This window comes from Vigna angularis, chromosome 1, assembly GCF_016808095.1.
Source record: "Vigna angularis cultivar LongXiaoDou No.4 chromosome 1, ASM1680809v1, whole genome shotgun sequence".
Lineage (NCBI taxonomy): Eukaryota > Viridiplantae > Streptophyta > Magnoliopsida > Fabales > Fabaceae > Vigna > Vigna angularis.
In genome coordinates, this window is record NC_068970.1 from 1,755,837 (window position 1) to 1,864,066 (window position 108,230).

General features: G+C 31.8%; 15 protein-coding genes and 2 non-coding genes across 33 annotated transcripts in view; 10 read left to right on the forward strand and 7 right to left on the reverse strand.

The window, feature by feature from the left end:
• Positions 1-916, forward strand: part of LOC108323864 (probable protein phosphatase 2C 35) — a 3,279-nt gene extending 2,363 nt beyond the window's left edge. The window contains exons 2-3 of one of the 4 annotated variants that reach the window (XM_017556663.2): positions 1-65; positions 366-916. The exon at positions 1-65 is cut by the window's left edge and continues 67 nt beyond it. In XM_017556663.2, coding sequence (XP_017412152.1) covers positions 1-65; positions 366-572 — 272 coding nt within the window. In that variant the 3' untranslated portion in view covers positions 573-916. The remainder of the gene's footprint in view (positions 66-365) is intronic. The other 3 variants (XM_052880818.1, XM_017556665.2, XM_017556664.2) reach the window with 3 other exon arrangements.
• A 1,450-nt stretch (positions 917-2,366) lies between these two features.
• Positions 2,367-6,570, forward strand: LOC108337938 (putative E3 ubiquitin-protein ligase RF298). The gene is made up of 3 exons (XM_017574530.2): positions 2,367-2,431; positions 3,117-5,202; positions 5,703-6,570. The coding sequence occupies exons 2-3, from the start codon at positions 3,130-3,132 to the stop codon at positions 6,234-6,236; spliced, it is 2,607 nt and encodes an 868-aa protein (XP_017430019.1). The 5' UTR covers positions 2,367-2,431; positions 3,117-3,129; the 3' UTR covers positions 6,237-6,570.
• Positions 6,571-11,226: 4,656 nt separating this feature from the next.
• LOC108344842 (pyruvate, phosphate dikinase 2) lies at positions 11,227-19,061 on the forward strand. 2 transcript variants are annotated; one of them, XM_017583354.2, is made up of 20 exons: positions 11,227-11,382; positions 11,647-11,894; positions 12,997-13,053; positions 13,482-13,715; positions 14,152-14,289; positions 14,478-14,640; positions 14,781-15,016; positions 15,138-15,266; positions 15,370-15,549; positions 15,694-15,831; positions 16,075-16,239; positions 16,327-16,488; positions 16,582-16,671; positions 16,898-17,214; positions 17,371-17,500; positions 17,757-17,885; positions 18,108-18,245; positions 18,327-18,404; positions 18,496-18,587; positions 18,673-19,061. In XM_017583354.2, exons 2-20 carry the CDS (start codon positions 11,661-11,663, stop codon positions 18,713-18,715), a joined length of 2,853 nt encoding a protein of 950 aa, XP_017438843.2. In that variant the 5' UTR covers positions 11,227-11,382; positions 11,647-11,660; the 3' UTR covers positions 18,716-19,061. The 2 variants fall into 2 exon arrangements, with proteins under 2 accessions (XP_017438843.2, XP_017438852.2); XM_017583363.2 differs by having other exon boundaries at positions 11,233-11,382; positions 11,642-11,894.
• A 148-nt stretch (positions 19,062-19,209) lies between these two features.
• On the forward strand, positions 19,210-21,170 carry LOC108344855 (uncharacterized). Its single transcript, XM_017583376.2, has 3 exons — positions 19,210-19,573; positions 19,653-19,779; positions 20,621-21,170. Exons 1-3 carry the CDS (start codon positions 19,238-19,240, stop codon positions 20,839-20,841), a joined length of 684 nt encoding a protein of 227 aa, XP_017438865.2. The 5' UTR covers positions 19,210-19,237; the 3' UTR covers positions 20,842-21,170.
• Positions 21,171-22,690: 1,520 nt separating this feature from the next.
• Positions 22,691-23,514, reverse strand: LOC108341735 (protein DMP2). Its single transcript, XM_017579381.2, has one exon. The coding sequence runs from the start codon at positions 23,423-23,425 to the stop codon at positions 22,871-22,873; it is 555 nt and encodes a 184-aa protein (XP_017434870.1). The 5' UTR covers positions 23,426-23,514; the 3' UTR covers positions 22,691-22,870.
• Positions 23,515-27,820: 4,306 nt separating this feature from the next.
• On the reverse strand, positions 27,821-28,761 carry LOC108330091 (protein DMP2). Its single transcript, XM_017564579.2, has one exon. It carries the CDS (start codon positions 28,580-28,582, stop codon positions 27,959-27,961), a length of 624 nt encoding a protein of 207 aa, XP_017420068.1. The 5' UTR covers positions 28,583-28,761; the 3' UTR covers positions 27,821-27,958.
• A 4,810-nt stretch (positions 28,762-33,571) lies between these two features.
• Positions 33,572-34,812, reverse strand: LOC108340640 (protein DMP2). The gene has a single exon (XM_017578143.2). It carries the CDS (start codon positions 34,491-34,493, stop codon positions 33,858-33,860), a length of 636 nt encoding a protein of 211 aa, XP_017433632.1. The 5' UTR covers positions 34,494-34,812; the 3' UTR covers positions 33,572-33,857.
• Positions 34,813-40,391: 5,579 nt separating this feature from the next.
• LOC108319453 (uncharacterized) lies at positions 40,392-41,511 on the reverse strand. Its single transcript, XM_017550598.2, has one exon. It carries the CDS (start codon positions 41,358-41,360, stop codon positions 40,881-40,883), a length of 480 nt encoding a protein of 159 aa, XP_017406087.1. The 5' UTR covers positions 41,361-41,511; the 3' UTR covers positions 40,392-40,880.
• A 5,511-nt stretch (positions 41,512-47,022) lies between these two features.
• Positions 47,023-50,248, forward strand: LOC108319441 (uncharacterized protein At4g15545). Of its 2 annotated transcripts, none has more exons than XM_017550588.2 (9): positions 47,023-47,425; positions 47,548-47,616; positions 47,745-47,801; positions 47,996-48,065; positions 49,038-49,112; positions 49,271-49,531; positions 49,708-49,750; positions 49,849-49,927; positions 50,001-50,248. In XM_017550588.2, the coding sequence occupies exons 1-9, from the start codon at positions 47,147-47,149 to the stop codon at positions 50,091-50,093; spliced, it is 1,026 nt and encodes a 341-aa protein (XP_017406077.1). In that variant the 5' UTR covers positions 47,023-47,146; the 3' UTR covers positions 50,094-50,248. The 2 variants fall into 2 exon arrangements, with proteins under 2 accessions (XP_017406077.1, XP_017406070.1); XM_017550581.2 differs by having other exon boundaries at positions 47,024-47,425; positions 49,268-49,531.
• Positions 50,249-54,623: 4,375 nt separating this feature from the next.
• On the forward strand, positions 54,624-57,564 carry LOC108331176 (probable prolyl 4-hydroxylase 4). The gene is made up of 7 exons (XM_017565821.2): positions 54,624-54,875; positions 54,957-55,014; positions 55,103-55,207; positions 55,297-55,354; positions 56,059-56,234; positions 56,889-56,958; positions 57,083-57,564. Exons 1-7 carry the CDS (start codon positions 54,745-54,747, stop codon positions 57,376-57,378), a joined length of 894 nt encoding a protein of 297 aa, XP_017421310.1. The 5' UTR covers positions 54,624-54,744; the 3' UTR covers positions 57,379-57,564.
• Positions 57,565-59,037: 1,473 nt separating this feature from the next.
• LOC108343870 (F-box/kelch-repeat protein At3g06240-like) lies at positions 59,038-61,328 on the forward strand. The gene is made up of 2 exons (XM_017582290.2): positions 59,038-61,081; positions 61,188-61,328. Exon 1 carries the CDS (start codon positions 59,060-59,062, stop codon positions 60,239-60,241), a length of 1,182 nt encoding a protein of 393 aa, XP_017437779.1. The 5' UTR covers positions 59,038-59,059; the 3' UTR covers positions 60,242-61,081; positions 61,188-61,328.
• An 11-nt stretch (positions 61,329-61,339) lies between these two features.
• Positions 61,340-62,742, forward strand: LOC108343876 (histidine-containing phosphotransfer protein 1-like). Its single transcript, XM_017582303.2, has 6 exons — positions 61,340-61,552; positions 61,657-61,787; positions 61,861-61,929; positions 62,168-62,239; positions 62,362-62,434; positions 62,511-62,742. The coding sequence occupies exons 1-6, from the start codon at positions 61,493-61,495 to the stop codon at positions 62,568-62,570; spliced, it is 465 nt and encodes a 154-aa protein (XP_017437792.1). The 5' UTR covers positions 61,340-61,492; the 3' UTR covers positions 62,571-62,742.
• Positions 62,743-64,452: 1,710 nt separating this feature from the next.
• Positions 64,453-76,422, reverse strand: LOC108330085 (nucleoside hydrolase 3). 11 transcript variants are annotated; one of them, XM_052867152.1, is made up of 14 exons: positions 76,247-76,387; positions 76,131-76,151; positions 75,702-75,883; positions 74,474-74,653; positions 73,982-74,092; positions 73,546-73,881; positions 72,538-72,714; positions 72,171-72,455; positions 71,937-72,059; positions 71,561-71,758; positions 71,209-71,462; positions 70,645-70,846; positions 70,097-70,402; positions 64,453-64,848 (listed from the first exon to the last, which is right to left on the reverse strand). In XM_052867152.1, exons 3-14 carry the CDS (start codon positions 75,861-75,863, stop codon positions 64,525-64,527), a joined length of 2,658 nt encoding a protein of 885 aa, XP_052723112.1. In that variant the 5' UTR covers positions 75,864-75,883; positions 76,131-76,151; positions 76,247-76,387; the 3' UTR covers positions 64,453-64,524. The 11 variants fall into 11 exon arrangements, 9 of the variants coding, with proteins under 9 accessions (XP_052723112.1, XP_052723092.1, XP_052723100.1 ...); XM_052867132.1 differs by having other exon boundaries at positions 71,209-71,483; XM_052867140.1 differs by having other exon boundaries at positions 71,209-71,483; positions 75,970-76,151.
• A 2,302-nt stretch (positions 76,423-78,724) lies between these two features.
• LOC108330080 (nucleoside hydrolase 3-like) lies at positions 78,725-85,601 on the reverse strand. The gene is made up of 12 exons (XM_052872077.1): positions 85,261-85,601; positions 83,729-83,908; positions 83,049-83,159; positions 82,628-82,963; positions 81,620-81,796; positions 81,255-81,539; positions 81,021-81,143; positions 80,648-80,845; positions 80,296-80,549; positions 79,765-79,966; positions 79,277-79,582; positions 78,725-79,195 (listed from the first exon to the last, which is right to left on the reverse strand). The coding sequence occupies exons 1-12, from the start codon at positions 85,420-85,422 to the stop codon at positions 78,905-78,907; spliced, it is 2,625 nt and encodes an 874-aa protein (XP_052728037.1). The 5' UTR covers positions 85,423-85,601; the 3' UTR covers positions 78,725-78,904.
• A 2,154-nt stretch (positions 85,602-87,755) lies between these two features.
• Positions 87,756-87,950, forward strand: LOC128195079 (U2 spliceosomal RNA). Its single transcript, XR_008246652.1, has one exon. It is a non-coding gene; the product is annotated as a U2 spliceosomal RNA (small nuclear RNA).
• Positions 87,951-91,186: 3,236 nt separating this feature from the next.
• LOC108343884 (nucleoside hydrolase 3) lies at positions 91,187-97,863 on the reverse strand. 2 transcript variants are annotated; one of them, XM_017582313.2, is made up of 12 exons: positions 97,679-97,863; positions 97,131-97,310; positions 96,764-96,874; positions 96,352-96,678; positions 94,792-94,968; positions 94,427-94,711; positions 94,193-94,315; positions 93,816-94,013; positions 93,482-93,735; positions 92,864-93,065; positions 91,992-92,297; positions 91,187-91,582 (listed from the first exon to the last, which is right to left on the reverse strand). In XM_017582313.2, the coding sequence occupies exons 1-12, from the start codon at positions 97,838-97,840 to the stop codon at positions 91,259-91,261; spliced, it is 2,649 nt and encodes an 882-aa protein (XP_017437802.2). In that variant the 5' UTR covers positions 97,841-97,863; the 3' UTR covers positions 91,187-91,258. The 2 variants fall into 2 exon arrangements, with proteins under 2 accessions (XP_017437802.2, XP_052728503.1); XM_052872543.1 differs by lacking the exons at positions 91,187-91,582; positions 91,992-92,297; positions 92,864-93,065; positions 93,482-93,735 and having other exon boundaries at positions 93,877-94,013; positions 94,188-94,315.
• A 4,368-nt stretch (positions 97,864-102,231) lies between these two features.
• LOC128195068 (U2 spliceosomal RNA) lies at positions 102,232-102,427 on the forward strand. Its single transcript, XR_008246642.1, has one exon. It is a non-coding gene; the product is annotated as a U2 spliceosomal RNA (small nuclear RNA).
• Positions 102,428-108,230: the final 5,803 nt, after the last annotated feature.

A 108,230-nucleotide genomic window follows, 5' to 3' on the forward strand; every position in this document is an offset into this window, starting at 1 on the left:
TGGAACTTGAGAACAGAACAGATGATATAACAATTATCATTGTTCAGATCAAAGGTTTCTGTAATGTATGGATTCTATACATTCCTTTAGTTTCATTTGCTTTTAGAGGTTTTAAATTTGTAGTATTATACGATTGTCTTATCCCGTGACAATAATAACAAATTTTCAATACAAATGGTGGGGTTAGTTTTAAATAGATTAATTGACACCATACCATAATACAATACAAAAACATTTTCTTAAATTTTTTTGTAAAATCAGGCATCGCTCTTCTTATAGAATGTAAGATTCATTTTGCTACTGATGGTTCAATGAATAAAGTTATTGAACAACTTGTTTATCTAACTATTAGTCCAATATTGTAGTCAGGTACATTTAGAGTTGGATCAGATGACATAAATGTTGGCGCTGTGCTGAATTCCAGGACAGGAACTCCTGAGATACCCGCTGCGCATGAATCTGATGTTCATCGTTCTGTCAGAACCAGTTTCTCAGAGTTGCACTCTGATCAGCCTGCGGCTTCAGTGGTGGGCCCAGTTCACTCTGCAGAATGTCCAAGACCAATTGAATGAGTATCATGTCAATCGTTTATATGATCATGATGATCTATATAGTGATCGAAGAGAGAGACATCGTGTCTCTTTGCACTTTCTCCCGAGTGGTACATTTCCATTGCTATCATTTGCATTGAATCATGGAAGAAACTCGTAAGATGCTCACTGGTCAACCTGGGACGCAGACAGATACCACTTGGCATTTTAGTGCATTGTCTTCATTATCCTGTAGATGTTGTATCCAATTTGTGTGTATTACCAACATGTCTGAATTATTGGTTGATACCTTTACAAATTAATTTCATATTAACGACAAAAAACCCGAATTAATTACGTTTAAATGAGATGACAAAAACACGTTTGAATTCATGCCTGATAAAACTTAGTTTCATCTGTTATGACTTTGTTAAATGAGATGAAAAATGTCAAATTAAATGGCAAGCAAATTTTCCTCCATGAAATTATAGGCTTTGGATTGGATTGTTTGAGAAAATTTCGTTTTCTAGCTAATCATTTTTTATTTATTTTAAATTCACTTCAATTCATTTCGTTTTAGACCAAAATAAATTGGATTTTTATTTTATTTTATTTTATTCTAGATAGTGGCAAACAATCTTTATGGTGTATACAGTGACAAGAAAAATAGGGCAATATGATTTTTATAAAAAAAATTATTTTATCTACAAACATTGATTTATTATCTGTAATTTACCTTATGCACCTATGGCTGATTCTTTATTTTATCTGGTAGGTTAATTTATAAACTGTTTATCTTTTTCTTTTTCTCTTTTTACAAAAGAGGTATTCAAATTTGAAGTAGATGTATTTATTAAAGGTAAATAATCTTAAAATAACGATTGCAGTTATTATTCCTACATAAGAGAACATATTATATGATTATATAGGTACTTACACTCTCAAATAAGCTTACAATTGGACGGAGCAGCCTTTAAGATAGAATTATATGCATCATTGGTAGGAAATAATTAATATATCTTTAATTAATAATTATATTAAAAAAACACTGAAGAAATTATTTTATTTGGAATAAAAGTATTACATCACCAATTTCACGTGTTATAATTTTATCATTAAATTATAATCGAATAAATATAAAAAGATTGCTAATAATTTTATAAATATAATTATTTATAGCATTTAAAATAACAATACTAGATGACAAAAAATGTTACTTAATATTTAAATATTCTGTTACAAAGAAAAAAAAAACTCTGTAATGTAGCAACTAACCTCTCCACAAAATCTATTTTTTTATTTGGCTAATTTAGCAACTAATCTTTTGTGCTTTAAGCAATTGGTTTGGTTTCTATATTTGTTATCTTCAAGATAAGAGTGTCAATCGATTTTTAAGGAAACGTGTTAGATAAGATAATAATTCGATTTTTAAAAATTCAACAATGTAATCAAAATCAAGATTATGGCTACTTTCTATCAAGTATGTTATATATATGAGTTTTATTTTAATTGAAAACTTTAGATAAAAGTGTAAAGAAAACATCTTTAATTTTTAATTGTATTTGAATTTTCATTTGTGAAATATCATTAGTAACTTCCATAATACAAGCACAATTGTAGTCATATCTGAGAAGGTCGAATAAAAGAAAGATAAACTTTTGAAGGTTTAGCAATAATAACAATAATGCATAAAAGTAAGATAGGTTTATGGTTGATGGGTACATGAGAAACGGAAATAGGTCCAGTCCAAAATTATATTATTATTTATTATTTATTTTTATTTTGTATTATTTATTTATTATTTGTATGCAGGGGAGAGACGTTCAATACAATGCTTCAAGCCTCTGCACAAGAATAAACAAACAAATTAATTAAGGAGAGAAAAAGCAACGATAAAAAAGGTGTGAATTTTCTCCTCTCTGATTCTATGCTTTTGAACGATCAACCTTGTTTTTTTTTTTTGAAAAATTGCTCTAATCCGGTACGTATTGATCATCTAATACTCATCACGAGTCTCATTGCAGATCTTTTCGCATCAGTGGCTCCGTTTGCTATTGTTACAATATTTTAGAATGTTTTGTTTTCATTACTTTGTTATTCATGGATGTGTTTTTTGAGTATAGATAAGGATTGCAATTCATTTGGGTGTTTTCAATTTCATATTTTGTCAACCGGAGGTGCTCCATTTGCTGAGATTACTGATATATGTTTGTGGGTAGTTGATTAATTTATTCATTGATTTGCCTCCTTTATATGGATCAATTAGGAAGTTTAATGTGGCATTTTTCTATACTAAGATTCAGAGGTGATTGATTGTCAGTGTTAAATGCGGGTTAATATACAATGTCATGTAATAATGTGTTTGTCATTGCAAGTTTCATTCATTTAGGAGAACAATGTTTGTACTCTTCAATAATTTTTCCTCGTTGGTTGTTATTCTCATATGCGCATTTTTCTTTTCTAATTCATGGAACTTGAATTTGGAATAAGTAAATCATAGACGCTAAATGAAACTTAACGAGTGTTTTCTTCTTCTCGTTTTCGTTTTGTTTTAGATTGCGACTAAAATATCTCATTGGTTGCCAGTTGTAGCAATCAAATGTCTCCTTCAGTTTCTTGCCAAGAGAAAGGAAGTAGGAACAAAAGGAAATTCAGGGCTGATCCACCTTTAGAGGAGCCAAATAAGATCATTCTTGCACCACCTCAACTCGAGTGCCGCAGCTATGAATTCTCTGCTGAGAAGTTTAAAATAACCCCTAGTCATGGGCAAGCCACTGCTTGTGACGTGTGTGGTGCCAGCCAAGATCATTCAGATAGACTGAAGCTCGGCCTTGGATTATACAGCCCTGGAACATCTGAGGTCGGGCCCAGTCAATCTAAAGAAGAACCTCAGACAAATGAAATTAGTGATGCAGATTGGAGCGATCTCACAGAAGCCCAGCTGGAAGAACTTGTGTTGAGTAATTTGGACACCATTTTCAAGAGTTCCATAAAAAAAATTGTAGCATGTGGCTACACTGAAGAAGTGGCGACGAAGGCCGTATTAAGACCCGGCATCTGTTATGGATGTAAAGACACTGTGTCTAATATTGTTGATAATACTCTAGCCTTTATTAGAAATGGCCAAGAGATTGATATATCGCGAGAGCTCTATTTTGAAGATTTAGTACAGCTTGGGAAGTATGTCTTGGCTGAATTGGTTTGTGTTCTTCGAGAGGTTAGGCCATCCTTCAGTATTGGGGATGCAATGTGGCGTTTGTTAATCTGTGACATGAATGTGTCACATGCTTGTGCAATGGATTTATGTAGTTTAGGTAGCGATAATACTGCTAATGACGTTTCATCTAGCCAAGCAGAATCACAATCAAAACCAGAAACTAAAGTCCCTGAATTGAGTCTTCTAGGTCCTAGTAAATCAGTTCCTGCAGGTTCTCATCCAAAGAAACCCTTTGTGACTGCATTTCGTGGTTTGAGCAACATGAATTCTCAAATTATTGGTGGAACCTCAAAGAATGAGGGTGCCAGTTGGGAATCTGATTGCACTACTAAAACATTCAGCGCTTCTGGAACATCTCAGTCTGCTCTGATGGAAGAGAAGTATGGAACAGCTAGAAAGGTCCATTCTAGTAGCAGCAGGAGAGACTACATACTTCGACACAAGACATTTCATGGAGAAAAAGGTCATCGTTCTTGTGGGTCAAAAGGGTCTTCAAGAGGAGGGAAGGCGAATGGCTTAGGTGGTTTAATCTTCGATAAAAAACTTAAACCTGTGTCAGAATCATCTGCCATAAATTTCAGGGGTGCACCATTACAGATAAGTAAGGCAATGGAAATGAATATGACTCAAGACAATATTAATGCTAATTTCTTAAGTAATGCTGGAACTCCTACGCCCACTGCATTCAACATAGATTCTTCGGATGGAGTTTCTGGATTGACCGATAATTCATATGCAATTCATGCAGCAAATACCACACCCGCATTCTGTTATCCAGTTTCATTATCAACTACCAATACAGATCTTTCTCTCTCTTTGTCTTCAAAAATCAAGCCTTCTACAGAACCCGATGGCAGCAATAATGCAACACCTAGTAGTTTTAAGGGAATGCCATGCTACCAGTTCCCAAACCAGTGGATGCCTCATGATGGAAAGAATGAAATGATTTTGAAGTTGGTTCCAAGGGTTCGGGAGCTGCAAAATCAGCTTCAAGAATGGACAGAGTGGGTAAATCAGAAGGTTATGCAAGCTACTCGCCGTCTGAGTAAAGAAAAGGCTGAACTTCAGACACTAAGGCAAGAGAAAGAGGAGGTTGAACGTCTTAAGAAAGAGAAGCAATCTCTAGAGGAAAATACCTTAAAGAAGCTTTCTGAGATAGAAAATGCCTTGTGTAAAGTTAGTGGGCAGGTAGAGCGAGCTAATGCCACTGTCCAGAAGCTTGAGATGGAGAAGGTTGCATTGAGGAAAGAGATGGAGGCTGCTAAGCTACGTGCTATAGAAACTGCTGCAAGCTGTCAAGAGGTATCAAGGAGAGAAAAGAAGACACAACTGAAGTTTCAGTCATGGGAAAAGCAGAAATCCTTGTTTCAAGAAGAGCTAATGATTGAAAAACGGAAATTAGCACAGTTGTTGCAGGAATTGGAACAAGCGCGAATGCAACATGAGCAAGTTGAGGTTTGTTATTTTAATCTTGTTCGAACTTCTTTCATATGCCTCTTTATATTTTGTAACCATTCGCTTTATATCTATACGAATATAATATGGCTCCGGAAGTAGTTTGATCTCATGGTGTGTATTCTATAATCTTGTCAAATAAGAAGTTATGATTACTTATGTAAAGTTTCCAAACTCTTCCACCCTCATTTTAGTGCTACAATAAAAACAAACAACTTCTATTGATTTCAATTTAGAGTTTTTCTGGGCCAAGCAGTCTGATAAACTCTTTTGACTGGGGCGATTGTTGGTCTTCACTCCCATATTATTCTCAGAATTAAAAAAAAAGTAATTGGTATGCTCTTGACACCAGTATCTGTTGTCCATTTCTATGCATATGAATTTGGTATACATAACGCCTCATGCGCCACTTGTGAGATTCCAAAAACCTTGAATCTATTTAGGTGCTAAATGAGATGTATTAGTGAACCTGTTCTCATTTGAAGGGAAAAATATCACAGGGTAGATGGCAGCAGGAAGAAAAGGCAAAAAGGGAGCTTCTCCAACAGGCTAGTTCTATAAGAAAGGAAATAGAACAAATCGAGGAATCAGGAAATTCCAAGGAGAATATGATCAAATTAAAAGCAGAAAGGAATCTACAAAGACACAAAGATGACATCCAAAAACTCGAAAAGGAAATTTCCCAACTAAGACTGAAGACAGACTCTTCAAAAATTGCTGCACTGAGAATGGGCATTGATGGAAGCTATGCCAGCAAGTGTTTGTACATGAAAAATGGCACTACTCCGAAGGAATCTCAGGCTTCTTTTATCTCTGAACTAGTCATTAACCACCCCACAAGAGGTGGCGTGAAACGAGAACGGGAATGTGTGATGTGCCTTTCGGAGGAGATGACAGTGGTGTTTCTCCCATGTGCTCATCAAGTTGTTTGCACAACTTGTAATGAACTCCATGAGAAGCAGGGTATGCAAGATTGTCCTTCGTGCAGGAGCCTCATTCAGCAGCGAATTGCTGTGCGCTTTCCTCGTACTTGATTTATTTGCTCGACTCAGTTAAACATTTTATAATAATAATAACAACCCTATGAGAATCATGCATTCGCAGCATGCTTCTCTAGATGGGATACATTAATTTACTAAGTGGGAAAGTTGGTGCTGTCATTTTCTTATGATGATTAGAGGTTTTCACAATTTTTTTTTTCTTGTTGAAGTTGTACTTATCATCTTTGTTTGATAGTATAAAAGGGTCAACTTCTTATGATGATCTTCTTCACCCATGACAAGTTTTTTTTTTTCCTTGTAAGAGCTTTATAATTGCTCTAATCCGTTTCAAACAGTTGAAGTCTGTGAATAAAATGGAGAAGATGTAAACGCTTATTTCTGAAGTATACAGTGTTTTTTTTTCAATCTTTTTGTCGTCTTTTGTCAGTGATTAGACACGGTAGAACCCAAATACGTAACTTATCTTCAAGATCAACCTCGACATCAATTATTGTGAACACGTGCCATCTAATAATATTCTTCTTTAAATGGTTTTAGCGACAAAATCATGGAGAAAATGTTAATAATCACTCTCTAGCGTCAAGTTAAAATAGTCTAAAAACCTTAAAATATCATAGCTCGACAAAGATATTTCAGATCTCGCCCGAGAGGTTTTAGATCTCGTCCGAACTATTTCAAAGCTCGATCCAGCTGTTTTAGATTTCGTTTGAGCTGTTTTAGATCTCGTCCAAACTGTTCTAAGGCTTGGTCAAGATGTTTGAGACTTCATATGAACTGTTTCAAAGCTTGATCGAACTATTGTAAAATTTGGTTTAGTCGTTTCAGAGCTTGGTTGGGTTATGTTGAGTTGTCAAGTTGAAGAGGTCAGTCCAACTCGTTTTTTTTGGTTAGGCTACTAGGCTGGCCCGTCGGGTTCAACCCTTTTTTTCTTGCTTGGTGCTGAACTGAAATGCTTAGTGTTGAGTTGAATTTGCATGTGTCGAGCTGTGCTTATTTGTGTCGGACTGGGCTTGTATGTGCCATGCTGAATTGTCTGGTTAAGATTCTAAATCTCGACCTATATGTTTTAGAGGTTGTCCTGAATTTTTTATCTTGACTGAGTTGTTTGTGTTAGTTGTAGGGTTATTGGTGATTTTGGCTGAGCTCAATATATGTTGTTTGAGTTGTTTTGTTGGTGGCTAAGTTTGGTGTGTGCTTGTCCAATTGTTTGATATTATGTGACCTATATGTTAATGCATAGTTGAATAGTTGAACGATTGTTATTGTTTAAACTATTTTATACAATAAAAAGAAAAATAATATATTATAAATGGATAAATTTAATTACATTATTGTAAGTGTTTTCATTTTATGGTACCTTAAATTAATATTAAATGTTCAAATCATATTATATGAAATGGATACAATAAGAAAAACTAAAAATCAATGTGAAACTGGCTTTTGGCAAGAACATTGCATAGAGAAATATTAAATTTCAATGAGATAGAAGATGAAGAAATAATATATATATATAGGATTTGCTAACGCGCGTATGCCTATTTTTCAGTTGTACATTTTAGCAATGTGTACCGAGTTTTAGTAGACAAAAATACCCTTATATATCATGCATTCTAAGTTTCAAGGTTAAGGATATTTGAATAATTTTCATTCTCAAAACTAAAAAAAAAACCCCTAAACCCTTACTCACATCTCTCATTCCTCTCAACCCTTTCTCTTTCATCTCTCTCATTCCAACATTTTCTCTCTAGTAACCCCAACTTAAAAAAAATCAGAAACACTCGCTGTCAAACAATTTCTTACAAAAAAGATTTTATAATGAGTTTTCATTTTATAATTTTTGTCTTATCTAATTTTATTTTATTTTCAGAAGCATAATGACATATGAAGGAATTGGTATTTGGCTTGAAAAAAATCAGGAACACTTGTTGTTAAATAATTTCTTACAAAAAATGATTTTATAATGAGTTTTCATTTTATAAATTTTGTCTTATATAATTTTATCTAATTTTCACAAGCATAATGACATCCAAAGAAATTGGTAATTGGCTTGGAAAAATCAGAAACACTCGCGGTTAAACAATTTCTTAAATAAATGATTTTATAATGAGTTTTCATTTTATAATTTTTGTCTTATCTAATTTTCACAAGCATAATGACATATGAAAGAATTGGTAGTTGGCCTAGAGAGTTTTTTTAAGAGATGATGATTCAACATGATGAAATTAGAGAGGTTAGTGAAGATGATGATTCAACATGATGAAATTAGAGAGGTTAGTGAAGATGATAAAATTGAAAAGATCTTGAATGAACCTTTGCCTGAAGTCGAATATGTCAATGACTTAACTCTTTACAAAGACAAATTGTTTAACGACGAATATTTTTTATTTTTTTCACTTGGGGCTACAGTAGGGTGACAGAGAAAATGTTAGAGTGAGAGAGATGAAAGAGAAAGGGTCGAGAGGAGAGGAATGAGGGAGGTAAGTAAGGGTTTGGGGGTTTCTTGTTTTTTTTTTAGTTTTGAGAATGAAATTATTCAAATACCCTTAACCTTAAAACTTAGAATGCATGATATATAAATGTATTTTTGTCTACTAAAATCCGATACACATTGCTAAAATGTACCAACTAAAAAACAGGCGCGTGTTAGCAAACCCCTATATAAATATATATATATATAATGTGATTGTTTCGGTTGAATTTGTCTGTAGATTGATCGTCCAATCCTCTCTGATGGGTTGTTGACCTGCAGAAGTCACTATGATGTTCAAGTCATATATGTTTCATAAAGATGTCTCTATTTTATTAGAATAGATCAAATTTATTTTACGTGGAAATCAACCGTATATTTATAGGGTTTGTGACAGACAAACAAGTTGATTAACTAGTATATTTCTTGGCAATCAAACCCAATAATCAATTATTAATATACTATATTTATAAAGCGTAAGAGAGTCTGACCCATTAATACCTGCTAACTACCCATAAATGACCATTAACTCCGATAGATAGTACATTAATAAAGAATAAATTTCTTAGTTTAATTGAGAAATTTATGTCAAATATATATTTTTATTAATATGCTAAATTTTAGTTTTATTTTCTTTATATCGTTTCCTGTATAGGTTTATGTATTTTAAATATATTATGATAAATATATTTTTAATTGTATTATGATAAATCCTTTTAATATTGATATATTACCTTGGAAGAAAACTAATTTGATAAGAGTTTATAAATGTAATCCATCAATAAAGGCTAATAACCAACATCAATTCAACTAGTTATATTTTTCTCAAACTAGCTTTGCTCCGTTGTTGATTTAGAATGAATATTGTAGAAAGAAAGTATATTCTTTGATAATAAAAACGCAAAATCCAAATAGTTTATTATGTGAATAACTTGTAATTCGTAAGTAAAGTAAGATATATTATCAAATATAATAAAATTGTTGAATTATATTTTCTTAAGATGCATATGATAATAAATAGGATTCTCAATAACTTTTAAAAATTTATAATAATTATTAATTTTAAAGTTATATAAATGTGTATATATATGATTTTTTATATTTTTTTTACCATATAAAAATATTCACACTATCAGATACACGAAGATTAATTTTTTTGACTATTTTATCTTTTAAATTTTGAGACAATAAAGCGAATTTTATTAGATATTTATATAAAAATATTTCAAGTTAATATGTATATAAATTAAAATGATAAATAAAACTGTGGATGATAAGATTCAGAGAATAATGGATGGTATAGAGATTAATAATTATTTTTAATGTCCTGAGCCGTAGCCACGTGTCGTCCTTTACTTGGATCTAAAGTATATTCCACTTGACCTTCGTTGGTCCCACAACACTTTTCAGTCACCTTCCTTGACATTGTAGACAAGAAAAATACTAATATGATATTTTGGAAATTATGTGTAAAAAAATATTTGGGAAATTTATCTTTATGACGTCCCCGAATTTGGGCATAATTCATTATTCAAATAATGTGTTTTAATTAATTTAATTTAAATATTATTTTCTATCCAATGCAATAACTAAAACAGCGGTTGTAAATTTTTTATGTTCGGATCACAACATCTTTGGAGTTCAATTTTTTAGTTAGACAAGTTAAACAAAAAATACAAGATGTTATTATTTAATTATGTGAAATATATGTCTTTTCAATAAGTGTAAGTATTGGATAGAGTAATACTTATCTAATTGAAAAATATCTTAATCTACACCAACAGATGCTTTAAACAAACAAATAAAAATCATTTAACGTATTTAAATCAAAAGAGATTTAATGTAATAAGAATATTTTAATCCATAATCACTTTTAGAGAAAAATAATTTTTTACTAAAAATATTTGTGAATAAATATTCAAATAAATTCTAATAATAAATAAAATATAACCACCCTGCTAGAACATTTAAGAGGGGACAGCAAAATATTTATGTATTTGTGAAAAATTATACAGCAGTTAAAGCTGAAGAGTGTGGTTAAAAACATTTTAATCTAAATTAATTTTTAGTATTTATTAATATAGAAAAGTAGATGCGAGTGAATTCTTTTTTTTGGAGGAGGATCGAAGATAGGTTCGATAACTATCTAGAAGACTCCTTATTGCGGAAAAACAACGAAATGTTTTAAGCCACATCTTATTAATTGTTTTAAGAAATAATATATTACATATAATGTTAAATATAAAATATATTTGATAATTCTTTAGTTTTAAATTTCTCATTTATTTTCTGAGAAAAATGATTAGAAGGACAAAAAACGAGTTTTATTCATTTAGGACTATCATCCTTTGCTTCAATTATTGTGCCACGTATCCTTATCCTGGACGAGACAAAGGGCAAACTCGATAATTCACACAAGAACGAACTCTTCCTGAACAGAAAATAAAAACGTAAACATAGTTTTATAAATTTAAGAAACTTATTAGCATAATTTAATGAAAAGTTGAACTATGAGGAAGAATTTGTTCCTAACCATATTTTGGTCCACTCATTTCTCATCATATTTGGCTATTAAAACATTGGAATATAACAAAAAAGAAAACAGAGAGAAAAGAAGGAGGGAAAATTACAACTTCCATTTCCATTTTGAGAAGCTGCTCTGTGTATTAACTATAAACAAAGCCCTTCCTCCTCCTTATTTTCTATCTTCAGGTACGTTGATTGCATGATCGCTAACAATCTTCAGCTTTTTTGTACTGTGATGAATGAAGAAAGACATGTCTTTCTCTTGTTTATTTTTTCTTCTTCTGGGGTGGGACATCTCTGTGATCAAGTGCATATATGAATATCTGATCTGTTATATGTGTGTTATGCTTATACATGTTTTGTGAGGGAGAATTTTGTTATCTGTATGAAAATTGTTCCGCACAACAACAGAAATGGATTAATTGGTGCTATGGTTTGAGTGAAGAGCAGGAGATAGATGAAAGATGTCTTCCATAGTGAAGGGCATATTCGTTAGGAGCGGAGGGGATGATATTAGTAATATGGTTTGGAATGCGAAGAAGAAATATGTGGAGCACAGTGATTTTGTTGTTGTTGGTGGGAGAAGAAACACAAAATCAAACAGCTTCAGGGCATGGAAGAGAGGTAGAAGATCATATCAGACTCCAATACGTGGCCAAGCAATTCTTACCCCAGCAACCGCACCCACCACCAAAAAGGTACGTGTAACCGTATATTCATAGCACCGTTATTTTCTTATTTTTTAGTTCGATTCGATCAGATTGATCATTTTGCTACTCATAAAGTGTGCCAATTAATATAAATGAAGATGCTTTAAACTTTAATTTAATATTTTGTTTCTGTTTATAACATATAAATACATAACAGAAAATCTAGATATGAATATATTTTCATTTACATAGTAGAACATAACTCAGTTGAGAGAATGCGGATATTAAGAAAGAAAGCAAGATTAATCTTGCTTTGTAGAGAGAAAATGAGTTATAGTTAGATGTAATAATAAATTATTAAAGTAAAGGGGTAGATATTTGAAAAAAATATACAAATATTCCAGATATTTGTGGAAGACACTCCTGAAAAGAGAAAGAAAAACAATTTCCGGTGCCTTCCACTCCTTTCATAGTGAGTTTTCTAGAATATATATTTTTTTGTATTCTAAAAGGTCTGTTTCAAAAATGAAGAAGGTGTTCCAAATTTTTTTGAGGTGCAGAAAGAAACAACTGAGTCGATGACAAGACACACCAATGAGAGACCCAAGTTTGATTGTTTCTTTTAACACAAAAAGTCTCAGACCTCAAAAATATTAATAAGGCTAAAAAGTCCGTCCACGTCAATATAAAACTCCAAGTGAACTAACTTACTATTCATAGGAAGTTTTTCAACTTCATATTTTTATTTTTTATTGAATAGAAATTGAATAGAAATGGACCAAACAATAGAAATTAAACAACTGATAAATTATTTAATTTCAACTTGTTTAAAATCAAATTTATGGCAACTGTTGTAAATGGTAACATTTATAAGTAATCAATAAATTTTTAAAAAATACTTGTTTTAAATTTAAATAATTTTTCTCAATAACAAAATAAATAAGTGATTAGTCAAGCTATATACTTATATGCACGGAGAGAATTAAACAATGATATCATACTAAAATATGAATTGTCCTCCTCCCCCATTACTACGTGAATATGTCATATTATCACACAATTTTTAAAAGTAAACTTGTCAATTTATGATAACAAGTATGAAAATTGTAGAGTGATGTGCAGCTAACGTTTTTTAGTTTGTTTTAAACAGAGGGTGTTCACTTTTGGCAAAGGGACAAGTGAAGGAAACAAGGCCATGAAGTCCTTGGTAAGTACACGTGATCTGTCACATTGTGAATAGAATAAATGCTTAAATTCATTTTTGTTCCTCCTTATTCGCTTGTCACTCAGACCTTTTACTTATTTATTCATGCAAGATATTACTATATTAATAATTAAATTTTAAAAGAAGCTTGAACATTTATTATCATTACAAAAGAATAATATGTAAAATTTACAAAGATTGAAATTGAAGAATGACCAAAATTATAAGGATTAAAAGTGGATTTAAGCCTTAAAAAAAAGAAGAAAAACATGGAAATTGATATTGGATTGTTGTTCTTATATTCTTATATTAATTGTGATTTTATCGGTGTTCCATCATGATAAAACCTCTACACATGTTAAGCAAAATAAGGTTGTCGATTGGCATTTTTCCTTTAAATTGATTAACAGTTGCAGTTTTGTTAATTACAGTTGGGAGGAAAGGGAGCCAACCTGGCAGAAATGGCAAGCATTGGTTTATCTGTGCCTCCTGGATTCACTATATCAACAGAAGCTTGCCAAGAATATCAACAGATTGGAAAGAAGCTACCAGATGGCTTGTGGGAGGAGGTGCTTCAAGGCTTGCTTTTCGTGGAGAATGAAATGGGAGCCAATCTTGGAAATCCTGCAAAACCTCTTCTACTCTCAGTTCGCTCTGGTGCTGCGGTAGGAGCACTGGGTTTTGGTTTTTTCTGTGTTCTTGTTAAGTGCCTCAACCTAGGATCACTTTTCGAATTTGGAGTCGCCTTTATATGTAAAAGGCCTAAAGAAATAATTAAAACCACTAATAAGCAGAAGCTATATTTTGACATTGACATTGGTTCCCAAATGATGGAACACCATCCAAGAAAATGAACTTGATTGTCACTAGCATTGATTAAACTAGAGCTGTAAAGTTTTTGAATAAAGTAAATAGCAATCTTTTCTTTTAATCTTCAATCATAGTGTGTAAATTTATGTTGTAGATAGGAAATTCACTCTCTATGATTCTTGAAACATCCACTTCTATTTATAAGTGTATTCGAATTTTATTTAAATTTGATTCTTTTATGGAGTGTGTGCCTTGTTTATAGCCTAAACTTGTTTTCCTTGCATTTACTAGATATCCATGCCTGGGATGATGGACACAGTTCTCAACCTAGGATTGAATGATGAAGTGGTTGTCGGGTTGGCAGCAAAAAGTGGAGAGCGGTTTGCTTATGATTCTTATAGACGTTTCTTAGACATGTTTGGAGACGTTGTGAGTGGTTCTTTTACACCCTCTGCATTACTTTGTGTTGGCTTACTTTTGTAGATTGTCAACCTTTCTTTGAAAACTAGAATCCCTCAGTCAATGTTGTATGTCAGTATCTTTCTCTAAAAATAGAAAACTAAATTAGTTGTTTTCCATTGCTTTTCTTTCTAACCGTTGATTTATGTTTCATTTAGGTAATGGATATTCCACACTCGTTATTTGAGGAGAAGTTAGAAAAGTTAAAAAGTGTAAGAGGTGTTAAACTCGACACTGAACTAGCGGCCCATGATCTCAAAGATCTTGTTGAGCAGTACAAGAATGTGTATCTTGAAGCCAGGGGAGAAAAGTTCCCCTCAGGTGCTGACACACAACTTCTTCACTTTTTGTTGTGATATATTCTCTTCGTCCTAGCCATTGACCAATGTCCGTTATCTTCACCAAATTGTTTATAAGAGAAAAAATATCCACTCATCTTTCTTATTCATTTACCAATGCAGATCCGAAGAAGCAGTTAGAATTAGCTGTTAAAGCTGTTTTTAATTCTTGGGATAGCCCAAGGGCAATTAAGTATCGGAACATTAATCAAATAACTGGTCTAAAGGGAACTGCTGTGAACATTCAGTCCATGGTGTTTGGTAACATGGGGAATACTTCAGGAACTGGCGTCCTTTTCACTAGAAATCCAAGCACTGGTGAAAACAAACTTTATGGCGAATTTCTAATTAATGCTCAGGTTATATGTGATTTACTTATCCTTTCTTTCTTGTCATTATCATATTCGTTAACGTGTGGATGGTAACAATTACTCTAGATGTTGATGTTTCAGCAAATAAATGCTGAATTGTTTTTGTTAGGGAGAGGATGTAGTTGCTGGAATCAGGACACCTGAAGATTTGGAGGTCATGAAATCTTGCATGCCAGAAGCTTATAAGGAACTTGAGGAGAATTGTGAATTTCTAGAGAAACATTACAAGGATATGATGGTAAAATTTAATCTTTGTATATATTAGTTCTACTTTTATAATTCATACTAATTCTATAAATAGACTGATAGACAAACCTTCTGAAATTGCAATTACATTGTAGGATATTGAGTTCACTGTCCAAGACAATAGGTTGTGGATGTTGCAATGTCGAAGCGGAAAACGTACTGGTAAAGGAGCAGTAAAAATAGCCGTCGATATGGTCAATGAGGGGCTTGTTGACATTCGTTCTGCAATCAAAATGGTAGAGCCACAGCATCTTGATCAACTTCTCCACCCACAGGTATATACATGTGGCTCTGATTTCCTTCTATACATAAAGGAAAATGTTGATGTTGACGTTGATTTTAAGCATATATAATCAAAACTTTTTTTAAACTTAATTAATACTTAATGTGTCGGAACTGCTCTAAATTTATTTGGTTAGTTTGAGGATCCATCTACTTACAAGGACCAAGTGATTGCCATTGGTTTGCCTGCATCCCCTGGAGCCGCAGTAGGGCAGGTGGTGTTCACTGCTGACGATGCTGAAGAATGGCATGCACAAGGAAAGAGTGTTATCTTGGTAATCCTTTTTTCACTTCATAATTTTTTTGCTATTAATCTTTTTGTTACCTTTCTTGATATACTTGTCTAGTTGTAGCTAGAAAATTCCAGAGTTGACTTGGCCAAATATTTTTCACAGAAGATTGTACATTTTATGGTTGGGATGTAAATGCTGTCGTTGATTTAGTAACATTTATGGTTGTGTTAAACGAGGCATCCATTAACAATCATTAAATGCTATTGCAATCTTGAACCGTTGAAGGTGAGGAATGAGACAAGTCCAGAGGATGTTGGAGGCATGCACGCAGCTACTGGAATCTTGACGGCTAGAGGTGGTATGACATCTCATGCTGCTGTTGTAGCCCGTGGATGGGGAAAGTGTTGTGTGTCTGGTTGCTCTGATATCCGTGTAAATGATGCTGAAAAGGTAAACTTGGATTTTCCATTTATGTAATATATATACTAATAAAAGATCTCCATGTTGGATAATGAATAATCTTTCTTCATAATGTAGGTCTTCGTAGTTGGGGATAAGGTGATAGCAGAAGGAGAATGGCTTTCACTGAATGGATCAACAGGTGAGGTGATACTGGGAAAGCAATCACTTTCTCCTCCGGCTCTAAGCGATGATTTAGGAACTTTCATGTCTTGGGCAGATGAAATAAGGCATCTGAAGGTGCTGCATGTTCCTTATCTGCTGCAGAAGTTGAATTGAACAGAAAAAAACTTGTTTCTATGAATTCTCTAATATGCTGTTGTCTATTATCAGGTTATGGCAAATGCTGACTCTCCTGAAGATGCAGTAACAGCTAGAAAAAATGGTGCTCAAGGGATTGGACTTTGCAGGACAGAGCATATGGTACAACAAACATTCAACTTCTTACTATATGTGAATCAAAAGTGTGAATACCCGGGATAATTATATCTAATATCCTCTTTATAAGCCAAAGATTGAATTAATGGGCTATTTTAGCCTTTTCCCTTTGAATCCAAAGTGGAAGGAACTTTTATATTCTTTTTTACTTATCAACATACGGTAGTTACAAATTATAGTATTACTTTTTACATGTTTTGGTGTGTTGTAGTTTTTTGCTTCGGACGAGAGGATAAAGGCTGTGAGAATGATGATTATGGCGGTTACACCAGAGCAGCGGAAAGCTGCACTGGACCTGTTGCTACCTTATCAAAGATCAGATTTCGAGGGGATATTTCGTGCAATGGATGGTCTACCAGTAACAATCCGATTGTTAGATCCTCCACTTCATGAATTTCTTCCAGAGGGCGACCTGGAACACATTGTCAGTGAACTAACTTCCGAGACAGGAATGAAAGAAGAGGAAATATTCTCCAGGATAGAAAAGCTATCAGAAGTGAACCCCATGCTCGGTTTTCGTGGCTGCAGGTTTGTCCTTCTCATCTCATAATGCTCGTGTTGTGTTACAGAAAACTGCAGTCTGTTCGTTTGTTATATGACTGATGATGAGTGTTGAGATCAGGGACTTCATGTTTGACTTGCAATTCCTCATGTTTGACAATTGAATTGAAATTCTGTGAACAGGCTGGGAATATCATACCCAGAACTGACCGAGATGCAGGCACGTGCAATCTTTCAGGCTGCTGTTTCAGTGAAAAACCATGGTATTGCAGTTCTTCCAGAGATAATGGTTCCACTTATCGGTACACCTCAGGCATGGTCCTTTTTCTTACATATTTATTCGCTTGTTGGTTCTCCTTTAGTTTACTTAACACGCATCTAATCATGCGTACTAATAATTTATGAGAAAAATCTCAGTTCATGTTATACTTCGAAACATTGTCTTGCATCCCTTTCTCCTTAACTATAATCATCTTTGAAATACGATGAATCAGTTGGTTTTGATCTTAATGAAACCCCTTTGGTGTAATGATTACACGATATGATTCCCCCAAATTTTTAATTGGCAGGAATTAAGGCATCAAGTGAGTTTAATAAGGAATGTTGCTGATAATGTTTTGTCTGAGATGGGTTCTTCTTTAAGCTATAAGGTTGGGACTATGATTGAAGTTCCAAGAGCTGCACTAGTTGCAGAAGAGGTAACGTTTATATCCTGAAGTCTTCAAGATTCAACCTGGACTCAATAAAATATTGAATAAAGATTGAAGAAAACGGTCTTTATTTCGCATTTACTCGGGTTCACCCTGTAGATTGTAATGACGAACCCTTTTATAGATTTATAATTGCAGTGCAGGAGTTAAAAGGAACATTTTTCCTTTTTTGTTATTTAAACTTTCTCATCTTATAATCGATTCATCTAGATTGCAAAGGAAGCAGAGTTCTTTTCATTCGGGACCAATGACCTTACTCAAATGACATTTGGATATAGTAGAGACGATGTTGGAAAATTTCTTCCCATCTACCTATCCAAAGGGATTCTGCAGCATGATCCATTCGAGGTTGGTTGCTTGATGTTAGTTTGGCCATTTACACATAATGAAGGACGGTTACTGAGTTAAATTTGTTGAGAAAAATTGCAGGTACTTGACCAGAAAGGTGTGGGTCAACTCATCAAGATTTGCACAGAAAAGGGTCGTGCCGCTAGACCAAATCTAAAGGTGAATAGAAATTTAAATTAATTTTTTTATTAGACATCTAATTCTTACAATATAATAACAAATGGAGATAAAACACTAAATTGATTATCAGGTTGGAATATGTGGAGAGCACGGTGGGGAGCCTTCTTCTGTTGCCTTCTTTGCAGAAATTGGACTTGACTATGTTTCATGTTCTCCGTTTAGGTCAGATTTTTACTTCAACAATATCAGAAAATGAAAATTTTGTATTTTCCAATGTCAAACTGACACTATCAGGACACCTTTGCAGGGTTCCAATTGCTAGGCTTGCGGCAGCTCAGGTTGCAGCTTAAGAAACAGTTGCCTGTATCACAAGCATACGAGAGGTTGTAAATAACTGTTGTTCTTCATAAGCCCGTAGACATCACAAATGGAGGTTTATACGAGGACGTTACAAATGATGAGGGCTTCTAACGTATACTTATAGAAGTGAAAGCAAAGCAAAATCAATGAGCAAATCTTTGCAAATAAATAATGTTGATAATAATAAAAGAGAAAACGTTGTGTACAAATATTCATGCAAATGTTTCTCTTATTCTTATACCGTGTCCTGTCATATAATAAGACTGAATCTGTAAAATTCTTGTACATGTTCTATTCGATTCCATCATAATAAAAAATCTCTGAAAAATTATTCTCCATTTGTCTACATTTAAGAAAAGATAAGAAACTTGGTAATAATCGGAGACTGGGTTGGGTTGAGTCTATTATGATTGGGCCGAAGTGGAGGCCCGAGAAGAAGATGGGCCCATGTTGTAATTTGAATTTGTAAAGCGAAAGGGAGGAACCCTGGGCAAGGGAAACGGCGTTCGGAGATGGAAGGAAAAGCTGAATCGAGAAAAATGGGGTGGGAGAGCTACGTGGTGGTGCACAACATAGCGAAGAGGCACAACGTGGGAACGCTGGCTCGCAGTGCCACCGCGTTTGGCGTCTCAGAACTCATCCTCGTTGGCCGTAGAGATTTCAACTGTTTCGGCAGCCATGGTTCCTCCTCCCACCTCCGATTTCGACACTTCCACTCACTCCACGACGCTCGCAACTTCCTCAAAGACAAAGGCTGCGATATTTGCGGTGTTGAGATCACAAACGACGCTCTCCCTGTCAACCACCACCCTTTCAAGAAGAGCACCGCATTCCTACTCGGCAACGAGGTTGTTACCTCTCTTTCGCTTTTCCATCAATTTCAATTTCTCCCTTTACTCTTCAATTTTTCTTTTAATCTATCTGCAGGGCCAAGGTCTTTCTCCTAAGGAAATTCAGATATGCGACTTTTTCGTCTATATTCCTCAATATGGTGCCGGCACTGCTTCCTTGAATGTCACTGTAGCTGCTTCCATTGTACTCCATCATTTCGCAGGTTTCTTTTATTATCTTATTTTACTTAAAATTTCCCCCTCTTTTGCTGCTTATGCCAACCTTATTTCCAGTGCGTCTACTTCTTGGAAGTTCGAAATTATGATTAAATTGTTTATTTTATTTTATTTCTGTTGTTCTTTCCATTGTAAACGTTAGCCTCTCTACACGACAAAACTGTAAGATTTAGTGTCTGCGCTTACATGTTTGTCTATGGCTTAGTCAATCTCGCTAATACCAAAACTTTCCAGTAATATAAACTTGCTACGAAAACTTGTGGGTAAACCTTACAATTTTTGAGGAACTAAAATTGAAGTTGAAAACATCTATAGAAACCTAGTGACTATTTTAACTGTTCTTATGCACATCTTATAGTTCTCACGAAATTACTGTTTCAGTGGTACAATGGATTGCAGAAGTCAAAGGGTGAACAAAAAAATTACGAGTCCTACAACCGTTTTATCTATTTGCAAAATTGTCAATAAATGATTGATTATCTTTTTACTCGGCAACAAAATTTGTCTACAAAATACATTTATATACTCGATTGTATATATGTATTTTTCTAATAATAAATTATTACTAACTTTTATTCTTATTTTCTTTCGAGTTTATATTTATCTTTAGCCAGACACCTATGTTCATTATTTTTTTCTGTTTCTTCACCTACCCAATCGCTCCCTCTGTTTCTTCACCCTTTTCAAATAGACCGGGCAATTTTGTACTAAACTATGGAGATCGCATTTTGTTACAAATTTAACCTTCGTTAAGATATTAGTTCCAACTGCTTTTGATATATTCCATATGGAACTGGATGTAGTTTCTGAAGCATTTGATTTTTACAGTCTGGGCTGGTTTTGAAGAGAGATCTCGTGATGGAAATAAATTTGTTGTGGCTGAGAGACCCGTAAAACAGGGACGACGTAATTACTCCACTGAAACAGATGATTCTATCATTCAAGAGCGTAAAGCTAGAAGAGAAAGTGCTGCCAATGGTTTCTTTGATGAGGCTGAGAGTGGCAATTCATCTTCGAACCTCCTTGATGCATTATTTGTTGATGGCTGATGGAAAATGTGATTCCTTGACTGTCATGATTAATTGATCTTTGGGATCGAAGGTCGAGGGCTTTAAGGCATCAGCTGCAACAGAGGAGAACCAACATCTTGGAGAAAGCGGACTATTACATAGCTTGTGTTATATATGTAGCATTTCAAACGAAATCATTTTCTGGGGGAAGGCAGCTACTGAGATTAGGTGTGTATATAGTAATTTATGATGAGTTTGCTGCAACTGCCGCCAGTTACAGGACATGAAGTTAAAGCCAGCCTATATTGTTTTTGTAACATGATACTGACATTTGCTTTCAGGATGAGACCCATCGTTGACCCCTTTTACCGTTTTTTGTATTTGTCCCTTTTCAACTGTTACTTATTATATTTGAGATAGTAAAGAAGAGAACACCTGCATCCAAGTTCAAGGTTCAAATCGTGGGTGACTCTCTGGTGGGGTCCTGCAGTAGTTGGTTTGGTCAATAAATAAGATTGACTACTGAATATGTTTCTTGTAAACATGCTGTGAAACAAAGAACGACGCAATGTATTCAGTCCCCTTTGTGAAAACTTAGCATTTGTGAGAGGCAAGGGAAAGGGAGAGGTAACATAAAATTTATGGAATGTGCATTATCCTAAGACCTCTTCCAAATAATTTGTCAAACTCAACAGTTATATAATGAATGGTATTCATCGTTTGTCTAGGTTCTCTCGTACTTTATGAGTATTTCTAATCCCGTTGTCTATAAAGAAAAGATGAAAAGTAGTATTGTTCTAATACACTGACTGGGCATTGTCCTTCGGATTGGGGTGTCGTTGGAATGAGAAGTTATAGGGTATCCAATTCCATGGCGTTTGTCGGGGAAGATCATGAACAAACCACCCGCTACTGTTCCAATAACTGTGGGAAGCACCTGAAGCAGAGTCAGGTAGAACCAGTGCACAGTGTTGGTGGAATTGCAATGACCGCTGCTGGTCACAACAGGGTTAAGGAACTGGAACACGAAAATTGTCATGCCTCTAATTTCTCCTCAATTTGTACCATAAAATTATTATTCTTATCATACCATAAAATTTCATAAATAAATTTTTATACCTTTTCCATTTTCAAAATTTTATGAATTTCAATTAAAATTCTATATTTTGCTATATTTTAAAATATCTTTTTAATTTTTCTAAATATCTAAGAAGTTTTAATATTTTTTTATTTTATAAATTTCAATTAAAAATTAGATGTTTTGTTATATTTTTAATTTTCTATTTTTGTATTTTTTTTCTAAATAAAACATTTTTAAACAAAATTTTTATATTTCTATAATTTTAAATATTGTTTGTATATTTTTTTTTTCAAATAAAAACTTATATTTAAAAAAAACTAATTATATTAAAGAATATGTGGGTTAAGGGGTTCTGTCAAATGTTAATTTGTTAAACATTTTTATACACCAATTTCAGCACAGTTATATTAAAGAAAAAAAGTGAGAGATGGAAGGTGTAACAGAAAAGAAAAGGATATATATAAGAAAATATCGCCATTGGGAGGAGTTATGGTAGAAAACTTTTAAATTTATATAGGTTCCATTTCGTTTTGACATTCAATCCTTCATCTGCTTTGTTTGCCACAGGGAAAAATCAATGGAAAATCCAAACAAAAATTATAAAGAATAAGAGCTATTTGTTATTGCCGTAATGTTATGCGATGTTTTTTTAAGGTTACGTTCTACTTATAAAAATCCATTTTAAATTTAAAAAACATTTCTATCATTTCTATACATAAGCATTGCACAGGCGAATAAACTAGTATATTTTAAATTAACATTAATAATATTATGTATATGTAAAAAAGCAATTAAAAGAGCCAAAATATGACACACAAAATTCAATAATACATTAAAGATTAAAGTCTTCACTTTACAGTCACAGGAGATAGAAAAGTAAATTATATTTGACACACAAATCTTTTATTTGATACACACAAAATATAGTGCAAGAACATTTCATGCAAGTACATGCAGAGTTTGCATACATTTTCACAGCAACAAGTTTTAGGGATTAGGCATTGCCACCGGATTATTGGGAGGAGCGTTGTCGTTGGAATCCGAGGTCAAAGGGTATCCATATCCATGGCGATCATTGGGAAAGATCATGAACAACTCACCGGCCACTAACCCAATAGCTATGGGAAGCAGTTGAAGAAAACGATGAGATGAACCAGGGTAGAAGCAATTCACAGTATTGGTGTCCAACAACCCCAACACTGCGAACACTATAACCGACAAGAAAGCATGCACCATGTCTCCGAACTTGAGTTTGTACCTTGACAGGTCAATGTTGTCGGAAGCCGGTGAAGGAAAGATTCCATATGGGGTTACCAAGCCATAGTGCCTATTCCCGTCATTGCCTGTGTAACTGTCTGTGAAGGAAGAAAAGAAGCAGCTGATGCCACAGAGGCCAAGGAGAATGGCGCAGAGGGACTTCTTGTTGCCATTGCATTTACCATTGTTGGTCAAAGCAGGGTTGAGGAATTGGAAGACGAAGAATGTGCCTGTTGGGAGAAGCTTTATGAGGCTGCCAACTGATAAGAGCGTCCTGCTTGTCATTTTTTCTTTTTCCTTTTTCTCTGCTTCTTGCAGTTGCACACCACTCCATGGTTTTCATCTTATAGGACCATCTTGAAAGACCATCACCATCTACCCAATTGCATTTCTCAATGCCATGCAAATTCAATCATTCCAATCATTTTCAGAAAACAGTTAGACAAAAATACTCACAAACAAAAGTCAGACAAAAAAAGGAACAATAATTGCAGTAACCTTCGCTGTATTTTCATATCACAAGTGTGACTCGTCGCATAGAGATCCACTAGAATCAAATTATAATAACATAAAAATTTCATTTTACACAAATTTAGTTTGGTATAAATTTATTTTCTAAACACTGTATTAGAATTATTGAAAATATATCCTGACCTAAGGCTAAGTTTCTTGTTTGAATAATTAGGAATATTTAATATCTAATTTCACGTATAATATTGATTTAAATATGTATTTTACATTCTAAAATAGTTATATAAAAAAAGTCAGACAAAAATAATAAAATACTCACTAACAAAAGTCACACAAAAAAAGAGCAATATTGTAGTAAGCTACTTACAGGTGGCTGTACACTTTCATTTATCAAATTATAATATAAGATATAAATTTCACTTTACACAAATTGAGTTAGGAATAAATTTATTTTCTAAATACTGTATTAGACTTATTGAAACACAGAAAATCATTCTATATTTACTTAAAAAGGTTTTTTATATTAATTTTAAAACTCATATAGAAATAAAATGTAAAAAAAGTATTTATTTTTTATATCCCAGAAGAAAATAAATTGTTTAAAGTTTTAACCATATCAAAAAACTTACCTGAAAAGTGAATTTCGAAAGTTTGCCACAATGAAACATCACCTCCTTCTCACCGAGTCGAAGCTCCCCTCAACCCCACCAACACCTTTACCCCGAAGCCATAGTCCACGAACCGGTCACAATATTTTTACGGAAATAACAACTTTTGTTGATAATATTTTTACCACCCATAGTTTGTGATTTATCCGTTTTAAACATACAAACCAATAAAATAATGATAGACAGTGTATTGTTAAAAAAAATTTATTAACCTCATCATATTTTTACAGCCCAACAATACATACTTTTATTTCTCTCACCTTTCGAACACTAAAATTCCGCTACTTTCTGTTTTGGTGATGCAGGAAGGTCACACATTAAATTTAGGAATAAAACAAAATAAAAGTTATGAAAGAATTAATTTATTCGTGAAAGTAAAAAAAAAAACTATAATTCTTTTCAATTCACCAACAATAACACTCATAATAGAAGTTTTTGTGAATACAACAAAAATTTATGGTACAAACAGAGAATAATAAATGCAGCAAATTGAACATGGCCTTAATCAAATACCATGTCAACAATTAGACAAAATACCATTAGGATGAATCAGTGTAGGACATTAAAAACTATATATATAGAGATAGATGGCTTGAACTAAAGCTAATGGGTCCGGTCTAGAGGTGGTTAGTTAGTTGTAGATCTGAATGATACCACTTTATACGGTTAATCAAGGAAAAATGATTTTTTCACACACTTAAAACTTTTACATTCATTTCACATAGTCTTTGCTTACTTTTTTTCTTTTTTATTGAAAAATATAAAAGTTTTGTTGACTATTTTATCTTTATATTTTATATCAAATGAATGTAAAAGTGTGTCATGATATCATTACTTTTAATTAAGTTAAGACACACTTTTACATTCATTTGACTTAGAGTATAAGGATAAAGTGGTCATAAAAGTGTAAACTTTTGTATTTTTCAAGAAAAAATAGAGAAAAAAATAAATAAGGATAGTGTCAAATGAGTGTAAAATATTTAAGTGTGTTAAAGAATCATAATTAAGTTAAGGGTTAGATAATATTTATGACTTTTTTAGATTAACATAGCCGAGGATCTTGTATTGGAATGCTAGATTAGTTTCTCTTGAGTTGTTATGGTTATTTTTTTAACATGCATGACTACTGATTTAATCTTCATATTGTGATCATTTCAGGAACTTAAGAACCTAAGGCCTCAACTGTATTCTGCTGCATATGTGAAAAATCTTATCTCCATGGAGAAAAGAAACAAATGTAAGGATTCTTTTTGTGAATGAGTTTTTTTCTTCAATTGTTCGCCAAGTCTGGTTTTAGACTGCAAACAATGCAAAAGCCATCTAACTGATACAATTTGATGGATCCATGGGAAGTGATGTATCCTGAGCATGAGCTCTGCTAATTTGTAACATTCTTCTTAATTTCTCTTTATGGTGTGGTATGTAGAATTGGATTTATCATTTAGATATTTTTTTTTCAGAAGAATTTATTTATAAGTAGTCTATTATCTTTTTCCTTGGAAAAATATAATTCAACTCATTCACGAAGGGAAGTTCAATAACAAAAGCCATAATAAACAAGGCTAGCTATTCATGTTTTTAATTATAAGCACATTGTTTTTAGCGTAAAGTGTTTTTGATTTGCATCATGCTTGAAAATAACTTGTATATATTCTTTTGTTTTGACTAGGTTACTCGAAGTTCAAGTTCACATACTGATGGAGATAGTGAACATGGTACATCGAATATTAACTAATGCATTGTCAAATTGTTAATTTTTTTATGGTGAGTTATACTGTCAATTATGCGCTTTATACCACTTGTAGGTGATAGTTAAGAGAAATTTTTCATAGCATAGCATGATTATTAGTTTGATTGAGTAAGCAATTTTACATTACTGCCATTTTATGTTGTATTTATATCTAATAAAGTGTATATTTCTTTTAGTTATGAGACCAGCAAAAATTAATAAAATACTAACAATAATAATACACCCATTATTCATTAATTTATACACCTCAACTGAATAAAGTAAATGAATTTATGGTAAAAATTAAATATATAAGTAGACTTTATCACATACGATAAACTCAACTTTGATAGAGATATTAATTTAAAATATTATGGATTATTGAGCCGATGAAATTTGTGTGTATTTTAAACATGTGAAATTTTTGTTACGATCTTATTGATTTTTTTTACTTTCATCCATGTAAATACATTAACAATAAAAACTGTTATATTTATATTGGGAAAAAAAAGTCCCAAACACAAGAGTTTGAATATAAAAAATCAATACAATACACCAATTTTACCAAGTCCATAAAATTACAAACAATTAAACTAAAACAAAACTTATTTGGATTAGTTTCACTATTTTAACTACTTTTTACTAAAAAAAAGTTTAATTCTAGATTCAACTGTACTGTTCTAACTTCGAAATAGTTGAATACAAATTTTAAGGAGAAAGGGAACCTTGAAAACTGGTGGTGGCAGGCACACCTAGCTATGAGTCAATGGCAAATGTTTTTTTTACTATAAATTGTTTTCGAATTATTAACGGAATTTTGCTCATAGATTTATTTTTATCAGTAAAATTGGTTTGAAAATCAATCGATAATACAAATCGCAATAATTGATGAATTTTTTCATAACTAAAATTTGCAACTAAGATAAATTTCAATTATTAATATAAAAATCTTTAATAATTACATAACTTAAAACTAATATATTTATCGATAATTATATAACTTAAATCCGTTGGTATAAAAAATAGTAAATTTTTTGTCTAAAAAATTTGTCAATAATTACATAACATATTTCTAATGAATTTACTAACAAACCAATTGATATGTAAAAAAAAGTGTCAAATTAAAGAGAAAGAGAAAGAGAAGATGTTAGAGATGCAACTATAACAAAGTAAGAGGATGAATTGGAAAAAGATAAAAGAAAAGAAAGAGAAAGAGAAGATGTTAGAGATGCAACTATAACAAAATAAGAGGATGAATTGGAAAAAGATAAAAGAAAAGAGGGAGAAGGAAGAAGATGAACCAAATTGGAGAAATCTTGAAAAATAAAAAAAGGAGAAAGAAGAAAGAAGATGAACCAAATTGAAAAAATCTTAAACAATATCCTAAACGTGATTTTAAAACCGAGCAGAGAAGAGAATCTTTCCAACGCAGAAATATAAACAGAAGTTGAAGCAGAAATCGAAATAGGAATCACTCCTTAATATGTTATATCAACATGATTCATTATTAACTTAATTAATAATTGTTGTAATAATGTTTTTAGGATATTATGATCCCTTCATCTCCTTTGTTTGCCATTGGAAAAAATCAATGGAAAATCCAAATCAAAATTATAAAGAATAAGAGCTGTTGTACATGTTATGAGAATTTTTTTAAGGTTAAGATCTACCTATAAAAATCCATTTTAAATTCAAAAAACATTTTTATCATTTCTGGACATAAGCATTGCACGGGTGAATAAACTAGTATATTTTAAATTAACATTAATAATGTTATGTATATATAAAAACGCAATTAAAAGAGCCAAAATATGACACACAAAACTCAATAGTACATCAAAGAATAAAGTCTTCACTTTACAGTCACAGGAGATAGAAAAGTATACTGCAAAAACATTTCATACCATGCAAGTACATGCAGAGTTTGCGTATATTTTCACAGCCCCAAGTTTAGGCATTGCCACTCGGATTGTTGGGAGGAGTGGTGTCGTTGGAATCCGAGGTCAAAGGGTATCCAATTCCATGGCGATCATTGGGAAAGATCATGAACAACCCACCCGCTACTACCCCAATAGCTGTGGGAAGAACTTGAAGAAGACGCTTCTGAGTTGACTGAAAATCAGGGTAGAAGCAGTTCACAGTATTGGTGTCCAAAAGCCCCAACACTGCAAACACTGAAAACGACAACACAGCATGCACCAAGTCTCCAAACTTGAGTTTGTAGCTTGACAGGTCAACGGAGTCGGAAGCCGGAGAAGGCCAGAGTCCCTTGGGGCTTACGATGCCATAGTGCCTACGCTTGTCAGTGCCTGTGTAACTGTCTGTGAAGGAAGAAAAGGCGCAGCTGAAGCCACAGAGCACAAGGAAAATGGCGCAGAGGGACTTGTTGCTGGCGTTGCATTCACCGCTGTTGGTCAAAACAGGGTTGAGGAATTGGAAGACGAAGACTGTGCCTGTTGGGAGAAGCTTTATGAGGCTGCCAACTGATGAGAGCGTGCTGCTTGTCACACCACTGCTTTTTGGGGGACTTGCCGACGGTGATGGAGTGTTCAAAGATGAACTGTCTGCAATCATTTTCTGTTCTTTTTCTCTGCTTCTTGCAGTTCCAGCTCAGACTTTTTCCCACTCCATGGTTGTGTTCTTTATCTTATAGCACCGGAACTAGCTGGCGGCGGCGGCTTCTACGTAAAATGACTTGGATTCATCTTGAAAGACCATGACCATATACCCATTTGCATTTTTCAATCTCATGCAAATTGAATTATTCGAATCATTTTCAGGAAAAAGTCAGACAAGAAAACAAAAAAATACTCACGAACATAAAGTCAGACAAAATAAGAGCAATATTATAGTAAGCTACTTACAGGTGGCTGTATTTTCATTTCACAAGTGTTGTTGAATTATAATATAAGATATAAATTTCATTTTACACAAATTGACTTAGGTATAAATTTAATATTGTGTCTAAATTTCGTGTTTGACTAATTACGAATATTTAATATTTAATTTCACGTACAATATTTTGATTTAAAGATGTATTTTATAAATAAGTTACTTTCTAAAATAGTTATTGAAAAAAATTATAAATTAATCTACACGTAAATTAGCTTTATTATATAAAAGGAGTTTTTTTTTTCTCTCTTAGTACTTATCAAGAAACCAAGAAATAAGTCAGCAAGTTATCCTAAGCTGTTAATTATGGAGCTCATATATTTTAGTATACCTTGTTAAATTGAAAGACAAGCAAAAATTAATAAAATACTAAAGAATAATAATACATCCATTATTCATTAATTTATACACCTCAACGGATGAATAAATTAAATAAATATATGGTAAAAGTTAAATATATAAGTTGACTTTATCTCATTACATAAACTCAACTTACTTTTTGAATAAATGTTGGTAGAGATAGTAGTCTAAAATGTTATGGATTATTCCACCAAATATTTAATGTATGTGTATATTTAGAATAAACTCAAAATCACTAATTAGAGTACAATAATTTCATATAAATTCACGAATTAAGCAGCTAAAAACTATATTAATAAAAGTAATTTATTGGGTGGTTGTAGATTTTTTAACAACTTAGTGCTAAGAGATCTTACACCTCAATCAACCTACAGTCAATATTGAAGGAAGATCCAGTCCAGACACAGTAATCAAGATAAGATTCTCACTAAAATATTGTAGGAGATAAGCCAAGATTTTCCACTCTTACAACTGAGAGACGTAACATAAATAAATTTAATTTCTTTAAGTAAAATTGTTTTATAAGTCAATTAATAGCCATTAAAAATGTAAATTACGAAAACCAGATGCTCCCCTAGTTTGAACGTTATTTTAAATATATATATATATATATAGGTTACGTTAAACGTCGTTATCGCAAACGCTCGTCAACCTTTTTTTGAAAATAAAAAATAAATCTTCCTTTTCTGCTGATTAGGTGCCAAATTAGTTAAATCTGCTGCTATAAAAAATGAGTTGTGATATATTTTACATAAATTTCGAATCATAGTTTTTTTAGTATGATGTAGTGAGTTCAATCACCATAAATTATATTAAAATTACAACAAACATTATTTTAACCAGAAACCTCAAATCAAAGTGAATAATAATATATCTTGAATTAGATATCAAAATTTCAATTTTATTAAACCCTGATACATGATTTTACTAAAAAAATAGCTTAATAATAAAATCAAGGTGGTGTCCAATACTCAAAATGTTGTGCTCAACATCCAAAAACTTGATGCTCAGTCTCAAACCTTTAGAACTCATTGCTAAGTTAGCGCCCAACAACCCTAGAGTAACGTCATACGTCTAGACCGCTAGAATCATTAACTTATAAATGTTCACTCCAACGCTCTAAACCTTTAGAGCTCACCGATTTAAGTTCTTCATTTAACGTCTAATGGTTATATGGTACCGTCCAATACTATAATAGATATATAAGAATTTTTTTGTATATTTTAAACTAGTTTATTCAGTATATTTAAGTTATTTTAATATTTTCTTATATCAAATAGGTTTATTTCCTTTTAAAAATGTCTCAACATACCAATGTACCAATTTAAAAGCACACCAACCATAAATCATATTTTATCCAATCTCATTTGTAATAAAAACATCTCAATCACGTATGCACATATTCAACATGAGATCAACACACACTAAAATCAATAAGTCATACTCAATGGAATAAACAATGAAGCAAAGTTGAAAAATTAAACATCCACAACATAGTTCAAAACCTCATCCAGTTATCACAACATTATCATCAACATCATAAACATGAAAACATACTCCACAACAAAGTTCAAAACCTCATCCAAATATCACAACACAATCATCAACATCATAAACATGAAACAATAGTATTTTTTAACTTTTATTAATTTCCCTTATCTTATATGCTTCTTCCTCAAAACTAAGTTCTCACAACTTAAGAACATTAGTCATAACTAGAGACCTAGATCAATCTTATTCAAATAAGCCATAATTTAAATATATGGTAAAATAAGTTGAGATTATTATTTCTCTCAATTGTCTCAACTAAGATTTGATTATTAGAATATTACAAAACTAAGAGATTAAAAGTTTTATAGAACAGATGAAAACTTGTACTATTTAAAATCCGTCAATCCAAAAAGTTTCTTAGCTCCTCAATTTTATTTGATGCAACTATATTTTGGGATAGAAGTGGATTGAAAAAAAAAATTGAGATGAAAAGAAAGGAGGAAAAATGGCTTTAAAGGAAAATGGGGGAGAACATATAAGTAATCGGTAATTTGTGTTCTTCTCTCTCTTCTTTTTTCAATTTACTTTTTTTACTTTCTTTTACTTCTTTAAAGTCAAATGTTGTAAAAAAATTAGAGCAACTTGTTTTGGTTTATAAAATTAACCCACGATATTTTGTGGGCATTTTGAGTTTGTGAAACTTTTGTTGTGTGATCTTTTGATCCTATGAATTTTTTTTTACTCTGATCCATGTAAATTACACCAAATTGACAATAAGAACTTTTATATTTAAAATTATTAATAATAATAATAACATACGTAGTATAGTGACAATAAAAAAGTCTTGAAAAAAAAGGTTTCACCACCGAATTTGAAAATAAAAAATCAATATAATATACCAATTTTACAGTCCATAAAATTAAAAACAATTAAACTAAAACAAAAGTTACTTGGATTAGTTTCACAATCGTAAGGGGTTGAGTGCTAAGTTTGTCACTACCTTTTACAAAAAGAAAAAAAAAATCTAATTATATATTCAACTTTACTGTTATGTAACTTCGATAGTTGAATACAAAGTTTAAGGAGAAAGGGAACGTGCTAACAGACACACCTTGCTATTTGAGTTCATAACAAATGTTTTTTTCACTATAATTTTTTTTTAATTATTGGCTATAATTGACAAATTTATCTTCTTCGATAAATTCAAGTTATCTAATAAACTTTTCAGAAAAATTTTAATATTTTAATTACTAACGAATTTATTTTTATCAGTAAAATTTGTCTATAAATCTATTAATAATTCAGATTTTAATTATTAACAAACTTTTTATTGATAAAATTTATAAATATACCGTAGGATACCTGAATCCACCAATTGTCGACCGGTAACCCAGGCGACCGATAAAGCCACAAGGTCGAGCCGTCTTACGGTCGTAATGTTGCGATCGTTCGTATGTCGAACACATCAAAAGGCAAGGCCAACGTCGATCCCGTGACTTACCCTCTGGACATCAATCGTTAACACGATCGTATTATAGCGTTCGCATGATTGTGTCGATACACTCGACACTTAACCAGCGATGTCGCGACCTACAGCGTTCGCGTGCTTGTGTCGATAACACTAGACGATCGACAATTAACCAACAATGTCGCGACAATACAGTTAGTTACAAGAGGAAACACCTCCGGTCAACTTTAGTCAAATTGAACATATTAAATCTTAATGAACGGTTAGAAATACCAGATTGATGTCACGAACCACGGGATTAACTGATCCAATATTAAGCACGATCTAACGGTTACAATTTCCAAATGGTCAACTTCTATAACTAACCGGATTTCCAGGTAAACGGTTTATTTTTTACTGTTTTAAATATGAAAAGCAGAAAGGAAAAACAGGTACGTTTTTCCTAAGGAAGATTTAGGAGTTTCCACTATTATTGAACTGAGAGAGTTCTACAATTATCATTTTTCTGACTTGAGCGTCGGAGTGCCTTCGCAGGTACCCACCCCACTCTCCCTGAAACGAGCTGACTAGGAGAAGGAAGTGAAGATAAAGGCGTCCGAAGAGGAAAAGAGGTGACAGATCAGGTTCATATTTCGGTCCCAACTTTTATACTGAAACAATTAATAATATAAATTTTAATTACTAACGAAAAAGTTGTTAATAATTACATAATTTATTATCAACAGATTTATTGATAAAATGTCAATAAAAAAATGATAAATCTTTTTATCAAAATAATCATTTATAATTACATCATTTATTATCCACAAACAACTTTGTCAATAAATAAAATTGTAAATGTTTTACCCAAAGAAGAAGAAGAAATGTTACATAGCAAAGATACAAGGAAAAATAAAAGATGTTAAAGAAGGAGAGGAATCAAATTCGACAATTTCAACCAAATTCAACTAACAAAATTTTTGTCAATAACTACTAAAATATTTATAAACAAATTTTTACTAATAATTATCAACGAAATTCTTGTTCCATGATAAAATTTACTAAAGGGATTTTATTAAAGAATTTTATCTGTTAATAACTTTTATTTATCCACAAATATTAAATATTATCGATAAATTTTAATCATCGAGATAATGCAAAACTTCATCTTTTGTAATATAATTTTATGAGATTAAATTAAATACAATTTCATACTACTGTTTATATGAAAAAAAAACCTAAGTTATTTGTATAATTTTTAAAGATAACTGCGTGTAGCAGCATTAGAAAGCATTAATTAAAATAAAAGATATTATTTAGTTTTTTGTAAAGAATAAGAGGGCGTAAGTAGAACCTACGTACGCAGTGTCCTCTGAAATGTTCTTAAATCCGAAACAAATATGGTATATGATACACAATAGAATGTCACAGTACACCCAAGTCGCTGAAAAGCAATCTGGTCAAATACACAACGCTAACCCAAGTTTCGACCATTAAACACTACTCATCACAGTACAAGTCGCAGAAAAGCAAAAGAAAATTATCGTCAGAGGCAACAGAAAAGCCCAGAACAGTAAAATTTCCAGCCATGCATGCAGGAATGTGCGTAGTCGGCAGCAGCGAGCGCCATATTTTCATGGCAAAGAAGGATTATTAATTCTAAACATTGTCAGTCGGGTTTTTCTGAGGGTCGGTAATAGTATCAGTGGACTTTGGGGTGGTTTCGTTAGAATCAGAAGTTAAAGGGTACCCAATTCCATGGCGAGTATTGGGGAAAATCATGAACACCCAACCAGCTAACACCCCAATAACTGTGGGCAGCACCTGAAGCAGAGTCTTCTGAGTTGACTCAAAACCACCGTAGAAACAGTGCACGGTGTTGGTGTCCAACAGCCCCAACACCGCAAACACTAACAAGGATAAACCAGCATGGACGAAGTCCGAAACTCCGAGTCTGTACCCTGACAAATCAACGGAGTCGGAAGCCGGAGAAGGCCAGATTCCCTTGCGGGTTACGAAGCCATAGTGCCTCTGATTATCACTGCCTGTGTAGCTATCAGTGAAGGAGGAAAAGGCGCAACTGAAGCCACAAAGCAGAAGGAGAATGGCGCTGAGCCACTTGTTGATGGTGTTGCATTGACCGCTGTTGGTGACGACGGGGTTCAAGAACTGGAACACGAAAACTGTGCCTGTCGGGAGAAGCTTTACCAAGTTACCGGCTGCTGAGATTGTGGTGTTTGTCGCACGCCTGGTACGGCTGCTGTTCGTTTTTTCCGACGAACTCTCTTCAACCATTTTCAGGTTTTCTTCTTCTCTATCTGATGAGATTGTAGAGTTGATTGAATGTGGAAGCAGAAATATAGGAAGTTCGTTTATGATTGTATTTAGAATGGTTAAGACATTTATGAGGTTTGAAATCTCTTCATTAGCTTAGCAAAGACCAAGGCTTTCACTACAGTATACTGCATTAATTATTTTCAATGCCATGCGCGTTGAAAGGGTCCCAAAATTTCTACAACGAAAACACAAGGAAAGAACACACACCACACAGAATAAGTGCCATACAAAAATCACAAGCACCAACAATACTAGTCTCTTAATTACTTATGATTTTAGTTCTTAAAAATTATTGTTTTTTCCGATTAATGAACTGAAAACGTATTTATTTGAGATTTTGGGAGCATATAAGATTATTTTTTTATATAACAAATATTCCTTTTTCTTCCAAATTTGTCAATTTCTTTAGTATTTTTATTGACGGGTGTATTAAATCTGACTAATAACTTAGACTAACTCAACGAACTACTTAATGACTTTCAAATAACCTAAAACCTTAGACGACGAATTACAATTAGTGAATGAGAAATCCAAGAAAACGGGGAAAAAGGATGGTTAAGGTGTGAAAGTGAAGAGACAAAATTGAAACGGAAGTTGTTTTAGGGATTTAATTGTCATATACATTACCTTGTTAAATTCAAAGACGGAGGTAACTAAATATAACACTATATATAGCCAAAAAAAAAGTTATTGAGTATATAAATATAACTATTTGAATAAAAAAAATTTAACTAAAATATGTTTTCACAGCAAATTAAACTTTAAAAAATATCCTAATTAAATCTTTTAAGGAGTTGTAAAGTTAGCTTAATATTAAAGTTAAATGAAAGTGATAGAAATTATGCATTATTAACTCTTCCACTGACAAAATATTAATCACTAATATTTGTCTTATTAAAAAAAATAATTAATTCTTCTCTTGTGATTGAGATCAAAATATTTTAAAATTAATTAAAATATATATTTTAAATACTTTAATTAAAATAATTTATTAGGAACTCAATGAAAAATACCTAATATTGACGTGATTTCAATTTAACTTTAATTATTCCTATTAAGGAAATGGTGTCCAAAAATTAACATTTTTTTTCATTATTTTACAACTTTTTTCTCATGCTTGTTAAATATGTTGTGAATTTTCCATTTATGACTGTTTATATATAATGAAAATTATTAAGAGAGACAAGTAATATTTTAAGTATACAAAGAACAACCAAAACATTCATACAATTAGTTCCATGATGTTACAAGTTTCACAGAAAATAAAAAAAAAAAATCACTTAAGTCAAGTAAAATATATATATCTTAATCTTTCTTCCAGAATTGGTTGGTAATAACAGGTTTTCCACTCTTTTTTTTTTATTATTATTTCTTCTGTTTCTTCAAATTTTCACTCTTAGACTCTCTCGGTGGTTAGTTAGAGTTTGAAATAGACCCAACACCTTATGTTGACCATCGTAACACCACCAAGTTTGCAACGAACTTTATTACACATTTAATAAATCAATTAAAAGAGCAACAAAAAAGAAAAAAACCTTAGATGTAGAGTACGGAATTATGTAATCAAGATTTTATTTTTCTTATGAATGTAAATCATGTAATATATTTGTCTTTTTCGTTTCTGATTGTGACATAATATATTAAACATTTTCAGACGAGACAGTAGTGGACATGTCAAAGTCCTTCCAAGTATTTTTAGACAAACTAATTTCCACATCCGTGCAATTTGATAAAAATATATTTTTATCAAACAAATTGAAATTATATAATTATTTTAATTAATAAGATGAAATTTATTAAAATATTGTATTTCATATGTGAAGTACATTTTAGTTATTCTATATCAAAAGTAATTAAATAATATTAAAATATGAAACTATATGAAATATGTCAACTTCTAATTTTGTCAGGATAAAAGGAATTTGTTTTTAAAAATAAAAAATAAAGTTTTAATCAATGGTAGGTGAAAAAAAAGTTAAATAAGTTTTTTTTTTACTTTCAAACTTTAATATTAGTATAAAAAAAACGGAAGAGTCCAATTTATTTTTAATTATCATATTTCATGATTTCAAGAATTTTATAGATATCTTTACTTCCACTTTTTACTATTTATATCCTTAAAAATCTCTATGATACGAAGCTATCAGAAAATATTTTAAAATATTTCTTCCAAGTAGAGAAAAATACTATTCTAATAAATTAAAATAATTATATGAAATACATATTAATTATGTTATACTAAAAATAATTAAATAATATTAAAATATTAAGTTATATGAAACATGTCAACTTTCAATTTTGTCAGGATATAGATATAGATATAGATTTTATTTTTAGATATGGTTTTAATTAATGGCAGGTGAGAAAAAAAAGGTAAAATAAGTTCCTTTTAGACTTTCAAACTCTAATTTTAGCATAAAAAAAAAAGAAAAATTTAATTTTCTTTTAATTATCACGTCTCTTTTCATGAATTATGGGTTTTATATATATCTTCATCTCTGGTTTTTGGTATTTATATCTCTCACCATACGATAAAGATGCTATTCTAATAAATTAAAAGTAATATTTTTTATAATAATTAAAATTATTATATATGATATTATGTTATAATTTGATTTTTTGTAATGTGTTGCATCAATATTTCTAAGTTGGAAAAATATAGAATTTAATAATCAGAGATAATATTCTTGATAATAATTAGATTTAATTTTTGTAACATATGGTGAGGAAGATCAATTCCTTTAGGATTATATATTTATTAAGCATGTCATGTAAAAGAGGGGAAAAAAGATTCTAAACCTATTTTAGAGAGAAAAACAACAAATTTAGAAAGAGGCACAAACGGTTTTGACATAGGAAGCACCACACCACAGAGGTAACACAACTATCTATAGGTTTTCTTTTCTAATATCAAATTTATGTAAGGTATTTATTCTTCTCTTTCTCATTATTTCAGTATCATTGTCTTCATGTTTTATTTATTTTATTTTTCTTTAAGTAAAAAATGAAATATATAAAAAAATATATTTCTCACTGTATAATAAAATTATAAATAAATATACAAATATATGTTATGAATTACATATGCAGGAATTCTTAACAATTAAAATGGTTGAAAAGGTAATTAAAAAAAGAGTGTTGTGAAATAACTTCTGAATTATGTCTGTATTATAAGCCACTACAGAGGAAAGAAACAAAAGTTTTCCCTGTTGGACTTTTTGATAAGTTGCTTTGAGAAGAAAGGTAATAACAAAAATAGGACACGTTTCATAATTTTTTTACTAAATAGCAACTAATATCTACAAATAAATGTACAATAAATGCATGTCATTAAATGAATTATTGCATAATACTATATAGCAGAAATATATAATAAATTAAAACTATCCTTTTCAGAAACTAAAACTGTAATATATGTAGAAATTAAAAAAAAAACCTAAATTATAGCAAAAATAACTTTCCTTTATGAATAAGTTGATATTCAGTTATAAATAAATTATTCTTTCATACTTCTATAAAAATCGTTATTAAAAAATTTCCAAATATATAAAGTAAAAGTTGGTATATAAAATAAAAGACATCAAAATAATGACTGGAATAATACTCATGCTGCTGTACTTGGAAAAAGAAGTAGTGCAATTACTATTTTAACCTGAGTGAACAATGACATTCTTTAGTCTTTTGGAAAACCGGTGACATAAGATTAAGCTTTTGAACAATTTTACATTGCAATCTTCAAAATTGATTTAATAAATAATTTAATCTGCAATTTAAATGTAGAATTTGAAATTTTGATTTGCTATAATACCAAAATGAAATCTATAATGTATAATTAGTTTATATAAATTTAAAATTTAGGAAGAAGTAATTTCTGACAGAACAAAATGTCGTGATAAACTTAAATTTTAAGGATTTATTAAAATTTTATTTTATTAATTTTTGGTTTAGTAATATTTGGTTTGATTTTGATACAGAAAAAATAGATATATAGGGAGTTTTGATTTTCCTTTTATTTATGAGAGTATTATTTTATTTTATTGATATGTGGATCACATTTTTCTCAACAGTGAGCTATGAGTACCGAGAGAAAAAAAAAAGTAAGTGCTTGATTTTTTTTGTGAGAGATGACAAAGGTAATCAATAGGATGACTGTGCCATAATTGTCGAAAAATACCAATTACGACAATTGATCTTTGCAGATGAAGGTTCTTCTTGGATCCCAAGACGTATGGGACATAGTGGATAATGAGCATCAGACAGCAAACCAACAGATTGCTGCATTGAAAAAGACACAAGTGAAAGACAGATCGACTTTGTACTTTCTGTATAATGCAGTGGATGAATTTGGATTCGAGAAAATAGCTAATGCAAAGTAGCAAAAGAAACATGGAAAATTCTGAAGGTAGCATACAAAGGAGATACTCGCGTGAAGCAGGTCCGAGTACAAGCTCTCAAAAGAGAGTTTGAACATATGGAGATGGACTAAAATGAGGGAGTTGTTGAGTTTATAACTCAAGTGCAGAAGATGGCCAACCAACTCCGAATGAATGGAGAAGAGGTTCCTCTTAACCAGGTTGCGAAAAAGATCTTGAGAAATTTGACAGATGATTTTGAAAGTATCATGGTCACTATTGAAGAGACAAAGGATTTGTCAACTATCACTGTGGAGGAGTTAGCCGGGTCATTAAAAGCCCACGAATTGAGGAAGAAAAAGAGGAAACCCGACGATCAAGCACTACAGGTACAGTTTCACTCGAATAAAACTCGAATTACTCAAAGCTGCGATCTTGGCGATAGAGGACGAGGAGGTTGGGGACGAGGTGGACGTGACTGAGGTAATTTTGAGAATGATGACGAAGAGAAAACCGGTAAGAAGAATTGGCGTTTTAATGAGTGTTGAGTGTTTTAAGTGTCGCAAGTATAACCACTATGCAAATGAGTGTAGATCAAACAAGTGCTACAATTGTAATAAGGTAGGCCATATTACAAAGTATTGCAAGACCGAGACAAAGAGGGAGACGAATCTCCTTACTGAAGATGTGGAAGAAGAGTGTAGAATTTTGTTGATGAAATAGACATAAGAGCTGAATCACAATAATGGATGAAATTATCTTAGTTAAGGATGCAACAATTATGGAGAAGGAAAACATGGAAAAAGAACTCAAACAAAAAGATGAAGAGATTTAGCGAATAAAAAGACTTTTAGATAAAACTAATGAAATTATAAATAAACAAAAAAATTGAGCTGGGAGAGCTAAAGAAGACAACTTTTGAAAAGGAAGTGGAAGTATTTAGTGTTTTTGAACCAGGAAAATGTTGAGAAGAACCTAATAGAGATATCAACCAAGATTATTAAAAATTGTCTAAGATCAAAAATTGGTCAAAATTATTAAAAAGTCAGACAAAATATTAAAGAGATCAAATAGAAAAAAGGAAAGCCATAAAGAAAAATAATAAGTCAAATCTAATTGAAAGAAAAATCCAGTCCGAACGAAGAAAAAATAAATTTTAATTTATGAAAAAGTTTATTGAAATAAACTTAAATTTTAAAAATTCATTCAAATCTAAAAAAATTAAATTTATGAAAAAATTTATTAGAATAAACTTAAATTTTAAAAATTCATTAAAATCTTATTTTATTAATTTTAGATTTAATAATATTTGATTTGATATTAATAAAAATAAAATAGATATAAATAATTTTGATTTTTTATTTATTTAAAAAAACATTATTTTATTTTATTAATATAAAATAGAAATCAATTTTGTACTTTACCCAACACCTTATTTTCTTACCAAGGTGAGTCGGTGAGTCATATTATTTGTATGGGTTACGTTTTTCCCTAACACACAGAATCAGTCGTTCAATTCGTTACTATTCACTGTATTTCACAGAATCATAAACTAATCACTTCACACTGATCATAGACCGAATCCAACATAAAGCAGATCCCTAACCCTTACTGGATTTTACACAACTACCTTCTTACCGTTTCCACTTCTTCGTTTCTAATTTCCCTCTAAGACTGACATTAGTGTTACATGTTTACATATTTTAATGTTCTAATAAACAACCCAAAGTATGCTACAACTTCAATCACAGTTTCGGGACTCCTTCAACTACTCCAAACTTTTTAACCATTTCACCCCCAACTTCAGATCCATCCATCCGTTTAAAAAAATCACAGTCAGGACAGAACTAAAACGGGAGATGCGTAACGGTAGCGGTAAGGGAGAGAAGATTCTAGGTGATGAAAAGAGGAGAGACGAGAGAGGAGGAGGAACATGAATATTTTGTCGGATCCAACCCGATTCGAAAACCCGGAACTGGAACCCGAATATTTTTCATTCGAGACGGAGCAGACGCCTCAGATCTCGCGTGGCGGAGTCATCAAACGCCGCCGAGGAGTTCTTCTTCGTCGGAAACGAAGGCAGAGGAAGCGCGTTCGGTGACGGAGACATCGCGAACGCCGATCCGGCGTATACGTCGCACTTCACCGCCGAATCAAGCGACTGGCCCCTGCGGAGAATCGTAACCTTCTCCAAGCCGTGGCTCCTGGCCAACCGCGAATCGTCACCGCTAGATCTCCTGTACGCGGCGGCGGTGGAGTCCACAACCACTAGTAGGGCAGAACCGAGAGCAGGCCGTTTCCTCTGGTCGGGTCGGGTAAACGGCTTCCGGGAAGACCTGGAAGCAGCGACATGGTTGTTGTAGTAATAATAATTACAGCGATTAGCGGAACTCCTCCGGTGGGAAAAGTCCGGTGGCGGAGCGGTTATTCGTTCCACCAGACAGTCTTGAGGCCGCAAAATTTGGGTTGCCATGGCAAAAAATTGAAAGAAAAATTAAAAAATGAAAGGAGAAGCAAATAAATGAAAAGGAAGGAGGTTGGTTTGTGTGTTGAGGAGAGAGACAGAGAGAAGAAACACGGGTGAAGCGTGCGTGTGTGAGAGGGAAGGTGGTTTTAGAAAATGGCATGGTGGAAGGGTTGATATATAGCATGTGTAGAAGGAGACAAGGGTGGGGTCTGAGAGGTTAGCTTCCCACCGACCTTCCAATAAATCAATATGACGCGTTACCAAATTACCCACAGCTGTTCTTCTATGACCAAATCTTTAACGTTCTCCGTTACTCTTTCCTCACCAATACTCACGCCGTCACCTTACTTTTCACCTCCAGTTGTCCCTCACCTCCAAAGATAAACATCCAAAGTTGCAACTTGTATGGTCCCTCCCACACCCAAAATGCTTCATTAACCTAATTAATTATTTCTTAACCTGTAATAATTGAAAGTTATAACCTCAATATGCGTGTCACTGACAAAGGAAATAAATGTACTGAAACACTGAGATGATCTTTTATTGAATTATGTTCTCTATATTAATTATTTAATTCAAATTAAAATAATATTATTAAATTCTTTTTATCAGAATTAAATTAATAATTGAAAATAAAAATCATACATATAATAAATATATATTTAATATATAATTTTAATTTAAGTTTATTTATTAAAATGCATTATAATTTTCATATACATCATCTCACATTAAGCTTATTTTTTTTAATCAAATTTAGATTTTGTCATTTTTTTATAACTAACATTTTTATCAACTTTATTTTCATAACTCTTTTGATTCTTACACTAATCATTCATCATTTTATTTATAATATCATTGTTTCTAAAATTTAACTTGTCAACAGCTACTTCATTGTGATGGAGGTTTTCATTCTTAACATTTGCTAAGTTCTTATTTTATATAGTTTTATGTCAATTCCTTTGATATTTAACTTTTTTACGTTAATATTCTTTACTTTTTCTCGAAGTATTCAATTAAACTTTTCTAAATACAATATCTCTTCATATTTTTTTTAAGATTTTTTTTCACGGTCTCTTATATCATTTTCACCAAAATTTTTAATGGTCTCACTTGTGATTCTTCAAATTCCAATATTTTATCATGTTTTACTTTTGTAATTTTCACCTCTAAGTTAGTTAATCATCACGATTTTAATCATTTTCGTCGAGTTTAACAACATCTCAACTATTTTTATCGAGATCTACATCATGGTTAAGTTGTCCTTGCACTTTATCAAGCTACTCATACTTTTCACCAACTTTGTCAAGCTCTATATGTTTTATATCACCTTTGTGGATCTCTAAAATTGTCAAAATAACCTTTGTCACATCCTCTACGAATTTGGTTGTGAGTGTTCTAAGTTCCTTTCAAGTCAAGTTGTATTTGTAACACTTGATCAAATGGTTGATAGTTATTTATTCTCCATGATTTATGTACCTTAAGTGACCTAACAAAGTAGAGCAGTATATAAAGATGAAAGACTCATTAACGCATTGCCTTAAGATTTTGGGTGAGAGTGATGTTGATCCTTTATATAGTTAGCTCAGATGTTATTGGTGTTTGTGTAACCCACATCGAACCTCCTCCTCGAAAGACCCAACACAGTGTTGGACATGTATTTTGACTTTTTAATATCCCAATGTATGCTTTTGAACTCATGTTAATGATCTTAGAATTTTTTCCAACATCCAACACGCTCAGAAAGTTCTTCGCTCTTTCTTTTCTCATACTGTTTCATTCTCTTATTTGTTTTCTCTCTTTACTTAGCACTCGGAACATAGAAACTTTGATACAACTTCATAAAAAAAGAATATTCGTAACAAACACAGTAAATAAATGTGGTAAAACACATTGTAGTAATTTTTTATTGAACCATAACATCTTTTAAATAGATGTACATAAAAACTTAAACTAAATACAAAGAATAAAAACAAAAAAATAATAATGTATAAACTACTTAATCCAAACAATATTACTTAATCTATCTATATACCAATAATACTGTACCTCAATCTAATAATAAAAAATCAAAATTACCAATATTTATCTTATCTCTATAAAAATTAAATTAATAACAATATTATTGAATCCGAATTAATAATTAAGAATAAAATCACCACGACATATACGGAAAAAAACAAAATAAGATTTAAAACATATTCCAGATTTAAGTTTATTCAACATCCATCATCTCCAAGGATAAATATCGAAAGTTGCAACTAGCATGGTCCCTGCCACACCCCAAATGCTTTATTAACCTAATTAATTATTCTTTAACCTGTAATAATTGAAAGCGTATAATCTACCAAATATAGTTCACATCCAACGAAATTGTGTATGAGTAACAATAATATAGGCAATAATTAAGTACATCACGTGGTCTTGTTCTTCCCAAATACCAAAACTCTAACGTTTTGGTATGTAGACCATATCATATGAAGTTGCCCCTCCTTCATATCATATTTCAGCAAATATTGAGATGAATCGTAACACTATTGTTCTCAATAGAATGTTTGTTCCCTTCCAATAACATAACAAAGTAAAATTAACTATTTTATTGGTGGCTGGCGCACATTTGACTGAGTTTCTACGTGTCTTGATGACTATTTGGTTATTTGAGCTCATTAATTTAAGATTATTGAACAACAAGGCTGATTACTATCTACACATACACGCATGTTTGTATAATGGAAACGGAACTATAAACTTTTCATTAATTCAACATCTTCAAATGAGGTGGAGTCAAAGCAAATACATGATCAAATCAATCATTGTTAATACCACCATAGATAAATCTGTAAATCTTATGAGTTGTTTCTTTATTGTAAGGTACATGCGTATACCTAATTCCGTGGACTGATTCCTTTCAATAATTTGGCACTAGAAAAGTAACTCAAAAGAAAAAGGAAACAGTGGGAACAAATCCAGTATGCTTTTGTCTCCTTTTTACTAAAGAATTCATAGGCGTCCTCAATATAGCTCATACTTTTTGTTTATATTCCTACAAAAGAAAAAACTATTTGGAAAGGAATAAAAAAAACACGATTTTAAAATGTTAATAAAATAAAAGAATGAGAGTGTAGTTGAAGAAGGAAGGAAGTTGCGTACATCTATACTTCGGTAAAGAAGACTGAGAAAAAAAAAAGGAGACTCGTCTGGTTGCCTTTCTTGACGTTTTGTTTTATGTCTAACTTTAAACTTCACACCCGGTTGACCCGTTGACCCGACATTAAAAAACTGTTTTTTTTTTTAATTTAAATTAATTATTTATTATTAGTGACTAAATATTATTTTAATTATTTATCCTTTAAAAAGTATAGTTTCCAATGTTTTAAATAAAACTTTAAATCAAAGAACGGATTAAAAATACTAGGATATTCGTTTTACAACTATGAAAATGCTGGTCAGACTAACATTATGACTTCGTCTAAACCAATCATTTGAATTGGGAAAACTAACTTTGATGTCTAATGGCTAGTTGCGAATAAAACAAATTATCGTCAAAACAAATAAATAATGGCCATACGTATACTTGAATTTTAACTATATTGTTCAAATTAAATAGCATATATACTTATTGGAGGTATTATTCTTTAAATAAAAAAAATTGTCATTCTTCTTCCTTTCAAAAAATAAAAATAAAAACTATCATTCGTGCGCGTAACTACTTATTTTGATTTCCATGTACTATTTATTTTAAGAGTACTATTAGTTAAAAAATATGTTTTTATCTTTTATTTTAATTCTCACGTATGATTGTAAGAGTACTGTTTATTTCCTAAGATTTATATAAATTTTTAAAATAACATTTTTTCCACTTTCTATTTTCAACTAAAGAAATCGTTATTTTCACTATATTTCGAATAATTTATTCAAAGTTGAAAAATTTACAAAATATTGTTTAACTTTCACAACTAAAAAAATTAAAAGAAATCCTAAACTAAGCAAGTTCTTAATTTCCTAATTCTATAATTTCAATTAAAAAAAATAAGTATTTTAAAAATTGCAATAATAATAATAATAATTTTTTTATAAGTAACACATAAGGTGATATTGCTACAATTTTGTCATCATCTCATCTCACTAGACCCTAACATGATTATTGACTAAAATGTACAACAGACTTTAACACGTATATATTTGTTGTGTCTTTTCTAATATAATTTTAAATAGTTGTGTAATAAGATTCAAATTTTGGGGGTCCAAATTATGCTTATTTACTCTATGAATATGTGAAGAATTTTTTAGTTTCTCAATCTTATATTTTTTTGTATGTCCTTAATTTTTTAATTTCAACCATACGATGTAATCAAATTTGAAAGGAAATGTTCTTAAAACTGTTTCGAATCTTGATCTATATGATTTTTCATGAGCTATTGTTAAATTCATTAACAACTAAAACTTAATAAGGTAATCTAAAGTTAACTTTTTATTAATTTCGGGCAACAAATTCATATGCATAGTGCAACTTATTTTATTGGTCTTCTAAGCATCTTCATATGCTTTATGCATTATATATTTTAGGCCTCTTCAATTTAATTGGTGTTAGAGATCCTCTGAAAATTTAACAAGATCCATACATTGATGAAGATGAAAATAAACCTTATTTTCTTTCTTGATTGTAGCTTCATCTTTATCATTAGTCTTTGCAGTTTTTAGTACTTTTTGAAAATTTAAAAAAAAATTCTTATTTTCTTATAATCCAGTGGTCATAATTTTAATTGAAAAATATATTACATTCTATGACTTTCATTTATAAATTTATTGTACATGAATATTTTACTCTTATAGCATTTTACTATTACTAATCAACACTAAATTAATAAAATTATAATTATATAATATTTTATAATGTTATATATCTTAGAAAAACAATATATTTTATTCATAATATTTCAAGCCTCTTAGGTTTAATTGGTGTTGGAGATCTTTAAAAAATAACAAAATCCACGTATTGATCAAGATGAAAATAAACCTTATTTTCTTTCTTAATTGTAACTTCATCTTTCTCGTTAGGATTATCCTTTACAATTTTGAGTATTTCTTGAAAAAGAAGAATGACTTTTTTAACTCATTCCATGACTTTCATTTATAATTTTTGTATATAAATATTTTATTCTTATAAAATTTTATATTTATTAATCAACACTAAATTAATAAAATTATGATTTATAATATTTTATATTACTAAATAAACTAATGGTTTAACTAATAAATATATTTATCTTACCAACTTTTGCCATCAATAATTAAAACGTAGATAAAAAATTCCCACCTCCATTTAAATACCACTTAATGAAAAAAAATGATAGGAAAAAAAATACTCCTATTGTTTATAAAAACTAAATATTATTTACAAGATACTTTAATAAAATATTCAATCTAACTAATAATATATACTTTTTATTTTTTTTCATACCCAAATCCCATTCCGCATGGCGTTAATGAATGAAATAAGGATTTGGCATTTTGTGTCCTTTGTCTCTTATCCCAATCCTATCCATCCTCCAACCATGTAAAACCACATATTTTGTAGTAAAACAATATTAAATTATTAATTATTAAATAAAATAAACAAGTATTTAGAATGCTCCATCCATGCGTCTCCTCTGTGTTCTCATAGCACGCACAATAGCATATCAGACACACCAAACATAAAATAAACAAAAAGAACCCAAACCAAAAACAAAAACATACAATAGTAATATTATTATTAAAAACAGAAACAAGAGGGTAAGGTAACACCCGCTATGGCGGCGGAATCGGGTGGTACTGCAAACTTCGATCTTCCCGAGGAGATGATGCAAGTACTACCGTCCGATCCCTTCCACCAGCTCGATGTGGCTCGCAAAATCACTTCCATTGCCTTATCGACACGTGTCAACTCCCTCGAATCAGAGCTGTCCACACTTCGCACTCAGATCGCCGACAAAGACAATCTCATCGCCGACCTTCAGTCTCAAATCGACTCCCTCGACGCCTCCCTCTCCGAAACCGCCGACAAACTACTCCTCGCCGAACAAGATAAGGTTCCAACCGTCTCTCTCTCTCTCTCTCTCTCTCTCTCTCTCTCTCTCTCTCTCTCTCTCTCTCTCTCTCGTTCACGCGCGCAAGCACGCTTAATAACTGGTTTTGATGGTTGAGGTTACAGGAGAGCTTGCTGAAGGAGAATGCTTCGCTTTCCAACACTGTCAAAAAGCTCAATCGAGATGTCTCCAAGGTGCATTTTAATGGATTTAGTTCCTATACATACTCAATTTCGATTATAACGTATTTTTAGCTGGGCAGAATTTTAGTCTCGTTAAGTTGGATGGCTTTTTGAATTGTTGTATTAATGTGTGTATGCAGTTAGAGGTTTTCAGAAAGACGCTTATGCAATCACTTCAGGAAGAGGATGATAATTCTGTAAGTTGTGTTGGTTAGTTTTTTAGTCTCAATTTGATGAGGAGAGTTTGGTGTTCTGTTTCATGCACTAATTTGGCCTATTAATTCATTCATCATGTTTTTCTCAATTGTACTCGTTATAATTATAATGTATGAGTTGTTTATGTTATAATGGTACTTACGGAACACTTGGCATTTACTGGTTTTTGGCACAGGGAGGAGCTCCGGACATTGTTGCTAAAATACAGAACCAATCAAATTTTACTTCCACGTCACAGTTTGGAGGTATTTTCAACTCGTATGATATCCACCTGTATAAATTTGCATTTTTGCTCATTCTTGGTGCCCTTTGTAAATTACATTTTCATTTAGGCCGTTTGTTTGATTACTCATTTGTTTGATTACTCGTTTGTACAATGTTGGTCGGGAGAGATTAAAATATGTATTTGTAATTGTAAGGACGAAAAGATGTAGTTCCCTAATGGAATTAAACCTTCATTTATTTTACTCATGTAATGAGTTTTAGCGTGTTGGGTCTTACTTCTATGTGGTAGTATAGACTTATTGGCAATCTAACAACTTCAAATTGTTACATACAAACTCATTTCCTTTTTCGTAACGACCATATAAAGAAATTGCCGTGCACTTCAGAAAATTGCTTAACCCTTTCAAATATGAAGTCGGTATCTTATCACTTCGATGTGTACACTAGCAGATATGGTGTTTCCAGTGGTTTAATCTCTTAATAATGGTAATGGTTATCCATAAACTGTTAGGATTTTGATCTTGTCCATTTCTATGGTGACCATGGCAGTTCCATGTCTTGAGAGAAAATGGTACACGTTTCCCTGGGCGATCCACCATTTCCTAAGCACATGGTCATAAATCTTGCATAGGAGTTGCTTGTCTTTTTCTGTTTAGACAATCAGTTGTGTTGTGCTGCTAAATAAAAAGACACGGTCAAGAATAAAATAGCTGACTGTGTTGTTAGTCTTGTTCTATTCTTGACGTTTGCTGACAATCCAATTCTAAGAGGTAAGTAAACCAATTTGACTTGAATGAACGTCTTAAATTTGTCGGACAGAACACTGATGAAAACAATTTAGCTTCTATTTGGGAGAAGGGAGAGAGAGACCTATAGTGTCATAAGGAGATTAATGGAAGTAAACCTCTTTGTTCTCCTGCTTTTTCAAAGAGATCCTCATGGTCAAGGTCCTTAAGCTGCATCAGTTTTGAGAAATTCTCATTTTATTGCAGATAATGACGCTTCATTGGCACCTTCTATATCTTCTTCAACAGGAAATTCTTTGGTCGAAGAACCCGAATCTGATGGTGAGTAGTCATTTATGAAGCAATGGATTGATAGGCATTCATTTAATTCTGCATTAACAGAGAGTCGAAGACCATAAAATATGGCGTCTGTTTTGATAGTTCTGTTTTGCGTGTATACCCTGACCTTCCTTGTATTCTTTTCCATTCCACTATAGCAGCCCCAAGACCTAGAGTACCACAGAACCTCCTCTTAGCATCTCAAGGTTCCACCCCTCGGATTACTCCCCCTGGTTCCCCTCCTAATCTGTCTGCATCAGTATCACCTACGAGAACATCCAAACCTGTATCTCCAAGGCGACATTCGGTTTCCTTTTCAACCACAAGAGGCATGTTTGATGATAGGTCTTCTGTGTTTTCCTCCTCTTCCTTAACTCAGGGCTCAATTTCAACCTCTGATGCAGGAACAGGATCACAAACCGGTAAGACTGTAGCACTCATGCAAATACATTGTATTTAAGAATGTTTTCATTTGGTCGCAGTGTCGATTTTCTTGGACCTAGGATGCATACACCAAGAAGTAGATGCTTACTTTTTTGTTGTTTGAATGATCATAGCTTTTCAGCTGACTTTTATTTTTTCTTACTGGCTGTTATAGGACGAACGCGGGTGGATGGAAAAGAGTTCTTTCGCCAAGTCAGGTGAGAGATCTTAGATGCATTGAAAATTATGGAAAGGTGTCACCTTTTTGTGATAAGTAGTTATGTCTTGTATTTGATCTGGTGTTTGTTATTGTTAGGAACCGTTTGTCTTACGAACAATTTGGTGCATTCTTGGCAAATGTTAAAGAATTAAACTCCCATAGACAAACAAAAGAGGTATGCCCTCCTGCCTTGTCTCCTTTCTCAACTTTCAGTTTATTGATACATATCTGTGTGTAAAAAACTATAGGAGACACTACGGAAAGCTGATGAAATTTTTGGGCCTGAAAACAATGATCTGTACAATGTATTTGAAGGATTGATTAATCGCAATGTCCATTGATGTTGTGCTTAGGGGAAGTTTTATTCCCAGTTTGTAATAATGGATACTATCATATCCTTATAGCATCTCCTTTTCCCCTGTATATCAAATTATCTCGTTAATTATTATGTAACGCAATAATTTTTGTATATGAAAACCAGTATATTTCATTTCTCGACTCATTCCAATTTTCTCATTAGTTTTCATGAAGTCATTCAACAACAATTATTTCTTTTAAGTCCTTAGGATGTTGACAAAAAAAATAAAAATAACAGTGAGAGAAAAGAAAAAGAAAGAAAGATGAAATAGAGTGGAAAGATGTACTATAAAATTTACTTAAAGTTATCACCTTCAAAAGTATAAATAAATTAAAATTCAGCAATAGCACAGTTGAAAAACTATTCATATATTTGTTAATTGTTTTTTATTATCAACATAATTTTATTTTTAAATTAAGATATCATTTTAGTCCTTTATATTTTGATACGTAATCATAAAATACTTTTTAATAAAATAATATTTTTTCTAAAAATCTCTTAATTACATAAATTAATAACACAGCATTTCGTTAGGTTAACATGGATCCATTTTATTTTACTTTTATAATTTTGTTGCAGAGTTTTTTTGTCGATTTTTTGATTGATATATCAGTTGAAAAATTATCTTAGTTGACATTGGCAAGAAATTATCTTTACTCTTGACTAATATTTTGAAAGTCAATGACACAAATTCTAATAAATTATTTTTAAAAAAATGTTAGTGTCTTTGACAAAAAATAATTATGATATCATTTGAAAAAAATTAGTTCACGTCTATAAAAAAAATTACTTCTCTAACATTGACTGAGAAAATAATGACTAATATTCAGTAAAAAATAATAATGATTAAAAGAAAACCATTTCAACAATTTAAATAAAAAGAACTCTTATTAATATTAATAAGAAAACAAATTAATTGATACTAATAAAAAAAAATCATCCCAACAACATCTAAATTTTAATGAGACCCCAACTAAAATTGAGTTGAAAAATAAAATAAAAAAATACGTGAATTTGAAAATATAAAAAAATTTAAATTCTTACTTTCTTTAGATAAGATTTAAATTTACGTAATTTAATTATTCTCATAAAATTTTTAATTTTTAATTTTTTTTATCAAAAACAATATACTTAATTTTAAGGCGTTTTAATATTTTTATGGAAAAAAGTAATTACTCTCTTCCATTTTTCATTCCAAATAAACTAACAGTTTATTAAATTGGTCAGTGTGATTTTTCTATAGAATGATTCATTAAAGTTCTCTCCCAATGCAATATTAATATTTCTTGATATCTCATCTGAAAGTGTGATTTTACCATGAAACAGTTTATGAAAGGTTTAAAATTTCATCTTGATGTTAAATAAATAACGAGGTAGTGTAGATTAGTTAAAACTAGTATGATTATGCATAAATTAAAAAACAAATTATTATATACAATATGTTTTTTTTTACAGGGTTAGTTTGATTTCAATGAAAAGTATATTAAAATTTTAACTAATGATAAAAAAATTGTTCCTAAAGTTAATGTAATAATATTTATAATGTTTTAGTTAACTGATGATTTAATTATGGTTTTTTAAGTTGATGAAATTCTAACGAAGTGTTAATCTAATATATTGGATAAGTTAGTCTAACGTTTTGTTTTCAACATAAATAAAATAATTTAAACTTAATATAAAGTAAAGGCTAATCTTTTAAACAATAATGTTGTAATTTATTTTCCTTTAGATAATTCTGCCATTAAAGCATATAATAACAAAACAATTTTGATTCAAAACGTAATTATACATAGTTTGATCAGTTATAAATTGGAGTATCAATTGTTATTGAAATGTATAAATAAATAACTAAAAGGAAATAGATAGTGGAGTAGTTAGATAGACTAATCAATGATCAAGATGAATAATTCTAATCCCGATTAACTTAAAGATAAAATAGGATTATTAACAATTGAAATATAATTAAACCGTTATTAATAAAAAATAAATTTAAAATAAAAAGGTAGAGAATATGTATTTTTTATATTATTAATATCTAAACTGTTTGAACTAATTTTGATATTAAAATGTGTTTTTGTAGATATCTTTTAAAATACGAAAGATTTGAAATTGAAAATAATTTTTGAACCTTTAGATAGTTTACTGGACATTAGTGTTATCCTCGACTTGCATCCCAATAATTTAATAAAAAAACAACATGCGGCAAAATAATTTGGTTTCTCGTTATCACAAGCTAAAACAAAATGTATCACATTTATGCTTTGTTCATTGGAGGGATTCGGGGAGATGATTGAGGGAGAGTCACTGGATGGATTTAAAAAGATTTGAGAATAAATGTTTTGTTGTTTATTTGAGTGGATTTGGAGGTACGTGAAAGTGAATTTGAAAGTAAAGTTTGTGAAAATTAGTCTATGATTTAATTGATGTGATAGATAAAGAAAATTTGTTTAATTAGTAAAAATTAAAGATTATCAAAATGTCCTTAGTTATAAATGTAATATAGAAGGATAAATGTTAATGTTATATTTAATTGTAAAAATGTTAATTGCCAAATGCACCACTCCTCTTACCAAATGCACAAGCTCTCGAATAACCATGGTTGGAACCGAATATACCAGTCATGCAAGCTGAAGGGAAACCGAATACCATTCTTGGAACCGAATACACCACCCTTCAATATTTCTTGTTGAAGCGGAATTGAATACTCCTCATGCGTAACCCAATACAATTTCCTTTGTTGGTCTTCATTCTTCCTCTTCAACCACATATATGCACCGTCTTCACCCATCAAACTTGTTACCTTCAAAAGAGAGCACCCCCTTCTTTGTCTTCATCGCCAACAAATGCCTCCAACCTGCAACAACAACTCAAGATCTTACAAAAAGCTATTACCTGAGATCAAGCATGGAACCAAATATCACCATTAGGAACCAAATACTTCATCTTTAGAAATTCTTCACTCTCTAGTTCTTCCTCTTCAAATGCTTCTGGTCTTCATCTTCAACCATCAACCAGGTTGTTGAGTTGAAATTATAAAATGTGCAAAGGGTAAATTAGAAATTGTATGGTAAATCCTTGCAAATCTCTACACTCCAGCGGGTGATGAAAAATACCCCATCTCGCAAATCTGTGTCTTTCCGTCTCATTTATGCTAAAGTGAACATGCATCGTCCCGTAAATCTGCGCTCTCATTCTCTCCTGAAAAGTAAAATCAGTTCAAGTGAACACAACGATTTAGGGTTTGATGCCCAAGTTTAGTCAAAATTAGGAGCGAGTTTTAAATGTAAGAAGTTCAATAAAGTAGAGCTGTCAAAATGGATCACAACCCGCGGGCCAACCCGACCCACCACAGGTTCAAGCCGGGTTGGGTTTGAAAAAATTGTATTTTTTTTATGCAGGTCAGATTTCAACCCGGCTCATTTAAACCCGGGTCATGCAGGTTGAACCCGTGGTGGGCCAGGTTGACCCACCAACCCACCTACCTACCTAATTTTATTTTATTAAAATTTAATTTTAATTTTATAAAAAAATATTTATTATTTTTTTTTTGCTTGAAAAAATTATTTAAATTCGTTATTTTCATAATTAATTAAACACACATATTGGGAGTGAAATTTGAGAGTAAAATTTAAATTATAAAAAGTTTGTAAATTTATTTATTTAAAAAATATTATTATTAAGTGAGTCAGTGAACCAACCCGTTTATCCACCAACCAGTGATGAGTCATGTCAGATTTGAATTTTTCTGGCTCGCTAACAAATGAGCCAGGTTGGGTTGGTTCACTAAGTGACCAACCCATGATGGGCAGACTGGGTCGGGCTAGGTGGAAAGGGATAAAATTGTAATACTAAATATTCAACACAAAAGAATAAAGTTTTTTTTGGCTTAAATGCTTACTTCGTCATCAGTTTAAGAGGTGAATTTCTGTTTAGTACACAGTTTTAAAAATGAAGACATTGGACATTGGGTCCCTATGTTATGAAAAGTGTATGAATAAGGTCTTGTCCGTTAAGTTGACAGCAACGACGTTAAGTCCATGGTGATCTGACCATACTTTTTCTCTTCTCTCTTCTCTCTTCTGTCTAGCTTTTTCTCTTTCTTGTTCAACTTTTTCTTTGATGATTTGAAACTTGTTCTTTCTTTGTGGACCTTTTATATATTTTTCATAACACAGGGACCCAATGTCTTCATTTTTAAAACTGAGTACTAAACAAAAATTTACCTCTTAACATCGATACGAAACAAACATTTAAGCCAAAGTTTCTTTAACACCAAAACCTAACAAGTCAACATCATGTTATTCAACTTAAAATAATAGCGCTTGTTATTATTTTCATCTCATCTGCAGAATATTAACTTCAATCATTTGTCAATAGTTAATAGCAGGTAGGGTGGGTTAGATCTGGGATCACATTTTCTTTAATAGTTAATAATATCAAATATTTTAAGACAGTTTTTATTAAAAATAATAATACAGGAATTAATTTGTATATGATAAATAAAAAACAGTTAAGCAAGGTCACAAAGGTAACAAAACAAAGCCACCATCCCGCTCGGAGTGAAACGATAGAAAGAGAAAGAAAGAGGAAAGATAATTTTTCCGGGAAAATTCCAGTGCTGATCGGAATCGGAAATGAGTAGGGTTTGGTTTTTGCTATTCCTTCTTCTGATATCGAAATGCGATGAAGTGTGGAGCTCCTATGCGGGTTCCGCCAGCTCCATCATCAACCCTTCCAAGGTCAAACATGTTTCCTGGAAGCCAAGGTGAGCTCTCTGTTTCGCTCTTTTCGCTTTCTGCGTCGATTCCATGTTTTAACTTCATGAAATTCGAATCCATGCGTGCAGAGCTTTCGTGTATGAAGGTTTCCTCACGGATTTGGAGTGCGACCACTTGATCTCTATAGTGAGTATTCATATCCAATCTAAGCAAAGACTAGGACTCTGATGATGCTTTAATTATTCCGTTAAGCTATTTTCGGTTGTCGGTTTAGGCCAAATCAGAGCTTAAGAGATCTGCCGTGGCTGATAATCTCTCTGGAGAGAGCACGTTGAGTGATGTTCGAACAAGCTCTGGCATGTTCATTTCCAAGAATAAGGTATTTTCCTCGCCATCTGTAGGTTTGATGTAAAGAATAGTTTTTTCAACTTTCATTATTTTTTTGACTTTCTTTTACAATGTCTGTAGGATCCTATTGTTAGTGGAATAGAAGACAAGATTTCGTCATTGACCTTTCTTCCTAAAGGTACTACTCCTTATAAAGAAAATCTTCACGAAAATCTGCAAGCTATTCTTCTGAAGTTTGTGTGGACTTAAGTTTTTTTCCATCCCCTACTCCGCATGTGTTTTTTTTTTTCAATGCTGAAGGTTTGAAAATTTGCTTGTGGGTGGGTATGCATAAAATTATTATATTTGCATGTTTGATTTCTCGCCATCATAAGTGGGACGCTATGATATACATAAATACAATTCACTATTTCTGTGTATCCCTTGATGTTTTTTTATTTGCCTTCCTTGGCTTTAAAAGGAAGTTCGTCAATAAAAGGGAAGTAATAGGATGAAGAGTAGATTGCTCTATGATAATCAAGTAATCTTATGAGAAAGTTATTAATATTCAATGAACCGGTAGAAAAAGAAAAAATATGGTACGATTTAATTAAAACAGATGACCCACATTAAAAGTGATGCATTATTTCAGGATCAGAAAGTATTTACCCTTGATCTCTGAATGAATAGTATGTACCTGCAAATTATCTTTCTATATATGTGTATGTATTATATATTAAATTATTGTGTCACTTATCGCCTGGAAAGCTTGGGACTGCAGAATAGAATGAGCGTGCAAGTTAAATGATGAAAATGGTCTAAATTCTTGTATGTACATGCAAGCACACCTATTTATGAACAAGCACCAATCAGTTTCCTGGTTATATTTATGTTGAATTCCAGAAAATGGGGAAGATATACAAGTATTGAGATATGAGCATGGACAGAAATACGACCCGCATTATGATTACTTCACTGATAAGGTTAACATTGTTCGGGGTGGACACCGCGTCGTGACTGTTCTCATGTATCTCACTAATGTAACCAAAGGCGGTGAGACAGTGTTCCCTTCTGCTGAGGTTTGTATAACACATAAGTAATTGATATATGCCTTTCCTCGAAAAATAAAGAGCATCTTTGAAATAGTTTGTCAAAAGTTATTTTTCTTTGCATTATGTCCAGCTGGGTTCCTTCAGTACCGTTATATTGTGTCAGTTGTGAGTTGAATGTGCCAAAGTTTCATCTTAATTGAGATCATAATATCTCACATTAAGACTTCAGCTGACATATTATGCCATTTCTGTCACCAAATAGTGAAAGACTTAGAAAATGAGCAGAGAATTTGGAGATAAAACATGGAAATGACCAATTTGGTTCCTGAATATCTTTTCAACCTAATGACAAATGACAAGAGGACGAAAAAAATTGATTTGATCATTGAATGCGAACAAGTACATATTGGTATCTGAACTTTTCAACCTAATGACCAATTAGTCCTAAAAATTACAATTTAGTCTCAATTTGATCCTTTAAACGTCTTAATGACAAAATAGTTTTATAAATGTTAACAGTAATTGTTGCTCTTTTTATACCTTTAATGATTGTTTTAAGGATCACATTGCCATCGATTTGTCCATATGATGATATTCTCAAAATCCTTTCTTAGTTCGTTCGGTTTCTGGTGTTAATTACCAATATGTAATTATGCTCTGGAATTCTGTTTTTGCTTACAGGAATCTCCACATCGCAGAAGCTCTGAAACAAGTATCGATCTCTCTGAATGTGCCAAAAAAGGAATAGCAGGTGGGCAATTGGATTAGTGATCACTCTTACGGGTTTTCCTTTGTATCATACTTTCTGTCACGTTTTATGGCGTTCAATTTGTGCTAAGTAGTTGTTCTTTTCTTCTGACCTGGCAATGCATTAGTGAAACCGCGTAGAGGGGATGCACTTCTTTTCTTCAGTCTCCACACAAATGCTACCCCAGACACTAGCAGTCTCCACGCTGGATGCCCTGTGATCGAAGGTGAAAAATGGTCGGCAACAAAGTGGATTCACGTAGACTCGTTTGACAAGACGGTGGGAGATGGAGGGGACTGTTCTGATCGACATGTAAGCTGTGAGAGATGGGCTTCCCTTGGAGAATGCACTAACAATCCCGAGTATATGATTGGATCTTCAGACCTTCTTGGCTATTGTAGGAAGAGCTGCAAGGCATGTTAGAAATTTTACTCAATGCTTTTCCAGGATCCTACCACGGCTTTCAGATTTCAACTACTTCTGCATCATCGTAATGCTGTTCTACCATCTCAATCTCCTCACTTCAAATGGAAGAATTCACTTCTTATTTTGTATGTATAAGAAGATATGACAAATTCAAATTAATTTATTATTATCTTGATTTTATAATTAGAATTGTTTTGCAATGACTATTTTAATATTTGCAAAATAAAATTAGAACGTGTAAATCACTTTACACATTGTGAAACTAATGAGGGCAGTACTTTTCATTACCAAACATCTTGAGACACAAGATTAAAACAAGCTAGGGTGAGAGGAATGACATCTCTTCTAAATGAGGCTAAAAAGAGAGGATTTAGAACCAGACTCCACAACGAGTCTCTTAAAAACCATATTTCTTAACAAGATAGAAAGACAATAAAAAGATTTCCACAATGAAATTTCCATAAAAGATATTTAACTAAATAACACTCACATTTATAATAAAATAGTATAATTATTGTATTATATCCATATTTTTTTAATCTTTTTATAATATTTACTGTAAACATTATATTATTTTAATTAATTGATAATGTAAAAAAATTGATTTTAATACTACATGTCTATTAAACTCATAAAAATATGTAACTAAAAATACTAAATCATAAATATGCCTGCTTAGTTGATCTTTCAACGTCTATTTGTTCGAGATGCTCCCACTAAACAGCAGTTGACAATGAAGCAGCGTGGAAACTTAACTAGAGAAGGAAATAAGGAACAATAGCAACAAAATTTCAATAAGCAATTTTAATGTAATGTATCAAGAGATGAAATATCACAAACTAGAATAAGTAAACATTCAACATAAGAAAATTATCATGCGCATTTAACATTGTTTATATTTAATCCAATAGACATATTTAAGCCTCTTAGATTTTGAAACACCTCAAATCTACTTTTACTGTAACAATACTCATGTATCATTATGTTATAGCTAATCTCAACTTGTTATTATGGTTATTATTCATGATGTGCTATCATGTTATTATTAAATATTTTATTATTATATACTTTAGGTGAGTATTATATGAATAATAACATTGGTTAATGGTTCCCGTTGTTCCTATAAATATAACTAGTATTTTTTAAGAAATATTTACTTGGTAGTCACTCATACTTACTATCAATATAAGTGTGAGTCCAAGTTTCACATTGGATATAAATAAGAAAGTAGAGCACTATATAAATCTGAAAGATCCATTCACATTTTGAATATAGACTGATGTCAATATCTTATATGGTTGGATTAAGATATCATTAGTATTTAAAATATAATTAAGAAGATTTTTAAAATTATTCTTATTCAATTATTAACAAATAAACAGATTTATAATGCAATAATTATTAATTAAACCGTTACTGGATGCAGGACTTTCGAGAAAAAAAAGGTTTTTAGTTCAGAGCATCTATCAAAAGTCAAAGGATGAAGGGGTGAGACAGAAAGAGTACTCAACAATGAATGCAGAAGCATAGAAAGAGTACAAGAGAAGGAATACAACTATGATCATCTCTCTCTCCCGCTCTCTCTCTCTCTCTCTCTCTCTCTCTATATATATATATATATATATATATATATATATATATATTTATCTGCTGAGTTGTGCTAATCAAGTGTCCTAAAATGAAGACATACTGTCGTAGTCGTAGAACAAAGAATACCCGACATTTGCCACAAGAATTGATCATTCAAATCTTGTTAAGGTTGCCGGTCAAGTCTCTTGTTCGTTTCAAGTGTGTGTGTAAGTCATGGCTCTCCCTTATCTCTGATTCACACTTTTCTCTGTCACATTTTGAACAAACTGCCACACGAACAGAGAGACTTGTGTTCTTCGAGCCTTCAGCTATGGAAGTCCGATCCATAGACTTCAATGCACCCCTTTATGATGACTCTGCTTCTGCTGTATTAAACCTCAACTTTTTGCCCCCAAAACCTTATGATGTCCGAATCCGAGGTTCCTGCAGGGGTTTCGTACTTTTGGAGTGTTGTCAAAGTCTCTGGATGTGGAATCCGTCCACTGGGGTCCACAAACAACTATCTTCCTCACCTATTATGCCCAAGGATCCTATGCTTCTGACATTTCTCTTCGGTTTTGGGTATGATCCGTCAACAGATGACTACTTGGTGGTGAAAGTGTTGCGCATGGCATTCTCATGTGTTAGTGCTAACCGTGTGGAAATTTTCTCTGTAAGAGCTAATGCGTGGAAAGAGATTGAGGGCATTAATTTCTCGTATTTGAACTGCTTTAATGATATCAAAGTTGGGTTGCTCTTCAACGGTGCTCTTCATTGGCTGGTTGATCGTTATGATTTAGGAAAGAATGCTATTGTTGTCTTTGATTTAAGAAAAAGGAGTTTTTCAGAGATATCTCTTCCACGTGATTTTGAGTGGGACTATAACACTTTTGATTTGGTGGTACTTGGAAAAATTCCCAGTATATGTGTTGTAGGGTGTTGCTCTCCAGCAGAATTATGGGTGATGGAAGAATACAAAGATCACTCATCTTGGACTAAGTCTATTGTTGTGTCTGTTGATGACATTCCCACTAAATACTTCTCTCCAATTTGCTCTACAAAATGTAATGATATTGTTGGGATAGATGGGAGTACTGGATTGGCAAAATGTAGTGACAAGGGAAAGGTGCAAGAGCATAGATATTGGAGCAGTTCATATACATCCGAGGTGGCTGTCTATAAAGAGAATCTAGTTACACTCTTGTCACAGAGGCGATCCTGTTTCAGTCCATATAGATTGCAGGTGGATGTGTATATAGAGTCTCTACTTTCACTCCCCTGTGCATGGTGAACAAAATTCTTCTGCTGTAATAAAGCATGCAAAGGTAAAAGGCTGAATGGTGAAACAGCTTTTCATCATGCTGTTATTTTGTTTTGCTGGCATGATATCTGGCCAAGGTTTGAATTCCGACAATAAGTTGATTGCTGACGCAGTTCATAGATGCAATGTTACTGATAATGGTGATGTCCAATTTAGTTTAAGCTACATGAGAAGGCAATCATTTCCATGTATTTTTGTCTGCATTAATGCATAACTAACCATTACTTTAATGAAGACTTTTAGAAAAACAGAGTAAATAGTTTGCAATAAATTCACAATTAGGAACATGAAGTTTGTACAAATTTCTGAATTATAAACAGTTTGCAAAAAATGTACCAGTTACTCTTTCCCGCTTTAAAGATACATTACCTTGAGATGCCCCTCCAAGACATGAGTAACTGACTATGATATGAAAGGTGGGCCCAAGCCCAAACCCATATCTAGTAGCATAAGTTTTGGTTAGATTGGGTCAAGGATTGACTCCAATCACACAAGGATTGACACCGTTTTTTCTCTAAAACCTTAAGATAAAATATTAATGTATTTTTATCTTTATATATTGTTCTACTTTCACATTTTTATCTAATGTGAAATTTATACTCACACCTGACTTCTCAACACCACCATCTCACCAAATCAAACCTGACTTCTCAACACCACCATCTCACCAAATCAAACCCATTATGTGTACAATATTCTTATCACCATCAAGCTTCCGTAACCACCAATCCATTTGGAAGTCTTCGTCTTTCTTGAGTCATAAAGTTTGGATGAACTTATTCCATCACGAAGTTAGAACTTTATATCCTTGTATGTGTTTGTCAAGTCTTGAAATTTGTCTTAATTCTGATAAATCATCAAAATCCAAATTGTCTGATTTATTAATTATTGTAAAATACGAATATGATGAAATCAGAACTATGAAAGATTACGGATAGAAATGATATACAGAGATAAAAGGTGGTGGGGTCGTTGATTCTGCAAGAAAGCAAAAGACTTGGAAGGAATAAAAGACTATACGGGCCAAGCAGAAAGAGATGGTAGACGTGCACTAACAGCAACTAGACCTTAGATTTGCACCACTATTTCTCAAAAATCTCTTTCAATTTCTGCATTATTTATTCGTGTACACTTCTCTTATATTGAGCAGTAACAATAAGTAGTATCTTGTAACATAACAAAAAGTAGTAGCTTGTGTTGTGCGAGGGCCAAAGGCAAAACATGGAGGTGGATCAGATGCAGAGGCAGTACTTGGACTACACCAAATCCTTATTCTTGGAGGTAAGGCAGATAAACAGTGTGTGCAATAAATTCACAATTAATTCTGTGGTTGTTTTCAGTAGCTGATTTTGTGGCTCTTGTTTTCTTACATGTGGTGAGAGAAGGGCTTCTTGGATGGTCAATTTCTACAACTTCAGCAGCTACAAGATGAGAACAACCCGGACTTTGTAGTTGAAGTTGTGTCTCTTTTCTTTGAAGATTCTGAGAGGCTTCTCAATGACCTTACCTTTTCTCTGTGAGTTTGCTACCTTCTAACCCTCCCCTTAGTGCCTTAGGAAAACTGAATGATCATCCACCTTCTTGTGCAGAGAACAGAAAACTATTGACTTCAAAAAAGTTGATGCTCATGTTCACCAGCTGAAGGGTAGCAGCTCAAGGTATTATCACTTTTCCATGGACCCAACCGTAAGAATCTGAACAAAAAGAAAACTGTTTGAGCAATTAAATTGTCTTCTTTGTTTTGCAATATCAGTGTTCTTGTTGATTCATGAAGAATTCGAGTAACATACTAACAGACTATGGATTTTAGATATTAGCCTTAGTAGAAAAAAGAGGTGGTGACAATTCGTTTCTGTTATAAACTTTGGCTGAGACAAATTTTCTGTCTGGCCACAGCATAGGCGCTCAGAGGGTAAAGAATTGTTGCATTGCTTTCCGCAACTTCTGTGAGGAACAGAACATAGACGCGTAAGTTATTTATCTTTGTACAAATTTTTCATTTTTGAAATTTTTAGACTCGTGAAGAGTAAACATCAAGAAGGCAAAATTTCTATCTCTGGTCACAATTTTATATATTATAATTGCTGCAGGTGCCTCAGTTGTCTGCAACAAGTAAAGCAAGAGTACTGTCATGTCAAGAATAAGCTTGAAACATTGATCAGGGTAACGGTAACAAAAACTCTAGCTGAAGAACATTCTGTCTAATTCAGATTTGTAATTTGTGTTTTTTTATTTGCAGCTTGAGCAACAGATAGTGGCAGCTGGTGGATCAATTCCAGTGATGGAATTTAGTTTCTAAGGATGTGTGAATTTGTAGAGAAGGGAAAGGAGAGTATTTTGTGATCCACTTGTTTTGGTGAAAATTCTCTTTAATGTTGTGTGTCTGATGAATGTATGGGTTTTCATAAACAGATATAAGTTCCTTTCTATCTAGTTTGACTGTTTCCACAATAAGATCTTCTCTTTCTTTTTTTCTTGTCTACCTAGGGAGACATTTTGTGCATCAAATTGTGCTATTAGATGTTTAAATTCTTGAATCCATATTGGTATTAAGAAAACAAAAATTATTTCTATTAAAAAATGGATTATAAATCTATATTTAACTTAGTCTGATGAAAAAAAAAACACATTAAAAAATGTAAGTGAAAGATATCTTTTCTCTTTTAATGGAATAGAATACAAACCTTATCAAACACCTTGAATTGATATAGACAAGTTAAACCAGTTTCAAGAGTGAAATGAGGTAAGGTGGGGTTTTTTTGGAGTAGCAAGTGGTTTTGTGGTAATTATTGGTTACATCGACTTTTGTTAGATTTCCTTTGATTGATTTTATGAAAGTAAGACCAGGTAAAGTGTTTGGAATATTTGGGTGGGGCAAGATCCTAGATTAGTGACAATGTTGTCATTATGTGGAAAATGTAGCATAAGTTATTAGTTGGCACATTCACTTGTGAGTTAAAAAATATAGTGGTTGAAGATTGTGCAGATATAAAGTTACTTTATTTTGGAATATGAAACTTGGGAGGGACAGCTGAAAATTCTTTTAAATTGGTGTTCAAGATAAGGGGAATCCTAAAAAGATATGATGCTTCACTGGTCAGATCAATTATATGGTATTATCCGTGTCTCAAACCTAATGTGGGAATACATAATTTATATTAAGAATAAATAATTTTATTAGAACTTTGGGGATAAAAATTAAAATAGTGCATGAATAGGTATTAAACTTTACTGGATAAAACTGTATACTTTTTGGTTTATAGAAGTGTATTTGGTTATAAAACTGTTTATTGAAAACATCCCATCTCAGACGTTTTAGCAAATGAAAAATTTAATGATTTTAGTAATATAACTATAGAGTATGATGGTTCTGTAATCCTTCGTATACTTTTCTGATTGCACTTAGATCTCTATTTTAGACTGCATTTGCTTCAACTACTGAAGTTATACTACAAGTTATCCCACAATTGGTATACCTGTTCAGAAATCAAAGGTTAAAGGTTACTAAATTCTTATTAATCTGAAATTGAAGGACGAAGATTTGGTAGTTATGTAACACGAATACAGACAAACACTAGATACGACACATATACTTACAAAATGCAGATCACGACAACAGGGATTTATATATTAGATTAGTATGTCTTTAAATCCTTAAAATTATCTACAAACAAAATTAGTCAAATATAATAATCTAAACACATTATTCATTAACACAAAAATAAATATAATCTATTTGTTTAATATTAAAAAATAATAAAAACTTATGTAATAAATTTGCAAGTTTATAAGATTTTTAAGAAATAATTGCTTTTCTAGTTAGAAAAAATTATCAAAATTATATCAGAAATTTTTTTTTCTCAAATTAGACACTTCTTCAATGTGTGTCTTACTACTACTATGGGCATGTTGGTGTCTGATACGTCTTAGACATGAGACACACCATTTATGAGCATGCCTCATCTTCATAGTTTGACAGTCGCTATTAATAAACAAGTTAAATTTCAACAAATCATGTTTTCTTAAGGGATGTATAGTTATTTTACTAAATAAAATTAATTCATCTTATAATTCATATTTTATGATGAGTTAGAGCATTAAGAGACAAATTACTCTTTGAAGACGCCTTTCTTTCTTTTTTCTTAATTACTCAAAGTTGAACGGTAGCAATCAAGAAACAATTGATGTAAAAACTAGATTGAAATTTGTTTAAGTTTTCACGTTAATTATTGAGATGAAGTTATGTTTAAAATTCACTTAGTAAACAGTGAAGTAATGATCTCTAATTTCAACTGAGGATGACTCCATCTTCTCCGTTGTTCTTCAAAACTCCCTATCTTAGCTGACTGTTCCTCATGGCCAAGCTTGTTTGCATACAATTTATAGTAAGCTTTGGCATCCACAGTCGTTAAAATTCTCACTAATTTTCCATCTTTTTCATCCACCACAACTTTTCCATCACTCGATTCATTACCATCAGCCAAGACTTTAATGAGCTTCTCCTCAAATTTTGGATCAAGACCTGAATAGCTATCACCCAAGACAACTGCGCCTAGAATTTCTCCCAAGAACGTGCCCTGCAAACACAAAGGACTTAAACAGTGGAAACAAGAACTAATCCTATCTAATCTACTTTTTCTAATGCAATTTCTTAACGTTTTATCAATCGTTTGGTTCCTACATCAGCACCAACATTTTTCTTAATCCTTATACCTAAATCCTCAATATTTTAGTCTTATACTAATTTTTTTTTATGTTTAGTTCTTGTATTTCTATTTCGTAGCGGTCTTGCAATAAAAACAAGAATAACAAATATTCCTATAAGAACTAAACGGGAATCATCGTGTTTCTTAAGGGGCATTGTTAAAACGAATCTAAAGTTGATTATTCTTATTAAAGTGTAATGCAAATTCTAGAAGAATCTAGAAGCTCCTAAGATAGAAGAATTGAAATGCAATACAAATTCTAGAATGTTGTAGAAAAACCTAAGATAGGAAGAAAAATCTAGAATATTCTACATAGGTAAAAATCTAGAACATTCCACATAAGTTGTGCCTAGGATGTTCTAGAATAATCTATGGATCTATAAATACCCATGAGCTCTACCATTTGATGTAAGATGTAGCCAACATCTATCATTTGTATGAACCAACATCTACTACAACTAAAGACAACTACAACACTTCTTCCAACTACTACTTCTACATTCAACTATCTCTACATTTTCTCTATCCCATCAACTACTCCTTTCACAACCTTAAAATACTAACAGTGGTACCAGAGCTACGTTCGGTCATCTACTGGGCGTAGATAAAATTTTCAACTACCTCAAACAAAACTATAACTCATTCTACTACTCCCAAATATATTCTCAACAATGGCTACTACTAATCAAACATCATCAATTCCAGTACCTATTTTCAAAGGAGAAAGTTATGATTTTTGGAGTGTCAAAATGAAGACATTCTTCCGCTCTCAAGATTTATGGGATATCATAGAAGAGGGATTCACTATTCCAGAAGACACCTCTACTCTTACTGTAGCTCAAAAGAAGGAGTTGAAAGAAAACAAGCAGAAGGATTCAAGGGCTTTATTTGTTCTTCAACAAGCAGTTGATGACACAATTTTTCCAAGGCTAATTGGTGCCACAAGTGCAAAACAAGCTTGGAACACAATACAAGAGGAGTTTCAAGGAAGTGACGAGGTACGCAATATTAAACTTCATTCTCTAAGACGAGAGTTTGAATTATTAAGAATGAAAGAATCTGAGACCATTAAAGACTACTATTCTAGAATAAAAGAAATAGTTAGTCAGATGAGAGCCTATGGGGAAAATATTCTTGACAAAAAGATCGTTGAGAAAATTTTAATTTCTATTCCCCAAAAGTATGATGCAATCGCAACCGCGATTGAACAAACAAAAGATTTGGCTACATTGTCAGTCACGCAACTAATGGGCTCTCTTGAAGCTTATGAACAAAGATTGAAAAGGCATGAAGAAGACTCGGTTGAAAATGCCTTTCAATCAAAACTAAAATTACGGTCTCAGAATAAAGAATATGAAGGAAATAAAAGTAGAGAAGAAATTTCTAGAAATAAAGAAAATCCTAGAAGCTTCTCTAAGACTCGTCAAGAAAAATATCCTCCATGTGGCATATGTAAAAAGACAAGTCACTTGGAAAAAGATTGTTGGCATCATGGAAAACCTCAATGCCACTATTGCAAGAAATTTGGTCACGTAGAAAAGTATTGTCGTAATAAAAATAAGCATCAAGAAAACTTTGCGGAAGAAGATAATCAAGAGAAACTCTTATTCTACGCCAATCAAGAATCTTCTGGTAGAGAAGGAAGTTGGTACTTGGATAGTGGATGCAGTAATCACATGGAAAAAGATCAAAGTATCTTCAAAGACATTGATAAATCTGTCAATGTCAAAGTTCGCCTAGGAAATGGCACCACAGTGGAGTCTCGAGGCAAAGGAACTGTCATGGTGGAGACAAAGAAAGGTACGAAATTCATCAAGGATGTTTTACTAGTTCCAAATCTTAAAGAAAATCTTTTAAGTATTGGCCAAATGATGGAGAATGGATATTCTCTTCATTTTGAGAAAGATACATGCAAAATTTATGACAATAAAATGATAGAAATTGGCCAAGTAAAAATGGAGAAGAGAAATAGAAGCTTTCCTATAAGCTTCAAACCTGGAACTAATATTGCCATGAAGGTAGAAGTTGATGACTCATGGCTTTGGCATAGGAGATTTGGCCACTTCAACACACATGCCTTAAAGCTTCTATATACGAAAAACATGATGAGAGATCTTCCATACTTGAAAGAGAATAATGAATCATGTGAAGGATGTCTCCTCGGAAAACAACATCGATTACCATTCTCGACAGAGAAAGCATGGAGAGCAAAAGACTTATTGGAGTTGATTCATACCGATGTTTGCGGACCGATGAGAACACCTTCACATCATAACAACAGGTATTTCATCCTCTTCATTGATGACTTCTCTAGAATGACATGGGTCTATTTCTTAAAGGCAAAGTCAGAAGTTTTTGGAGTATTCAAGAAATTCAAGGCCCTTGTTGAGAAGCAAAGTGGAAAACAGCTAAAAATACTTAGAAGTGATCGTGGCAAGGAGTACACATCTCGCGAGTTTGACAAATTCTGTGAAGATGAAGGCATAGAGCGACAACTTACAGTCGCATATACTCCACAACAAAATGGCGTGTCAGAGAGAAAGAATCGCACAGTTATGGAGATGGCAAGATCAATGCTGAAAGAGAAAAGTATGCCTAACACTTTTTGGGCTGAAGCAGTCTACACTGCAGTTTATATTCTAAACAGATGTCCAACTAAAGCAGTCCAAGACAAGACTCCTATTGAAGCTTGGAGTGGGAGAAAGCCATCGGCTAAACACCTACGAGTATTTGGGTCTATTTGCTACATACATGTTCCTGATCAAAGGAGGCACAAGCTTGAAGACAAAACTATACGAGGAATATTCTTGGGATATAGCACACAATCAAAAGGCTATCGAGTCTACAACCTACAAACGAAAAAGCTCATCATCAGTCGAGATGTTGAAGTTGACGAAAATGCTTCTTGGAATTGGGAAGAAGAAAAAGTTGTTAAAAGCAACATTTTACTTCCAGTGCAACAATCTCAAGAAGAAACTCAAGAAGAGGTAGAAAATTCAGGTATGCTTTCTCCACCTCCACAACAAGATTCTTCACCTGAATCTAGTCCAAGAAGAGTAAGATCTTTGGTAGACATATATGAAACTTGCAATATGGCCATGATTGAGCCTAACTGTTATGAAGAAGCATCAAAGCAAGAAGTATGGGTCAAGGCTATGGAAGAAGAGATTAAAATGATTGAGAAGAATAACACTTGGGAACTCGTAAATTGCCCTCATGGAAAAGACATCATTGGAGTCAAATGGATATATAAAACAAAGCTCAATCCTGATGGAACTATACAAAAGCATAAAGCAAGATTGGTTGCCAAAGGCTACTCACAGCAACCAGGAATAGACTACAATGAGACATTTGCTCCAGTTGCTCGCTTAGATACAATTAGAGTTTTAATAGCTCTTGCAGCACAAAAAGGATGGAACATCTATCAACTGGATGTCAAGTCAGCCTTTCTAAATGGGGTACTCGAAGAAGAGATTTATGTTGAACAACCACAGGGCTTCATCGACAAAGGCAATGAAGGCAAAGTACTAAAACTTAAAAAAGCATTATATGGCCTGAAGCAAGCTCCTCGAGCATGGTATAGCAAGATTGATAAATACTTCATCGATCAAGGATTCAGGAGGAGCAAGAGTGAGCCAACACTATATATTAAGGCACAAGGTCAGTACCATCTCATTGTCTCTATATATGTCGATGATCTTATCTATACAGGAAACAATATAGAGATGATGAAAGAATTTAAAGAAGACATGATGAAGACATTTGAAATGACCGACCTTGGCTTGATGAACTATTTCCTCGGTATAGAGGTGAAACAAGAAAAGGAAGGTATATTTATCTCTCAAAAGAAATATATTGAAGCTCTATTAAAGAAGTTCAAGATGAATGGTTGTAAACCTGTCACTACTCCATTGGTGGTAAACGAAAAGCTACAAAAAGATGATGGAGCACAAGAGGTAGATGCATCATGCTACAGAAGCTTAATTGGAAGTCTTCTCTATCTCACAGCCACACGACCAGACATTATGTATGCTACAAGTCTTCTATCAAGATTCATGCAAAACCCAAGTCAGATTCATTATGGAGTAGGAAAAAGAATTTTAAGATATCTACAAGGCACAAAGGAGTTTGGTATATGGTACAAAACCGTGACTAACTCAAGGATGATTGGCTACACAGATAGTGATTGGGCAGGATCAGTGGACGACATGAAGAGTACGTCAGGATATGCTTTCTCACTAGGATCGGGTATTTTATCTTGGGCATCAAAGAAGCAAGCAACCGTGGCACAATCAACAGCAGAAGCAGAGTATGTAGCAGCTGCTGAAACCACAAGTCAAGCAATATGGCTACGAAGAATACTTGAAGAAATGGGTGAACCACAAGCTGGACCAACTATTATCTATTGCGACAACAAATCGGCAATAGCAATAGCAAAAAATCCAGTCCATCATCAAAGAACAAAACACATAGCCATTAAATATCACTTCATTCGAGATGAAGAGACAACTAAACAAATACGACTCGAGTACTGTCCAACAGAAGACCAAATTGCAGATATATTTACGAAGGCATTACCAAGACCAAGATTTGAACTACTGCGCACAATGCTTGGAGTTACCGAATTTGCATTAAGGAGGAGTATTAAAGTGTAATGCAAATTCTAGAAGAATGTAGAAGCTCCTTAGATAGAAGAATTGACATGTAATACAAGTTCTAGAATATTATAGAAAAACCTAAGATAGGAAGAAAAATCAAGAATATTCTACATAGGTAAAAATCTAGAACATTCCACATAAGTTGTGGCTAGTATGTTCTAGAATAATCTATGGGTCTATAAATACCCATGAACTCTACCATTTGATGTATGTAGCCAACATCTATCATTTGTATGAACCAACAACTACTACAACTAAAGACAACTACAACACTTCTTTCAACTACTACTTCTACATTCAACTATCTCTACATTTTCTCTATCCCATCAACTACTCCTTTCACAACCTTCAAATACTAACAATTCTCCTTTTTGTGTCACACATTTAGAGAGGTTAACCATAAATTCTGAGATTAAGATGTGAAAACCTAGAAAGAAAAATCTGTGGGCTGAAAGTTATACCATATGCTGATACATGCTATGAGATTGCTTTAAATGGTATAGCCGTGACAGCAGACGTTCGGAAAACACAGCCTCTGGTGTTCTTGGTGTCCTACGCAACTCGCCTATAATGGCTGAAAACGAACTTGATTTGCGCTGGGTATTGAGTGGAATGAGTGTGACATTAACTTCTGATTCAAACACTGTCTTGGCTGCTAAAGGATCCAAGAACATGTTGAACTCGGCATATTGGTTGGAAGGAACTGAAAATGTATTTCCTTTGTCATTAACAGTGCTGCTAATGTGTCCACCAACGACATATACATCCTGCCAGATTTTGGAATTGTTATTCCTTGTTATGATGCTATCAGTACAACACAAATATCTTAATCATTCGAGGAAAAGTGTTAAATGCAGAATCAAATGCTTCCTTTTAGCTAATATTACCAAAATGACTAGAACTTTTTTTCTAGGGGTTACTCTCAAGGCACTTCTACAGTAGGTAATTGTTCTTGTTGATATATGCAGCTATTTCAAATAGATGATAACTAATACATACTATAACTCGCCTGAATTCTTGAGCTTATGTTTTTCATCCATACAACCTTTGCCAGGTTAGTCAAGGGTCCATTCGTCAGCACTGTAATCTTAGACCCTGGATTAGTTTTTTGTAATATAGACTCCCAAACTTCCATGGCCAGTGGTTGTCTGAGTTCAGGGTGATCTGTATCCCGGGGAGCTCCAAATTTCACAGAATTCTCAGCTGTATACCTGAAATGGTACGTGTGTTAGCCAGTTGCTCGAAACAAAAACTGGAAATATTTAAGTGCGAGCAAACTAATATATAACCTTGTTACAAGGTATCCAGGTTACAAAATGCACGACACACTTAAGAAAGGTTACGCAACAATTGAATGAAATATAATAATAATACTCTATTCAAGAAAAGTAATTCTTTCAACATAGTGTAACCCAAATAACACGGTTCATTTCTGCATGACACATATTTCGTTATTTCTCTACTTTCAATAGCAGCTTCCATTCCACTTGGCCTACATGATTTCACCAACCTCTGATGCATTCTAGTGCTGATAAATAATACATTCCAAGCCATAAAAGTAATTGAAAATCACCTTCGTGGGCTGCGTGGCAGATCACGAGCAAGACCAAAAAGAGTATCAGAGTCCAGTAACCCCCCATTTCCATGGGGAATGGCTTTTATATACTTGCATTCTCCAACAGCTGCAAATATTGGATCTGATTGATCCATTGCAAAAACATCTCCAAGACCAACTGGGATATCGTCACGACCCATCATGTGCAGTAAGTCATAGATGGAATCTATTGTTGCTGCATTAGTCCATCCAGTAGGACTCACGATGATTGCCTGAGTGCAATTGTGTATAAACTTCAACATAATATTGAACTTCTTAAGAATTTAAGTGTAGATTAGATAAACAAATAACAATGAAAAAATAAGGATACCTTAAGGTCGATTACTTGAACAGGCACTTTTAGGAGGTAAAATAGAGCAAGAAAATCTCCTGCACTCATGTCCATGTCAAACACAACAGGTTTCCCCAGTGTTTTATTTTGAAAATTTGGCTTGTAAGTTACTTCTTTGTAATAAGGAAACTGTGTGGTGAAGTTGAACCTCCCTGAATTTTGTGGATCCTTCATAACCTTTCATTCGACACAATACAAAAGTCAGATTCATATACACTTGTCCATTTTAAGAATCCGTTCATATGGTCAGAGCACAAATGATTAATATTCAGTTTTCCTTACACGCCATGATAAAACAGTGTGATTCATAAATTTTGAAAGAAGATTGAAGAATATAATAAAAAATTTACCATACATTCAAGAAGTTTATGAAATATTCTCTGTCAAGTTTGCTCCTTACGTCCTTCTTAGGCTTTGCTTTTGTGGCAACAAGTACCCTCACTGAGTCTGGACCACTTACCTCTTTTGTGTAACCATCCTGTGTATAGAACATGTTTCGGTACATAACAAGTTAACATTTACTATATGTACGTGTGAAAGTGTACGTAACAAATTGAAGATGCAATCCAAAAGGGAAAGTAACAATCACCTGACATCTACCTTTCACATTTTTCACAAAGCAAAGTGGATCTCTAAGACCTTGTTGAACATGACCACTATGCACCCCACCTTTCTCTAGATTGAACTTAGGAACTCTTCGGCCATCAAAGAAAGGGTTAGAGCCATCAGATGCCCCATAAGGTTTGTTTGAAGTTATAACAGTTATGTTCATATACTTCATTTCAGCAAATTCATTTTCTCCATTATGGTTATTGGGTTTACTCATGGTTGAGACTGCTATACCAGCTGCGAAAGAGTCCCACATGAAATAACTCTGCCAACAATGAATTCGTATTAGACGAAGAGTAGTTACTTTACTTTAATAATTGGCACGCATGGCTTCATTAAGAAATTACCGAATAGAATTGGTCGTCAAACCAAGTATCACGAGCCATTTTCAAGGATTTGAAACAGTACTGTGCCTCGTATGTGTCTTGGCTCTTTTCAAATTCGTCAAAGAATTCTTTAGTGATAGGGATTGTGTTTGTTGCATCCAGAGGAACAAGAGTGACAGGAATTCCAGAATGAATCACCTAAATATCCACATATTTTCTGGTCATCAACATATTTTTTATATGACTTCAATCAACTAAACAAAGGTTACATAATGCTCCCCCAAAAAGATACAACTTCTAACTTCTTTATAAAAAATGTCGAAATAGTTTTTTGAATTTTTACTTTTTAAGACATTATAAATTTCTAAGAGATGTACTAAATTATGAAAAACAGATCCTTAGAAATACACAAATGAGCAGGCCTATTTAAAATCATTTTATCCAAGAAAGAGTGTCCAGTGATTTGATATATATGGATAGTAAACAACATGAAAAAACTGATAATATATATAATTATATTGAGGATATACTGATATGCTAAATTTAATTGTTTTGATAAATGTAAGAAGTTTTTTTTCATATTTTATATTTATATTTTTCCTTTACTTATATTTTAAAATTAAAAAATGAAAATAAACTATGCAAATAGTAAAAATGATTTCTCACGTGAACTATATAAAATATTTCTTTTTCTTAATTTTCTATTAAAAAACCTGTAAAGTATATAAAATATTTTTATTTTAAGCATCCTGCCATTTGATTTTTAAGTTTTAAATCAATGAGATAACGTGATCATTATTTTTGTATTTTCGTCTCGAATTCACTAATCAACTGTCTCAAGTTAGAAATAACACTGTGAACCAACTTATATCCTATTTTATTCTACTCCATATTTGATTTGTCCTTATACAATGTTTGTATATTTATATATAATTTGAAGAATGCATTAATTACTAAAAAAGATTTGTGTTAATGTTAAACAGTTTGAATGAAGAAGTGGTTTTATGAATATGAAAATGTGTATCAGACCTGGTATGCTGCAAAAGGATCTCCAAATATATTGAATTCTGCAAAAGGGTTAGTATTATAGTCTGTGAACATGTTCCCCCGATCACCGCACTGGCGAGGCACGCAGGAAGACGAAGCATTCTTAGGGCAACAACCTGTTGGATTGCTTGACCTTACGCCCCCACCCATTATATAGATACGCTCCACGTTCTTTTTCAGCTCTGGATTATTCATTAGGAAGATTCCAATGTTCGTGTGTGCTCCAATCACAAGCACTGTTATGGGACCAGAAGATATTTTTTCAATCAACACTTCCTGTGCGCTTGCTTGTTGCATTGGACTGTATTTCCTTCTTCCCTTATTTCGTCATACAATTATCAACCAAATCTCTAAACACAATTAATCATGTTCTAAACATAATTAATCCTTAAATAAGTACGATTTGAATTTTACACACCTGTGGTAGGAAAGCTTTCCTGATACCATAATTGGCATCATTGTCCAAACGCCCTCCAACAGCAATAGGAATGGCTCGCCTGTACCTGCAATCTCCAACTGTTGTCATTCCCTGATTCAAGAGAATAATAATCCTTAAAACACATGCACATAAATTCACTTTTTCCATATAATATATAATTTGAACCATTTTAAATAATCCAAAAGTTTTTCTAACTACACCTAGTAGTCTCATATATACTATCTTGAAACTCTCAACTCCAAGTAGATAATACTGCAAATATAATTTTACTGTATCAACCGAGATGAAGTGTAGCCATTAGATTTACAAACACATTTTTCTTTTTTATATGATTTGTCATCTTAAATATAACTGTGACAGTTGAGAAAATTCTGACTTAACTATGTTTTCCTTATCAACAATATTCCAGGTATTTAAGAAAACTTAAGCTTTGCAAACGGTAAAGAAATGATATAATATTAGGTAAGAAACCTGTTCTATGATGGGAAGATATCCACCAACGTTAGGGAGTATGGTACCATTTGGGAGTATTCCACCCTCACCGCCAACTCCAACTGCAACATCATCTCGATCCATCATGTATAGCAAATCATAAATTTGATTAACACCATGTCCAGCACTGGTCCAAGCATTTGCACTAATGGTAATTGCCTGAAAATGACACAAAAAATACCTTCATAACTAGTTCATAAACAAATTAGGAAATTATTTTCAAACCATATTTCACCCTAATACTTCCTTCAAGAGGATATAATATAATCTTTCTTTCTTTTACTTTTTAGTTTATTACTTTTATACTTAAATATAAATCACCAAAATGTCAATTAATTTCAGTGATCAATAAAGTAGTACTTGACAAAATCTACTTTATTTGGAAAGGAATTCAAGAAATGTATCATCTGTTTGGTACTAGTTTACAATATATGAGGGCTTTCCGGGAATTGATTTCATATTATTTGTGAGGGTTGTGTGTGTATTTGATTTAGGTTTTTTGGGAGGATTTGTGCTGATTTATAGGAAATTTTGAAAGAGAGCACGCACAATAAGGTGGGAAGAAAATAGTGATTTTGTGCAATAATTTACCCTCATATTCAATATTTATTTTTAAAAAAATATTTATATTTGTTAGTTTTATTTTTCTTATAAATATTATTAGAATTATTAAATCATATTTTTAAATATTAATATATTTAAGAAATAATTTATTTTTATTTTCTCAACTACTTTTATAACAAAAAAAAAAGGTATAAAACCAATCAGTCAAAATACTTCCATCCTCTTTTATTCAAATTATTACAAATCAATCATTCATATTTTATACTCCCTGCCAAACAAAGGAGTAAAGTAAACCATTGGAAAGATATAGACAAATAAGAAAGTAAAAAATAGTATATAATGTGACCTGAAAAAAAATATATATTTAAATATCCAACAATCTGAATCATTGGGTCAGAATAGATAAAAATTCTCGCACGCCACGTCTAAGACTATCGATAACTGGGAAGGCATGCCTGTTCTATCTAAAATTAAATTAAAAAACAAAAACTCATCAATAAGCTTTTATTTTGGTAATAAAAGACTCTTGAATAATTTGGTATTAGTATTTAGGTTGGGAAAAAATGAATGAATGATTCACAAAGGAGGGAAAAAAATCAGAAGAAGAAAGAGATGTGTTATATTAATTTGATAGAAGACTTACCTCCAATTTAAACTGTGATGTGTTGAGTTTCATAAGATAGAGAAGAGCAAATAAATCATCAGTGCCAACATCTGTATCCACCAGAATCCGATGAGGCTTTCCCTCCACACAGCCTCCAACAATCAACAACACCACTGCTACTGCTACCAACATTCTCACCATCCTTCAAACAAACACTATACCTGCAATGTTTTCAATTTGAAGAAGCAGAGTACCATTACCAAACAGATAGTTGAATTTGAGGAAAGAAATAGCACCGCTTGCACACCAAATCCTTATGCAGTAAATTGGCGATTAAATCTTGTGTTGTTTTGTGGGTCTTGTTTTCTACAACTACAGCAGCTAAAAGATGACAACAACCCGAACTTTGTGTTTGAAGTTGTGTCTTTTTTTCTTTGAAGATTCCGAGAGGCTTTTCAATGACCTTACCTTTGCTATGCGAGTTTGCAACTGTAATGGGTGTGGATTCAAAACAGGGGAGATCAGAAATAGAATAAATAAACGGTATGCTATGTAATATGCATTGTTTCTCAAGAGTTTCTTACAGTGGGAGTGATGGCTACTGACAAGGTAGCAAAAATTACAGAGACGAGATGCACAAAGAAAACTACAAAGGAAACGCCAAAGACTGCAGAGGAAAGATTTAGAGAGAAGGGATCACAATCATACCTTCCTCAGTGTTCTCTCTCCCCTAATAAACTTTTTTAATATTCTCATACCCACTCAATTTGTGTTTGCTTTTTTTCTTTTACAACTTTTCCCCCCTTATTTTAATATAATTTTATAACTTTAATTATTTTTATTTTAAATAATAATTTATATTTCATTTTAATGTAACTTTTATTTATTAATATTTATTTTAACTTATTTTTATCAATAAGATAAAATGATAATTATTTTACTTTGATGATTAAAATATTTTTTAATTAATTAAACCTATAATTTTTTTAAAATAATTTCTTTATTTTTTACCATCTTTTCTTTAATTTATACAATCTCATTTTCTTTTTTTACTTTGTCAAATAACTAATTGTTTCATTGCTTTCTTCAATTTCTGTCAGAAACTTATTTATCTTTATAATGTTAAAATACAAACAGAATTTCACATTAAACAAAATAAAAAATAAATATAAATTTATATATATATATATATAAATATATATATATATATATATATATATAATATTTTCAATAGTAAAAAGTTTTTTAAAATAATATAAAAGCAAATCTGTAAAAGACTTACTTAAAACGAATAATATTTATTATTATAAAAATTTATCTTTGTTGTTCTCTACTCACTAGGTAAAAGAAAAGTAGTGCCATGTCAAGAATAAGCTCGAAACACTGATAAGGGAATGATAACAAAAACTTTAACTGAAAAACATTTTGCTTAATTCTGATTTGTAATTTATGCATTCTTTTTATTTGGTGGAGTATGGATTTTCATAAACATATATATGTTCCTTTTTATCTAGTTCATAACAAGACCTTCTCTTTAACTTTTTCTTGTCTACCTTGGGAGACAAATTTTGTGCATCAAATTGTACAATCGATATATTATTATTAGATGTTTAAATTCTTTAATCCACTTTGATATTAAGAGAACTAAAATTATTTCTATTCAAAAACGGATTATAAATCTATATTTAACATAACCTGATGAAAAAAAAAACATTTAAAAAGGTAAGTGACAAATATCATTTTCTCTTTTAATGGAATAGAATATAAACCTTATCAAACCCCTTTTAAATTGATATAGAGAAGTTAAATCAGTTTCAAGGGTGGTTATTATTCGTTACATTGTATTTTGTTAGACTTCCTCAGGTTGATTTGATTCTATGCAAGTAAGACCAGGTAAAGTGTTTGAGTATTTGGGTGGGGCAAGATCCTAGATTAGTGACAATGCTATCATTATGTGGTAAATGTAGCAAAGTTACATTCTTTTTTGCAGATATGAAGTTACTTTATTTTGGAATATGAAAGTGGGAAGAAAAGCTGAAATTTTTCTTAAATTGGTATTCAATATAAGGGGAATCCTGAAAAGATATGATGCTTTCAAATCACTCCTATGGTATTATAATGTGACAATTAATAAATAGTATTATGTAATATATATATATATATATATATATATATATATATATATATATATATAGTTATTTCTGAGAAGGTAGTTAAGTTTCGATAAATCATTTTTCTAGTGCTGTCAAAATGGGTTGAAATTCGTGAGTCAATCCGGCACCACGGGTTTGGGTCGAGTTGAGTTGGAAAAAATGTTAAAATTTTGATACGAGCCAATTTTGATCTGGCTCGCTAAGAACCCGACTCACCCGGGTTGAACCCGTGGTGAACCGGGTTGGCTCACCAATCTACCTATTTTTTTTATTGAAATCAAATTGATTAAATTAATTATTCAAATCCTATTTCTTTTTTATTGAAATCAAATTAATTAAATTAATTATTCAAAACGCACAACTTTTAGCTTTTCGTGCTGCGTTGTGCTGTTGTCTATCCAAAAGTTCCCCTCTGCTATATATTTTTGTTAAAGGCTATATGTAGTTTTCTTGGTCAAACGGTTGTGTATGTCTCATTAAACTAAATTGGCAAAATTTTATATGCTTGATAGTTTAGAATATATAAGAGTAGAGTTTCTCTTTTGTTTCATTTTCTTTTATATCAATTGGGCCAATTATTACTGTTTCATTTTTATCGATCAAAGTAACATGTTATAAGAATCTAAAAAAAAAAGGGTGAAAAAAAGTTAAGTGAGCCAATGAGCCAACCCGTTTATCCCACCAACCTGTGATGAGTCGGGTCAGGTTCAAATTTTTTCAGCTCGCTAATAAATGAGTTGGATTGGATTCGCTCACTAAGTGACTAACCCGTGATGGGTCGGATTGAGTCGGGTCAGATTACCCGACAGCTCTACATTTTTCTTTAAGGGATACATAGTTATTTCACTAAACAAAATTTTATGGTTCATATTGTATGATAATTTAAAGTATGAAGACAATGTAGTCCTCGAAGACACCTTTATTTTTTTCTTCATTGCTCAAAGTTGGACGCAGTAGCAATTAAGAAGTAAAAAGTAGATTGAAATTTGCCTAAGGATATGAAATACATTGTCTCATTGAATTAGTTAAATGAGATTGAATCAGAAATAAATTCACTTACTAAACAAAGTGAAGTGATGATCTCTAATTTTAATTGTGAGGATGACTCCATCTTCTCTGTTGTTCCTCAAAGCTACTTATCTTAGCTGACTGTTCCTTATGACCAAGCTTGTTTGCATACAAACTATGGTAAGCCTTGGCATCCACACTCCTTAAAATTCTCACTAATTTTCTACCTTTTTCATTCACCACAACTTTTCCATCACTTGATTCATTGCCATCAGCCAAGACTTCAATGGGCTTCTCCTCGAATTTTGGATCAAGACCTGAATAGCTATCACCCAAGACAACTGCGCCTAGAATTTCTCCCAAGAACGTACCCTGCAAACAAGTTTATGCATAAACTCTGAGGTTAAGATGTGCAAAACTAGAAAGAAAAAAACTGTGGACAGGAAGTTGTACCATATGACTATATATGCTATGAGATTGCTTTAAACGGTATAGCCTCGACAGCAGACGCTTGGAAAACACGGCCTCTGGTGTTCTTGGTGTTCTACGCAATTCGCCTATAATGGCTGAAAACGAACTTGCTATGCGCTGGGTATCGAGTGGAATGAGTGTGATGTTAACTTCAGATTCAAACACTGTCTTGGCTGCTAAAGGATCCAAGAACATATTGAACTCAGCATATTGGTTGGAAGGAACTGAAAAAATATTTCCCTTGCCATTGACAGTGCTGCTAATGTGTCCCCCAACTACATATACATCCTGCAATGGAAACATGTTAAATGCAGAATCAAATGTTTCCTTTTGGGTAATTTTTCCAAAAATGACTGGAATTTTTCTTTTCTGGGGTTACTATCGAGCCACTTTCATAGCAGCTAATTGTTCTTGCTGATATACGCAACTATTTCAAATAGATGGTAACAAATACATACTATATAACTCACCTGAATTTTTGAGCTTATGTTTTTCACCGATACAACCCTTGCCAGATTAGTCAAGGGTCCATTAGTCAATACTGTAATCTTAGACTTTGGTTTAGTTTTTTGTAATATAGACTCCCAAACTTCCACGGCCAGTGGTTGTCTGAGCTCAGGGTGATCTGTGTCCCGAGGAGCTCCAAATTTCACAGAGTTCTCAGCTGTATACCTGAGATGGTTCGTGAATTAGCCAGTTGTTGGTAACAAACACTGAAAATATTTAAGTGGGAACAAGCTAGTGTATAACCTTGTTACGAGCTATCAAAGGTACAAAATGCATGAAACACTTACGCAAGAATTTAATGAAATATCATAATATTACACTATTCAAGTAAAATATTATGACACTGTTCATTTCTGCGTGACATAGATTCCATCATTTCTCTACTTTCAGTAGCAGCTTCCATTCCACTCTGCCTACATGATTTCACTAAGTCTTGATGCATTCTAATGTTTATACAGAATACATTCAAAGCCATAAAAGTAACATAAAATCACCTTCTTGGGCTGCGTGGTAGATCACGAGCAAGACCATAAAGAGTGTCAGAATCCAGTAACCCCCCACTTCCATGGGGAATGGCTTTTATATACTTGCATTCTCCAACAGCTCCGAATATTGGATCCGATTGATTCATTGCAAAAACATCTCCAAGACCTACTGGGATATCATCACGACCCATCATGTGCAGTAAGTCATAGACGGAATCTATTGTTGCTGCATTAGTCCATCCAGTAGGACTCACAATGATTGCCTGAGTGCAATTGCGTATATATTTCAACATAATATTGAAATTCTTAAGAACTTAAGTGCAAATCGAATAAACAATTAAGAATGAAAAAACAAGAATACCTTAAGGTCGATTACTTGAACAGACACTTTTAGGAGGTAAAATAGAGCAAGAAAATCTCCTGCACTCATGTCCATGTCAAACACAACAGGTTTCCCCAGTGTTTTATTTTGAAAATTTGGCTTGTAAGTTACTTCTTTGTAATAAGGAAACTGTGTGGTGAAGTTAAACCTCCCTGAATTTTGTGGATCCTTCAGAGCCTTTCATTAGACAGAATACAAAAATTCAGATTCATATACACTTTCCATTTTTAGAATCCGTTCATATAGTCAGATCACAAATTAACATTCACTTTTCCTAACACGGCATGATAAAACAGTGTGATTCATAAATCTTGAAAGAAGTTTGAACAATATAGTAAAAAATGTACCATACATTCAAGAAGTTTATGAAATATTCTCTGTCAAGTTTGCTCCCAACGTCCTTGTTAGGCTTTGCTTTTGTGGCAACAAGTACCCTCACTGAGTCTGGACCACTTACCTCTTTTGTGTAACCATCCTGTGTATAGAACATGTTTTGGTACATAACACGTTAAGATTTACCATATGTAGGTGTGAAATTGGACGTAACAAATTGAAGTTGCAAGCCAAAAGAGAAAGCAAGAATTACCTGACATCTACCTTTCCCATTTTTCACAAAGCAAAGTGGATCTCTAAGCCCTTGTTGAACATGACCACTATGCACCCCACCTTTCTCTAGATTGAACTTAGGAACTCTTCGGCCATCAAAGAAAGGGTTAGAGCCATCAGATGCCCCATAAGGTTTGTTTGAAGTTATAACAGTTATGTTCATATACTTCATTTCAGCAAATTCATTTTCTCCATTATGGTTATTGGGTTTACTCATGGTTGAGACTGCTATACCAGCTGCGAAAGAGTCCCACATGAAATAACTCTGCCAACAATGAATTCGTATTAGACGAAGAGTATACTTTACTTTAATAATTGGCACGCATGGCTTCATTAAGAAATTACCGAATAGAATTGGTCGTCAAACCAAGTATCACGAGCCATTTTCAAGGATTTGAAACAGTACTGTGCCTCGTATGTGTCTTGGCTCTTTTCAAATTCGTCAAAGAATTCTTTAGTGATAGGGATTGTGTTTGTTGCATCCAGAGGAACAAGAGTGACAGGAATTCCAGAATGAATCACCTAAATATCCACATATTTTCTGGTCATCAACATATTTTTTATATGACTTCAATCAACTAAACAAAGGTTACATAATGCTCCCCCAAAAAGATACAACTTCTAACTTCTTTATAAAAAATGTCGAAATAGTTTTTTGAATTTTTACTTTTTAAGACATTATAAATTTCTAAGAGATGTACTAAATTATGAAAAACAGATCCTTAGAAATACACAAATGAGCAGGCCTATTTAAAATCATTTTATCCAAGAAAGAGTGTCCAGTGATTTGATATATATGGATAGTAAACAACATGAAAAAACTGATAATATATATAATTATATTGAGGATATACTGATATGCTAAATTTAATTGTTTTGATAAATGTAAGAAGTTTTTTTTCATATTTTATATTTATATTTTTCCTTTACTTATATTTTAAAATTAAAAAATGAAAATAAACTATGCAAATAGTAAAAATGATTTCTCACGTGAACTATATAAAATATTTCTTTTTCTTAATTTTCTATTAAAAAACCTGTAAAGTATATAAAATATTTTTATTTTAAGCATCCTGCCATTTGATTTTTAAGTTTTAAATCAATGAGATAACGTGATCATTATTTTTGTATTTTCGTCTCGAATTCACTAATCAACTGTCTCAAGTTAGAAATAACACTGTGAACCAACTTATATCCTATTTTATTCTACTCCATATTTGATTTGTCCTTATACAATGTTTGTATATTTATATATAATTTGAAGAATGCATTAATTACTAAAAAAGATTTGTGTTAATGTTAAACAGTTTGAATGAAGAAGTGGTTTTATGAATATGAAAATGTGTATCAGACCTGGTATGCTGCAAAAGGATCTCCAAATATATTGAATTCTGCAAAAGGGTTAGTATTATAGTCTGTGAACATGTTCCCCCGATCACCGCACTGGCGAGGCACGCAGGAAGACGAAGCATTCTTAGGGCAACAACCTGTTGGATTGCTTGACCTTACGCCCCCACCCATTATATAGATACGCTCCACGTTCTTTTTCAGCTCTGGATTATTCATTAGGAAGATTCCAATGTTCGTGTGTGCTCCAATCACAAGCACTGTTATGGGACCAGAAGATATTTTTTCAATCAACACTTCCTGTGCGCTTGCTTGTTGCATTGGACTGTATTTCCTTCTTCCCTAATTTACCAAAATCTCTAAACACAATTAATCATGTTCTAAACATAATTAATCATTAAATAAGTACAATTTGAATTTTACACACCTGTGGTAGGAAAGCTTTCTTGATACCATAATTGGCATCAATGTCCAAACGCCCTCCAAGACCAATAGGAATGGCGCGCCTGTACCTGCAATCTCCCACCGTTGTCATTCCCTGCTTCAAGACGACAATCATCATTAAAACACATGCATTTAAATGTTTTTTTTTTTCAGTGTAATATAATTATAACCATTTTAAATTTTAAAAAAATGGTTAAAATTATTTATATATACCTCTATCTCCAGTCATCACATTTCTTAAGATTCAAATCATTTATTTAATACCTTATTCAGTTAACCTTTTAAAAAGCAAAACTGACATGAATCTCTCTCAGTTCTATGAGATATTATTTATTTTGAAAAGTAAAACTCTTTCACAGTTTTATCTTTAAAAATACTTCAATAAATAAATAAAAATATATAAATTGTTTTTATCTTCCCTCTAAATAATATAAGATCATGGAATGTAATAGAAACATAAATTCAATCATGATACAAGTATCCCGTACAATACCACACAAGTATAAATATAGTAATACTATTATATATACATTTTTTTCTCTTTTTTTATAGTAATTTATCATCTGACTACATAATTGAGCAGATTCTGACTTATCTATGTTATCCCTGTGAACAATATTCCTCGTATTTAGGGAAAAGTAAGGTTTGCAAAAGGTAAGAAACCTGTTCTATGATTGGAAGATATCCACCAACGTTGGGGAGTATGGTACCATCTGAGAGTATTCCACCCTCACCGCCGACTCCAACTGCAACATCATCTCGTCCCATCATATAAAGCAGATCGTAAATTTGATTAACAGCATGTCCAGCGTTGGTCCAAGCATTTGCGCTGATGGTGATGGCCTAAAATTGTTTCCACACACACAAAAAAAATACCTTCATAAACAAATTACGATATTATTCCCAAACCATATTTTACCTTCATACTTCCTTCAAGAGGGTATGATATAATCTTTCTTTCTTTTACTTTTCAGTTTATAATTTTTTACATTTGAGTATATATCACTTCTTTAATAATTTTCAAGCAATAAATACGAATTTGTATGAACTAGGTTCACAATATATTCAAAATAGCTAATGGTTTTACCAAAATGTCAATTAGTTTGAGTGATCAAACGCTACTTTGTTTGGAAAGGAATTCATGAGGTATGGGTTCTCTTTGTTAGGAGTGGTTTACAATTTCCGAGGATACCTGGACATTATTTTGAGATCACATGTGATAATTATTCCTAGAGTGTGATATGCTGACACCCATAAAAACAAAAAATATTCATATCATAATTTAAAATTATAATATTTTAATTATATTTATTTTATTTTTAATATAAATTCTAATATATATTATTATATTATTAAATAAAATTCTCAAGTGAATATTTTGAAATGTGTGGGAGTATCATTTTTCTTATTTGTATTTGACCTAAATGATTCATAATTATTTATAAGAAAAGTTTTGAAAGATATGGGAAAAAAATCGTGAGAACTATTTAGTAAATTACTATTCTAATTCAATATTTATTTTATAAAATAATTATATTTGTTAGGTTTTTCTTTATTTTTTTAAATGATTAATCTATTTAAAAAAAATGTTTTATTTTCTGAACTATCTTTTTATAAACAGAAAAACATTTATACTTAAAAAAGTTCACCTAATGATAATGTTAACACTATACTAAAAATAACGTGCTAACATTGATTAATTCAATTAAATTAATCACAAGTACCTATAAACTTCCTACTCAAATTCATTATATTTTTAATTAAATAAAAAACCTAATTTCCCGTACACTTTTTCTTCAAACTATTACAAATCAATCCTCCATGTTTTTCAAAGGAGTAATGTGAATCCCGGAAAGTGACAGACAAATAAGAAAAGCGGAAAAGTCCCACGATGTGACGTGGAAAAAAATTAATATCCAAAAATCTGAATTCTCTTCTAAGAATAAATTAAAATTCCAAATTACAGTGGAGACATTCGAGCAACATACGGCTGTTGACAACTGGGAAGGCATGCCTCTTTTATTTAAAATTAAATAAATAAATAAACTCATCAGTAAGAAAAAGCTCTTCAATGATTTGGTACAGAAGAATTTAGGTTGGGAAGTAACAGATGAATAATCTCCAAAATGAGTGACGAAGAAGAAAAAATCAGAAGAAGAAAGAGATGTGTTGCATTGATTTGACAGAAGACTTACCTCCAATTTAAACTGTGATGTGTTGAGTTTCATAAGGTAGAGAAGAGCAAATAAATCGTCGGTGTCTACATCTGTATCCACCAGAATCCGACGAGGTTTTCCCTCCACAAAGCTTCCTACAATCAGTAACACCACTGCTACTGCTAACCACACTCTCACCATCCTTCAAACAAACACTATAACTGCAATTCTTGAATTTGAAGAAGCAGAGCTACTGAACAGATAGCTGAATCTCAGGAATGGAACACACAGCTGACACGTTTAAATGAGACGTGATTTCACAGAGAGTATCGGATTTGAGAAATAGCTATACTTCCAAATGTTTGTTGGTACTTCAACTTTTACTGCACACACCAAAAAGTAGCCATTGAAATTTCAGACCGATGTCACATTACCTCAATAGTCCTTTTTTTATTCAAACATGTTACGTGTAGTCTACTCACTCACGCATGTATTACTTCAATCTTAATACGGATTTTGAAACTGATCAAATCAACAATCTGATAATCTCAAATCAACAAACTTTATTGTAACAGTTGAACAAAATTATTTCAACTGTTTTGCTATTCACAATATGCTTCCCCAATTATTACTTTAATTAATGTTTTGATTAATTCGAGCATTTATTTAATTGTTAATTAATCTAAACTCGAGATATTTATTATAGCAATTAATGGTTGAAAGAAAGTCAAAATCTATATTCAGTTATGAATGATATTTTAAATTTCCAGTATTTTAAAATACAAATATTGATGTTTTGTATACAATTTTTTCTTTAAAAACATTCATATTTGTCATAAATTTATTGGACTAGCAACTATATCTTATAGACTTTCCCGCATGCGTTAAACAAAGCCACCAACTCTAATGTTTGTCTTTATGCTATTTTTTTTTCATTCGTGTAGTACGGGATTTATTATAGTATATGTTATTATATTATTTTATTTAAATTAAAATAATCATAATACTAAAAATAACCACACATATTAAAACATTTAAATGAATTATCATAAATGTATGATATATATAATGTCAAATTTATTTGTTAATATCGTAATATGGGTGAGTCTACTTTGCTCTATGCTGTGCAGACTTGGTCCAACAATTACATAGCCCATCAAAGCAAAATTGAAAAAATAAATAAATAAGAGAGAGAAGAGAGAAAAGTGCAGTGTACGACATTGGCAGTATTAAGACCAGTTGCAGACAAAAAGGTTTAGATTCAGTCAGTAAAACATTTTTTTATCTGGTTTTACTCTTTGGTTAATCTCGAATATAAGGATATACTATCATACCATATTATTTTAATTTTTTATTTCAGAATTTTATATAACCTAGTACACTTTTATAATTTTTGCATTTATACTTTAATGAAATATAGTTTTTACAAAGTAAAAGTTACTTTTTTACTCTTTGAATTTGAAATCTTAGTATTTACTAATTTCGTAATTCATTTTTTCTATATAATTTTTCTTTATTTCTTATAATTGTTTCATTTATTTATTATTCACAGAATTCGAATATTTCGTGTATTTTCTTCAGTATTAATTACATTTTTTATGTTCAATTAATTTTCTTAATCAAATAGTTTTTAAATTTTATATATATGATTATTTCTACTCATTTTTTTGCTTTTATTTATTATTTTTTTCACACGAGGATATATGTTTATCTGAATTTCAAATTCTCAATCTTCAACCCTTCGTTTACTATATAATATAAAAAGTTATTTACTTTACTTTTTTTATTCAACTTTTTTTATTGTTTCACTCAAACAATTTTAATTATCTTATCAGTTTAACGAGTTTGATATTTGAAAATGATTTTGAAATTTTTAAGATTCATTATATTTTATTACATATTTAAATAATTTATAAGATACATATTTAATCATTTTTACTTCTTTTTAATATTCTTATTTATTTTGTTTTTTTCTAAATATTGTTTTAATGATTTTTAATATAAATATAATTTTACCAATAATTTTTTTCTAAACTTTGACATTAAATATATTATTTTAATATTAAATATTTGAAAATATTATATTTTTATAATTTTTTATAAAAATTAATTAATATTAAAAGAGTAAGAAATCATATACATAAATTTGATATATCTATTATGCATCGAGAACAATGATGAAATATAATTTTTGTTAGAATAAAAAATTTAACATTAAATAAAAAAAAGATAAACATAAATTTATACACACTTAACATATAAGAAATTTTTAGAATGATAATAAAAACAATCTATAAGAACTTGACTCAAAAATTAGAGATGTATAAAAAATAATGTTTAATCATATAAATAAAATTATTAAACTTAAAGGTAGTTGAATTAAGAGAATAAAATGTTAATTATTAAACTTACATATTTGTCATTAGGACTGATGCATAGTGTTGAACTGCATTTATAAGTCCCATACCGCCTGGATCATATAAGAGTCCCTCTTAAGCTTACTATAAAAATAATTTTCCTTCTCTTTAATTCTCATACCTTTCTCGGCCTTTTGGCTAAGATCAAGTGTAGTATCTGTTCTTATCAGTTTAATATCTGATATGTGGGTCAATGGCTCACATGATATTAAATTAATTTTTTAAAGGGGAGATTTTGATACAGTAGCTTGCTACTGAAAATCCCAAGTGTGCTCAAGTCTTGCACTACAGCTTGAGTTTGGCACACCCTACAGAGGAATTAGCCCAAATATTATAAATGTGAAAATGATTGTGGAAAATAATGTTTAATCACATAAAAAATTATTAAACTTAAAATAGTTGAATTAAAATAATAACTAGACATTAGAGGATTATTAAATTTATAATTACTAGCATTTGTTAGACATTATAGGATGATTAAATTTATAATTACTAGTAAAATGTGTAATGTAACATCCAAAATACAGTATAAAACCATATATAGAATATTCACAATTAAGCTTACACCAGTTTACATCGAACAGTTTCAAAACTAAGCTTATACCGAACAGTTTTACAAAATAAAACCCAATCTAACGACCGAACGAACAAGACGGAAAAAAAAAAATAGGATAAGCTTATGTAATTTAATTAATTTAGTAAAACATATTTCACATAAATATAACATAATTCAATATACAACCATGTAACATTCAATCATACATTTCCAATCAAAATTTCAAGTCAAAGCATGCAATGACCGACCACTTTACTCTGACTGTCCGGACTGTATGAATTCTGTGTAACTACCACGTTTTTGCACCCGGGTGATGTAATAGCTGGAATGCCCTCAACAGCTGCCACTCGAGGTTAGTCCGTTCCGTCCAAGTTCACCTTATAGACCAGGACATCCTGCCATTCTCGCACATGACTTACTCCTCTCTACTTGAGAATGAGTAATCACAGAATATCAGGATAACCGCCAGCTAAGCATAACCACATTCATACTCTACCATTCAATAATCACTCATGAGATATTCCTCCCTGGAATACTCTTTCATTTCCATACCATTCCATTTATATTCTATAATACAATCAAACCGAACCAATACAAACAGATCCCATCTGAAATCAAAACTGAACAATAACATTCCCCCAGAGACAAGACCGAACGTTTTGAATACCTTCTAGACTAACATAGCTGAATACTTAGTGCAAGACCGAGCGGTCTTCCACTTATACACCGAACAGGACCGAACAGTTCATTCTAGATAAAAAAACTCATCATAAGCCGAACACTAGTGATAGTATTTGGACTTTTACTTGCTACTCAACAGTTACTACAGAACAGTATTTTACTAGACCCAACTCCTAACAATGTACCGAATACTAAATATTACATATAATTTAGACTTAACCCAAAATCATAATAACTATTGCTAGAACCTAAGAACTTAACCGAACCCTACAATATTTATCCGAATACTATTGACTTGGACCGAACATTCTTAGTTCAAAGAGAATACACAATGGGTATAATAAAATACCGAGCGCTTGGTTAAAGACCAACCACTATAAAGACCGAGCGCTTGGTTCAAAACAGAGCACTACTCAGACCGAACGCTTGATTTCAAGACTGAACACTATTGAACTTAAATCAAAATGAAGGGATATATATATATATACACACACACACACACACAATTACATAACACTTATTTTCAATGAAGGATAAAGATAACGTCTACGACTTTAAATATTATAAAATATATTAACTAACTGTTTAGGAAGCATAAAAGAAGAAATCATACTTAGACCGAACGCTTACTTACAAATATACTAAGAGGAAACCGATCGGTCATTAACTGAAATTCTCCACAGAAGAAGAATCCAATTCAAACCGAATACCCAAGGATAAAACGAACGGTCAATAATGACTCTCGGTTACAATTTACAGGATTCTGCAGATTAATGCAGAATGACGATCAACTATGTTTCTACCCAGTTATACCTTTTCATAAATCAACAATACACTCAAACAAACATGCAGTATTACAACATCAACCAACTCATCAATCATAACATCATACCATCCAATAAATCATCATCAAACAAGAATTATAATTAAATTACAAGCTTCCCTTACCTCTAAACGTAGCCGAACGCTCAGCGATGCAGTATTTGGCTCACCACTACCAGAAATCTTAGAATTCTACAGTCATGCTTTATGAAACTAACCAACAAAAGACCAGAAATACTCATAATGAGATGATAAACTCATGCAACCAGAATCTGGGTTTGCATGTGACAGAAAAACGAACGGTGTAAGAAGAGAAGTACTCACCCGTTTAAACCACAACTTGATCGGTTTAAATGAAAGCCCTTGACGTCGGGAGAGTTCAACTGGTGCCTGATTGGTGATCGGAATAAGAAAAAGATGAGAATTCTTAGAAAGAAGGTGGGGATTGTAGAGAGAATGAGGAGAAAATGGGGTTCAACAGTTTGGAGAAGAAGGGTCATGTAGAAAAGTGACACGAAGTTTGAAATTTAGCCTTAAATACTAGCGTCACTAAAACCGACCGGCCACTCAGCGCTACACCTGTCTTCCACTATTTGAAAATCCGAACTCTTTCATTGACACTTGACTTCCACTACTTGGGTTTTTAATGGGTTCTGTTACACTAAGTGACGTGAGTTCATAATAAAAGATAATAAAATTTTCATTATTATTATTATAAAATTAAATATAAATCTTTTAAAATATAATTAAGTTTAAAAAATGATAAAATAGAAAAAAGTTAAATTTAAAATAACAGTCACTTAAAGGAAAATTTAATAAAATAATTACTTTTTATAAAATTGAAAAATAAATGTAAACACCAAAAGAAAACTTCTTTATTTATATATAAAGATTATATCATAAATAATTCTTTTTAAGTAAAATAAGTATTAATATATTTTATTGTTAAGATAAAAACTGATTTGATTATTTTTATTTAATGTGTTAATAGTTGGGATTAAATATGTATTTTAGTATTTAATAATTTATGTTTGATTATTAAAGAAAAAGTTAATATTAATATTTAATTAATTTTGAAAATATATTTTTTTAATTCTTAAATTTGAATTTTTTTTAAATAAATATATATGACAACTATTAAAGACTAAATATATACTAAATCTTCTAATTAATAAACTTCAAATAAAACTAAGATAATTAAAGTGATTATATTAATACTGTATTTTCTTTTTATTGTATTAATAACAAAATATCTTAATAATCATTGTATTAAACAAACAATTTACCAATAAACTTACATTTTTAACATGGAAAATAATTATTTTTATCATCGTACTATTAATTTTTTAAGAGATAATATTTTGGAGAGAAAGAAACTTATGTTTTGTTTGTTTTTTATAAGTGGATTTAAGAGTGACAAATTATTCTTTGAAGACGCCTTTCTTTTTTCTTCATTACTCAAACTTGAACGGTCGCAATCAAGAAGCAATTGATGTAAAAACTAGATTGAAATTTGTTTAAGTTTTCACGTTAATTATTGAGATGAAGTTATGTTTAAAATTCACTTAGTAAACAGTGAAGTAATGATCTCTAATTTCAACTGAGGATGACTCCATCTTCTCCGTTGTTCTTCAAAACTCCCTATCTTAGCTGACTGTTCCTCATGGCCAAGCTTGTTTGCATACAATTTATAGTAAGCTTTGGCATCCACAGTCGTTAAAATTCTCACTAATTTTCCATCTTTTTCATCCACCACAACTTTTCCATCACTCGATTCATTACCATCAGCCAAGACTTTAATGAGCTTCTCCTCAAATTTTGGATCAAGACCTGAATAGCTATCACCCAAGACAACTGCGCCTAGAATTTCTCCCAAGAACGTGCCCTGCAAACACAAAGGACTTAAACAGTGGAAACAAGAACTAATCCTATCTAATCTACTTTTTCTAATGCAATTTCTTAACGTTTTATCAATCGTTTGGTTCCTACATCAGCACCAACATTTTTCTTAATCCTTATACCTAAATCCTCAATATTTTAGTCTTATACTAATTTTTTTTTATGTTTAGTTCTTGTATTTCTATTTCGTAGCGGTCTTGCAATAAAAACAAGAATAACAAATATTCCTATAAGAACTAAACGGGAATCATCGTGTTTCTTAAGGGGCATTGTTAAAACGAATCTAAAGTTGATTATTCTCCTTTTTGTGTCACACATTTAGAGAGGTTAACCATAAATTCTGAGATTAAGATGTGAAAACCTAGAAAGAAAAATCTGTGGGCTGAAAGTTATACCATATGCTGATACATGCTATGAGATTGCTTTAAATGGTATAGCCGTGACAGCAGACGTTCGGAAAACACAGCCTCTGGTGTTCTTGGTGTCCTACGCAACTCGCCTATAATGGCTGAAAACGAACTTGATTTGCGCTGGGTATTGAGTGGAATGAGTGTGACATTAACTTCTGATTCAAACACTATCCTGGCTGCTAAAGGATCCAAGAACATGTTGAACTCAGCATATTGGTTGGAAGGAACTGAAAATATATTTCCTTTGTCTTTAACAGTGCTGCTAATGTGTCCACCAACGACATATACATCCTGCGACATTTTAGAATTGTTATTCCTTGTTTGTTATGATGCTATCAGTACAATACAGATATCTTAATCATTCGAGGAAAAATGTTAAATGCATAATCAAATGCTTCCCTTTGGTTAATATTATTAAAGGATAATTTTGACAACAATTTTTTTATAACATTTTAACATCATCTACGTGTCATTCTGTAATTGATCCAAAATTATTTCACAATCAGTTATAATAATCATAAACACTAATATAGACAATTACAAAATGACACATAAATATTATTAAAATATTGTTAAAAAGATGTTGTGAAAGTTTCATATCCTATTATCAAAATGACTATAACTTTTTTATAACAGGACACCTGTCACTGTTTTATTGATTTACTTGAATTTATTTTAAAAAAAATATTTGAAACGGATACAGGTCACCACGCGAGGTTGTCAAAAATAGTTTGTTAAAAAACCTTTTTCCTTTTTTCTAGGGGTTACTCTCAAGGCACTTCCACAATAGGTAATTGTTCTTGCTGATATATGCAGCTATTTCAAATAGATGATAACTAATACATACTATAACTTGCCTGAATTCTTGAGCTTATGTTTTTCATCAATACAACCTTTGCCAGGTTAGTCAAGGGTCCATTCGTCAGCACTGTAATCTTAGACCCTGGATTAGTTTTTTGTAACATAGACTCCCAAACTTCCATGGCCAGTGGTTGTCTGAGTTCAGGGTGATCTGTATCCCGGGGAGCCCCAAACTTCACAGAATTCTCAGTTGTATACCTGAAATGGTTCGTGTGTTAGCCAGTTGCTCGAAACAAAAACTGGAAATACTTAAGTGCGAGCAAACTAATATATAACCTTGTTAAAAGGTATCCAGGTTACAAAATGCACGACACACTTAACAAAGGTTACGCAACAATTGAATGAAATATTATAATAATACTCTATTCAAGAAAAATAATTCTTTCATCATAGTGTTTTGTTAGAGTTCTTGGTGACCAGAAACCAGATTATCCGCTGGATTGAATCAGTGTCCCAAATAACATGGTTCATTTCTGCATGACACATATTTCGTTATTTCTCTACTTTCAATAGCAGCTTCCATTCCACTTGGCCTACATGATTTCACTAGCTTCTGATGCCTTCTAATGCTGATAAACAATACATTCAAAGCCATAAAAGTAATTGAAAATCACCTTCGTGGGCTGCGTGGCAGATCACGAGCAAGACCATAAAGAGTATCAGAGTCCAGTAATCCCCCATTTCCATGGGGAATGGCTTTTATATACTTGCATTCTCCAACAGCTTCAAATACTGGATCTGGTTGATCTATTGCAAAAACATCTCCAAGACCAACTGGGATATCGTCACGACCCATCATGTGCAGTAAGTCATAGATGGAATCTATTGTAGCTGCATTAGTCCATCCAGTAGGACTCACGATGATTGCCTGAGTGCAATTGTGTATAAATTTCAACATAATATTAAACTTCTTGAGAATTTAAGTGTAGATCAGATAAACAAGAATACCTTAAGGTCGATTACTTGAACAGGCACTTTTAGGAGGTAAAATAGAGCAAGAAAATCTCCTGCACTCATGTCCATGTCAAACACAACAGGTTTCCCCAGTGTTTTATTTTGAAAATTTGGCTTGTAAGTTACTTCTTTGTAATAAGGAAACTGTGTGGTGAAGTTGAACCTCCCTGAATTTTGTGGATCCTTCATAACCTTTAATTCGACACAATACAAAAAGTCAGATTCATACACACTTTTCCATTTTAAGAATCCCTTCATATGGTCAGAGCACAAATAATTAATATTCAGTTTTCCTTACACGCCATGATAAAACAGTGTGATTCATAAATTTTGAAAGAAGATTAAAGAATATAATAAAAAATTTACCATACATTCAAGAAGTTTATGAAATATTCTCTGTCAAGTTTGCTCCTAACATCCTTGTTAGGCTTTGCTTTTGTGGCAACAAGTACCCTCACTGAGTCTGGACCACTTACCTCTTTTGTGTAACCATCCTGTGTATAGAACATGTTTTGGTACATAACACGATAAGATTTACTATATGTAGGTGTGAAATTGGACGTAACAAATTGAAGTTGCAAGCCAAAAGGGAAAGCAAGAATTACCTGACATCTACCTTTCCCATTTTTCACAAAGCAAAGTGGATCTCTAAGTCCTTGTTGAACATGGCCACTATGCACCCCACCTTTCTCTAGATTGAACTTAGGAACTCTTCGGCCATCAAAGAAAGGGTTAGAGCCATCATTTTCCCCATAAGGTTTGTTTGAAGTTATAACAGTTATGTTCATATACTTCATTTCAGAAAATTCATTTTCTCCATTATGGTTATTGGGTTTACTCATGGTTGAGACTGCTATACCAGCTGCGAAAGAGTCCCACATGAAATAACTCTGCCAACAATGAATTCGTATTAGACGAAGAGTATACTTTACTTTAATAATTGGCACGCATGGCTTCATTAAGAAATTACCGAATAGAATTGGTCGTCAAACCAAGTATCACGAGCCATTTTCAAGGATTTGAAACAGTACTGTGCCTCGTATGTGTCTTGGCTCTTTTCAAATTCGTCAAAGAATTCCTTAGTGATAGGGATTGTGTTTGTTGCATCCAGAGAAACAAGAGTGACAGGAATTCCAGAATGAATCACCTAAATATCCACGTATTTTTTTTATAATCAACTAAATAAAGTTTATATAATGCTCCTCCATAAATGATACCACTTCTAACTTATCTATAAAAAATGTTGAAATAATTGAGTTTTTATGGTCATAAATTTCTATCTGAGAATAATCTAAGTGTGAGTGTATGTTTTTATATGATTTTATACTATGTAAATATTAATAAACTTCATTGTATAAATTGATTTTATAATATTAAGTTAAATTTAAAGCATATTTTTTAGAAATAAAAGTCATAATAAAAACTTAAAAAAATAATGAAATAATGAAGCATAATATGTATCAAAGAGGACTACGAAATAAAATTTAGAACTATACAATATAAAATATTAATGACATAATAAATAAAAATATTTTGTTATACTGAACATATAAACGACATATATGATCCTATCCGGTCCAAAAGACATAATTATGGATACGGTCCAATAACAAGATATCTCAAACTTATATATTATTTTGGACCATTATCACATATTATTATCAAATCTCAATAGTTAGCTCTTATTATTTTCTGAGTAAATATTGTTTTAACATGATCCTATAAATATAATTATAACCCCTCATTTCACACTTTGATATTTGATAACTATTGATATTTGATAACTATTCTCGTATAATAGATCCTATAAATATAACATTGGTCCGTTACAGATTATGTGAGGTGTGGGTTGATGGATTTAAAAGTTCAATCTGCCTCACTATCTCCTATCACTTCTAACTCTTAATTCAACTCCCCAATTCCATCTACAGGAGCAAACTAACTGGAGAGTTATAGGAAATTGAAGAGAAAAGACGCATGTTGATTAACGGGTTAGAGATGAGAAGATAGAAGTAACACTTCTGTCATCTCGTTGACGATAAAATTATATAGTAGATACTTAAAAGAAAATTAAATACATTTTAAACATTCAACAAAACGAAAATTTTTAATTGGAATTTATTAACAAATACATAAGTTTATAAAATACTAAGATTTGATTATCTCTTTTATATATAACTACCATTATTAATATTATTTTTTTCTTAAAACATGAAGGTACGTAATACTTCTTTTTCACTGGTAATTGTTATTTTTATCATTAGGGCAAATACTTTATTACTTACATAACCATACTAACTAGAATTTTCAATATAACAAATTTAATGAACTTACAAGAAGAATTCTAATTTTTATAAAAAATAAATAAAAATGAGCATACAGAGTTAAAAGAAAAAGTAGCATATATAATGTTTGTATATTTATATATAGGCAACTTTGAACAATACATTAATTACTAAAAGAGATTGTGTTAATGTTAAACAGTTTGAATGAAGAAGTGGTTTTATGAATATGGAAATGTGTATCAGACCTGGTATGCTGCAAAAGGATCTCCAAATATATTGAATTCTGCAAAAGGGTTATCAGTGAACATGTTCCCCCGATCACCGTACTGGCGAGGCACGCAGGAAGACGAAGCATTCTTAGGGCAACAACCTGTTGGACTGCTTGACCTTACGCCTCCACCCATTATATAGATACGCTCCACGTTCTTTTTCAGCTGTGGATTATTCATTAGGAAGATTCCAATGTTCGTGTGTACTCCGATCACAAGCACTGTAATGGGACCAGAAGATATTTTCTCAATCAACACTTCCTGTGCGCTTGCTTGATGCATTGGACTGTATTTCCTTCTTCCCTAGTTTACCACAATCTCTAAACACAATTAATCATGTTCTAAACATAATTAATCATTAAATAAGTACAATTTGAATTTTACACACCTGTGGTAGGAAAGCTTTCCTGATACCATAATTGGCATCAATGTCCAAACGCCCTCCAAGACCAATAGGAATGGCGCGCCTGTACCTGCAATCTCCCACCGTTGTCATTCCCTGCTTCAAGACGACAATCATCCTTAAAACAAATGCATTTAAATGTAATAGAAACATAAACTCAATCAAGATACAAGTATCTCGTACAATACCACACAAATATAAATATAGTAATACTATTACATACACATTTTTTCTCTTTTTTTATAGTATCATCTGACTACATAGTTGAGCAGATTCTGACTTATCTATGTTATCCTTGTGAGCAATATTCCTCGTATTTAGGGAAAAGTAAGGTTTGCAAAAGGTAAGAAACCTGTTCTATGATTGGAAGATATCCACCAACGTTGGGGAGTATGGTACCATCTGATAGTATTCCACCCTCGCCGCCAACTCCAACTGCAACATCATCTCGTCCCATCATGTAAAGCAGATCGTAAATTTGATTAACAGCATGTCCAGCATTCGTCCAAGCATTTGCGCTGATGGTGATGCCCTAAAATGTTTCCACCACACACACACAAAAAATAAATACCTTCATAAACAAATTACGATATTATTCCCCAACCATATTTTACCTTCTTACTTCCTTCAAGAGGGTATAATATAATCTTTCTTTTACTTTTCAGTTTATAAATTTTACATTTCAGTATATATCACTTCTTTAATAATTTTCTAGTAATAAATACGAATTTGTATGAACTAGGTTTACAATTTCCGAGGATACGTGGACATTATTTTGAGACCACGTTTGATAATATTAATTATTCCTAGAGTGTGATATCTTGACACCACTAAAACCAAAAAATATTTATATCATAATTTAAACTGTGATGTGTTGCATTGATTTGACAGAAGACTTACCTCCAATTTAAACTGTGATGTGTTGAGTTTCATAAGGTAGAGAAGAGCAAATAAATCATCGGTGTCTACATCTGTATCCACCAGAATCCGATGAGGTTTTCCCTCCACAAAGCTTCCTGCAATCAGTAACACCACTGCTACTGCTAACCACACTCTCACCATCCTTCAAACTAACACTATACCTGCAATTCTTGAATTTGAAGAAGCAGAGTATCTCAGGAATGGCGTTTAAATGAGAGGTGATTTCATAGAGAGTATCAGATTTCAGAAATAAACTATACTTCCACGTGTTTGTTGGTTCTTTAACTTTGACTGCACACGCCAAAAAGTAGCCATTGAAATTTCAAACTGGATGAAGTCGACAACTTGCACGCAAGTATCTGATAATCTCAAATCAACAAACTTTATTGTAACAGTCAAACAAAATTTTTCAACTGTTCCGTTATTCACAATATGCTTCTCTAATTATTACTTTAATTAATCTTTTGATTAATTCGAGCATATCAATCAAATTCAACGATGTCCTACTGTGGTCACTGCTCACTAAACATTCATGTTCACAATTATTGATGTCTGTATACAATTTTTTCTTTAAAAACATTCATATTTGTCATAAATTTATTTGACTAGCAACTATATCTTATAGACTTTCCGGCATGCGTTAAACAAAGCCACTAGCTCTGATGTTTGTCTTTATGTTAGTGTTTTTTTTTCACTCGTGCAGTACGGGATTTATTATAGTATATGTTAATGTCAACCTCCAATTTCGTTGCTGACTAAATAATATGTCTTTTTTATTTTATCTTATTTTGTCTTTTTATTATTTTGATTCTATTTTTATTGTATTATTATTTTTTTTCGTTTTATATTATTTGATTTTATTTTATTTTCTATATTAGTCTTTTTTTTAAAAAGAAAAAAAAGGAAAAAGGAAAAAAAAGAAAAAAGAAAAAAAGGAAGAAAAAAAGGAAAAAAGAAAGAAAAAAGAAAGAAAAAAGAAAAGAAAAGAAAAGAAAAGGAAAAAAAAGGAAAAAGGAAAAAAAAGAAAAAAAAGAAAAAAAGGAAGAAAAAAAAGAAAAAAGAAAGAAAAAAGAAAAAAAAGAAAAAAGAAAGAAAAAAGAAAAAAAAAAGGAAAAAAAAGGAAAAAGGAAAAAAAAGAAAAAAGAAAAAAAGGAAAAAAAAGAAAAGAAAAGGAAAAAAAGAAAAGGGGAAACAGGAGCACCAGGTGAGTCACTTTTCACGCTACCATTCACTCCACAGATTCAAATAACAGAAATCCATCTTCCTACCCAACGAATTTGATAGCCCATTTTCTTCTTCCTCGAATATCTCCTTCCCGATTCTCTATTTCGCTCCCATCCTCCTGCTTCTTCAACCATCACACCACACCCCATTTTCAAAGAAACGACAACCACCAAACTCGCCTCCCTGTCTATCTCTCCCTTCTTCCTCCTTCGGCTTTGATTTCTCTTTCCTCATTCACGATCCCAATTTCACTAGGGACTCATTTCCGATACGATTCTGAGCTTGCTAGATCCACGACAAGGTTTCGTTTCCCAGATTCTTTTGTAAAATATTCTTCCTCTGGCACAACTGTCTCCGCCACCTCCACACACATTCATCTACCACAACCATTCCAAGCTTTGCCGCCGGCAGTGCTTCAATGGCGGGATCTCAAATCGGAGTCAATTACAACCGTAGATCTCGTCGTTCCGGTTAGCGTTGGTGGTGCGACCTTCGCCAGCGGTTGGGAAGATGTCGTCGGTCTGGAAGAGAGCCGCGGCTACGAGGATCACAGCACCGTCTCCGCCATCAAAGCCTCCATAGACAAAATCCCCAACGATTTCAAGGTAAATGCAGATTTAGCATCGCGGTTTGTTGCGGACATTGACGCCGATAAGGTCGAGTTTAAGTTTAAGAAGGCAGAGTATTGCGAGGCCTGAAGTTAATGCTGATCTTATTATCAGAATGAAGCCAAAAACACATCACTCTTCTTCTTCTCTCCCCAAACTCTCCGAAACCTGCCTTAACCATCCCATCAACCCATCCCAACACCCCAAAACACGAAAATATCCATAGTTTTGAGTATAAAAAAAAAAACAGAGAACAAGTTGCAAGCCCGGTGGTGGTGTGAGCGGCGACTAGGGGCTCCATTGGCAGCGACACCGTAAATAGATAAATCCAACCAAGGATTTGGTCTCGCGTTCATAGAAGAGGGAAACCCTCGCACAAAGAAGGGAGAATCTGGTGCTTGCGGAGGCGAGGGTTACAAATGGCGATATTGTCGACGACGATAGAGATACAGATGAGTGATTTTGAGGAATGTCTACATAGTAGAAGTGGGAACGGTGATGGAGAATGAGTGTTATATCAAAAGAAGGAGCTGTGGCGGTTCTTGGCAGAGGAAAGATAATGGTGGTGCTGCTGTCTTTCACTTACTTTCAAAAGATCCCTACCAGCAAGGGTTTGGGCCAACCCAATTTTTCGTGCACCATTGATTTCCTCTGTCTTCAATGGATTGGGTTAGCTTTCGTACACCCCACCACTAGTCTTGCACCCCTGACAAATACAGAGATGGAGGAAAAGAGCTTTGTGCTGCATGCATCCCTGTTTATTTGTATCTGCATCCCTTTTCTCATTTGTTGTTTTGTTTTATTTCATGCTTTTGCTTTTTTTTTTTTTTTGTTTCTTTAGTCTTTGTTACCCTGTGTGTTTTATTTTTATTAAATTTGTTTGTTTGTTGCATTCTCAATTTTTGATAAAAATAGCAAATGTTCAATAAAAAGCATAAAAATAAAAAACAAAAGAAAATGAAAAAATAAAATAAAATTACAAAACTATACGAAATAATATTAAAGCTTCTAATAATATACTTTTTAATATCTTCTTTTTAAATATCTTCTCTCTTGAATAGAAAGAGATAAAACTAAAATTATAAAAAAAATGGTTTCAGAGCTTCCGACGGTATCTTTCTTCTTGATAACTAAATATAGTTTTCAATTTGTTCTTGTTTTATTTTTCTTTAAATATTGTTTTTTTAAAATAAAAAAGATAAATTTAAAAATTATAGCTGTAATTTGTTTTTCTTAATATTGTTTTTTTATAAATAGGTATATCTGTAATTTGTTTTCAATCTTTTAGACCTTTCTTCAAAAACACTTACTTAAATATTATTATTTTTTAAATAAATATTACTATTATTCTATATTATATAGATGCGATTACTGTTTTAAAATCTTATTTTAAACATTTACGTAAATATTATTTTTATATAATAAAATTAAAAAAATAAAGATAAAATTAAAAAATTAAAAAAATTATTTTTTAATATTTTAAATAGTAGTATGAGTACTCTTCTGACCGTCCTTAATACTTAATACTCTTGATCTAAAAGTTAAATAATAAATTAAATAATGATATGAGTACTCGTGCGATAATCCGTATCAGTCTAGTACTCACTATCTGAAACAATAAGAAAATTAAATAATTGTAATTGTTCGTGCGATTGTCGACATCAACCTAGCACTCAATACTCTCAGGTTTTCCTAAATAAGTAAATAATGGTATGAGTACTTGTGTGACAATACCTTTTCTCTCTCTTTTAAAAATAATAAAAAATAACAAAAGTAAAGTTTTAAAGTATGAGCACTAGTATGAGCACTCGTTTAATCGTTCGCATCGTCTTAATGTCGTTTTAAAGGTATGAGAACTCGTGTGACCGTCTGCGTCGACCTAATACTCGTTACCTTATTTTCCCAACCATCCTAAAAATACCAAAAAAAATATAAAATCTTCAAAAATTAGAAGCATCCCCATTTTCAAACAACACAAACAATTAATGTGTTAGTTCACTCTCCAAAATATCCAAATTTATCCATAATCTATTTTCAAGCAAATTTTCCAAACAATTTTTCAAACAAATGCCTAAACAAACTTTACAGATTTTCAAAAGAATTACGTAATCCTGATTTTTTATTTTGAATGAGAATACGTAGGATCAAGGTTAATACTTGTCATATTCAAAAAACTAAAAAATATATTTTGTTTCTTTACATACACATAACATACTTTCATTGATAAGAGACCTTTTAGAGTGATACCAAAAATAAATTTGTGAAAACTTGATCCAGAGATTATAAATATGAAAAATAATGCTTGATCATTTAAATAAAATTATTAAACTTAAAATAGCTGGTTTAAGAGAATACAATTTTTTTTAACTTACGTATTTGCCATAAATTTATTATACTAGTAACTAGATATTATAGGATACTTAATTCCTGATAAAAGACCTTTTAAATGATGTCAAAATAAATCCGTAAAATAAAATTATTAAACTTAACATAGTTGAATTAAGAGAATACAATGTTTTTTTTTAACTTACATATTTGCATGATTAAATTTATAATTACTAATAAAAATGCATGTGTCACATTAAATAGAGGTATCCGGAGCATAGTGTTGAACTGCATTAATAAGTCCCATACCGCCTGATCATAGAAGAGTCCCGCTAAAGCTTATTATAAAAAGAATTTTCCTTCTCTTTAATTCTCATACCTTTCTCGGCCTTTTGGCTAAGATCAAGTGTAGTATCTGTTCTTATCAGTTTAATATCTGATATGTGGGTCAATGGCTCACACGATATTAAATTAATTTCTTAAAGGGGAGATTTTGAAACAGTGGCTTGCTACTGGAAATTTCAAGTGTTGCTCAAGTCTTGCACTACAGCTTGAGCTTGGCACACCCTACAAATGAAGCTTTTAATTTGGTTTACTACTGGTTTAAGTCTACCATTTATGGGTCTTGCATCCCTACAAATTTGGATTGACCTTTTCATATTTAAACTATAATAGGCCCAAAGATTATGAATGTGGAAAATAATGTTTGATCACATAAATAAAATTATTAAACTTAAAATAGTTGAATTAAAAGAATAATAACTAGATATTAGAGGATGATTAAATTTATAATTACTAGTAAAAATGCATGTGTTAGACATTATAGGATGATTAAATTTATAATTACTAGTAAAAATGCATGTGTTACATTAAGTGACCTGAGTTCATTTTTTTGTGATAATAAAAGATAATAAAACTATCATTATTATTATTATTTTTATAAAATTAAATATATTTTATGATTTTATTATAAATATTTTTTATTTATTTGTACTCAATTTTTTAATTAAAATATAATTAAGTTTAAAAAATGATAAAATAGAAAAAAGTTAAATTTAAAATAACAGTCGGGAAAATTTAATAAAATAATTACTTTTTATAAAATTGAAAAATAAATGTAAACACCAAAAGAAAACTTCTTTATTTATATGTAAAGATTATATCATAAATAATTCTTTTTAAGTAAAATAATTATTAATATATTTTATTGTTAAGATAATGATAAAATATTATAACTTTAAGATAAAAACTAATTTGATTATTTTTATGTAATGTGTTAATAGTTGGGATTAAATGTGTATTTTAGTATTTAATAATTTATGTTTGATTATTAAAGAAAAAGTTAATATTAATATTTAATTAATTTTGAAAATATTTTTTTTAATTCTTAAATTTGAATTTTTTTAAATAAATATATATGACAACTATTAAAGACTAAATATATACTAAATCTACTAATTAATAAACTTCAAATAAAACTAAGGTAATTAAAGTTATTATATTAATACTGTATTTCCTTTTTATTGTATTAATAACAAAATATCTTAATAGTCATTGTATTAAACAAACAATTTACCAATAAACTTACATTTTTAACATGGAAAACAATTTATTTTATCATCGTACTATTAATGTTTTAAGAGATAATATTTTGGAGAGAAAGAAACTTATGTTTTGTTTGTTTTTATAAGTGGATTTAAGAGTGAAAAATTATGCACCGAGAGAAGAAAATGAAAAATGATTTTGTTTTAAGAAAATTTCAAATTTTGTAAACGTTTTTAATTAATAAAATTATAATTTTAATGTTATATCTAAAATTAATTTAAAATAAAATGTAATTAGTTTAATTCTCATGCATACCTACCTACCTTCATTCCTTTGTTCAAATTACACGCTCTCAACTATATTGTTATTAGTGATAATAAATACAAAACTTACTTCTTCCATTCATATAAATCTTATATAGTTTAAAACAGATAAAGTGTTAACACACATATTTTAATGTAGTTATAAGAAGAGTGTTTCTTTATGCACTTCTAATTTTATAAATAATAGTAGATTTGTCTTCTTAACAGCTTAGGAATCTTTGATCACTTTTTATGTGTCTCAGATTCTCCTCTCATATTTTTTTATTAAAAAATTCTAGCAGCACCCTGCACATTGCACCCTCACGTCTCATTCTTCTTCAACTGCGAGTTCTCAGCTTTCTTCTTCTTTTTTTTCATTTTGAAGGTGTAGGAAGAGTTTTGGGAGATGCAGGGATAAGTACTAAGAAAATTTACAACTAACAAAGTAAAAGAATTGTGGTGATTGGATTTCTTTCATTCTTTCTTTTAAAATATGATATGCTCTTCCTGTTTGAAAAAATTAACCAATGTATAAGAATAAAATTAAAACCTACAAATAAATGTCATTTTAACTAGTATTAATTACTTTTCATCTATATTCTTAATAATATTAGTGACAGGGAACTAAAACAACTAAAACTATAAATAAATTAATGACGAGTAGGTTAATCAGGCACGTATTATTAATATGAGAAATTTAAAGTATGTACCCAATATTAAATATTTATTAATATGTAGTTTAAAATTGTTTAATGTCCTAAATGCATTAATATACAGGTACAAATGTTAATTATTCTGAAACATGATATCAAGGATTTTATAAAAATATTAAAAAATATATAATTAATCAAATATGCATCTTAAAATTAAATTTAATAAAATTAAATTTTATGTTTTATTAAATACAATGCATCTTTTATCATAAAGAAAGATGTTTTTAGTAAGTTAAAACAAGCATGAAGATGAATTCATTGTTGTTCACATACATAATTTAAAATATTAAGTATTATGCTTCAGAAGTTGTTTATATTTATATAAATAGTGTTTAATTGATAAAATGAGTTGGGTAAATATAAACAAGATAACTAGTTTTAAACGAAACTGAAACTTTTTAATGTCAAACAACTTTGGGTATGCTCTATTATAGGATCTTGTTCTATTATAATAAACGGTACAAGCAACGTGACAGAAAGTGAAGAGACAAGCTGCCATAAGACGTGTTCTCGTTGTTTGTCATATTTACTAAAAGTTAACACCGTCTAATTTTAAGAACTAATATTAAGAGTTTTAAAACTATGAGGATTAAAAACCATCAAAATTTCAAATAAGAACTAAACCTAAAATCGTGTGATACTTAAGGATGAAAAGCATATTTAACCCTTTTTTTTTTCATTTTCCTGTTTGTCAAATCCTGACATAGTAGTCATGTTTAAATCTAAATGAAGTCATGCTAGGAAAATGAATATGAAGTTTTGCTTCTCAATAATACATGACGTCCTGTTCATGTTTTTGTTTTTCTCAAATTTCAAGTATTCAACTGCATAAATATTTTATTCACTAAATCATATAAAAAAACTTATTTTATTTATTTTCTTTGATATTTAATTTTTATTTATTTAAAGAACTTTTTTTTTAAAACAAATTTCATAATTTATCTAAAACATTTTTAATTTTATTAAACACTATAAGTAAAAGTTATATTTAGTATAGATGATTTCTTTTTCTCGATTGAATCAATTGATCTCAGCGTGTATGTACGAAGTTGTGTTAAAAAAAATAGCAACAATGATTAGGCGATAAATTTTAATCTTAGAAAAGTATACATTTACATAATTCAAATCTATAAAATCTCATCAAACAATAAGTAAAAGCTTCACACAAAAATCAATTATTAATAACTTCAACACATTTCTTATCCAATCAAACACACCAAAAAAATGAACTCAAATAGTTTCAATATTCGATGACTTATGAAAGATTATTTTAAATATTAACATTTGAGACTAACATCTTCCACCTAATTCACAAAAACATTTTATCCTCCAATTGTTTATATAAAAAATTATTGATTTTTTAGCCTCAACTCTATTTATATGGTAACTAACATATGACAATGTAGTTCTTTCCACGTCCATTGAAGGTTCCTCGCAATTCTTTCCCTTAATTAGATGTGAGGATTCTCTTTCAACATTTTAAAATGTAATACTCACACTATGATGGTAGGAACCTCCATCACAACACACACATATATAATTCATATGTTATGTATACTTATACAAAATATAAATATCCCCTCACATTCATATCAATGATCTCATCTCATCTTCAAAATCACACCTTTAAATATCAATATATTTATTAAAAGATACACTATGATCACATAGTCATATCATTTATGCTCATACAACTTTCACATCCCTTTTCAACATGTATTAAAGATCTCAAATTTTCAAATGTCAAAACAAGGCAAAATTTATTATACAACCTAAATACAATTTCTAAAGTTATATTAATCATGTCAATTTAGTTATTATTTATGTGAAAAATAATATAATCATCTAAATATCTTTAGGTTTCTTACTCTATAATATACTATGAATTTTGAAGAAAAGATATTACAGTAACCTGAATAAACTCTTAAATCTTCAAGGATTCATCTTAACCATCAACAACCTCAATGACTAAAACTTCAAAACCCTAAAACATAGTATGCATGTATGGTTAGGAGAAAAAAATGAAGAGGAAATTGAGAAGTTTACCCAAAATCACTGCTCTATACTTTAAAGGTTTCTCGGTTCCTTATCAACTTAGAAAATTAATTTCAAGCCATTACTTCCTGCACCCTATCATTTTCTTCCTACACCTTATCACTTCTGAAATTTATTTTCTGGAACACAATAAACATTTAGTGATCTCACTTCATATTATTTTCTCTCCTGTTTGCCAAAACCAACCCATCCTTTTTCATTTTTACTTTAATCACTTTAGTGATCAGCTTACCAATAAGGCCCAGTACCATTTCTTTACATACTTAAACAATATTTTTAAATTGATATGTTCGTACCTTGAACTGGTAAGTATTATGCCGAATTATGCTTCTTGAACATTGCTCTTAAAAAATGATTAAAATATACTACATATGTTTTGGAAACTTTTGAATTAAAAATTATTAAAATTGAAGAAAAAATTTACCTTGTGATTTTTCAAAAACTTTTCACTTCCTCGTTTGCGCCTCTGCCTTGTGCCTTCCCCCTTCTGTGTAAGACCACTGTGACCGTCTTTGCGTTTCTCTTATGTGCCTTCTGTGTCTGTTCTGCTGTTGTACATTCTAACGTAAGACACCACCAGGTAAGGGCGTAAATTCGTCCGAACTTCATAGCATGTCAGTAGTACCAAAAATGCCCCCAGCATAAACGTACTTCATTAACATTGGTAACATATGCATTCACACCATTTTTACTAGATGTATTTCTATGATCCATCTTCCATTAACCCCCACCGAACAAGAGTGTAACAAGTTTCTTGGAGAGAATAAGGTTATTTAATAGTATTTAATAATACATACTACAAAGTAACATGATAAAATTGCAGCAAGCCAGCAACATCAGCAATTTGCACTCGATTATTATCATTGTCTGCATATATTCATGTGTTTCATGCAAAAGGAAAAAGCAATGTTTTTAATAAAATGACCAGAAAAGAAGAGGAATGCAATTGTTCTTTCCTTTCCCTCACACAGCTTCACCACCAGCAGAAATTTGGCTTGCGGCGACAATTCCAACTCCTAAAGAAAGGCCCATGACCTAGTCACCATGCAAAAGTGCATAGCAGAGGCCAAACAAGATCAAATTTTGATTGGTTTCGGAATGCAATCAGCAGATCCAAACCCAAGTCAGAGTTCAAGATAGCTATGCATATTCCTTTACCGCGAAGAATACAAAAAGCCAGTAATGCAGTGATAATATACGACAGAAACTTAGAATTCTGTTAAAATCCCGAGGCCGCAGTATTCACATAAACCCTGCCAATAAAATCTTAAGGAACAAAGAAGCCTCTTTAACTTCCTGTTCCCGGGACGTACCTCTCCCTACTTAAGGAAAGAAATCTATACATAGTATGAAATTGGGTGATCTGAATGGTGCAGCCGACACCAAAAACTTGTTGAAAACATTTTAAAACACGAGTATCCTAAGATATATATATATATATATATATATATATATATATATATATATATATATATATATATATATATATATATATATATATATATATGTATATGCTTAGGCATAAGCTGAAGGGAACAACTGTTCTGTTTCTGTGATATGGGCACATTGCCTATTCCTATCTAACTCCTAATCCGTTGAACCAAATCATCCTTTCCACTCCCAACCTAAGAAGCCTCAGTTTAATAATTTCCATGTTATTCCTAGTATAATCTGGTGTTAGTCATTCAAGAACTAAACTAACTCTTATGAACCACGACAGTTCAATTTCAGTTCCGCTGAATATTCAAACTTTGAGCCA

What these genes read in the sequence shown, in the direction of transcription:
- LOC108330085 (XM_052867148.1), bottom strand. Translation starts at nt 75,863, where the DNA reads ATGGTGAGAATGTTGGTAGCAGTAGCAGTGGTGTTGTTGATTGTTGGA. An exon ending in ATCCTTTTGCAGCATACCAG is followed by an intron (nt 72,715 to 73,545) that starts GTCTGATACACA and finishes GTGGATATTTAG; the next exon opens with GTGATTCATTCTGGAATTCC. An exon ending in ATGTGAAAGGTAGATGTCAG is followed by an intron (nt 72,060 to 72,170) that starts GTGATTGTTACT and finishes TTCTATACACAG; the next exon opens with GATGGTTACACAAAAGAGGT.
- LOC108340640 (XM_017578143.2), bottom strand. Translation starts at nt 34,493, where the DNA reads ATGGTTGAAGAGAGTTCGTCGGAAAAAACGAACAGCAGCCGTACCAGG.
- LOC108344842 (XM_017583354.2), top strand. Translation starts at nt 11,661, where the DNA reads ATGTCTTCCATAGTGAAGGGCATATTCGTTAGGAGCGGAGGGGATGAT. An exon ending in CCGCACCCACCACCAAAAAG is followed by an intron (nt 11,895 to 12,996) that starts GTACGTGTAACC and finishes TGTTTTAAACAG; the next exon opens with AGGGTGTTCACTTTTGGCAA. An exon ending in GTTTCATGTTCTCCGTTTAG is followed by an intron (nt 18,588 to 18,672) that starts GTCAGATTTTTA and finishes ACACCTTTGCAG; the next exon opens with GGTTCCAATTGCTAGGCTTG.
- LOC108343870 (XM_017582290.2), top strand. Translation starts at nt 59,060, where the DNA reads ATGAAGACATACTGTCGTAGTCGTAGAACAAAGAATACCCGACATTTG.
- LOC108343884 (XM_017582313.2), bottom strand. Translation starts at nt 97,840, where the DNA reads ATGGTGAGAGTGTGGTTAGCAGTAGCAGTGGTGTTACTGATTGCAGGA. An exon ending in CTGCCACGCAGCCCACGAAG is followed by an intron (nt 93,066 to 93,481) that starts GTGATTTTCAAT and finishes GAACCATTTCAG; the next exon opens with GTATACAACTGAGAATTCTG. An exon ending in ACATAAGCTCAAGAATTCAG is followed by an intron (nt 92,298 to 92,863) that starts GCAAGTTATAGT and finishes AAAATGTCGCAG; the next exon opens with GATGTATATGTCGTTGGTGG.
- LOC108331176 (XM_017565821.2), top strand. Translation starts at nt 54,745, where the DNA reads ATGAGTAGGGTTTGGTTTTTGCTATTCCTTCTTCTGATATCGAAATGC. An exon ending in CATGTTTCCTGGAAGCCAAG is followed by an intron (nt 54,876 to 54,956) that starts GTGAGCTCTCTG and finishes CCATGCGTGCAG; the next exon opens with AGCTTTCGTGTATGAAGGTT. An exon ending in GCGACCACTTGATCTCTATA is followed by an intron (nt 55,015 to 55,102) that starts GTGAGTATTCAT and finishes TTGTCGGTTTAG; the next exon opens with GCCAAATCAGAGCTTAAGAG.
- LOC108330080 (XM_052872077.1), bottom strand. Translation starts at nt 85,422, where the DNA reads ATGGTGAGAGTGTGGTTAGCAGTAGCAGTGGTGTTACTGATTGTAGGA. An exon ending in ATCTTCCAATCATAGAACAG is followed by an intron (nt 83,160 to 83,728) that starts GTTTCTTACCTT and finishes GTCTTGAAGCAG; the next exon opens with GGAATGACAACGGTGGGAGA. An exon ending in ATCCTTTTGCAGCATACCAG is followed by an intron (nt 81,797 to 82,627) that starts GTCTGATACACA and finishes GTGGATATTTAG; the next exon opens with GTGATTCATTCTGGAATTCC.
- LOC108319441 (XM_017550581.2), top strand. Translation starts at nt 47,147, where the DNA reads ATGGCGGCGGAATCGGGTGGTACTGCAAACTTCGATCTTCCCGAGGAG. An exon ending in CGAAGAACCCGAATCTGATG is followed by an intron (nt 49,113 to 49,267) that starts GTGAGTAGTCAT and finishes ATTCCACTATAG; the next exon opens with CAGCCCCAAGACCTAGAGTA. An exon ending in CCCATAGACAAACAAAAGAG is followed by an intron (nt 49,928 to 50,000) that starts GTATGCCCTCCT and finishes AAAAAACTATAG; the next exon opens with GAGACACTACGGAAAGCTGA.
- LOC108330091 (XM_017564579.2), bottom strand. Translation starts at nt 28,582, where the DNA reads ATGATTGCAGACAGTTCATCTTTGAACACTCCATCACCGTCGGCAAGT.
- LOC108344855 (XM_017583376.2), top strand. Translation starts at nt 19,238, where the DNA reads ATGGAAGGAAAAGCTGAATCGAGAAAAATGGGGTGGGAGAGCTACGTG. An exon ending in CATTCCTACTCGGCAACGAG is followed by an intron (nt 19,574 to 19,652) that starts GTTGTTACCTCT and finishes ATCTATCTGCAG; the next exon opens with GGCCAAGGTCTTTCTCCTAA. An exon ending in TGTACTCCATCATTTCGCAG is followed by an intron (nt 19,780 to 20,620) that starts GTTTCTTTTATT and finishes TGATTTTTACAG; the next exon opens with TCTGGGCTGGTTTTGAAGAG.
- LOC108343876 (XM_017582303.2), top strand. Translation starts at nt 61,493, where the DNA reads ATGGAGGTGGATCAGATGCAGAGGCAGTACTTGGACTACACCAAATCC. An exon ending in CTGAAGGGTAGCAGCTCAAG is followed by an intron (nt 61,930 to 62,167) that starts GTATTATCACTT and finishes GTCTGGCCACAG; the next exon opens with CATAGGCGCTCAGAGGGTAA. An exon ending in AGCTTGAAACATTGATCAGG is followed by an intron (nt 62,435 to 62,510) that starts GTAACGGTAACA and finishes TTTTATTTGCAG; the next exon opens with CTTGAGCAACAGATAGTGGC.
- LOC108341735 (XM_017579381.2), bottom strand. Translation starts at nt 23,425, where the DNA reads ATGACAAGCAGGACGCTCTTATCAGTTGGCAGCCTCATAAAGCTTCTC.
- LOC108319453 (XM_017550598.2), bottom strand. Translation starts at nt 41,360, where the DNA reads ATGGCAACCCAAATTTTGCGGCCTCAAGACTGTCTGGTGGAACGAATA.
- LOC108337938 (XM_017574530.2), top strand. Translation starts at nt 3,130, where the DNA reads ATGTCTCCTTCAGTTTCTTGCCAAGAGAAAGGAAGTAGGAACAAAAGG. An exon ending in TGCAACATGAGCAAGTTGAG is followed by an intron (nt 5,203 to 5,702) that starts GTTTGTTATTTT and finishes AAAATATCACAG; the next exon opens with GGTAGATGGCAGCAGGAAGA.